The 144,179-nt window shown below is 36.7% G+C and overlaps 1 long non-coding RNA gene across 1 annotated transcript; it reads left to right on the top strand.

Annotated features, from left to right (window-relative positions):
- The first annotated feature begins 26,191 nt into the window (after window positions 1–26,191).
- Window positions 26,192–143,034, top strand: LOC105713933 (uncharacterized). Its single transcript, XR_001106677.2, has 5 exons — window positions 26,192–26,268; window positions 140,431–140,566; window positions 141,410–141,458; window positions 141,609–141,700; window positions 143,018–143,034. It is a non-coding gene; the product is annotated as an uncharacterized LOC105713933 (long non-coding RNA).
- Window positions 143,035–144,179: the final 1,145 nt, after the last annotated feature.

Raw genomic sequence — 144,179 nt, 5'->3', positions numbered from 1 at the left:
CTAAATTAAGGCAGCATTTGATTATAGCTTAGTCTTCAGAATTCTGTCTGGTTTACCTGATTATGGTGATATACTGAAATTCTCAGACTCATTCATTAATTCATTAATTTATCCAGAACATTTATTTAGTGCCTGACACATAGAAAGTGTTCAATAAATGCTCATTACAATGTTTTATTTCTACACACACATCCACACATGCATACTGCTGAAATGGATTCGTCATAGATTAAGAGACTTAAAATTTGCTTTTAGAATATGTGCTGTGTTATTTCATGTTTGTTTCATTCATTTAATAAAGATTTGATGATCTTTCATGAGCCAGGCAGTGTCAGACTCCAGCAATATATCTGTGGAGAAGAGAGGTGGATTCTCAGCCTTCAGGGAGCTTATATTTTTTGTAGAAGAGACAGAAAATAAATGAGTGAACAGGTAAAGAAAACAACTATATATTTTGATAAGTGCCATGAAGGAAAAGCGCCCAGAGAGACTCATCTTAAAAATTAAGTGTGTGCATGCATGCCTGTGTGTGTCTGTGTATGAATGCATGTTTTATTTTCCTTAGTTTTTCTTTTTGAGACAGAGTTTAGCTCTTGTTGCCCAGGTTGGAATGCAATGGAGTGTTGGCTCACCGCATCCTCCGCCTCCAGGGTTGCAGCAATTCTCCTGCCTCAGCCTCCGGAGTAGCTGGGATAACAGGGGTGCACCACCACACCCGGCTAATTTTGTATTTTTAGTAGCGATGGGATTTCTCCATATTGGTAAGGCTGGTCTGGAACTCCCAATCTCAGGTGATCTGCCTGCCTCGGCCTCCCAAGTGAATGCATGTTTTCTATATGTGGCAAAGGAGGGCTGAGGGATGGGTATTTGTATATATGATATTGTAAATTGGGTGGTCAAGGAAGTCCACTCCTAGAGAGAATAATGTGTACCTGAAGAATGAGAAGAAACTAATGATGTAAAAAGTATGGAATGTCATGCCAGAAACAATTGTCAGGATTTAATATGACTATTATGATAATTTAGATTAGAAAGCAACTAAATAACTCATCCACTCCTTCTGAAGCCCCCAAAGCTTAAATTACTTGGCAAAGTTGTACTAGCCAGGACCAGACCCAGACATGGCTGTTACTCCTTAAAGCAGACTAAATTGAATAAGTAGAGCACAAAAGCAGAAAATTATCCTGTGGTGGCTTTAAAGGAATAGAGTTGGAAGCTTAGAAATACAGATCTCTTGCATCTTCACATTTTCTATTTTATCTAAACTCAGCAAAGAGTTTAAAATTGAATACAGGTAAGTTGGATAAAGAAACTATAATTCTGAGTCATTAACATCATATCTGAAAGGAACAACACAGCCAACTCTGGCAGCTCCTGTTTTGCAGATTAGAAATTAACTGTTATGTTGTCAGGATGAAATGGTATGTTTTATTATTGAAAAGGCAGCTCTATTAGCTTCTTTGGGCCACAAGGGCCCATTTATTTAATTACTTCTTCCAGGACACTAAGTGGATCCCTAGTGACCAGGCCAAATTATTGCGACTTCAAAAGTGAGTGATGTATGCAATTTGACTGATAGCAGGTTTCCTTTACTTTTCTTTCATTTATTTATTAATAAATTTTCAAAAACAGAATTGGGAGAATCTAGTTTTTTTTCACCTCTGCTGAAAATGACAGAAGCTGTTTTGATTCACTTTTAATAATGTCATAGATAGAGGGAAAAGTAAGATAATGCCCATATGTAAGAAACACAAGATTTGCTGTAGATTTTTTTTTAGAGCTTAAAACCTAATAAAGATTTTAAATGAGAAGGTTTAAGATTAGAAAAGGAAAAGTATGCTAAAATTATTACTTTTTATAATAAAGCGTGAAGAATAAATGAGTTCTTAAATTTACCATGCAAGAATGTAAATATAAGTATTGTTTGATAAAAATGTTTTTTATTTATTTAATATGTTAACAAAGTTAAGGTAATGTTAAAATCTCAATAGAGTCAATAATAAGAAAGGACAAAATAAAAGTTAAGACATCTCACAATATAAATATAGGTCATGGGTAAATAACAAGGTAGAAAAAATCTATATTTTGACGATATTTAATTGGACTAATCTTTCAAGCCAACTTTGTTTCAGATTCTTTATGGGTGTGGTTGGTATTTAAGTTTACTAACCTACTGTCGAGCAATTCTTACTGAAAGGTTATGAATTTCATCCTTTAATTTTAAATTCTTAATTTAGCATGCTATAAAGCAGTGATAATTCTAAACCTTTAAAATGAGTTTTTGTTGCTACTCACTTTGGTTGCTTGGGATAAAAATATACCATGTTATATAATCTCTTTCTTCAGAGAAATGAAAGCCTTTTCAGATATTATTAATTTTCAGAACTTTCATGTAAGGTAGTTGAAAGAAATTTATCGCTATTCTTATTGAATGAATGAAAACACATATGTACAATCTGAGAACCAATCTTTTCAAAATGAATTCATAAGCCAGTAGGCATAAGGGAATAAGGGAGAACAGAATTTATGTTTTTTAACTTTTAATTTTTGAGACAGGATCTCACTTTGTGGCCCACACTGGAGTGAAGTGAGTTGAGTATAATGGCTATTCACAGGTATGATCATGGTTCACTGTGGCCTCAACCTCATGGGCTCAAGTGATCCTCCTGCCTCTGCCTCCTTAGCAGTTGGGACTACAGGCTCATCTTGCACTTGGCTAGAAATTCCATGTGTTGACTCTTGGGATCTGGTGTTTTGTCTTTGAAACTTTGCCTTGTTGATTTTAGTTATACGGCAAATTGGCATGATTTGTCCTTCACTAAATCATAATACATGATAATTTAGGTAGCCATCTAAATTCTGTTGGATTTTCTTTTTTCTAGCCCTCCTCAATGATGAAAGGAAGGTAATAATAGGCAGTACTGCTTATGATTAAGAGCCCTCGTTTTGGAAACAGGCTCCGGCTGAAAATTTGATTCTGAAACTTAACAGTATGATTTTAGGAAGAATACTTAATCTGCCTAATTTGTAAAAAACAAAGATATGCATTCACATCATATAATATCTCTATCATTGTTTTCCTGTAGATAAAACCAAACATTGACTATAATGTACCTATAGTACAGTACCTAACACATCGAAAACGCCCAGTAAAGATCAGTTTGTATCATACAGAGAAGGTAGAAAATAGTTTCTGTTTTATAGATCATAATATCCTCCAGCAATAGAATTTAAATGTTAAATTATTTAATTAAGTATGTGTTTTACTTTTGGACTTAAAGAAATTTTTCTCTGTTTCTCTTTTTAATTAGAGCAAATCTGGAGGGCTTCATCTGTATGAAAAAAACCTTTGGGCTCCTATTACTATATTCATAGAATCTAAGCTTTGGTATTGAAAAAAGTGTTTTGTTTTTTCATTATCATAACATAATTAATATTTTAACTACTTAGTATTTGTGGAAGTATCCAAATTTATTTTTATTTATTTGTTTGTGATAAAGTCTCACTGTCATCTAGGCTGTAGTACAGTAGCATGAACATGGCTTACTGCAGTCTTAACCTCTTGAGCTCAAGTAATCCTCTGGTTCAGCCTCCTAAGTGGCTGGGACTACAGGTGCAGGCCATTGCTAATTTTTTAATTTTTGTAGAGATGGAGTCTCTCTCTGCTGCCCAGGCTGGTTTCGAACTCCTGAGTTCAAGAGATCCTCCCACCTTGGCCTCCCAAAGAGATGGGATTACAGGCATAAGCCACTGTGCCCAGCCAGTATCCACATTTTAGAATGTTGTATTCTAACTGCTGCTTCATAAGCCTCAACTAAAACATAAAATTATGATTCAAATAAAATGTGTTGCAACTTTGATTCAGTATTTTTAACACTGAAGTCAAACAGAAAGCTCTAGTCTAAGTTACTATAATTGATATGTCATCTTGAATATCCATATTTGAGGAGTTTTTTTGTTTTGTTTTATGTTGCATGCAAAATACAATCTTGTTCCCCAAAAGATACTAATATTCTACTTATAATAATATATTTAACCAAAAAGCAGAACCAATTTACATCTTCCACTATAGATACAAACTCAGTAAATATTTATTGAGTTGATTTAATATCATGCTTTTGTAAATGAATGCTCTTATTTTATGGATACTAGACTATAGTGCCCTGTTCAAATCATTATATGGGTTCCAGCAAGACACTTCACTAGTTTGTTTCTTTAAAAATATATCTTATTTGTCTTGTAAATGATTTAGATTTGATTGGTGGTTGGGTGTGTGGGAGTGTGACTGTCAGGAGGCGACCTCTTTGGGGACATAACATTGAAGCTGAGATCTGAAAATTGAGAAGGAATTAATTAGCCCAAGAAGGAGAAAAAGAGCAATTCAGGCAGAGAGAATAGCATGTGCAATGACTCCCATGCAGGAAAAGCTTGGCACATTCAAGGATATGGATGAAGGCCAGGAGTGTTGGAGTCCTTGACCAGGCTAACTCGTGAACCTGGCTGTTCAATGACAAGCTATTTGCCTGTGCTTTGAAAAGCCACGATTTGGCTTATGTGCAGTTCTGCTTGGCTTCCAAGTATACGACCCTTCCCCTGCCAATTTGCGTAGGCCCTATTTCACAACACTGGACTCAGGAATTTCTGCTCTTAAAAGATTTCTTCTTAGAATCTGACTGGCACATGAGCCACAGCAGAATAACTTTGTCTCCCTAATAAAAACTTCCACCGTTGCTGCATTTTCTATTTAGCAGAGTAAGAATTTGAGGCACAGAATAAAAAATAGCTGAAAGAACTATGAAGAAGTGATTGATCCTGGTCTATGCTTCCTTTCTTTTGCATAGAGAAGGACAAAAATAATTTCTCTTGAGGACAGCAGCTGAGCTTTAAAGGCAAGCGATGTTAAATTCAGTTCTTTGTTGTCTTCTCAAATATTGACAACCAACCAGCCACAGCCTTAAACAGAGGTACAAATGATCTAGGATCTGAGCATATACATGAAATCAAATGCTGAACAGTGGAAGTCACACATGTCCCCAGTGGGAAGTTAGAACTCTATTATAGAACATTCATCTCCTTCACGACAAAGAAATGCAACTCCAAACCAAAACCCAAGGACTTTCTCAGGAGTTAGTAATAGATCATAGGATAAGAATCCCAGAAAAAGCTCAAAGATAATAAAATCAAATCCTCTCATTTTATAGATAGGCAGTACCAAACAGGTTAAATGACTCTACCTATGGATAGAGATTAAATGACTTGCCTAGTGCCACATAGCTAGTCAGAGGTGAGCTGGGCCCAGAACCAAGTGCCCTAACTTCCAATTCAGTGCCTTTCTCATTAAGCCTTACTGGCCCTTAAATAACCACATTTTTATACCAATATTAAAAAGAAAAAAAAAATTATTGAAAACAAAATGATTCATAATACTGTATCTAATCTGGGATATTTTATTTTAAAAAACTGTTCATTTTGAATATCTGAAATGCAATTTATAGCCACAGGTTTCAATTTTTAAATTGTGAAAATACTAGCCACAATGCACTGACCGATATGAGTATTTTCTCATAAAATAGAGACATATATATGTTCTGTGACTGTATCTATTTTTTTCTTACTCTCTTTTGTCCTCTGTCCCCATCCTGTTCATCCTATGTATCTTTCAAGTCATTAATTTCCTCTTTCCTTGTAGAGGGAATCAAATTCTGGCATAGTTTATCCTATGGTGGATCTTAATCTCTTACTCTCAATTCCACCCTCTACTGATATCAGAGACATTATGGACTCTTGAAATAGAACCACACACCTAAAAATTCTACATAGTTTAATTTCAAGAGAATTGGATGGGTAGAAGTGCCTTAGCTTTATGGATCATCGTGAATAAAGACAATGGCCTAATGATATTTTTCATCCAGCTGTCATCTTTAAAATTTAGAAAACAGTCCAGCCATTAGGTAAGTTTATCAAACAAATATAAATTTGAGATGAAGGAAGGAAATTGAAACTGGATATCTTTGGTTTATTTGACAATCCATCTTTAGTCAGATTTATTCATATGGTGTGGCCATTACATGTGCAGTTCAAATGAAGGGAAGGCATCAGTCACTTCCCAATCGAATTTGATAGGAAGATCTACCTGTTTGTCTCCAACTACCTGGAAGATATGTCTTGGGCACAGTAGAACAAACAGTTGAGGGAATTTGCTTCAAAGTTAACTTTGACTTTAAATTTGTTTATTCTGTTGCTTCTGTCCAGGGCTTATTATTTGAAAGAAGTAAAACAAACACACCAGGAAAATGTTCATGAACATAATATTAATTAATATTTTATAATATGGCGTGGCAAATTCAGACTTCAGATAAATGCAAATCTTTACACATCTCAGTGTCTTCAGCATATTTTATGCAAATAGTTGTTAAGAATAAAAATTCTAATTTCAAATGAAGAAAATTCATGACATGCACCTTGGGTTGCGGTTTAATCACTGTATACCCAGGAAGGTATCGACAGTTGTCCCGTGGAAGCTATTAAAGTTGCTGTCCAAGGTTAAATGAAATTGCAGTTTATCAGAGCAGCATTGAGAAAATAAGGGAATCTGTTCATGGCTCTTGATTAATGCCAAGCGTGATCAACACAAGGGGGTTCATTAAGCTATACATCATGTGGGTAATTTAACATGTCATTGTGCCTGCTGTCTGCTTTGACTGTGCACAGCCCAGAGTTTCAAAGTTATATCCCTCATGCCACGAAGTTCTACACAGAAGCATCCCTCTTACTCCTTTTGCTATACATTTTCCATTATGCAGACTTACATTTTTTTAATACACAGGCATTTTATATAAATTATTTAATGTTTGGAGGCAAAAAATGTACCTTGACTGACTTCTCCCCACACTATATAAAATAAAACTGATCAGGAAACTCTCTTTTTAATTATTCTTTTCCCCTGATTTTATATATATATAAAGAATTTCAATATTTTTCCATGTCACATCATATTTTTAAGACATATATACTTAACTCAATTTGTTAATTTTTAATACTTATTAATAGTCTTATTAAAATATAACTTTCACAGTACATCTTTACAAGAAATATTTTCTCATCATTCTCTCTTCAGAGGTTTTCTCATTACTAACTGCTTATGTAGTATCCATTTTTAAAGTTGATAAGGTTTGGGCAAATATTAAGTGCAAAGCTGGGGCCTGAAGTAGATTATTCATAATTTTATCATGTATTGGAATGCCATTTAAAATAATTGTTATGGCAAACATTTCCATGTCATTTGGAAAAATATACCAGACATGATAAATGATGAAATGCTCGGTGTTTCTGCTTCAGAGATTTATTTTTCTATTATCTTTATTTTTCTGGACATAATCCAGCCTTTATCTAAAACATAAGAGCTATGATTTTGACTTCTAGTTTTATTTAATTCTTTTATTAATTTGCTTCACAAAATTAAATTTGCTAATGTTTTTACTATTGAATAAAATTTGACAACTTATTAAGAAAATAAAATATTTCCATGTATGTGACTAAAGAGCTATAATTTATCATTTCATGTTATTTATTTATTTGTTATCTAATACATGGAGTTCAATATAATCATGCTTTATCACTCTCACTTAAAAGTAGGCTCTCCTAGTCACAGAAGATTTATGAGATGCAATGAACTAGAGGCCAAGATCTCAGTCATAAAGTCAGTGGTTGTTGCAAGGGAGGACATGACAAGAAAAATACCATCACATAGCACACAACCTTAAAATAAACATTTTGACTGCAGGAATCTAGTGAGTAGGTTCCATGTTGTGCTTGTTTTAGATTTTTGTGAGTACAGGTGCCAATCAGTAATGTGGACAGAGCTCTAAAACTTCCTTAAATGTTCCAGTATGACAATTATATATTGATGACAATGGCTTGGAATTTATCAGTGTTTAGATTTATACGTCTAATGTTCTATTACCTTCGAAGCATTAAGGATTCTTTTAAAAATGAACTCCCATATGATATTGTAACGTTTTTAAGAACAAGAAAAAACCCAGGGAAATATTTTATAAAATTGAAATATACACATGAAAGAAACGACCATCACTGATGTACAAAATACTGAGCTGTGTTTGTTGGGAGTTATAACCTTGTTGGCATCTACCATTCTTGGGAGGAGATTAGAATGCCATTTAAGAGCTGACGAGACCCAGTGCCAGCTTTTAGGAGCACACCTGAATAATGGAATGCTATTTTAATTTCAGTCTTTTTGTTTTGTGGGTTGTGAATGCACTATCTACAAGACTCTCAAAATAAATTGTTTAATGATTTAAACTGGGTGTTTAAAATGTATTTTAATTAGGTCCAAGATCAAATTAAAATGGGTGTCTAGTGAATAACAAACATTTTCAAAAGTGACACAACACAACGTGTTTTCTTTGCTGGTATGTAAAGTAGGAAGGATGCATTTTACTTGTCAGCTTTCTGTTATAACTCCCAACCATTTATTCTAACTATATGATGGGTCTCCCCTGAAAAATACTGCAAAGTTTATTCACTTAGTCAAGATCCTGTCCTTGAATACTTTTTTAAAAAAAGGTACTATATTGTTTTCTGCCACCATTAATTACTAAGGGTTTATTTACAAGACAATAACTAATTATTCCTCTGGGAAACTCAAGAATCAACATGAATCAAAGCAGGCTTGGTAAGGAACATAGAAGTCTCACATAATTAAGCAGGGCACTGGAGACCAATTGTTTATAGAATGATTTTGCTGCAGCTAATTGACACTAATTATTTAATCTGATTTTCTTCTTCTAGTTATTTTTCTACAGTCACTGTTTTCTGCTAACGATGCACAGGAAACTATGAAGGTGCTCTGTGCTTTCATTCAATGTGGCCAGCCTTTCCTATAGAAAATCAATATTGATATTGATAATTGACATTTTCCAACATGTTGCAGAGTGTTATAGAACACAAACCTCCGAAGACATCAACAAATTATCAATAGTAAAAATACGTATCAGGCAATAACTTGTATCTTAAACCTTTTTTTTTTTTTTGAGAAGGAATCTCTCTGTCACCCAGGCTAGAATGCAGTGGCATGATCTTAGCTCACTGCAACTTTGAACTCCTGGGCAGGCAATCCTTCCATTTCAGGCTCCCAACTAGCTGGGATTACAGGCACAAGCCACCATGCCTGGCAGTAAATTGTATTGACGGTCATCATCTCCAGTTTTTACTCTGAATTAAGTTTAATTCATTTAAAAATGTATATGCAATGAACTCAGAGTTTCCATATTATTTTTTATGCAGGAGATGAAGTAAGAACTGTAGTATGGTTAAAAGGAAAAATGCAAGTTTATGCAGCTGCCTAAGTAAAAAGAAATATTCCAATGAAGCCTATGGTAAAACTTAGGGGAAACAAAATCACATGCAATCATGCTACTCTCCATACAGGATCATGGTGATGGTTAAATGAAAACTTGGGAAATATGCTTGTTAATTAAAAAGCATGCAATATGAATTGTATTTTATGGTACCAAGTGTCTCTGTGGTTTCTGCTTGTGAACTGTTCCCTCTTCTGAATATATCTGTTCAGTGACAACATTCATAGTTGAGATAATTTAAGATGGGTATTAATTTACTGGTGTGTTGTTTTGATTTATTGGCTTTTTATCATATTCAAGCTCTCTATGCAAGATTCAGGCTCTAAGTAAACTTCTAACTAAAACATTAGAAAAATGGAATCTCTGCACCCTTTGTAGTACTGTGAAGAATAGTAGGTTTACCTTTGTGTCCCTGTTATCAACCTCACGCTTTCTGTGAACACACTCCTCTCCTTGGCGATGTCCTAAACTAGTCTATACTGGTAGTCTCTCTTCTAAATTGCTCTCCTCTCACTTTCTTTTCTTTCTCTGCTGTTAAAAGTTATTTTTATAACTTATTCCTCAATCTCTCATTCTCTGTTTTCTGCAGGGACAGATAACTAAGGAGTCAATTGTTTGATTTTTATGTATTCATTTCCCTACATTATTGCCAATTCTAGATTTTATTAGCATTTTGTTCACTGTAGAGTGCCCCAAAGAACTTGATGTAGTGAGATGATTTAGACATGAGAAGAACTATTTCAGAATGTCTTAAGAAATGTGCAAAAGAACTTTGCCAGTCTGTGGAGAAATCTTGGGATAATAAGACCTTTCTAGGTAGATGAATTCAAGTATAAGCTAATAACTTGATTTATTAATTGTAAAGGGCTTTTTAAAAAATAAAACCACAAACCATTATCACATCTAATACAATTTTTAAACTTCTTTATTAATATGATTATCAAATTGTATCAAAAATGTCTTAGAGTTGACTTGTTAGAATCAGCATCCAAATAAGGTTTGTGCATTGTATTTGGTCCATGTGACTCTGATGCCTCTTTTGATATATATCAGCCCCCTCCCTCTTATCATGCTATTTATTTGTTGAAGAAACTATGGGCTATTTCTCCTATACAATTGCCCATGTTTTACATTTGGCTGCTTATAATCTCCTGGCATTTAGGATACTCTCTATTCTCTGTATTTTCTGTAACTTGCCAATGAGATCTAGGCCCTTGATTACTATGGATTTTCATTTTTTGCAAGCATACTTTGTAAGTGTGTGTATTTTCTACTGTATCACAGCAGGAGGCACATAACGTCTGGCTGTCCTGCTTTTAGTGAATGATAAGACTTGTCAGTGAGTTCAATGTCGCTAGTCTGAAACCTCCATTATGAAGTTCCCCGTCAACCTTTTACCTGATGGCTTCAGCTGCCATTGGATAGTTGCAAGATCAATGATTTAATCAGGAATTGTAAAATGGTGATATTCTAATTCAATCACTCCTTCTGAACTTATTAGCTAGATTTCTTCCATAAAGGAGAGCTTTTACTCATCAACTATTTAATTGATCTGAATTAGTTTATTCAGAAAATGTTTAAAATGGTGGATTTTTTGCCTACCAATTTTCAGTGATGAATTTGATGTTCTGATAACTTTTAAAGATAACTCAAATTCTTTTGGTAGCATTTTAGCAGCTTTCAATGCATTGCAGCCATTATTGTTTTTCATACTGACATTGGCCCATTTTCGGCAGGGAGAGTCGCTTCAAGTTGACTGCTATATGTTTTTGACATAACTCTAGTAGACTTTGATAGTATCCTTGCTTCCAGGCACAACAAGATATCATAGGTACATTCCGTGTAATACCAGCCCTGGAATCAGCCCTAGTTCTTTTTTATCAGGAAGTGGTATTTAAAGATAACAATCTGGGCCTTGGGGGTGCTCGTTGCTACTGGTTGTATGTCATCGGTTCTAAATCTCTTTAATTGACAGATATGTTTTTAAGAAGGAGAGAAATAAATTACAAATGTTTATTATTTTCAATCAAAATGTAAAATTGCATTTTTAAACTGATTTTTTTAAAAAATTGTATTTCTTTTCTTATAACAGAAAATTGTTTCCTAATAATATTGACATTATCCATAACCACTTATTTGCTTTATTCTTTTTTCTCTCTCCTTCCATATGTGCATGTATATGTCTGTGTGTATATATATACATACATACATACATATAATACTTCTACTAGCAGCTCTTAGGAGCTCTTAAACCGAATGCAGTTTAATATTTTATTGTGGTTCCTTTTGTCTTTTTGATGTATACTACTACAACTGTATCATCATTTACTTTGTTTTAAAATCATTTGAAATAATTAACATGACTATGTTATCATAATAATGTATAGCTAGATTCATTTGTTTCAGTATGTTTTTAATTTTAAAGGACTCCCTTTTTAAAAAGTTTATTTTAGTCATGTAAAAAATTTACATATTTCCCAAGTCAAAACCATAACAATAATTTAGAGAGCTCTAACTTCTACCTTAGTTCTCTTCTTTACTTTCTATTCTTATGTAGGTAATCATTTTTATTAGTTTCTTGGGTTATCCTTCCACAGTTTGTTTAAGCACAAATACACATACCTATATGTGTGAGCGCGCGCACACACACACACACACACACACACACACGTGCATGAATGTCTTTTTTTCTTCTTACGTAAAGGTAGGCAGTAATACATATACTCTTCTGCCCCTTGTTTTTTTTTTTTTTTTTAGAGATCGGGTTTCACCATGTTGGCCAGGCTGGTCTTGAACTCTTGACCTCGTGATCCACCCATATCGGCCTCCCAAAGTGCTGGGATTACAGGCGTGAGCCACCGTGCCCGGCCCCTTCTGCCCCTTGTTTATTTCACCTAATGATATACCCAGAGGGCTCACTCCACCACAGAGTTTAGAAGCCTTCCTTGTCACTTTTCATAGCCACAAAGCACCTCATGGTATCGGTGGCCACAATAGGTTGCTATGTTTTGTTCTAGTTCTTTGCAATTCCAACATGATCTTTTAAGTTTTGTTCGTTCAGTCTCAGAAGAATCCTACCTACTATTTCCTGTCCAGACTTCCCTCCACCACACACATAAAGCTTCAGCATTTGGCAGTTCTTGGAGTAGGGATTTAACAAATTTTGAGTAAGTAGAATACATGCAGCAGTGAAATTTCCTTCATTTCACTCACAGAGAGTCCCTAAATTAAGACTCACATTTTTTCTTCTTTGAGCAGCCCCTGATTTTTCAGTCTTGATGATCTTACAATAATCATAGCTTTACCTGCTCTTCATCTGGCTTCATTCTGAATCTAGCTTCTCTTTGAGCATCCTCCCCCATCAGGATAACCCATGTGATCCCACCCCGACTCCCCACCTGCCCTACCCCACCAGATGCCTGGATGACAACAGATTTCAAGATACAGAGATACTTCTTTTTTTTTCCCTTTTTTTCTCCCTTAGTAATTTTCATTTATGGTGATATAATTGTTAGAGATATTTCTAATCTGAACTTTCTTTTACTTCTTCAGAGTTGCCTTTTTCAGGAACTCATCCCTTCTCAGTTATAACATGGGACTATCTAAAATACCAAAACAAAACTCTATATTTTGTTGTTTAATTATACTCTATTCTAGAGAAGATTCTAGACACTTAACTGTGACTACATTATAGTTCTTTCGTGGCCAGCCAAAATATTGGAGGAGCGTTTTAAATTATGGGCACACAAACTCATGCATATACAACTGGCAAACCTATCAGAAGCATTTTGATATTGAAACAATTGCTGAAGTACTGTGTGTGTGTCATTACTTAATTTAAAAATTGTATTCAATAGTATAAACAATCACGTGTGACTTCTGAAATTTTATATTCCTTTAGTTTGAGGTATGTAATTCCTAAGGCTAATGAGAAGCTCCTGCAGGCTGTCTTTGCTTTATCATAATTAGTCATCCATTTAAGTTTCGGTATTTGATTTATCTCAGAAAACTAAACCTTAACTCAATTCTTCAATGGAGAATTGTTTCCACTCCCAGTACTTTGGGAGGCTGAGGTGTGTGGATCGCTTGAGGTCAGGAGTTTAAGACCCAGCATGGCCAACATGGCAAAACCCTGTCTCTACTAAAAATACAAAAATTACAAGAATTAAAAATTCCTTATACTGGAATGCTAACATAGCATTTGATCACACAGAAATTGTAAAATTTCTGTAATCCTTCTGTTATCTCACAATTGTAATATTTACCATGTTTAAAGGTATAAATCACTGTTCACATTTTGAAAAATTTTTGCAGACTCTATTCTAAGAAGAGAAATTACTAATCAGCAATTGGCTCAGTGTTTTGCCTGTCACCTTCAGGCTTACAAAGATGGTCAAGTAAATCAGGAAATATAGGAGATACAACTTCTGCTTTAATTTCAATCATGACACATAGGCTGCCTGTCAAGAACAGTTGATGTCAGGCATGGTGGCTTACATCTGTAATCTCAGCACTTTGGGAGGCTGGTACTGGAGGATGACTTAAGGTCAGGAATTCCAGACCAGCTTGGCCAACATGGTGAAACCCATTTCCACTAAAAATACAAAAAATCAGCTGGATGACAACAGATTTGTCATGGTGGTACATACCTGTAATCCCAACTACCAACTACTTGGGAGGCTGAGGCACAAGAATTAATCACTTGAACCTGGGAGGCGGAGGTTGCAGTGAGCCAAGATTGCACCACTGCACTTCAGCCTGGGCAACAGAGCAAGGCTCTGTCTCAAAAGAAAAACAAAAAAGCAGTTGATGTCAGGATGTCAGTTAATAAGAGCATCCCTCAGCATAAGCAGATTTGTGTCTTGGCTGGTCTCAGATGGCTCAGTGTGGAGTAGTGCTAGAACAATGGGTAGAAGACAGAATTCTAGTTCTAGTCTTGGCTTGTTCATAATCTACTTGCATAATCTCAGCAACACTAACATCTCTGCTCCTTGGTTGCCAAGTCTATAAAATGAAGGAAGTGCATTATAATTACTAAGATTCCTTTGTTTTTTGTAAAGACAGAGTTTCGTCATGTCGCCCAGGCTGGTCTCAAACTCCTGGACTCAAGCAATCCACCTGCCTTGGCCTCCCAAAATGCTAGGATTACAGGAATGAGCCAATGTACCCAGCCTAAGATTCCATGTAGTCCCCAAATCCTCTGATTTTGTGTTTAGAAGTTTAAGGTGACACAGGCAGATTCAAAGGCTGTTGCCTTAAGATGTAGCTGATTGGATTCCTGCTGTCAGCATCCCATAAAAGCCATGCTTTATTTGTAAATGAGGTGAGCATAGTTTTACTTGTTCTTAGTTTCAGTCCTAGCTGTTCTAGTTCACACAGCTTATATTGAGGAAGTACCACGCTACCTGGAAGACTTGTCTGGCAGCTGCCTCCCATTCTCTGGCAAGCTCTTTCAGTTCTATATATTGCAGTCTCCGAGAGAAGTTCTAGAGACAATTATCTGGAGGCTTTTGCTCACTAATAACCTAACCCTTCCATCTGCTATACAAGGATATCTGCAAATCATGCAATGTTAGTTCTCCACTAATGCCCACTCATCAACCACTTGTCACCCATCCAATAGACAAAGACAAATCTATATTAAGAAGTTCAAAATGGGCCAGGTGCAGTGGCTCATGCCTGTAATCCCAACACTTTGGGAAGCAGAAGCAGAAGGATTGCTTGAACCCAGGAGTTCAAGACCAGCCTGGGCAACATAGAGAGACCCTGTCTTATAAAAAAAAAAAAAAAAAAATTAGCTATGTGTAGTGGTATGCACTTGTAGTCCCAGCTACTTCGGAGATGGAGGTAGGAGGATTGCTTGAGCCTGGGAGATGGAGGCTGTGGTGAGCCATGATCATACTACTGCACTCCAGCATGGGCAACAGAGGGAGATCCTATCTTGAAAAGAGAAAAAAGAAAAAAGAAAAGTTCAAAATGTCTTTTGGAGCACAAGGTGGAGGAATGTATTATTAATTCTCCATTGATCTTCAGCCTAAGGTAAACATTTACAGAGTGGCAATTGTAGCCAATCTATCATGTGGCTATAACATGGGGGAACTGCCAAAATCTCATGTGACATCTAGAATAGTACTCACAGGGCTACCTGCACTCACTCGCTTACCCTCAAATAGAAAGAGATGGCCACTTACAGAAAGATCTCAGAGAAAAGTTTGTTATATTGCAGTGGTTCTAAAATTTTAGCATGCATCAGAACCAATTGTTAAAACACAGATTGCAAGCTGGATCACTTGAGCCCAGGAGTTCAAGACCAGGCTGGGCAATACGGCAAAACCCCATCTCTACCAAAAAAATATAAAAACTAACAGAACGTGATAGCACATGCTTGTAGTCCTAGCTATGGGGAAGGTGGGGTGCTGAGGCAGGAGGATCGATTGAGCCTGGGAGGCAAAAGTTACAGTGAGCCAAGATTGCACCACTGCACTCTAGTCTGGGCAACAGAGTGAGAACCTCTCTCAACACATACACACACACACACACACACACAGAGAGAGAGAGAGAGAGAGAGAGAGAGAGAGAGATTGCGGAGCCCTATCCCCAGAGTTTTTGTGTCAGTAGATCTAGGTTTGGCCAGAAGAATTTGCATTTCTATCAAGTTCCCAGATGATTCAGGGATGACAATAGATATTCTAGAGATTTACCCAGGGACAGTCAAAGTAGTGAAACCAAGAGTGTGGAAGCTAGAGCATAATAATTGAAGGTAGTCCTCACAGAATTTGGCTGTCAGAGATGAAGTAGCTAAGCCTAATAAGCCACCTGGATAGGAAGCTAAACTGATAACAGCAACAAGCTCTTTACAGAATAACAATCTATAGGTCAGTGGTACATTAAACTAGTCAAATATCAGATCTTATCAACTGACACCTCTCTTAGCTAGTAATGTTATCTCTAGTTTTCTCTTAATATATAAATAATAGTGATAGATTACTAATAGAGTAGAATATTGTTGATTATTGGCTCACAGGAATCATCCTTTTTCATGCATTTTTTCCAGATAAGGGTTTTGTTTTTTTTTTCACATTTAAATGATCTGCATCTTGAAGTATCTGCCATCTATAAAGGGAGTTCAGTATACCACACCACCCAGGATTATGAGTGGGAGGAACTCTATTTCATAGTTACTTTCTCCTGGAGGCACTCCCTCTTGTACAAGTTTCAGCCAGGGAATCAATGCGGAGCAAACCAAGATCAATTGTAATTGATCGTTCAGGTTTTTAAATAATTTGCATTCTTCCCTAATACTTGACAGAATAACCACAGTACTTGAACCATATACCCTGTAATTTTAACTCTAATTCTTAAAGGATTTTACTGTACAGTAACTTTTGCATTTACAAACAGCACAGTGCCTTCATGGTGTCAGAGGAAATGGGGGAGCAGAATAAAGGGGGAAATGTGACAAAAACTTGCTTATATTTGTGTACTTACACACACACACACACACACGAACTCTAGCTGTCATGGTTTTCATTATTAAATGTTGTATAGGGAATAAAATTTTGCAAATATTAAATTGATGCACTTTAATTTCTTCTTAAATCATGTTTGCAGACTTCTACTTCCAACATTATGTCATAAAGCTAGTTGCCCCAAAGCAGGAGAGAGCAGCATTGGGAATGGTCTTTAAAATCAGGTTTGGATGTTAGAGGACACTGGTCATTGCTTTAGCAAATGGTTAGCGAATGTGGCAGATGGCATTGGTTGTCTACCCAACAGTGATTCTCTGCTTCTAAACTTGATAACAGAGTTCAGACTGTGGGGCATTCATTGTGCCTAGCCTTTTGAGTGTCTAAGTAATTCAAATGATTACAAATTTCTTATAGAGACTACAGAAATTAATGGTTCTCCATCTTGATGGTATATTATTGTCAACTGAGGAGCTTAAAAATACTAAAATTAGGGATCTACTTCCATAAATTCTGATTTAAGTTATCTAGAGTGAGACAAGGCACTGATATTTGTAAAAGTTCAATAGTAGCTATGGATGAGAATCATATGGTTTTAATTTTTGAAATCATCACATTTTAAAACAAATTGGTCTATACTCAGTTCTCTCTTCACTGCCTATTATGAGAATATTTAAAGACAAAATAATGGATAATACGGCTATGACACTGGGAAACTGCCAACATCTCATTTAAGACCAAGAGCAGTAATTACACGGCCAGCTACACTGCATGACTGAAACTAAATTTCCTCTGTACCTCTGAGTCATAATCTGAGAAAACATGTGGACTCTCTAAATAATGTCCATTTTTGATCCTGTCATTGGTAAGATATTTTTCATACACACCCATTAAATACTTGCAACATTACAAAAATGTAGAATTAATGTCCATCCCCATTTTACAGATGAGAATATTGAGGCATCACAGGAATATATATAGCTAGTGGAATCAACCCAGATTTCTTCTGTCCAGAGTTCATAATCTTTCCACTCTACTGTTAACTGCTTTTCAAAAGCTGTCTCTTTTCACCCACTTCCCAGTATCAGCTCCCTGCTTATATAGGGCAAAGCCGGAGTTGGAATTTGGCATTTCCGTCTAATGCTTCAGCTCCTAAATTTAAGATTCAATATAGTCATGAGCCGCTTCTATTGGATTACTCTTTGAGACCAAAACTGTGTCTAACAGTCCAAGTCTTCAAGGCCAAATCCTTCAGCTTCCGGGAGCATTCCAGTGCCTCCAATCCTAGAGGAAAGACAGCAATTCCCATGAGCTTCTTGGTGTTCATTTTTAGAAACTGTTTTTCTCTTCTGGAAATATTTGCCATGAATTATCAAAAATTAAATTCCTCAGTACATTGTGTTCTCAGTCACTTTGGGATGTAAATGATCAGGATTGACCATCCACATTCAGCAGTCTCACTGGATAAAAAATCAGATTTCAGTTTAATAAAACATTTCTTGTCATGAATTTTAACTGTTAATGCATCTTGTAAGAGGGACTATGATGTTCGAGAACAAAATTGAGTTTCATGTCTGGGTTTTCTCTTTTGACCTACTAGTGGGCAAAAATGCCCTAGACAATTTGTTATTGTTAGTATTTTGCGTAGCTGTCAACAAAATCTTCTTCACCTATAATCAGTGAATATTTCTTGGGAAAAAAAAATCTCAAGCCAATATTAACTGACTTGATTTATGTTGTTTCTGATATTTCTCTTACTTTACTCATTTTTCAGTTCATTGCATCTAAGCTGTTGAATTCTATTAAGAAGGCCCATTTTCCAAATGACCAAAGCAGTTGTAAAAAATATTACTGTTCACTTTCTGAATAATATAGTACCTCAATTCATGTTCATTTGCACTCGCTGCACATGCTGGGTTTTTTTTTGTTGGGGGGGTGGTAAATATGACAGGGGTATATTGATCTCTTAAGTGCTTAATCAAAGTCTATTAATGCTGGTAGCCATAAACTGCCTATCAGAATGGCATGGCTTGGAAATATTTGCACATATGAATCAAACTTAAATAAAATTATTTATCATAAGGCTACTTTTCTGGACCTACTGGGAGTGCATGCTAGATTTTTTTTGCACGGTGTTATTAACCTACATGTTGGCTTTGTCTAATTCTATATAAAGTATGCTGATTTATTAGAATGCTCACTCTACAGTAAACTGATAATTGGATGCTCTTGAAAGAATGAGTTTCATTGATCTAGTCAATGACCACAGATATTACTGAAGTAAACCTCTTAACAGTGTTGGGGGCGTATTTTGGCCACGATCAATGTTTCTGAATCTTCCTTTGTATTTTTTTGTTTTGTTTTGTTTTATTTGGCACTATCTGCATTGATTTAAGTCTGCAGCAAATTTAATGTGCTAAATTCATCTTGACACAAAGTTTCATTACTTTTCTTGAGATGCGAACTTTTCTTTGTTTATTATAGATTAAAAATCTTCTGTGACAGTCTTTGAAAATAATCTATTTGTACTTATGTCAATATGCATCAGTGGTTGACAATAAGTAAAGTGAAAAATTAAAGAAATTGCCTTAAAATAATTGAATTAAATTTCTTTTCTTTTTTTTTTTTAAAGTCATTGCAAATATCTACCTTGGCGCCGTCTAAAGAAATTCTGAATTTTCTGAGAACAAGAGGCCAAGTCCAATGTGTGGAAGTCTTTTCTGTATGTCTGTGAGTAGAAAGTGATAACTGATATGGCAGGGAATCAGTAATAAGCCTCATCTTGACTCAGTCCCCAAGAACCAACTTTTACCGAGGTGCATGCAGGCAACTTTATATCCTATTTGACAACATTAAACCCAAAAGAAAAAAATCAAACATTGGTTCTAAACTCCATGCAGATTGTTTATCAATCCTGTGACATATACATAATGAAAAGGTATAAAATATACAGGTTAATGACATTTTGTTAGAATTACAAGACGAAGAGGGAAAAAACCCCACAGTATGCATGTGCATGCTCTACTTTCTGGTTAAAGTAGAAGCTACTTGAGAATGTTTGATGTTTTGTCCCCCATTTTCATGTTTATAAAGTTAAAATTTTCTCTATGTATAAAGAAAATAAGGGACACCATGTTTATTTGATTGATTTTCTTTGAAAAAAAAATAGTATAAAAAGCTGTACTTGCACATGGTAAAAAGTTCAAAAGGTAGCAAAGGGATTTGAAGCAAAAAGTAAGTCTCCTCCCTCCTAAAATATTAGGTAATAGGCTACCCAAGATCCTCCCTGAAGACAGCCAGCTACCTGTTTCTTGCACATCCTTCCAGAGACACATGCAACACATTCACAAATATGCGTATGTGTATATGTATTACGCACCTGCATACATACACATCCACAAATGGTAGTGTGTTTCATTGCCTTCCACTTTGATCTTTTTATTTAATAATGCTTTTTGAAGAGTTTCTTTTTGTATCATTGCACACAGAGTTGTTCCATGCTTTCAAAAAACTGCATAATAATCTATTGTATGAACGTAGTATAATCTATTTAACCAGTCCTCCACTGATGAACATTTAGGTCATTTCCAATCCCTTGCTATATTGAATAATGTTTTAATAAATATCATTTTACATAGATTATTTATTACATATGCAAGTATATCTTTAGGATATACACATAAGTGGAATTGTTGAGTTTAAGAATATGTTTAATTAAAATTTTGACAAGCTTTGCCAGTGTGATATTTCGGCATTTAACAATCAGTGTGGCACAGGCTCCAATCAATCAGAATGGATGCTGGCTGTAGACAACTGGTAAAGGCTGCATTCCAGATGAGAACATTGTCAAACTGCCCTTCAAAGATGTAACTGATTGTTCTCCTTTAAATAAGTTATGAGGACAGGTACTATGCTTTTCCATTACTATTCCTATTTATAGAATTAGATTTATAGAATCTCAATGGTTTTAAAATAATCATTATTACCAATAAAATGTTACTTGACACCACTGGTGAATTGAAATCATAAAGGTTCTATATTTAGACTGCATATTAAGTATATTAAATATGTTATGTTATTCATTATAAAGAAGAATTCAATATTGTGTATCAACACTCACATCATATAGACTCCTTGCTGATGTAGCTGAAAAAGTGACCAGAACAGGGGGCTTATCTGCCTCTCTTGTTGGAAGGTAAACTTCATGGCGGCAGAACTTGTTTTGTTTTTTTTCCCCACAATAATATCTTCAACATCAAGAAAAATGTCTGGTGGTAGTAACAAAATATTTCCTTGCTGATTACATATATAACTATTAAACCGAAATATAGAATCTTCCCTACAAGGACAGGGAAAGGTTGTAAATATTCATATAGTAACACTTTTCTTGTTATATCTGTTCTCTGTTTCCTAACATTTGGAGATTGGTCACTTGTTTATATTATTATTATTATTATTATTAGAGATGGAGGTCTTGGTCTGTCACGCAGTTTGGAATGCAGTGGCACAATCACAGCTCACTGCAGCCTCTGTCACCTGGGTTCAAGCAATCCTCCTGCCTCAGCCTCTCAAATAGCTGGGGCTACAAACATGCACCACCATGCCTGGCTAATTTTTAAAGTTTTTCACAGAGATCGAGTCTTACAATATTGCCCAAGCTGGTCTTGAAATTCTGGGCTCAAGAAATTTTCCCACCTTGTTTTCTCAAAGTGTTGGGATTACAGGTGTGAGCCACTGTGTCCAGCCATGGAGACTGATCACTTATTAAAGATGTATCCTGAAGACAAAATTGCTAAAACAGCCGGGCATGATGGCTCATGCCTTTAATCCCAGCACTTTGAGAGGCCGAGGCAGGCAAATCATAAGGTCAGGAGATTGAGACCATCCTAGCTAACACGGTGAAACCCTGTTCTCTACTAAAAGTACAAAAAATTAGCCGGGCGTGGTGGCACGCGCCTGTAGTCCCAGCTACTTGGGAGGCTAAGGCAGGAGAATCTCTTGAACCCGGGAGGCAGAGGTTGCAGTGAGCCAAGATAGCACTACTGCACTCCAGCCTGGGTGACAGAGTGAGACTCCAGCTCAAAAAAAAAAAAAAAATGTTAAAGCCTAGATTTCACCATTAGGTCTTTTAATTCAGCTTCTAGAGGAAGAGTGTCTGTGTTTGAATATTCTTAGACCATGGTTAATGCTGAAATTTGTACATTTTATAATATGGTAATTGTATTTAGCTAGCTGATGTCTTTTGTTTTGGAGGGCTGGGGTGTAGATACTTGTGAATGTAGAATTTAACACCTGAAGTAGTAATTATGTGTACTCTGAAATTACAGGGTAGGAAGTGGAAATTGGAATGGAAAAGGCAGGTTACGGAAAATAATATGCAATATATAGATTTATGTATTAAGTACTTGGGGACACATAGCAAAAAATGCTTGTGATACCTTAAAACAAAGTTACTAACTTTCTTAATTCTCTCCCGCCTCCCTGCCACCTTCAATTCATGAGAAACAATGAGGCGAAGTCATGGAACAAGATGATGATTCCAAAACACCACAATATTAGCACTGAATTAAATGCAGTCTCATGCCTTGAGACTGTCTGGGAAATGCTTGATGCAGGAATATGTTTTTACATGTAATGCAAAGTCTTTGCAACAAACTGCATTATTTGGACTTTTTAAAAAGCTTTTCTCCCATGTAAATATAATTCTATATTATAAACACAGGAACTTGAGATGACTGAAAAAACAACACAAAATTTCAGATAAACAGGATTAGGTAAAGGTAGTAGGTGAGACTATATAGGAACCTTAAAAGAGGATAAATGCTACATAATTTTTGTTTTTCGAGATGGAGTCTTGCTCTATCCCCTAGGCTGGAGTGCAGTGGCGTGATCTTGGCTCACTGCAACCTCTGCCTCCTGGGTTCAAGTGATTCTCCTGCCTCAGCCTCCCCAGTAGTTGGGATTACAGGCACCCACCACCACTCCCTGCTAATTTTTATATTTTTAATAGAGAAGGGTTTTCCCCACGTTGGCCAGACTGGTCTTGAATTCCTGGCCTCAAGTGATCTGCCTGCCTTGGCCTCCCCAAATGCTGGGATTATGAGGCATAAGCCGCCACGCTTGGCCTTGGGTATTACATAATTTTTAGGACAGGCTCTCACTGAAAGCTTCGTAAGGAGTGGGTTTCTTTGGTTCACCGTCATATTCCAGCACCTAGCACCTGGTGCACAGTAGGTACTAAACAATTATTTGTTGAATGAAAAAGAAGAATGGTCTTTGACAGGCTAACACAGGGGAATCTCAGCAAAAGCAACAAGTGGTCAGCATTTGTTAAAATGTGAACTTCATAAAGGAAAGAGATAAAGTGTGAGTTATTAAATAATGCCCGTGATATCCAGCCCATATTCCATTAAGCCCCAGGCTAAGGGGTGAACAGTTAATTTCATAGCTGTACTAAATAGTTATATCGCATATCAGTCAAGGTGATATATGCCTCTAAATCTGTTGGAAAGCACCCAAGGGCAGAGGCCAGAAATCATTATAAGCTTGACTAGGAAAACTACTAATAAAGTGGGTCATGGAACTTTTTTTAATGCCAGGAAAATACTGTAATAATGGGATTGTGTCTTTCCCCGTTTCCTTTGATAATGCTTTTAGTATTAGGATCTATTAAATCAACAGATTTAGGAATATTCTAACAATGAAAGTTTCTGTGTTTTACATTCAGTACTTATTAAAGTGGATACCTGCTGAGTCGTAATATCAGATTAAAATCTCTATGAATCAAAAAGGAGAGAGAGGGGAGTTTATTGGGCTTTGTAAAGATCTTTACATTCAGAAGACTGACAATCACTAAAGTTTTATTTGAGGGTAGTAAATGGGAAGATTTTCTGTGTGAAAATTGAATGTAGATAATAATAATGGAAGAATGTTTAGTAGATAAGGCTTTAGAATTTTAGAGAGGTTTCAGTTATAATATGCAATTAAGCATATTGGAAAAGCTATTGAAAATAAAGCATAGTTCCACATTGTTAAAGAAATGAGGCCTGGAAGCAATATTCACAATTAACATCAGGTGAGTTCATCATTCTCTGATTTACAGTGATTTAGCAATTTGGCATGGCATACATTTTTCAAAATCGAATTGCTAATCTATTTCAGGTCAAAAGGAATTGGAACACTATTAGAACTTCATCTTGGTGTTCTGACCTGAAATGAAAATGCGTGTACCAGTGCTATCAAGTTTACATTACTTCTGGGTACTACATCAAGTTTTTCGGATGGTTTTTCATCATCACAGCAACTTTACCTTGCTGCCTTATCCCTTTTGATTCCTAGAAGAGGTGGAATTCCCTTTGAAGTAAAAGGAAGTTCTGCATGTGGGATAAATGTGGAGTCTGATTGTGGAGGTGGTAGAATAAACAGGGATTGGAATGAATATAGATACTGTTGCAATCCGTTGTGTGTTTCTTTTCTTCTATCCCAAAACTTCCTAGTGAAGTACTTTTCTATAACTCTCCCTGACTCACCTGCAAAGTGATGTGGTAAAACAAATTTTCACCTTTTAATTGAGAAAGATATCAGTTAAAAGATGATTTAGCAATTTCCAAGGAATCTCTGATTTTTCCAGAAAGTGTTGGGGAAAGTACTGAATTCTTCAACGTTTCCCTTGGGACCATGTAATAAACATGCAGCCTTGTTAATTGGTGAACAAAGCTGACTGGCTGGGGTCGTCTTGGAATACTGCATTCAAATATGGCTTAATTCCTGCTGCCCAGCTTAAGGTTACTGGCTTGTGCAATGCTAAATTGTAAAAACTAAAAGTATAAGGACTTAACGATTCATCCCAAAATGCTTCCCTACATATTTTTAATGATATCCATGTATACTTCCTTAATAAGCAAGATAGGCACTCATATAAATTTCTCCTCAGAGCTGCCAGGCAGATGCAACCTGCTTTAAGAAAACTCAGTTTGTGAAAATCCAAATTTAACCTTTTAATTAATATTATTATACTTTCATGTGCAGAGGGTGCAGGTTTGTTACATAGGTATACCTGTGCTATGGTGGTTTGCTGCATCCATCACCCTGTCATCTACATTAGGTATTTCTCCTAATGCTATCCCTCCCCTAGCCCCCCATCTACTGACAGGTCCCAGTGTGTGATGTTTCCTTCCCTGTGTTCATGTGTTCTCATTGTTCAACACCCACTTATGAGTGAGAACATGTGGTGTTTGGTTTTCTGTTCTTGTGTCAGAGAACATGCGGTGTTCGATTTTCTGTTCTTGTGTCATCAGTTTGCTGAGAATGATAGTTTCCAGCTTTATCCATGACCCTGCAAAGGACATGAACTCATCCTTTTTTATGGCTGCATAGTATTCCATGGTGTATATGTGCCACATTTTCTTTATCCAGTCTATCATTGATGGGCATTTGGGTTGGTTCCAAGTCTTTGCTGTTGTGAATAGTGCCGCAATAAACATACATGTGCATGTGTCTTTATAATAGAATGATTTATAATCCTTTGGGTATATACCCAGTAATGGGATTGCTGGATCAAATGGTATTTCTGGTTCTAGATCCTTGAGGAATTGCCACACTGTCTTCCACAATGGTTGAACTAATTTACACTCCCACCAACAGTGTAAAAGTGTTCCTATTTCTCCACATCCTCTCCAGCATCTGTTATCTCCTGAATTTTTAATGATCACCATTCTAACTGGCATGAGATGGTATCTCAATGTGGTTTTCATTTGCATTTCTCTAATGACCAAATCATCAAAAGAATCATGCCCCTGAGAGCCTGTGAGAAACCAAAGGGAAGCTATATCTATTTGCTTAGTTCTGAAGGAGTTTCTATATTTTTTTGTTTTTTTTTTTTAAGACAGGGTTTCACCATGTTGGTCAGGCCGTTCTTGAACTCTTGACCTCAGGTGATTTGCCTGCCTTGGCCTCCAAAGTGCTTGGATTACAGGCGTGAGCCACCATGCCCGGCCTTGAGTTTCTATGTTTTAAATATTTAAGGGTCCTCTGAAGTGGGAGCAGTTTGTTTTAGCTAAGGGCTTTCAGCTACAAACAGATAAGTGAATTTTCTACATAACTACAGAATTTAGCACTTCTTGTAGAGCAGCATTGGTAGTTTTGGGAACATGAGGGTTATGAGAATTTGAGAATGTACTAGAAATAGACTTTCTGGGAAAATATGGGCCAAAAGGGATTCTTCAGCCCTAGATACTATATAGCAACAGACTCGTAGTAGTACTTCTTTGATGAAATGAGACAAGTCTGAAAAGCACTGGAGGCTGAAAAGGTGACTCTCTGTAGGCCATTTTACTTTCCTCTTCACAGGAGTCAGTGAAGCAAGTTCATGAGACTTGGAGGCAAGGACACCAAACCAGGAGTTTTAGCTCCTACCCATGGTACTGGTAAGTGATTAAAGAGCTGCAGCTTCACAAGAGACAGCAAGGGCAAGCCTGGGCCATAAAATTTCACAAGTCTTGAAAGCAGGGAAAAGGCAGATTGCCCTTGCTTTTACTGGAAACAGCAAGATTCAAAGTCAGAAATTCCAAACTGTCAGAGGAAGGAATGGATTATGGTTTTGTGGGGCCTGAAGCTTATACAACTTTCAGAATACAAAATAAGGGATAGTGTAGGGCCCTCTAAGAAGTGTGTGTTACAGAAAGGTGCTGAAGCTTATGATATGATCTGTAATGTATCTTTACCCCTCACTGTGTAAAGCAAAACATACATCACTATTTTTTTCTATTGACACCTTGATATAACATCACTCTTGAGTAGAAGTAATAATAATACTTTATTGATCTCTTACTATGTGCTAAGCTCTATGTTAGAACCTTCTTGCATTAGTTTGCTAGGGCTGTTGTAACTGAATGCCACAAATTGGGTGGCTTAAAAAAAACAAAAATTTATTTTCTCATAGCTCTGGAGGTTTAAAGACCAAAATGAGCACATCAACAGAGCCAAATTCCCTCCAAAACCTCTAGGGGAGGATCTTTCTTTGCCTCGTTCATTTTCTGGTAGCCTCTGGCATTTCTTGGCTTGTGGCCATCATTTTAATCTCTGCCTCCATCTTCACATGATGTCTATCCGTGTGTGTGTCTTCTCTTCTTATAAAGACACCAGTCATTTTGGATTAGGGCCATTCTAATTCAGAATGATCGCATCTTACTTGGTTACATCTGCAAAGATCCTATTTTCCCAAATCAGGTCACATTTACAGGGACTAGGATTTAGCATCTCAACATACATTTTGGGAACAGGGGAACACAATTTAACCTATTGCACTTACAAATGACCCCTTTAATCTTCATACTAATCCTGAGAGGAAGTTACTATTATTACTCTCATTTTACAGTTGAAGAAACCGAGACAGAGAAATGCTGTAACTTGCCTAAGGCCACTGAGCTAGCATTAGTGCTGAGATTCCATAATTCCAACCTAAGCCTGATGCCTCCTGTGCCCACACATTTAATTGTGATAGAAGTGAGTTAATCCATTTCTGTCTGTCTGAAAAAGAGACTGTAATCAGAGCTAGAGTTTTCTTTAATGGGAATCAAGACAAGTGACTTCCTTCACCTATTCTTAATTCTTTGAGATGTTCTTGAATGGCTTTAAGGACATCATTTCTCAAAGCTTGTTTGGCAGTGAGGATATTTAGAGGGACTATTCTAAAGTGTTTGGGGTCATACTCAGGTCATTTTAAGAGTCTTATTAATCCCCTACTTTAAGCTACCAAAATTTTCCTGGTTTACGTTTCTTATATGCAAAGACTTTTTAAGAACTGTGTATAATTGGAATCAGAACAACACAGCTAGAATTTTAAAAAATGCCCAATGGCCATGTGTTGGTACCATGCATTTTGGTAGTAGAGGAGTAATTGCTTTATTTGGTATAGAAATACCTCTCATGATTTACCTATATGATAAAAAACACAGATGGTTTGACGAGTTCAGAATAAAAATGGCTCACAGTCAGAAATTTTTGAGATCTTTGGAGGGTTACACACCTTTATTTGGTGGGCAATAACGGAATTCCTTGCAAGAGAAATGTCAAGTAAATAGTGAAAGGGAGAATTTAGTTCTGGACCATACCACAAGTTACTTAACACTCTCTAGATCTTAGTTTCTTGTTCATAAAATGTAGAAATGGGCAGGGGTGCTTAAGATATTCTTCTTTGTTAAGTTATTACTCTAAAATTTTCACATACAATATTGGGACTTTAAAAAATATTGACTACAATTAGCCATAAAAGCAAATAAAACATTTAGAATAAATACCTGCCATCATTCGATTTTGCTAATTGGTTTTTTGTGATAAAAATTTTTGCTTAATAATATTATATTTGATGTCAATCCACAATGAATAGACATGTCCAGTTTCTATGGCTTTGTTTCCTTTGTCTTCCAAACATATAGTATAAATCAGGGGTCCCCAACACCAGGCACTGGTACTGGTCTGTGGTTAGGAACCGGGCCACACAGCAGGAGATGAGCAGTGGCGAGTTAGCATTACTGCCTGAACTCCACCTCCTGTCAGATCAGCAGTGGCATTAGATTCTCGTAGGAGCACAAACTCGATTGTGAACTGTGCATGTGAGGGATCTAGGTTGCATGCTCCTTTTGAGAATCTAATTAATGCCTGATGACCTGAGATCAGGTCATCCAAAACCATCCCTTCTCCACCCCAATCTGTGGAAAAATTGTCCTTGAAACCAGTCCCTGGTGCCAAAGAGGTTGGGGACCACTGGTATAGATTATCTGTTGAAATATTTCAGATCTAGAAACTCTAATGGAATTGAGGCAGGTTCTCTGATCCACTGGTCCCATCCAGTACCTGGGGTGTGGGCTTTAATCATCACACTATCATGTCCTGCCCTCTGAGGGGGTGCTTGCTGATAGTATTCTGTGTAGTTAATACAGAGCTCAGCAAAATCTCAGAGAAGGGGAGCAAATCCTTTGCTTCACAATGCATGAAGATGTAGGTGGAAAACTGAGAAAGCAGGTTCTCAGCCCGAGTGGTGAGAACTTCTGATGAAGATACTCCCACTGGCAGGCACTGCATGGTACTGAGAGCACTCCCCAGTGCCACCACAGTGACATAACTTAGTTCTGTGTAGACCTCCCAGGTTAGCTCTCCCAGGTAGACCCTCTCAGTAGCTTGTCTCCTCTAATCCTCCAAAATCACACACTACCTTCTACTTCCTCCCCTTATCAGACTGTGGGAGGACAGGGGTTCTGACCTTTTAAAAGCAGATAAAGCAACAAAACAACATCTAAAGCATTCCCAAGGGTCCTTTATGGTACCTATTCTTATATCCCTTGTATCAGTAAATGAACAGATGTAAAACTCAATCTCTTAACCTCTGTAAACTGACATTAATAATTCAACCATTTATTGGCTATTTTTTTTCTGCTGGCCAAGAGGCTGCCCAGGGCCTTAAAAGGCAATGAATTAAAATATAAAAGATATTGTTGCCCATTCATTTAATAAAGTCTATCCATTCATTCATTTTCCCAATCAACAAATATTTATTGAATGACCATTTAATGTGAGTCATAATTCTAAGCCCGGGGTATACAATGCAGAGGAGCAAATCAAAAAGATATATCCCTTGCCTTCAGGGCGCTTACAGTCTCATTTGTTAAAAACAAGTCTAATTTGTCTAATGTGTAATGGAAAGTTAAATTATAATTCATATTTTCCAACATTTATTTTTATTTGCAGTTTTAGTATTCATTAGATTTTAAAAGTATATTATATATTTGCTTATCTATTTCATTTTTAATTTTGTATCTGTGACTTATGGACATTTTTTAGATTATTGGATCCTTGAGAACAGGAAGTTTATTCTATCTTTTGTACAGGTCTTACTACAACAAATGTATTTTAATCAGCACTTGTTAATGATTTTGTCATTTAAATTCACACAATTTTAACCTTGGAAGAGGCTTTAGAGATCATCTAATTTAATCGTCGAGTTATATAAGTGAGACAATGGAGGCTTTAGGGGGAATAAAGATTTTTTTTTAAAAAAAGATACTATAAACACCTATAATTATTAACATTGCTGCCAGGTTCACATAGTTAGTTTGGTCAAAACAGAGTATAATCTACTTCTTCTGAATTATTTAATAAAATATTTCATTCAGTAACTATTGAATAAAATGGTGTAGTTTAAAGAGCTTTGATTTCAGACAAATGTCTTAAATTTAATGTTATTTCCTTCCTGCACAATCTTTGCCAATTTCTTCATTTCTCTGAGTCTTGGTTTTGTTACAGGTGAACTGGGGAAAAAAATAATACATTCCTTTGAGAATTACTATGAGGATTAAATAAGATGAGATATGTAAAATATTTGGCATAAAATAAACTTAAAACCGACAGTCTCTCATCGTGTGGAAGACCTGTTTGCAGCATGGCTGCCAAATATGTATGGAAGTCAGGAAGAGGTGACAGGACCTGAGGTGAACTCAGCATATTCTTCAGCTCTCTTCGGACACAACTGGAAATAGTACTTCCATTTTCAAACTAAGAAGACTCATCTGGTTCTTGCACAATTCACAGGAAAGAGGCAGAGTCTAACCTGATACTACAGGACTTCAAGCAACTAATCTGAACATTAAAAATAAATATTTAACTTTTTGTTGTTGCTGTTCTCCATGAGGGTGAGCTGAGTCCTACTGGTTACAGTATGATTATTCCTTAATCTTGCATCAGTGATTTATTCAAGTACCTTCCATCATATGTGAGAGATCATACTCCTATCCTTCATCTGAGTAAAAAGTAAACGTTAAGAAGCATCACTTAAAATTACGACAGCTAGGTACAGTGGCTCACACCTGTAATCTCAGCACTTTGAGAGGCCGAGGTGGGCGTATCATGAGGTCAGGAGGTCGAGACCAGCCTGACCAACATAGTGAAACCACGTCTCTACTAAAAATACAAAAAATTAGCCAGGCATGGTGGCAGTGCCTGTAGTCCCAGCTACTCTGGAGGCTGAATCAGGAGGATTGCTTGAACCCGGGAGATGGAGGTTGCAGTGAGCTGAGATTGCACCACTGCACTCCCACCTGGGCGACAGAGCAAGACTCCATCTCAAAAACAAAAGAAAAACAAAACAAAAAAATCTATGACAAGATAACATTATCAATTTTTTTTTCACTGAAAGCTGTAATTATATTATACCTTTAATCTCTGTTATTGTTTTCTGTCTTTGAAATAAACAGTATTTGGGGAAGAGAAACAGAAGCCTTTATGTTAACAGCACCTGATTACCTAGGCTATTATTTGGTAGTGGTGTTTTGGCTATGAAGAATAGGAGAGAGAACTAGCTACTTGCTAAATGAAATAATGACTTTTATTTCATTATCTTTTTCTATACTGATCACCTAATCACAACACTGGCTATTTGTGAGAGGGATGATATTATAAAAATATAAACAAAATCATATTTGCCTAAATAGAGTACATTCATGCAATGGAATACAAAATGACCTGAGACCTACCTGTAATGAACTATGTAACAGGTTATTAACTTGCATAAATGTCTAAATTAAAATGTAGAGTAAAAAAATTTAAGTGAGATTATTATTAATATAAAAGTTTAAGTGCTACTATTCCTTAATGAATACACTTTAGGAAAAATTTCTATTTTAAAAACATCGATGGGGAAGATATTTAACTTCATGATAGCAATTCCCACAGGAAATGAAGGAAATTATATTAAAGAGAGGGACAAAGCAGGCTTTAACAGACTTTTTTGCATTAAAAAATGCAATAAAAGTACTTTAACATGCAATTGAAAGTAGAACTTCCTGTGATAATGGAAATATTCTGTCTCTGTGAGGTCTAATCAGGTAGCCACAAATAACTACTGAGCACTTCGAACAAGGCTGGTGTGACTAAGAAACTGAATTTTAAATTTTATTTCACTTTAATTAATTTACATTTTAAATTAATTTAAATTTTAATGTGGCTAGTGGCTACCATATTGGACAGCCCAGCGTTAGACCACAGAGAACATTTTAAATCTCTCATTTGACTTAAGTTTGGGAAGATCCCATCTCATTTTTTTTTCATTATGAATGACTATAAATATTTGAAGAAAATGAAACAATTTCTTGATAACATCCTTTAGTACAGCAAAGGGCAACTGAAAGTTATTGGTATATTGGGGGAGGGTGGAAAAAGAAACCTTCCTGATTGTGTTTACATTTGTGAAGTGGAATGGGTAGAAAGGTCACTATCCAGTTCCATTGGGTGTCTATAGAAAAGAAAGAATCAAAAGCACTTTGAGTACTCATGGGGGGTACTTTGGATTTGGTAACAGATTTGATAACTGAAGACTTAATTTCCCCAGTGACTCAGCTGATACAGGAGGTTTTATCTTTTTCAGAAAATTAAGAGTAAATTGGCTGGCTCAATAGAGTTACTGACTCCAGTTAGATAAGTATTTGCTGTGTTTATTAAGTTGTTTATGTAGTATAATAATACAAGTGATTTAATAAAGATAAGACTTCAGATAAATGTCAACACACTTCCCACTCTGCAGCTGGTCCATTTCAAGCAGTTAAAATAAATTAAAAGATAAAACACCACTCACAAAAAAATTGATCATTGTCCAAGGGAAACATTTAAAATGGAAAGAAATCTTCCATTTTCAGTACACAAAGACATATGCATATATGTAGGAAATGAACCTCTCTGTAATCTAGTAATTCTTTACCTAGAAAGAAAGGCCAGGAGGCTATGTTTGGTAGGTGTTTGCTATAATGAGATACAATTTAAAAGTAATATGGTTTGTAGACAAGTATTAATGACCAGTGTTATTTATAGCACAAATAATTAGATCTTCGAATGAGACAAAATAAATGCTATTAATTTTGTTATTTATCTGTCTTTACATACATCAAGACATAGCTAGTTAAAGCTTACTAAAAGCAGTAAAATGTAGATGCTGTTGCTGAAATTTAAATAACATAAGTGGATCTGAATTTTGCCCAATCTTCTCTGTTTACATTGTTTTGGGAAAAAAAGTTTTGTTTTTACTCGTAGTTTATCTAGAACATAATCTGAAATTTAAAAATATAGTAAAAAGGGTGGTAACAGGGAAAGAAGATATATATTATGGTAGTTAAATCATTGTTTCAGTGGCGTCATCTTCCAGATTAGGGGAGATGAGGTTCTCTTCCTCTGTTCTCTCAAAGCACTCAGGGAAAATTTCTACCATTTCATTATGCCCCTCATACATATTTTTTCCATCTAAGGACCATATCACAGTTGTTGGCATATCGAACTTGCTTAAAACAATATTACAGTTCTGTTCAGTTTAGAAGTGATAGCCCAGAGGGCCCATAGCGAGCTCCTGGTGAATTCGGAGTGACTGCACTCGCCTATAGGACACCAAGGTTGCTTTTATACAATAGGAAATACCGTATTGACACACAAAGCATGATGCTAGTGATTTCAGGGTCTTGATTTGATCAGAAAAACATTATTTACCATACATAGTTCTGGATTAGCCTTCTGTCTTTTTGAAAATTGTATGGAATATTTGTAAGTGTTGTGCAAGCTGTTTTTCAAATGCTTGACACACACTGACATCGGACATTTGCCATTTCAAATGCCTGGGATGAGATGTCGACCTGTTCTATGAACTGAAAAGTTGGCCTTTGTAACCAGGTGTGGTAGACTATTTAATGGCCACAAATTTCTCTAATCCTTATATTCAGGCCCCTGTGCAATATGACTTGGCTCTTCCTTTCATCCAGAAGTGGAGTCTATTTCTTTAGACCTAGATGCTGGGCTAATCATGTGACTTGTTTGACAAAGAGAATGTACTGGAAGTGATGTGTGAATTCCAGAGGCTGGAACTTAACAGAATTTTCAGTTTCTGCCTTTGCATTCCTGAAATGCTATTCTGAGACCTCCATGTGAAGAAACTTGTGCTTACTAGAGGATGAAAAGCCATCAGGTGAACTGAGGATTCCCAGCTGACAGCCAACACCAAGTATCAGACAAGTGAGTGAGGCTCCCTTGGACCTTGCATTCCATCTAATTCTCCAGCCAAGTGCAACCACATGAGTGAGCTCAGGCAAAGCCCAGGAAAGACTTTTTTGTTTTAATCCACGAAATTTTGTAGCAGTTTGTTATGCAACAAAGGGTATCTGAGACACTGAGTGTACAGCTTTTGCTCTGATTCTTAAGTGAGATTTTTGAGATGGCCTATAGAAAAATAATGAAAAAGGATGCATTGTTAATTTCCAGATTCTTCTGGGTTTTGGAAGGATCTTGATTCCCTGATTTTGATAGGGATATGTAACTTAGTAGAGAATGACAGATGTTTTCATTAGTACAGTGTTTAAATGTAAAAGGCAATTACATGATTGATGTTCATGCATTATTACTAACTTGTCCATTCTGTTCATGCAAATGCATTTTGTACAACATATTTTTCATGGTAGAAATTAAAATTATTTTCTTCTGGAGTTTTGAGAATTAAATCAGTTGATGATTGACAAGAACAGTGGTTGAGATTTCCAGAGATTCTATTTACAGGAATGACCCATCCAAATTTAGTACGTGTTGTTCATTGTGTATATTTGTTAACCGTAGGAAAGTATCTATGAAATGCTTGAAATAAATACATACCCACACATACTTATTATTATTTTACTGTGGTTGTTTTGATTGTGGTGGTTGTTTCAGATTGCTCTGGGTCTCTAAGCAAATTTAAAGGTTTTTTTTTTTTAAGTAAAAAAATTTAGAAAAGAAAAAGTTGGAGGAAAGATGAGGAGAAGTAGTAGCAAAAATCACTCAGTGCATCTTGCTATGGGAATGCAAGCTAAAGAAAGGTTAAAAGTTGACTGGTGAACCTTAAGCCGTTTTAAAATATGCTCATATTAATCAATATTTTTTCAAATATCGTATCAGTACAAAATTTCAACATCGAGAGTAAGCATCTTTTCACCAAGTTGTAGGCAACTAAAAATGCTTCTCAATAAGACATTTTCCAATCTCAGCTCAGAGAAATAATAATCTTATAAAAATGTAGTGCTTAGAAAGTTGGAAGAAAGAGCAGAAGATTGCAAAACCAGGCACAAGAAGTCCACCAGCTGTTAGAAAGTTCAAAAAGTCAATAAATGAAGCTAAATACAAGTCTTCTAAAGTCATTTTTCAGGTAAGATAAATAGGGTCTTTTTCACCTTAAATTCTCATTTGACAGTATCCCAGCACATGTCTTGGCTATTAATACACTTGGGTAGCCTCAGGGAGACTTTCAAAAAGTGGTTCTTAAGACACTGATATTCTTGAATACAGACTCATGAGTCATTTAGACATAAGCATTGAATTTAAGAGGTAGTCACTTCCTCACCATTGAGGAGCTGGTAGAAAACACATGATTATTGTATTGAAGATTCAATAAACATTCTTTCATTTTCAAAGTGGATTCTCACAACACTATTCTAAAACCTTTCATGACTGGGTCTTTGGTGAGAAAGGAATAAAACGTCTTAAATTTGTCCCTAGACCCATGGCTCCAACCATCTCTGCATACCCCTCCCCAAATTAAGACAGTGAGGTACAATATGGAGCTGCCACAGATGCTTGTCATGAATTCCTTCTAACAAATAGGAAATAGAGCCTGTTAACTTTGTTTCACATAAAGATTTCTGTGGCATTTGAGCTATCTTAACGGGGATTGCTGCTAGGAGAATTTTAGGATCACTTTTTAAAAGACAGATGTCTGACTTTTCTTGGTTTAGTTACCGAAGGTTAGCTGAGATTGAGGTAGAGAGCTTTCTTTTTTTTTTTTGAGACATAGTCTTGCTTTTGTCCCCCGGGCTGGAGTGCAGTGACACAATCTCGGCTCACTGCACCCTCCACCTCCTGGGTTCAAGCAATTCTCCTGCCTCAGCCTCCTGAGTAGCTAGGAATACAGGCGCCTGCCACCATGCCCAGCTAACTTTTGTATTTCTAGTGGAGATGGGAATTTTGCCATGTTGGCCTGGCTGGTCTCAAACTCTTGACCTCATGATCTGCCTGCCTCGGCCTCCCAAAGTGCTGGGATTACAGGCGTGAGCCACCATGCCTGGCTGAGAGTATATTTTTAAAATATGGAAACCTAATCCTGTGTGTGTGTGTGTGTGTGTGTGTGTGTGTGTGTGTGTGTGTGAATACACAGAGTAAGCTTTAAAGAACTGGCTCCTCCATATTAAACATTAAGTAGTTTGTTAAAGATATGCACTATGTGTCAACTGTATGTAAGGCACATTTATATTATATGTTTTTGTCTTTTACATTAAGTTATTGGATCCTAACAATAATGCCCCTTATTTGGCGATACATATACTTTTTAAATAATAATTAACTATAGAAGTGACTTGGAAACATGGAAATGCTTATATCTCTAACTAGTTCATAGGCAGTTGGTGCTTAGCTTCTTTTGACACAAAAAAAGAAGTTAGTGTACAAATCAATATTTAGTGAATGAGTAAAGAAAATACAATATCCTATTAAAATAGTATGTAATTTCTGCATGTTGCTTATAAATGGTTTTTCATTTATGGCAGTGTAAGTAAGAGGAGAAATGTTTTTAAAAATCTTTTGGAAAAAATAAGAGAAAACGATGTCAGGTCTCTAATATTGCCATTAGGAAAAAAAAACATTTTGGCACAGAACTCTGGCATTTTAATCAGTTTTTTATTTTCTATTGCAATGACTCCTGTTTTGTGTCCATGAGTTTTGTGGTTGCTGGTTGAGTGACTCAAGAAATAGTTTTGTTGTAATATAATAGTTTTATTTAAACTATAATATACAAAATGTGCTAGGCAATGTCCAATGAAATGAAATATACTTTACGGGTGAAAAGACTCATGTAATATCCTAATGTGCCTTAGTCAAATTTATGTCAGCCAATTTATAGGCAGGCACAATATTACCCAATTAGCAACCTTGGCTTTATGAATCAATTGCATTATGTATTTTTAGATTTCAACATCTCTTGTGGTCAATCATCTTTCAACATCGAGTACTCAAATGCAATTTTAAAATGAGGGAGCCGGAATCACTGAATGGCATAGATGCTTGGCCAGTTGTTTTATGATGCTGGTTATCGAGAAAGTTAATTGTTCTCCGTTGATAGCAATCATGTATCTCTAACAATACCGTCATCAAATTAAATGACATGGAAGTTAGCTGGTGTGTTTAAAATATTATTAGGGAATATATATTATCAGCGAATATATATAATACCTATATATAATAAATATGTATTTTATACATTAACTATATAAAAGTAAAATAAAATAAAATTTAATTTTGTATTAATCATCTCATAGTGGGGTTTTCCAAGTATTTATTGTATTTTGTAAAAAAAAAAAAAAAAAAACAGATTTTATTCAATAGAAAGGTGGGGCAGGCCCACATGTCATTCAGTCCAAAACAATTTTGCACATTTCTTTTTTAAAAAATAAACTACTAAGATAAAAGTTAATATAGAAGGAAGATGCAACAAAGACCTCTGTATAGAACAGCTCACTGTCAATTCACTAACAACTATATCATCTAACATCCACTTACTGAATATTCAGTTTATCTGTTGACTAGTTTGTTTAGAACTGAATTCCTTGTTGAATGGCTTTGTGATTGTTTGAGTTCTGTCTCTCCCTCTCTCTCTTACTGGCTCTTTCTCTCACCCTCCCTCTCCCTCTTTATAAATACTTAGAATTAGTGAATAAAACACTTAGTTTGTCTTAGGCAATGCTTCTTAACGTTATGCCCTTTATAATTGATAGAACTGTTTTGTACACTTGTATTTTATTTTTTATCTACATCTATATCTACATATTTATATCTATACAGTACCTATATCTACATAGATATACATATTTATCTATCATGCTTTTCAATATTTTAAGCAGTTTTTAAAATCTAAAGACTCATTCTTTAATGTTTGATTTTAAGGGATTTAAGTTAAAGTGGGCTAAGGAATTGGAGACATTTTCCTTGTAGAGAACTTATAAGAATGCTGGATAGATTTTTAAAATAATAATTTAAATTCATGGCTTGATTCAATGGAAAGTAAGAGAAGTCCTTGGAGGCCAGGAACAAAGAAATTAAAGATGCTAAAAATTAAGCAAGCATTGAAACCAATCTGCCCTGAAACATCAGTTGATCTCTGCAGGCATGGGAGCCAGGACTACACGTGTAGGAAGACAAGAGGTGACATCTGAGGACACAACAGTGAGGGTTTGGTTGGAAACTGGTGAAGGAACACCAAAAGGGTGTCCAGAGAGTGACCTGTAACCGTTTCTCCCAAGGGCAGAATGTAGAGATACTTCCCTGTATTGATCCTGGCCTTAGGTAGAGTTAAAAAGAAAGTCTCTGAGAATTGATTCTTACAAGCCCATCCTCCTGAGGCTTTAGGGCCAGAGTTTACACTACTCTACTATTGTGGGAGGAAAAAGATAAAAATTCAGGCTGACTCGTAGTTGAAAGGGATTCCAGGCTGAGATGGTCCGTTTTTTCTGGAAGAGATAAATACGAATACATTTTGGAGCAACACAATTTAAATCCAGACCATAATATTTCCCATAAAGAAAGTTCCAGGATATATGAGCTCATAATAATCACAAGCATATAACAAAACAAACCACTATGCATGAGAGTCTACATTAAAAAATAAGAAATAGGCTGGGTGCGGTGGCTAATATCTGTAATCCCAGCATTTGGGGAGGCCAGGGCTGGCGGATCACCGGAGATCAGGAGTTCCAGACCAGCCTGGCCAAAATGGTGAAACCCCATCTCTACCGAAAAAAAAAAAAAAAAAAAAAAATTAGCCGGGCCTGGTGATGGGCACCTGTAATCCCAGCTACTCAGGAGGCTGAGGCAGGAGAGTCGCTTGAACCCAGGAGGCAGAGGTTGCAGTGAGCTGAGATTGTACCACAGCACTCTAGCATGGACAACAGAGTGAGACTCCTCAAAAAAAAATTTTTTTAAATAATAATAATAAACAAAAACTACAGAATGAGACCCACAGAGAGTGCAGATTTTGGAAATGGCAGAGACAAATGATTAATACATTTAAAATAATAAAAGAGTCTCAAGGTATGATGAAGAAATAAAAGAAAAATAATCAGACAGTTTTGAAAAAGAACGAAGTAGAATTTCTAAAAATGAAAACTGTAAAAATTGAGACTAGAAAAGAACAGTTTTGTTAAACATAAGATTAGACATTAGACACAGCAGAAGATAAAATTATTGAAATGAAATATCAATCTTAATAAATTACCAAGCATGATGGGCAAATGGAAGGTTAAGAGACATAGAGGAAAGAGTAGAAAGCTTAATATAGATCTAATCAGAGATCTATGAGAGAGGAGAGGAAAATGAAGAATAAACAATGTTCCAAGAGATAATGGCTATGGCAATAAGACATACAAATCTTTAAATTTAGAAAGCCCAAACATATCCCAGAAAGATACATAAAAAGAAATCTAACCCTATTTACTGTAAACTCTAATAAAAGACAAAGATTAATATATCAAAATATATAAAGAACACTCACAAATTAATCACAGAAAAATACAAATTACTTAATGGAAAAGTGGCAAAAGAAATAAGTTTTTTATGGAATATAAACAGGATTAGCTAATAAGCATATAAAAATATACTTAATATCAGAAACCAGGAAAATACAAATAAAAACAACAATGAAGTCATTTAACACTCACCAGACTGGAAACATTCTGAACATTTGTTTGTTTGTTTGTTTGTTTGTTAAGACAGAGTCTTGCTCTGTCACCCAGGCTGGAGTGCAATGCAGCAGTCTGGACTTACTGCAGCCTCTGCCTCCCAGGTTCAAGTGATTCTCCTGCCTCAGCCTCCCAAGTAGCTGGGACTACAGGCACATACCAGCACACCTGGCTAATTTTTGTTTTTTTTTTTAGTAGAGTCAGGGTTTCACCATGTTGGCCAGGCTGGTCTTGAACTCCTGACCTCAAGTGATTTACCCACCTCAGCCTCCCAAAGTGCTGGGATTACATGTGTGAGCCACTGGCTGGCTTTGTTTTTTTTTTTTTTTTTAAGAGACAGGATCTTGCTCTGTCACCCAGGCTGGAGCACAGTGGCATAATCATGCTCACTGCAGCCTCAGCTAATCACTTTTAATTTTTCATAGAAATAGGGTCTCCCAAAGTTGTCCAGGATGACCTCAAGCTCCTGGGATCAAGCGATCCTCCTGTCTTGACCTCCCAAAGTGTTGCGATTACAGGCATGAGCCACTGTGCCTGCCTCCAATTTTTTTTTTTTTTTTTTTTTTTTTGAGATGGAGTCTACTTCTGTTGCCTAGGCTGAAGTGCAGTGGCAGTGCAATCTTGGCTCCCTGCAACCTCTGCCTCCTGGGTTCAAGCAATTCTCTTGTCTCGGCCTCCTGGGTAGCTAGGACTACAGGCGTGCACCACCATGCCTGGCTAGTTTTTTGTATTTTTTTGTAGAGATGGAGTTTCACCATGTTGGCCAGGATAATCTCCATCTCCTGACCTCATGATCCACCCGCCTCTGCCTCCCAAAGTGCTATGAGTATAGGCGTGAGTCACTGTGTCAGGCTCTAAATATTTTTTAATATAAAATGCTGGCAGGTATGTATGTGTCTTAGACTGCTTGGGTTGCTATAACAAAATATCTGTATGGCTGCTGCAAGGCTTAAACAGCAGAATTTTTTTTCTCACAGAAATCCAAGATCAAGGTGCCAGCACAGATGGGCCTCTCTTTCTAGCTTGCAGATGGCCACCTTCTTGCTGTGTCCTCACATGGCTCTCTTCTCATAAGGGCACTAACTCCGCAATGAAGTCCCTATCCTCATAAACTCATTTAAACCTAATTACCCACAAAGACTTCATCTCCAAATACCACGGCATTGGGGGCTAGGGCTTTAACGTTTGAATTTGGGGTGGAATGCACACAATTCAGTCCATAGCATTGTAGTAGTAGGAACTATCATGCAATGCTGGTGGAAGTATAAATTAGTATAATCACTTTGGAAAGCAATTTGGCTCATGTGCTGGTTACTCTCTACTTACACTTAATTTCTACCTTTCAGATGCATTCTCTGCCCTGCTCTTTCCTGCTCTAGGCTCTGGGAGGCTGACGCTGAGGACTGCATCACCTGGACTGCTTTGCTTCTGGTTGGTTGTGGCTAATGGAAAGCAATGGCAGGAGACCAAAGAGCAGAAAAGAGTTTGAAGTATGTTTTCCTTCATCTGACCACGTCTGTCCTTCTTCACCTACTTCTCTTGCTAATGGTCCCTTTCTTCAAAGGTCCAGCTCTCACTGGGTTTCAGCAACAATCTTTCTTTTCTTTGGGATTACCACCACTAGATCTGAATTACCACCTTCAGGCCTAGTGGTGATAATTCCTTCCCATATTTTCCCACTAGGTTTATCAACCTCTCTTGTAGTTTTTTAATCCTGCCTATGCCTCTGTTTCCTACCAAGAACCTGACTGATTGTCCTAGTAATGGTGAGGTATTATTACCCGGCAATTCTACGCCTAGGTATCTACCCTAGAGAAAGTCTTGCAGACGTGTTCAAGAGTCCTACTGAAATATGTCCACGGCAGCATGATCTATGATTGCAAAAAAAGGGAACTACCCAAATGTGCATCCATAATAGGATGGAACAAGTTGTTATCATAAAATAACACAGTAGAACACTGGAAAGTGGTAAAAAAAAAAAAAAAAAAAAAAGGATGAGCCAGTAACAGCTACACAGAGTGACAAAGATATATTTCATAAAATGTCAAGTGAAAAAAAGTATAAGTGAAAGAAAATCATATATAGCATGATTCCAAAACTAAACATTATACTGTTAAGGATTATACACAAAGGTAAGAAGCATGTAAAAAAGAGCAAAGGCAGGATCTAAGTTACCTCTGGTTTGAGAGGAAGAAGGTTGAGATCCAGGACATCACAGAGGTAACTTCAAGCATTCTGGTAATGCTCTGTGTTTGGCTCGTAGTGGAACATGGCTGCTCTATTGTTCTTAACTGAAAAAATATATAATGTATGCTTTTTTTGGTGACTTTTTTTCTCAAAATGTAAATTACGCCAGGCACCATGACTCATGCCTATAATCACAGCACTCTGGGAGGCAGATGCAGGCAGATCACAAGCTCAGGAGTTCAAGACGAGCCTGGCCAATATGGTGAAACTCCGTCTCTGTGAGCAGAGATCACACCACTTCAGTACAGCCTGGAGGACAGAGTGAGCCTCTATCTAAAAAAAAAAGTGTAAATTAAAATTTAGTAGCTGAAGAATACTCAGCTTAAGTAAAATGGTAACGTGGTAGGCTAAATAATGCAAAGATATCCAGGCCCTAATTCTCCAAAACCTGTGATTGTGTTGCCTTATATGACAAAAGGGACTTGACTGATGATATGGTTTGGCTGTGTCCCCACCCAAATCTCATTTTGAATTCCCATGTGTTGTGGGAGGGACCTGGTGGGAGGTAATTGAATCATGCGGGCAAGTTTTTCCCATGTTGTTCTCATGATAGTGAGTAAGTCTCATGAGATCCAATGGTATTTATAAGATCTCATGGTATTATAAGGGGGAGTTTCCCTGCACAAGCTCACTTTTTGCCTGCTGCCATCCATGTAAGATGTGACTACTTGGCTTCTACCATGATCGTCAGGCCTCCCTAGCCATATGGAACTGTAAGCACACTAAACCTCTCCTTCTTCCTAGTTTAGGGTCTGTCTGTATCAGCAGCTTGAAAACAGACTAATACAGCTGATTTTATTAAGTTAAAGATTTTGCAATGGGAAGATTATCCTGGATTATCTGGGTGGGTAATCAAGGGGTCTTTATAAATGGGAGGTGGGGGATTAAAGGCAGAAGGAGATGGGATGGTGGGTGCAGTGGCTGAAGTGCTAAGCGTTGAAGAAGGTAGAAGTGTCCATAAGCCAAGGAATGTAGGCAGCCTTTAGCTGGAAAAGCTAAGGAAACAAATTCTCTTCTGGAACCTCCAGAAAGAATGCAGCACTACTGATACTTTGCGTTTAGCCCTCATTGCAGGTTTCTGACTTCCAGAACTGTAAGATAATACATTTGTATTATTGAAACCACTAAGTGTTTGGAAATTTATTACAGCAGCAAGAGAAAACTAAGACATGGTGGTTTGATGAGTTGGTTTCAGGAAATTTTGTTTTTTAATGGATCTCAGGGAACAGTAAAAAAAAAAAAATGATTGAAAGTGGGGATGTGTCACTAGTCTGAACCATCAGAAAACAGGGAAAGAAATGTGTACTTGGATTGAACATTGAACTCTCTGTTTATAACATTACATTTACAAAGTATAACTGATTCCTCTAACTCATTTGCAGACTAAAATCTATCTTGTGCATTCAGAATACATAGCTTGAATTTTCGGACTATGCCAATGTGACATATGCATTTAGGTTGACAATCCCAGAGTTAGAACCTAGAATTTACTGCCTAATGACAATGTGTGATTTTTTTCTCTGAAAATCAAAATGTACTAAATTGTTGACTAGAACATCAGACTTGGGTCCTTTGGTGCTTAAAAGAGCTTCCCAAAGTAATTGTAGTAAGGGCTAATTGGGAAAGCTAAGCCGACAATTATGGTTTTGTACCTGATTTTTAAAAGTACATGCCTATGAGACAGAATATGACAAAAATACAAAAACGAGTAAAAGGAAAATAGTTGAAAATACAAGGGCTCACAGTTCGGTCTCTGACCCAGGATACTGTCACCAATATTTTTAGTAAGTGTTCCCTTATTTAACCCCTTATGAGTCTTATGTCTTTTTTGTAAAATATAAGACATTGGACAACACTAGGACACCTGTCTGGAAAATTCTATACATTGATGCAGAAACATATGTCACACTATTTTTACCAGCTGCTGCTCAGGAGGAAATCATAATATGTGAGGCTGACTGCTGGCTTCACACATCCTCAATTGAGATTCTCAATGGTGAAGATTGGTGAGTGAAAAGAAATATCTTTCCCAATAAATGTAATTCCATAATTTGATATTGTGAGAAAAATACCATGGAGCCCGATTTGCTCGCAGTATTTTCTAAACATTTATTATTTGTGTAGGTTTTGAAGTGGGAATACTTTATATGAAAATCTGAGTGTTAAGAGAATTGAAGTTATCTCAAGATACAAATAATTTGTACTCTCAAATGTAGGTTATTATAAGCATGAAAAATTTGGTTGAAAATAAAACGTTAATTTTGCTTTTTTTTTTTTTTCTTCTAGAGAGGGGATCTTGCTCTGCTGCCCAGGCTGGAGGGCAGTAGCACAATCCTGGCTCACTGTAGCCTCATGCTCCTTGGCTCAAGCGATACTCCTGTCTCATCCTCCAGAGTAGCTGGGTCTACAGGTGGGCACAACTTGGCTCAGCTAATTTGTTTTTAATTAAAAAAATGTTTTCATGTTGTCTCACTGTGCTGCCCTGGCTAGTCTCAAACTACTGGGGTCAAGTAATCCTCCCAACTCAGTCTTCCAAAGTGCTGGGATGACAAGTATAAGTCACCACACCTGGTTTAAATGCTAATTCTGAAAATCAGTATTTCAAATACCAGAATTCAGATTGTTCAGGTAGAATCTGTTTCTGATTCATTTTTGCATCTTCACAGGGTGTCAAATATACTGTCTGAACCGTCATAAGCATTCAGTACTTGCTGGGTACATGTAGTCACTATGCCCACAGTTACTTGTTTTAATTCTGAGTTCTCTTTAATGCTCAGCAGCAGCGGGCTTATGGGAGTTGCCAGGAAAATAAGAGCAGAAATATAAATGGGAGAAGAACAGGATATTTCTTACTGCTCTACTTCATATGCAACTGTTCTATATCAAGCAACGGATAGGTTAGAAAGGGATTATTACTTAGACCATTGAATGAGTATGTGAGATTACTGCAAGAACAGACCTTATGTGCCAAAATATCAGGCATGTGCTGAAATATTAATGCAGCTAACATTTGAGCTAATTTCTAGCTCATTTTATCTAAGACTAGGCACAATTCTCAAATACCAAAGAACTTGTAATGTGAAGTAGTATATTTTAGCTAAAACCCATTACGATTCTAGCAAGCAGTGATATGCACAATCATTGGTACAATCCTCCATAACTAAGTAACATTCCCTATCAGCTTAAAAGTATGATCCAGGCCATTCCTTGTATTAATATCTTAATATTCACGTGTAAAAGTAAGGCAATTTCAAGAGAGAGAGAAAAATAAAATGGAAGATGAAGGTACTATTATTTTCTTTTTGATATTTAAAAATGTTCTTAAGATGAGAACATGTGGACACGTGGGGGGAAACTACACACACTGGGGCCTGTCAGACGGTAGAGAAGGAGGAGGGAGAGCATCAGGAAGAATAGCTAATGGATGCTGGGCTTATTATCTAGATGCTGAGTTGATCTGTGCAGCCAACCACCATGGCACACATTTATTTACCTATGTAACAAACCTGCACAACCTGCACGGGTACGCCTGAACTTAAAATAAAAGTTGAAGAAAAGAAAAACATAATGAGAGACCACTATACACCTACTAGATTGTCTAAAATAAAGAGTACAATGACAAATGCTAAAATAAATAAGTAAAAAAGTGATCTTATGCGGGACTCCTAAAGAGAAAAGCGGTGGCCACATCATAACAGACCACCTTCTTGCTACCCTATTTAATGTGGTCTTAACATCTATGAAATTACAAAATTGAACCATAAAAAAACTAATTTTCCAGAAAGTTAAGTCAATTTATGAGTATGATTTTCTATTATGCATGAACAAAAATGTGCACGCCACACATTAACATTGATCACACATAATTCCCTTGACCAATGGCAAATTTGCCAGAGGACCTAGAACATAGTTAGATCTTATGCAATTATTGCATGGCTATGTGCCTGGGTCAGGAACAGAAGTGGGGAATTTGGGAATATGTAGGTGTCCACGGAGAGGGGCACGGCCTGCTTTTATATTAGTGATGTGTGTTTGTAGAATATATTCCAACTCTTCCCAGCTTGCCCTGTTCTACTGGACTCCAGCCACTTCATAATAAAGTTTCATTTAACATGCAGATGTGTGAGTCTTGTAGTCTGTGAACAGTTACAATACGGTTGAACAAGACTATAAGGGATCACCTAACCTTAATGTGAATATATTAACTCATAAAGATTAGCATTAAAACATCTCAAATTCAAAAAATTAAGAGACTCTCCAGCAATCTTTTTCTTGGGGCAATACCTACTTAACTTACTCATTGTCCTGTTGTCCAGGTAAGAGTTTCTTTGTGTCTAGCAGCAATTTCTCTATGGTTCATTTTAGAATAATAATTTATTTCCTTATTTGAATGACTATTATCAGGATCCCTGGCCAGAATGATCCTCAAAAACTCCAGACACTTAAAAACAGCCTTGGAGTCCCCCTGGAGCCTCATCTTAAAACTGCTTTACCCCACCTTGCCCGACCCTTTTTTCATCCCTTTAGCTAGTCTGCTCTCTCTTCTTTGAATGCGTTGGATTCTGCAGTTTTTTTAGTGTGCTGTCCAAAACAGGATACTTTCTTCCCTTTGACTAATGGTGAGGAGAGAAGAAGAATTATGTTTCAGCCTTGCCTACTTTACTCCTATTGATTTGTGCTGGTATCATATTGACTTTTATCACAATAGCACTGAATTGCTGATTCATATTTGGCTGGAACCAACCACTAGTTCTCTTTCTATTTTATTTGTTCATACTGTTCCCCATCATGTATTTGTGATGCCTGATAATTCTTTTCAGAGTATATTACTCTGTACTTAACCTTATTAAACATGTTTTAGCTGTTCCTGATAATCAAGCGTTAATGTCTTCTTACAGCAAAATATGGCCATGTTTTATAAAGCACTATTATCTCTTCGATTCTTTAGCATACTGATTTGAACACATAGCTGATTTTGCACAGCTTTTCTCCAAAGCCACGTATTATCTGATTATATGTATAAGTAAACTATCACTATTCATTTCATAGCATGTTATGTACATGTAGAGATTGCATAGTAGATGCTGAATAAATATTTATTGATAGTTAATGACCACAGGCTGTTGTACGAAGAAACCATTCCAAGTTCTTGCAGGAAACACTGATTTTTTTAAAAAGCATGCTTTGGCCTGTCTTTCCTGTTTACATTTAAACAATAAGGATGAAAAACTACAAGCCAGAGGGCTTCTGTTGTTCTCAGTGAATAACCAAGATGGTGCTTTCGTGGCATGCTCACAAGGTTTGTGGAAATTAACTTCACATCAGGAACTCTGTATTGAAATAAAATTGTTTAAGAATAATTCTTCTCTTTGAGAAGGGTGAGGGATTAATCTGCAGAAATGTTCATGCTAGACCTGTGCATGTGTTGAAATTTGTCAGGGAGAAGATAAATGGGCCCTCCTTGAAAAGTAAATCGCACCATGGCTAATCCCTTGGGAAAGCTGGAGAATTGTTATGGTAGCAAAATCAACCTCAAAAAAGGAGGCACCATCGCTGTTTACTTAGAAATGAGAAAGATGGGGAGAAAATATGATGGTAAAAGGAAATGAAGGTGTGCATAATTTTGAAAATATGTTTATTCAAATATATACCCAGGATGTAATTATGACTGCACTGGGATTTTTATTTTGGGGAAATAATTTATGTGCTTTGAAATAAGAGTTCCACTTAGTACCGATAGGAAAAATGTTTAACCATAGTGTGTCTGGGCACTGACCAATCAGAAGAGACATCAAGAGAGGTGCCTGAAGATGCCCCGCCCAGTGCCAGGTGTTAACCCTTTAGTGCTGACACAAAAGAAGCAGTTGAAAGGCTGCTTAAGAAATCAGAGCAGTGCCTATTCCTAACATGTATGGGAGATACTAATATTTTAACAAATAGAGTGTACCATCTAAATATCAGCTCTCATCCTAATATAAAATTATCTAGTAATTTTACCAAAAAAAAAATAATGTAAGTTTATTCAGAGATGATATATACTAAAGGAAAAGTCATAAAATGTCCATGAAATTTTGAATATCTTGAGTGTTGCCAGATTTATCAAAAAAAACAAATAAAACAAAAAAAGCTAAAAAGGTCGAAAAAGAAAAATGCCCAGTTAAATTTGGATATCAGATAAACAATGAATAGCTGTGATTTTTTTAAAGTATAAAGTCCCAATAAATATTTGGGACATATTTATACTAAAATATTATTCATTGTTTATATGATATTCAGATTTAATTGGGAGTTTTGTATTTTATCTGGCAATCCTAAATAGAATACATTTAGCAGGAAATTTACCAATAATTTCCTGAAAGTGTTAAATGAAAGAGAAGAGAAAGAAATGTTCAGGGGGCTGCACACATTGAGATCACCTGAGCACACTTGACAGGAAGCCGCTCTGGAATTCCAATGTTATGGCAAGAAATGCTAACTGCAGAATTATAGAACCCTGGCATAGAAAGGTTGCATATAATGAGATGTTTTTGAAATTATACTAAGAGGATATAAGGTGCCACTGGCATTTAAAAGAGTTGCATTTTCCAACTAGGAAATGCCAATCCAGTAATTATCAAATAGCATCCATCAAGTGCTTGTCTACATGGGCCACTGTGTAAGGTGTTTTACAAAGTGAGAAAAGAGACGTGTCAGATAGCCCTTGTCAGCCTGTAGTCTAGTCATCTGCACTGAAATGGAATCATGAAGAAGATAACAGAAAAAAAATGTTGATTAAAGATCCATAACCTCTTTCATTTACCCTAAATAGAGAAAACTTAGTTTGATTTATAGAATAGGGTTTTGTAAATCATTTTAACATGCAGTTTTATTACATCCAAATGTTGATATGTACAATTATTTAGTAGGCTCAGAAATATATGCCATAGAACAGAATTTCTCAATCCAAGCACTATTGATATGCTTCACTGGATAACTCTCCCTTGTGCAGAAGGCTATCCTGTGTACTGCAGTATCGTAGCAGCATTCCTAGTGTCTTCCTACCTCGTGCCAGTTGCACGCTCTCTGCCAGTCAAACTAATCAAAACTGCCTTTGGACACTGCCAAATGTACCCTGGGGGTGGGGACAAAATCACCCGGGGTTGAGAACTACTTATTTAAGCAACTGCCGGAGAGAGATTCCTGGCAATGTAGGTGTGGGAAAGGTTTCTTTCAGACTCACAAATGTGCCCATGATTCAGCTAGTTTGAAATATCTGCTATGTCCAGAAAGCCTTTAGTCATCACCTGGTCCCATCCCAGAGATTCTGATTTAATTCATCTGGAATAGGGCATGGGCAACTGGACATTTTAAAAGGGTCCAAGTAATTTACTCTATACAGCGGTGGTTCTCAAACCTTAGGAAGCATCAGAATCACCTGGATGGCTTGTAAACACAGACCTCAGGTTCTTAATTCCTGGAGAATTTGCACTTCTCATAAGTGCCCAGCTGCTGCCGATGTTGCTGGTCCTTGGACTACATTTTGAGAACCACTGGTTTAGAGACATACTCCTGACCGTTCTCTGCCCCTTCATTTCCATTTTTCCAAGGAAGGGACACATGGAATTGGTGAGCTATAGACGCATGCCTATATGGTTTCACCCCTGCCAAGCACCCAGTTTTGAATTTTCCCTTCTACAGGCTGAGCACATTCAGCTGTTGTCTGCCATACAAGTAAAGCTGTCTGCCCCTGTGCTGGTACCTGGTAACCGGCCTGGCCAAAATCTAGACTGCAATATAGGAAACCAGTTGTGCTCACACATCTAAGCACTGTTCCTCAGAGATGGATCAGTAATGAAGCTGACAGTTTGATAAGGGACTCTCCATCTGCCAGTCTCCTTTTCTGTCTCTTAATTTGTTCTGACCTTGGATGGGAAATGGGAATAACTGATTGGAGCCCTCTCCCTGCCAATCATATTTTAGTTCAGTGACTTGGGCTTCTGTTTTCTCCAGCATTGGAGAGAAAAGGCAAGGACCAGAGGGCACACATATAACTCTTTCTCTGATGTCTACACATAACTCTTGATAAAACATATAATTGTTGGAAACAAAATAAAAGTGCATAAAATGTAGGGAAGCAAAAATCTTGGGCTTTCATCTTGTGGCACTATAAAGTTTTTAAATGTTTATTAAGATAGAAAATAAAAACAAAGACCTTTAAGAATTTCCTGGAATGATCCACTAGTATTAAGGTTAACTTTTCTTTATCTTACCCTCTGCTGAACCATGTCTGTGAAAGTCACTTTCTTAGTTAAGGCAGCTGGAATTCTGGCTCACACTTGTGTCCATAACTCACTCTCTTGGTACTGTGACTCATATTTTTGTTTCTCCTCTATACTTTGCCTTGTGATATTATAATTCCAATTAATCAGGTTAAAAGTTGGCCTAGAAGAGGGTCATGGGAGCCCACTGGTATTTGTTCATAGAACATTGCAGCAGTCTTTAAGGGAATTGCCTGCTAAAGTGCTATAGATATTAGAACGACACATAAATATTCATATATTCATTGATGATGGATTGCATGAATAGAATAATGGACAAAGGTGGTTAGGAGAGCTAGTCTATTAGAAAAATTTAAAATACAACCCTTCTGTCCTACAAGTAGAACGTGAAAATTGCTGTGCTAAGGGTATTTCTCATTCTCTACCTTGTCATTCCATGCAAATTCTAGAAGGCCCAAGGGGATATCAACTCTTCCTCTCCACAAGGGACACTAATTCAGTTTAAATTCTTTTCCTCCATGAAAGATCCCTTGCCGTGAATCCCAAGGTACAAATAGCAGAGTTTGAAAAATGGTAGAGTATATGCAAAGCTTTCTGTGATTGAATCGTGGCTTCCAGAAAATGAACTCTCTGAGCCGTGATTTCCTGTAGTCTGAATGATGTATACGCTTATTTATAAATACAGAATAATCATGGCCAGTGATAGCAAATTGTCTACTTCTGGATTTTTATTTATATGAGTATTTCCTTCTTTTGCTTATATTTAATCATTCCACTTAAGTCTTTCTAGAAGTTTCCCTAGACTTCCAAATGGCTAAATAAACCTATCTTGGTATCAGAAGGAAACTCAAGGAGTGATTCAGCTCAAATTCTACTTCTAGGCAAGATCCCCCACTTCAATTTTCAACAAAAAATGGTCTGTTCTCCAAGTTCTGCTGGATCCTGTATCCCCTAACAAGCTAACTCTTGTTAGCTGGATGCAGCACTGAATCACCCTTGCTGTCAGGTCTTTCTTCTGGCTATTTGTGGTGTTTCAACTCTTTTCCTCGCCTCATTGTGCTCAACTGCTCGGCTGCTCCCTATACAGATACCTTCCGCATTTTGTGCCTCACTGGCAGAGCCACCTGTTGCTTGTTTCCTGGAATATGTAATCTACCATTTTTCACAGTTGACTGTGTTAGTCTGGGTTCTCTAGAGAAACAGAACCAATAGGACAAACACACACACACACACACACACACACACGAGTTAGAGAGAGAGAGAGAGATTGATTTACTGAAAAGAATTGGCTTGGCTTGGCAGGGCACAGTGACACAGCGCTTTGGGAGGCTGAGCTGGGCAGATCGCTTGAGCTCAGGTGTTTGAGACCAGGCTGGGCAACATAGCAAAACCCCATCTCTACAAAAAATACAAAAATCAGCGGGGCATGATGGAGTGCATGTAGTCTTAACTACTTAGACTACTTAGTCTCAGCTACATAGACTACTTACTCCTCCCATGGGGGGATCACTTGAGCCTGGGAGTTTGAAACCCCACTAAGCCATGATTACGCCACTGCACTGCAGCCTGGGCAGCAGAGTGAGACCCTGTTTCCAAAACCAAACAAACAAAAAAGAATTGGTTTGCATGAGGAGGCTGAGAAGTCCCAAGATTTGCAGTCAGCAAGCTGGAGACCCAGGAGAGCCCATAGTATAATTCCAGTCCAAGACCAAAGGCCTGAGAAGCGGAAGAGACAATGATATAAGTTTCAGTCAAGTCTGAGTCTGAAGGCAGAAGATCAGTGTCCCAGCTGGATGACAGGCAGAGAGAAATAATTCTTTCATACTCAGGCTCTTATTCTATTCAGGTCTCTAACGACTGAATGAGGCCCACTCACATCGGGGAGGGCAATCGGCTTTACTTAGTCTACCAATTCACATGTGAATCGCATCCCAAAACACCTTCACAGACTCACCTAGAAATGTTTCATCAAATATCTGGCATCCCATAGTCTAGTTAAGTTGACACATTAAAATTAACCATCACTATGACACATTTTAATCCTTAAATCAACATGCTCTTCTCTAAACCTTTCTAATATCTCCATGATCCTTGTAAGATGTTGAGACTAACATTGGCCACAGCATGTAAGATAGCTGGGCCTGGCTCAGAAGCAGGGAAGGATTGCTTCCCAGCCTTGAAAAGGCAGCGAGTTCCCTGTTAACACAACTTGCCAGCAGATTGTGATGAAGTTGTGAACATGGAGAGAAAAGCAATCCTTGCTCCTTGTCCCAGCCTACCATAGAAATTGTCCATTAGTCTTCTTTCAAATCTCTGCAAACCTGAGTGTTTCCCTCTAAATCTAGAGGGCCCCAAGAGACCTGTATGTTTCAAAACTGGACTTAGGATTTGATTTGGGTGCTTCTGATGATAACAGCAATGATACCACAGCTACTCTTTATTAAATGCCCACTTAATGCTAGGCATTTTAAGGAACTATCTCAGGGCCTCTGTCATCCTGAATAGTTGATATTTAGTACGCCACTCTCATAGATGAGAAAAGGGACTAAGACAGGTAAGTAACTTCCCTTGGACAAGTGATGGTTCTGGAGTTCACACCCAGTTCACCTTCAGAGTCTGTTCTATTTGTCCTGCTTGCATGGCCCCAGACTTGGCCAAGTAGGGGCAAATTCATTAAGTGGTCTAGCCTTAGCTGGTCCTGTCAAAAGACTCTGGATGACAGGTCATATTAGACTTTGGGAAGGTGCTCCAAACTCCAGTCTAGGATCTTAACGGAAGGTTTGGTTTCCAGGGCTAAGAATGTCAAATTGATCTTGGCATCATCTATGCCATCTGACAAAGTGTCTTACACATAATAGGCAATCAAAAGATATTACTTGATTGGTGGATTGGTTCATTGAGAGGCTGGTACAGGCCTGATATAATGATACTAACTCCTCTGATTCTAAGAATCAGAAACATCTCCTGATGTTTCATCATCTCTGGGAATTTGCATGATATTGAGTATACTTAGATTTTAGTCCTGATACTGCTAACCTTAGGCTAGTTATTTAACTCTCTAAGTCTCGACTCCCTCCATTTTAAAGAAAAGGCTGGAACTGGTTGTGTCTCTTTTACCACGAACATTCTTTTGTTAGATGGCATAGTGCGGCTCTAACAATTGATTTCGAGTTTGTAAGTTGTGACCATGATGAAGACAGAGCCAGCATCTCCAGCCACCCACTCCTGGCAGGAGCTTATGTCATTTTAAAATTGGCTTAAGACAGGCTGGGCACAGTGGCTCACACCTGTAATCCCAGCACTTTGGGAGGCCAAGGCAGGAGGATCACTTGAGTTTAGGAGTTTGAGACCAGCATGGCCAAGATGAGACCCCCCCCCAAAAAAAAAATTAACCAGGCATGGTGGCACATGCCTGTGGTCCCAGCTACTCAGGAGGCTAAGGTGGGAGGATCACTTGAGCTCGGGAGGTTGAGGTTGCAGTAAGCCAAGATTGAGCCACTGCACTCCAGCCTTGGTGACAGAGCCAGACCTGGTCTCGAAAACTATAATAAAGTAAAATAAATAAAATTAGGTTAAGACTGGTCTGGCAGCTGAGGATTTAAAGAGAAAGTCGTTAGGCCTCAGCTGGAGGTAAATGTGACAGCAGATCAATTTAGGCCTGTGCTCCATTGGGCAAATGAGAAGGACATTGTTTCTGCTTTAAATAATCCAGTTGCTATCACCATGGATTCCTGCCTTGGGGATTCCACGAGGCCTCTGTTACCTGTTACGGCAGCTTCTTAAAGAAGGGTCTTGACATAGCTCTGCAAGTCTTATCTGGGTCTGTTTTCACGCAGTAGGCAGCGTGTCCATTGGACGGGAGCACAGGCAAACAGACTTGTGTTTGCCCTCTGCCTCCACTGCTCTCTAGCACTGAGATCCAGTTCTTTATTGGAAGAATGAGTACAATAATAATAATAGTTATTCCACCTAGAGTTATTTTGAGGATAAAATGAGATGATAAATTGTATGTAGATGATAAATCATCTGCTTGGCTTAACAGTAAGCCTATAATAATGGGTGGCTATTATTATTCAGTGCTGTGGGATATCCACGACTGGTGCCTCTACCAGCAACAGAGGTTGCACTGAGGACTCATGACATGGATTCTTCCTTGTCCCTCCAGCCCTTAGTTCATTGACCTGTTTGAAAACTGTTGGTGAATTCATGAAGTGAAAGGCATCCTATGATATTAGAGTTTAGGATCTTAACATTGGAATTATTTTTTTTCCCATTCTCAATGCAGTCAGTAAAGTTTTATAACATACTAGCTTACTAGTATGTTATAACTACTACTACATGCAAACTACTATACTGGGCATGGAGAATCAAAGAGGAAGATACAGACTGCACCATTAAAGAGGTTATGGATTATTTGGTGAGTTAATTATTATTATTATTTTCTGTAATGGAGTCTCTGGAGTGCAGTGGTGCGATCTTGGCTCACTGCAACCTCGGCCTTCTGGGTTCAAGCAATTCTCCTGCCTCAGCCTCCTGAGTAGCTGGGATTACAGGTGCACACCACCACATCTGGCTAATTTTTGTATTTTTAGTAGAGATGGGGTTTCACCACGTTAGTCAGGCTGGTCTCGAACTCCTGACCTCGCAATCCACCTGGCTCAGCCTCCCAAAGTGCTGGGATTACAGGCGTGAGCCACTCTGCCTGACTGTGAGTTACTTCTCAAATTAGCACTTGATTCCAGATGTGGTGGGTTAAATTGTGTCCCTCCCTAAAGAAATGCATTGAGGTCCTAGCCTCAGAATGTGACTTTATATGGAAATAGAATCTTTCCAAATTTAACCATGTTATGACAAAGTTATTAGACTGGGACCTAATCCAACATGAATGGTGTCCTGATTAAAGGGGGGAGATTTGAACAGACACTCACACAGGAAAAAGGCCATATAAAGATGAAGGATTGGAGTGATGCATCTAACAAGCCACAGAAAACCAAAGATTTCTAGCCAACCACCAGGAGCCAAGAAGAGGCAAGAGGCAGGGTTCAAACGGAGAATGGCACCAACACCTTGATTTCAGACTTCCAGTCTCTACAACTGGGAGGCAATAACCTTCTGTTTTTCAGGCCACCCAGTGTGTGGTACTTTGTTATGGCAGTCCTAGGAATTTAATACACTAAGCTAAGGGATAGATATCACTAGTGAAAGGCCAGGCACGGTAGCTCACACCTGTAATGCCAGCACTTTGGGAGGCCCAGGGGGTGGATCACGAGTTCAGGAGTTCAAGACCAGCTTGGCCAAGATGGTGAAACCCAGTCTCTAGTAAAAATTACAAAAAAAATTGCTGGGCACAGTGACAGATGCCTGTAATCCCAGCTACTAGGGAGGCTGAGGCAGGAGAATTGCTTGAACCCAGGAGCTGGAGGTTGCAGTCAGCCAAGATCGCACCACTGCACTCCAGCCTGGGTGACAGAGAAAGACACTGTCTCAAATACATATATATATATATATATATATATATATATATATATATATATGACTAGTGAAAATAAAATTATATGTGTACATTCATTATGATATACACAAAGGGAGAGAGAGAGACACCCATAGTGGGACATTGCTGAGATCTGATAAATGAAGAGAGAAAATAACTTATTCAGTGATGTGACATATAAGCTTGTTCTTCTAGTGGCCTTTGCATTAAACCTAGGATAAATGTTGATTTTTTATTTTCATTTTCACCTCTGTTTTAGGGTTCCCAAAATGCTCTGGCCAAGAATAGTGTAATAACGTGTACAATGAAAACCAGAAGTGACACTTGAGCCACTTAAAAACAATTAAAGCATAAATACATTTTTCTATTGTTTTACATGCATTTGATATTTTCAAGTTATCTGATATTCCCTGTTTAGTAAGCTCTGAAATTGGTCTAAGTTTGGTTGGCATACTTGCATATTTATATTTTCTGGATTTATGTATCGAGTACAAAAGGAGACCCACACGAAATCCCTGGACTCCTGTGCCCAGAGATTAACCTGGAGAGGTCAGGAGCTGTTTTCTCTCCATAGGCTTCAGGGGCCTAACATCTGAGTTTTTAGAGACAGGATAAGTCCATATATTATTTTTAAACAAACTTCTTACAACTCAGAAGCTTTCACATCTTACTTTCTTGGTAAGAGTCAAGTTCATTATCCACCTCCATACAAACACAGCTGACTACACAAACTGATCTAGGACAAAAAGTCAGAAACATGGGGCCATAGAAGTCTGGGCAAATGAGCTTTCTAACAAAAGCTATCCTATTTACAGAAAATCATACAACATGATAAGAGTCTTCTGCCTTTAGAATTAGCTGAGTTTAAAAATTAATTTAACTATGACATGTGACAAGAATTTTATACATCATTGCAAAATTAAAAAGGCACTTTAAAGTGAAAATATTGATTACAGGATCTTTTTGATAACGGACTTTATTTGAAACACATTCTACCATTTTCTCCTGTGTTTTTCTCTGAGTCCACAGAGGAAAGTTACTACACAAATTCAAGTTTTGTTTTTTTTTGACGCTTATGTTATGGTGAAGCTAGATGAATAGAGTTTAAAGTTAAGTATTGCTGGGTATTTTCAGGCCACTTGGCACCTCAAACAGGTAAGCACTTTTTCTCAAAGAGAAGTATGTTGTATTGATCTTGCTTTGGTCCAGCGTTTGACAATTATATGAATTTTAAACATCTCTTTAGAATTCTCAGCTTTTGAGGGCCAATATCTATTCAGGTTTTTATGGCTAATCTCTTAGGACATCTGTCATTCCAAGTATTTCAGCATCCACATTAATACTCATATGTTTCTTTGGTGTGCATTTTTTCATTTGTTTGTTTAAGCTCATTTCTTAGGTCAGTGAGGGTGTGTGTTGTTTCTTTTATATCACAGGGCTTTGTCCACGAGGTAGAGTCAACTCATGTAACTATGGTGGAAATAAAACCTGGAAACTTCATACTGTGGCTCTCTCTGCCGAGGGGGAAGGGTCTTTCCTTTCTTTCTTTGTCTGATACTGATACAAAAATCCTTGATCTTCATCTCATAAATCTATAAAAGGCTTAGTTTCTATTTTACCCTCTCTTCTCTCCTAAGAAATATGTATGTTTTTCACCATTTTTATTTCTTGCCTTATCATACAAGTAGAGAAGTGCTCGACTCTTTGCGAAGTCCCATCCAGCCTGGCATGCTAATAAGATCATTTTACCTTATTAGCAGGTGGGCAAGGAACTAGGAGGGGAGGATAGAAAGGGGAACTAGAAAGAGAAGTTGGATGTGTATTCTGCTCAGTGTTTCGAATGTCCAAATGCTATTTTCCAAGGATATAGACTATGAGACAGACAGAATGGGATCCTAGTCTTGGCCATGCCATTTCCTCACTGGTAACCCTGAGTTAGTTGCTTAATATTTTGGAGCTGTAGCATCCTAATGTGTAAAATGGGAATAATAGAACACCTTGCTTACCTTGTTGGGTGTGCTAATACAAAGACAAGGTAGAATTAATTTTAGGCCAGTAAAGCTATGATGAACCAGGCTTCAAGAAGGTCAACATTTTTTTTTATATAAGTTCATTTCATTCTGCTTTGTTTACTCCTTCAAACTTCTGCCTGAGGTGGGTATCACTCACCCTTCATTGAGGCTTCCTGAACTATGGAAGGGTCTGTTCCTCCCAGGAGAAGAAAGACAGTGCAGGATTAAACAGATGCCTGCTCTAACAGCAGGACATGCTCACCAAGTCTGTACTCGTGAAAGGATTTGGTAGAATATACTGAAACTATTTAAATTAATTGTATTATGAAGTTTTACCAAATTTACAAAATATTTCCTGGCTGGGAGGGGTGGAACCTCTGTAGTTTCCTGAGGAAGTCTATGCTGTGGAGTGTCCTCTGAGGAAAGGGCACATATGCAACAGCTATTAGGTTGAGCCATATGAAATCATATTATTTGCCACTTTCGATTCCTGAAATGACAGTTTTGCATGGCTCACTCTCATACATCTTCTAATGCTAACACAGTCTCCTGTGGGTTACAGAGTCATAGCATGGCCCTGGAGCCTGCAGTCACAATGAGAATAAAATCCTGCTGAAAACTTTAGCTGTTAACAAAAAAAAAATTTTTTTCTCTCTCATTTTGCAAATCAGCCATATGTCTTTCTTTAATTTAAAAACAAAGAACATGAAGTGTAGTTGCCACATGTCTGGCAGAAATCTGTTTATGCCTGGAATCTGTAAATATCAAGATGCCTCTTTACACTGGCAAAAGCTGCAAAAGTAAAATATGTAAACAAAAAAGAACTCCATGGCTAGGTGAGTACGTACTCCAAAGAGTATTAATTTGCATAATAAATAGTTCAATATTCAGGAGATTATAAAATAGCAATTATTGCAGAGTTGCTACATTAAGCCTTCTAATAAATAAAGACATTTAAAATGCCTTTACAAAGAACTTCTCCTAACATCTGTATTTTGAAACAAAATCTTATTTTTTAAAGGTGTTTTAAATACTTTGCACATTTCTTTAGAAGAGAAGCAGAAATATCATAGCCAACAAAAAAAATAGTGGTAAATAGTCTATAGTTGCAAAACAAAAATAAGCCATTAATTTTTTTTTTTAATCAGTTAAAAAATGTTGCTGCAAGGGAGAGTTCCTTTCACCATCTGACAAGTGTATGGGAGACCAGTGGAGAGGTGTGAGATTAGACTGTGTCAGTAGCGGGTTGTACACTCAGGCAGGGATAGACACATAGCTGCATGTGGATAAACCATAGTCTACTTATGTTAATGGGAAAGCAGACTTTCAAAAACACCATCTGTGGCTTTTAAAATAAATCAGGTGTTCAGGTATTGTATATCCAAGTGCCGTTCCTACTTTACTGACATTCTGTAAGCATTTAAAATGGGAAAAGAAATAGAGCTTTTGATGTTAGTGTATTTTTGCAATGCATGTCATAATTTAAATGCTCTTACATGGAACTTCTTGATTTTTCAGTAACGTTGGACTTAGAAATTTATATGTGTATGTTGCATTAACCACTTAACTAAATGTGCATCTACACTATATCGCCTTTAAAAGAAAAATCTTTGTTTCCTGCTGTAACCAGAATGCTGTGATACGAAGAGAAGGTTCTATGTTTATCTGTCTATCTCAGAAAACCTATTAAAAATAAGTCCTTGGAAATGGAATGGTTTTATTTATTAGGCTAGTGGTTTCCCCAACAAAGATGGAAACTGGAAGGATGAGAAACAAGAAGACACAGAAAACCAACATTCATTGAGCACCTTTTGGGCACTGGGAGCTGTGCTGGAAAGTGGGGTATTGGAAGACACAGTGCTGGGATCACAGTACACCAAAAAGTGGTAGAAATCACAATAGCTCCAGAGTTAAAAATTCCCTCCCAGCACTTTGGGAGGCTGAGGCGGGTGGATCATGAGGTCAAGAGGTCGAGACCATCCTGGTCAACATGGTGAAACCCCGTCTCTACTAAAAATACAAAAAATTAGCTGGGCACGGTGGCATGTGCCTGTAATCCCAGCTACTCAGGAGGCTGAGGCAGGAGAATTGCCTGAACCCAGGAGGCGGAGGTTGCGGTGAGCCGAGATCGCGCCATTGCACTCCCAGCCTGGGTAACAGGAGCGAAACTCCGTCTCAAAAAAAAAAAAAAAAAAAAAAAAAATTCCCAGGGTGCCATTCAAAGGGACAATTTATCTGTTGGTGTGTGGAAGAAGCCTGCTCTGATTAAGACTCCATAATTACCAACCCCATCTTATTAGGAGAGACAATTCCAATAAAATTTAACTTTTTATATTTAATAATCTCTAACAATATTTTTGAAGTATTTACATTGTTTTGTTAAACCAAATACTACTAAGACTTTCAATAAAAACTATCCTGAATTCTTGGAGACTCATAATGTCAGGACATTTTTTAAGTCAAAAATTTCGGTGTATATTTTTGTTGTTGGTGGTGTGGTTGTTGTTGCAGAGATGTATGATAACATGGTCAATGAAAGACTTTAAATATTAAACACTTATTACAGTAAGATAAAGTTATATGTGAAAAGAGGAGTGGAAACACTATTTCAACAGGAAGAAAGAATCATGTAAAATGGGCAACTGTTTAAAAGAATTAGCTGAATTTATTTTTCAGTGGATCCATTGGTAGATGTGAAATCACTGTGGCTTTTATGTTCCATTAAATTCATTGAAAAGAGTGATAAAGTTGTATTTTAAAATGTCAATATTACATTCTTTAGAACTATTTTACTTATGATTAATTTAAGATGTCAGCTCGAAATGTATGAGATGGTATCTAGTTTTTCAAATTCATGGTCATTTTTATCCCACCTCCTTTTATGGGTAGCCTCAAAGAAGATGCTTCTTGAAGGCTAAGATTTCAAAGAAGTTTAAACCTCAGTTTATCTTTTTTTGACTATTCAAAAACAAACTTTAATTTTTAGTACATTGCAAGGTAAATAAAGATATACATGATTTCTTCACCCATTTCCACCACTGATTGCTATACTTGTTCTGTATTTGTTTATTGTACTTCAAGTCAAAGATAATGTCTAGCTCTATAATGGCATCTTCCAAGGATTTGATAACGATTTTTGAAAATTAGTCTGAAATATTTATCTGTCTATATCCTGAAAAACCTTAAAAACTTTTTTTTTTCTTATGAAAACTTACCTGCTTGGAAGCTCAGGCTTGTGGTGCGTTGTGTTCTTCTGCCACCATGGATCCTGGCTTCCTCTTGGTGACTGGTTGTCTCTTTTTTTTTTTTTTTTTTTTTTTAACTAGGCTGGGCTTTCCCCCCATTGTCACATGGAAAAAAAATTCAGAGAAGTCACTGCTGTTGTTAGTTTCCTTATCCTTCCAGGTGTCTCATACAGTCTTAGCCACTGTAGATAGAATCATCTTGAAGTGATCATGTTTACTTCACATTACAAGATAACTAACACTTGGCTTTAATGTCCCTTGCAAGTCTTTATATTTATCTTAAAAAAAAAAAAATAGAGACAGGGTCTCACTATGTTGGGCAGGCTGGTCTCAAACTCCTGAGCTCAAGTGATCCTCCTGCCTCAGCTTCCCAAAGGGCTAGGAAAGGCATGCTAGGTCATGCATGAGCCACGACGCTTGACCTCCTCACAAGTCTTGATATTTCCAAATCTTCATGCTATATCCCATTTGCCAACATTTCCCACTTTGTCCCTTAAAATTACTATAATTACAAGATTGATAAAAATTAAATAAAAATGCAAAGCTGTCAACTCCATGAATGTTGTTAGGTCTGCTTTAACCTAGTTAGAATTACAATTCTGCTATATTGCCAAGAGAAGTATAGGATGCCATCACAAAAAAGTCTTTTGAGCTCCTTGAACCATCATCTAATCAAGCATCAGATGCTTATCCTGTGAAATAAACTTCATTAATTATGTTAGTAAGTTTAACACATTTCCTGCCTTGTTTAAAAACTCCTGGGTTATGAATATGAGGGTGACGTGAAAACATAATGCCAAAAAATGTGAAATATGAAGAAGGCAATCAGATATCAAACACAAGTTTTCAATTAGCCCTGCTAATAAGCTATGCTTCCCTTGCTTTTTACCACAAAGTGATGTCTGAGTAGGTGTGGTATAGACGGAAGCAAAAGTAAGAATAGTGGCTGATGTTCCACTGGAATGCACTGGTAGTCTATACTAGATATTAAAATAATGAAATAATTTTGCACCCATTGGTGAACAACCAGTAGCCCAGCACCAAGTGCACTCACCACCACCTCTTTGCCTGAGCAGCCTCAGCTTCTCCCTGAACCCCTAAAACAAGCCTAGATCTGGGAATTAACAAAGCGACCCCAGGCAGGGCTGTAGACCTGATGGATCCTGCTCTAACATCTCAACCAGTGTCTGTTTTGATCTGTCAGTACCTAGACGATCTAGTTGCCCAATATTTTAAATACTATCCCTGGTTAAAAGTATCGTTTTAGACTCTCGGACTTAATTTTTGGTCCTTTGCCTTGTCCTTTCCTTGTAGAACTGTTGGGCCCAATTTTTCACAGTTTGGGAATAGGAATAAACCCAGGGTTGATAGCATCTATTTGATTTATGCACATTTTAGTGCATTTGTTACTTGTTTCTTGGTTCTGTATTTTATGATGGTGGTGTCACTGTTTCCCTACACCATAATTTCCTGGTGCACTTCGCTGCTCCTTCATCACACAAGAAACTGTAAGGGTCAGTGATCTTCGGCGCCACCACTTCCATTTCCTCATTACAAAAATTGACCTTCTTTCTGTTGTTTGAAAGGGCTCAGGCCACTGTCATTCAGATTTCAGGACTGTTGAACAGTAATAACAGTATTGGAGGAACAGGCAACCAGCGCAGCAGCTGGGCATTGTGCTCTTTTCCTGGAATCCATTTTGGATCTCTTAGTGTAGCCAGCAGGCGCTGCTTGCAGCCTTTCCCCAGCGTTATATTTTATAGTAATTCCCTACTTGTCATTAAATCATTTAGATGTATTAAGGCATTGTACTCTACTCTGTGAATATTTGCCAAGGTTCTTGTGCTTTTCAGGCAATTTTGTGTTTGTAACTCACGTCACTCAACTCGGTATGTACAACTAGCATCACAGAAAAATAAACTAGTCAGTAATTCCTGTTAAACTACCCACAGACTTTTCATCTATGAATTTGGTGAATGTGTGTGTGCGTGCGTGTGTGGAAGGACAAGTGTGAAACCAGCTCAAACACGAAAAATAGAAGTACTAGGAAAAATAAAAATCAGACCTCTCATCTTTTCCTAATAGGAAATAGGGTAGTTCCTCTATTTGTTCTTGCATTTCACATTTATGGTAATCCCACCAAGTACTGTACTGTTTTCTGAGTGCCTGGTTGTTCTTTGAAGAAGAATTTTATACATTGAAGTAGGATGTTGGAATACAAAATTATCATTATTAACTTAAAAGTAATAACCTCCATGTGTTAAGCAAAAACTTTTTTTAAATAATTTAATTTAAATTTAAGTTCTGGATACATGTGCAGGACGTGCAGGTTTGTTCCATAGGTAAACGTGTACCATGGTGGTCTGCTGCAACTGTCAACCCATCACCTAGATATTAAGCCCCGTGTGCCTTAGCTATTTATCCTGATGCTCTTTCTCCCCCTGCCCCCCACCACAGGCCACAGTGTGTGTTGTTCTCCCCCTTGCATCCATGTGTTCTTATCGTTCACCTCCCACCTATAAGTGAGAACATGCAGTGTTTAGTTTTCTGTTCCTGTGTTAGTTTGCTGAGGATAATGGTTTCCAGCTCCATCCATGTCTCTGCAAAGGACATGATCTCATTCCTTTTTATGGCTGCATAGTATTCCATGGTGTATATGTACCACATTTTCTTTAGCCTGTCTATCAGTGATGGGCGTTTGGGTTGATTCCATGTCTTTGCTATTGCAAATAGTGCTGCAGTAAACATATGCGTGCATGTATCTTTGTAGTAGAATGATTTATATTCTTTTGGGTATATACCCAATAATGGGATTGTTGGGTAAATGGTACTTCTGGTTCTGGTCTTTGAGGAATCACTGCACTGTTTTCCTCAATGGTTGAACTAATTTACATTCCCACCAAAAGTGTAAAAGTGTCTTTATTTCTTCATAGCCTCACCAGCATCTGCTGTTTCTTGACTTATTAATAATTGCCATTGTGACTGGTATGAGATGGTATCTCATTGTGGTTTGATTTGCATTTCTCTAATGATAAGTGATATTGAGTTTTTTCTCAAGTTTGTTGGCTGCATAAAAGTCTTCTATTGAGAAGTGTCTATTCATGTCTTTTGCCCACTTTTTAACAGGGGAAAGGCTGGACTTTGCATGTCTTTTGCCTCACCTGACTCCCCTTTCTTTCGTCTTTCCCAGGAAATATTTTTCTAGGGTGAAGAGGAATAATAATACTGCCTCTTATGGGTCATACTGATGAATGAAGTGATTTTCATATTTTGTCAATCATTAATCAATGGCACATCATTTGTCAATAGTACAATGACTGTTATACATAACTACCTAGAGTTGAGCCAAACTTAAAGCACCACTGTTCCAAAATAAAAATTTTCCATTAATAGATTCAACTTCCACTGCATCGACTCACTCTCATAGGCCACTTGGAAAATGTCCAGTTGATATCCGGGCAAGTCTCAGCTACTGGTCAAATATGTGATATTGCTTTCTACTCTAAGATTTGAGAGGAGATATATGGGTATCATGTAGTTTTACTGCTGATAAAACTGGATTGGGGAATTTGGCCTGGACTAAGGCAAAATAGGCTTCCTAAAAATACTCTTGTTTCATCACCACCTGAAACAAACTGACCAACAAATCAATAAACAAACAAAAGCACTGGGGAGTGTAGGACTTTGGTGCACAAAATTCAGATGTCCATTTTTTCAGAACAGACTGTCTTTATTTTTACATGCTTCCCTCCTTTTCATCGTATCCTAAAGGAGAGGCTGCTTACTTGACTGGGACAATTAAAAAGAGGCTCAGCTGCATGCGGGTGGTCTACACTCTTTTTGCCTCCTTTATTTAGGGCTTGCCAGCTTGTAGGCTGAACCCATTCTCCTGTCTTTTGCTTGATAAACCTACTGAGGCAGGTGAGTCCAACCCTTGTACTCTAATCTCACTTCAATGCTAACATAGTTAATATTTTTATCCCTGACTATTCTGTCTACCTTCCAAAATACTCACAACTTGAAGAAACCAACAGAGTACTTGGCACTCCCTTCACAAACTCCAGCAGCCTCTAGAATACATCAAGTCTGTGTTCCATTGGATGGAAGAGAAGCCAGAGCTATAAGTATTGGGATCGTTTCACAGAGTTGGCCTCATAGCAGACCATATAACCCAAGACCAGTCAAAACTAACATTTACTCTACACGTTGGTTCTCTCTTGAAAATACTCTCTTTTGATATCCCAGGAGAATTATAGATAAGACCCAGCACCTCAACCTGATGGCTTTCAATCTCCAAAGAAAAACAGATTGATTTTGTTAAGGGCTAAGTTCCAAATGCCTCACAAAATCTGTTTTACCCTATCTTTTACTTCTCTACCCCTTTATCTTTTCTTTCACCATTACTTGCATGTGTATTTTGAGTGTGGTAACCAGATGTAGAAAAAAAAATCTTGGTCTGGAAGCTGTGACAGGTCACAGTGTAAGTACAGCTGGCAGCATGGTGTTCCCAATGCACCACAAAGAACATATGAACTCTTTGTACCTGACACTTTACACAATATGCTCCCTGGCTTTAAGAAAACATTATTTCATGTTCTTACTCTAATCAGTCTTGTCTGCCAGCCTCGAGAACTGAGAGGTTCATTGTTATATGCAGCTGTCATTTGTTCCATCTCCAGGCTCTCTCTGCCTTCAATATCTTTGTGGTATTTAGTGAAAGTAATTTTCAGTTGGAAATCTTCTGCCCTTTCAGTAAGTGCAAGTATAGTACTTCATCAATGGCCAAAGAATTCTGAGCTATCTGGAATGTATCAGGACAGTTGATAAAACCTCACGGAGCAACCTATGATAGTACATCCCATCATAAATTTTTTTAAAAAAGGCAGAAAGGGCCTTTGTCAGTGTTTATCTGAAGCGCTTTTATTCTTTGCCCTTGATTTCCTCTTCAGAAAATTGATGTGCCCTTAAATTGAAGCAAGAGGCTTGACAGGTGATGGTTAGTGTGATAACTGCTCAGATTTCATCAGTCAGTGTTTTTCTGGTGGTGCAATTGTCGGAACTTTCAGCTAGATTACCTGTCATCCACTACATCAGATAAAAAAGGCAGGGTTGAAAGATGCAGTTTTGCCACTGTACCTTATAGGAAACGAAAAGTGCGGGTGTGGTAACAGCAGTGAGGAAGAAGTACAATTAGTTTCTAACCAGGCTATTTCTTCAAGAAAGTTGGTGCCCAAAATTGGCAACCATTGGCCAAAACCATTGCTAAATTTGTATTATTTAATTTATGAGGAAAAAATGAAAATAATAGTCACACCAAGTAGTGCTATGAGCTCCCTTTCTGAATCCATTTTATTTATTCCACATATTGAAATGGTAACAGTTTATTTTTAGATACAAAAAAAAATTGTTCCTATTTTGGATACATCTCAATATGCTGATGTTGAGCCTGTATTTTGATCTGCTATTAAACTGTTTGAAACAATGAAGGGAGGTGTTATTCTACAGAAAGTTTTACAGACAAACTTCTAAGTTAAAAAATTGAAAATAGCACATGCTGGAAGAATTGTGCTATGTAAGAATAATTTTTTAACTTTTTTTTTATTTTAAAGGCAACATAGGGTGATAAATCAGGTAAGAAAAACCATAAGGATAAAAATGTGTTTTTAAAAATTTTGGTTTTGTTCAGTTTTTGTAGAGACAGGTTCTTGCTATGTCGCCCAGGCTAATCTCAAACTCCTTGGCTCAAGTGATCCTATTGCCTTGTCCTTCCAAAATGTTGGGGTTATAAGCATGAGCCACCACACTTGTCCTAAAAACGTGTTTTTATTTGTGAGGTTATACTGCAAGGCCGGTCGCCTCGCCGGGAGCTCAGACACACCCCCACTCCCTCTCTGGGAGCTCAGACACGCCCACCCCCCCTCACACAGCACCTAGCTCTCCCTTAAAGAACCCCACCAAAATGCAAAAGAAGTCTTGTAAATCTACCCAATAGCATTCGAGTCTTAACTACCCAATAGCAGTCAAGTCTTGTAAATCTACCCAATAGCATTCAAATCCTGCCTACCTGCCAATAGCAAGCTTGCCCTGACCATGCCCTGCTCTCCCACAACCAATCAAACGCCTCCACTCCCTATAAAACCCCACATCTGAGAGGAGTCCGTGCGACTTCTCCAGCCCCTTCTGTCGGACCACAGAACCTCACCAGGGAGCTGAATAAATTCACATTGGATCTTCTTGTGCTGGTCTCAGTTTCTTCATTTTAAACTTGACAAGGACCCAAGGACCCTTACACTGTGCACTATTCCCTAAATTTCAGATTTAAAAAAATAATCAAATTTCATTATTTTCAATCTGTCACTTCCTCAGAATAGAGAAAGGTATTTGAATGCAGCTGTCTTATGACAATTGGAAATTGGTTTCCTCTGAAAAGGAAAGAGTACCTTTCTTCTTGATAGGATAGAAAAGAGTTACACACTTTGTTATCACATTAGATAGAGTCCCTTAGAGTTTTTACTAGAAAATACTTATTTTCAAAGTTTTCTACAATTACCCATGATCGTTTATTTTCCAGGATGAATTACAGCATTCAAATCTGGCTGTCAATAAAAGGAACAATTCCTTATTGAGGCAAAATAATGATTTTTCGTAGCACAGTCATATACATGTTTAGATCTTCTCATTTTAATTAAATATACATACTCACCAGGATAAATCTCAACATCAAATGTTTATCACAACCTCCTCTTCAGGTGAGTTCAGTATATCATGGGTCTTTGTTAATTATCAGTCTACTATGAGCAGTTGATGCTCAGTTACTAAGTCATTTCTAAAATTTCCTCCTTTCCTTTGTATTTTTCATTTGGAGATAGTTTACTATACTAGAAAGAAGACTAAACTAAGGAGGCAGCATAAACATAATGGTCAGGGATTTGAGTGTTACTGAGAGAAGAGTCTAAGATGATATGTATCAAATTGGACACATTGTTTACCCCAAGGAGAGTGTTTTGGGAAAGGAGAGAGGCAGATTATTAACTTTTTCGTTACACACTTCTGTACTGTTAAACTTGAATTACTCTTGTAACTAAAAACAATATAATAATAAAACTAGAAAGTTAAAAAATATATATCGTCTTAGAAATTGATATCCTAGGTTTAAATCTTAGCTCCTCTACTCATTCACTGTGCCATTTGCAACTAGTAATTTTTCTTAGAGTCTCAGTTTTCTTATCTGCAAAATGGGCATAATAATAATACCAAGGTTATAAAATTGTTGTAAGGATTAAGTTACATAATCCATGTGAAATACTCTGGACTTAGAAAGTACCCAATAAATACTAGCTTTTTGGAATAAGGAGGCCTGTATATCTGTCACAAACTAGATACAGGATGTAGTTCTTGGGTAAAAAATTTGAACTTTTGTGAGCCGACTTTTTTCTCTTCCAAAAATGGGTCAATTAGAAGTGATGGCATCTGCAGCCCATTCGTATTCTGTATAAAATGTAGTTGGAGAGGTGCATGTGTGTTGATTTCATGGAAAGAGACTTAGGTTGTGATCTTGGTCTATCATGTATCTATTTTTTTACTTAGCCAAGATCCCTACCTCACATTTTCAAAGTGTGAAGCCTCTAACTATTTAAGAAGCCTAAAGTGTACCCTCCATGCTGTGAAATTCTTGCCTGACCTTTCCAGCATATAAGAAAACCTTCCTTCTTCAAATTGAAGCATTTCTAATTATGCCTTTGGCCTTTTGAGGTCAACTGGGTCAACTTGTCATTATAGCTCATACAATTATATTGATGGAGAGTTGACTATATTTTGAGCTAGAGCATTCCATGATCTATTAGCAAAACATATTAGAGATATTTTTCTTACATTGAGCTGAAATTCAGCTTTCTGTAACTTTTACCCACTTGTCCTAGATTGTATAACAGCATTCAAACCTAGCGTCATACAGATTGGTGTCCCGACAGCTGTACAGAACACATTCTTTCTTGCTTCCATGAGATGGCCTGCCAAACATTTCAAATTTGCTTCATGTCCTCTTTATGCTTATTGTTTTCCTGGCTCCAATGAGACTGAAATAAGTAATACGTGGCTTTTCAACATTCCTCCAAAGCTGCAACTGCAGACATTTGGTCTTTCTTCTTCACACACCTTGACATAGTCTTAAACTATATAATCCACAATCACAACTCTGTTCCAGAGAGTCTATGACAAGTGTCAAATATATTGAGACTATTATATCTCACTGCCTGAACACTGTCTAGAAGTATGTATGCTAAGTTTGTTTGATTTTGCTAGCATTCTCTGGATCTCCTAGCATATAAATCTTATATTTAAAAAAGAAGAAAAGAAGATACTTTGGCCTAACTTGGTTTTAGTAAGCCCATTCTTGCTCTTGTTAATCATCATTGTGTGTGTGTGTGTGTGTGTGTGTGTGTGTGTGTGTACAACCATCTCTTTAATGATCCTTTTTAAATATTTCCTTGCTGGAGCATTTGGACATTAATAGGCAAAAAATAAATAAACCTTGACCTAATAGATCATGGACTTAAATGTAAAATGCAAAACAATAAAACTCTTAGGAAAAAAAAAAACATAGGACAAAATATTTGAGACCTAGGTCTAGGCTAAGAGTACTTAGACTTGACCCCAGAAGTGTAGTCCATAAGAGGAAAACATGACAAATTGGATCTTATCAAAATTAAAGACTTTTGCTCTGTGAAAGTCCCTATGAAGAGAATGAAAAGACAAGCCACAGACTGAGAGAAAATATTTGCAAACCACACATTTGTTGTGTCTAAAATATATAAAGAACTCTCGAAACTCAAGAGTAAAAAAGACAAACAGGACAATTAGAAAATGGGCAAAAGACATAAAGTGACATTTCACTGAAGGGGATATACAGATGAAAATTAAGCAAATTGAAAGTTGTCCAAAATATTTAGATATTAAGGAAATGCAAAATAAAACCACAATGAAATGTTCCCATACCACTATGAGAATAGCTAAACTAAAATATAGTGACAACCCCAAAAGCTGGCAAGGATGTGGGGAACCAGATCACTCATACATTGCTAGTCGTAATGTAAAATAATAGTTACTTTAGAAAAAGAGTATGGCAGTTTTATAGAGCAAACCAACCAACCAACCAAACAAACTAAGCAAGTGCTTATCATATGATCTAGCAATTGCACTTTGGTGCATTTATCCTAGAATAAGGAAAACTTATGTTCACATTAAAGCCTATACATGAATATTCATAGCAGTTTTGTTATAGCTAAAATGTAAATGCAACCTAAATAGCCTTCAGTGGATGAATAAACAATATGTGGTATATCCATACCATAAAATACTACTCAGTAATAAAAAGGAATGAACTATTGATACAACTTCCCTTGAAGTGTGATATAGCTATGTCACTGGGTGTGGACCGATGGAATAAAAGCATACATGTTTTTAAAGGTCTTTTGGGCATTCTGCCGACTGGAACATGAATTTGATGGATGGATCACCAGCCAACCCCTTGGATCACATAGTACAGGCCATGTGTAGAGAATGGTGGAACTACAAGTAGGAGAAGCCTGGTACCCTGATGATTGTGGAAATATCATACCAGCCCTGGACTAGTTACCCTTGGATCTCTTTTATTTGAGAGTGAAATAAGCAGTAAGTGAAAATCACCTTTATTTGGGGTTTTCTGTCATATGCAGGTGAATGCAAACCTAGAAAATGTAAGATGCACATCCAAGCAATGGAAGGAAAGGCAATGTGACTGGAGAATAGTGGCAATGAGAGAGAGAGAGAGAGAGAGTTGTTTAGAATGAAGTCAAAGAGATGGCTGAACCAGGGTAGAGAATAGGATTTTATTCAACATGTAAGGAAAATCTGTCTTAGTCTGTTCAGTCTGCTATAACAAAACTCCATAAACTGGGTAGCTTATAAACAACAGAAATTTACTTCTCACAGTTTTGCAGGCTGAGTAGTACAAGATCAAATACTAACGCGTTGAGCAAAAGCTTATGTCTTGGTTCACAGAAGACATCTTCTGGTTGAGCCTTCACCTGGCAGAAGGGGTAAATAAGGTCTTGAGATCTATTTTAAAAGGGCAATAATTCCATTCACTTAACTTCCCAGGAGGCCGAATCTCCTAATACCATCACCTTGGGAGCTAGAATTTTGACATATGAATTTTGTGGAAATACAAACATTCAGACTATAACAAAAGCCACTAGGACATTTTGAGTGGGAGAGTAGTCGGTCTGATTTACATTTTAAGTGGTTGCTTTGTTTGCTCCAGTGTGGCAAGAATGAAGCATGGACCCTAGTTATAAGGCTGTTGAAGTACTCTAGGCAAGATATAGTAAAGTGCATAGAGTTGATAATTTTTTATAGGCAGTGTTGGCAAGACTGCTTCAGGGTTGGATTAGAGTGATACAGAACAAGAAGAACCAAAATAACTCCTGGATTTGGGACTTGGAAAGTGAATGGATAGTGAAGGGCAAAAATTCTGTTTTTTCTGGGTTAAGTTTGAATGAAGTCTTTTGGCCTCCATGTAGAGTTGTCAAGTTGCCAGTCAGATATGTAAGGCTGGACCCCAGGGAGAGGTCAGCCTGAACCTAGAGATTCGGACCCACAGGACATAGCACTGGATGAACCCGCCATGGGACCACATACAAAGAGAAAGAAAAAGGACCCAGAGCACAACCTCGAGGCATACAAGCAAATGGTGAGTCCCTTAGAGGTAGGGGAGTAAGAGGATCAGGGAAGCCTTACCTCAGAAACATCTATGGGAGACAAGAAGAGTGGGTGTGACTGTGTCAGGCAAATGGGGAGGAGGTGTTAATAAAAGTGTTCCAGGCAGAGAGATCAGCAGAGGCGAGAGCTTGAAAGCATTCAAGGAACTCAAAGAAGTTCATCCATATTGAGGAAGGGGTGAGAAGTCTGAGAGTTTTGGTCAGGATGGCAGCTGTTGAAGTCAAAGAAAAAGATGGAGAGATGAGCCAGAGTCAGGTTTTAGAGGGGATAGTAAGGAAGCTGAATGTGATCCTGAGAATAAAGTGGACCTATTAAATGTTTAAGCAATGGTGTGACTTAATCCTAAGAAGCTAAGGTAAAGAACATGGGCTCTGGAGCCAGACTGCATGGGTTAAAATTTGAGATCCATCACTTTCTGGTGGTGGAAACTTGAGAAGTTACAAAGATACTTCGTGCCTTGGTTTCCTTATTTGTGAAACGGAGTAATAACAGGATCTACTTTATAGGATTATTGTGGGTTTAAATGGATGTAAAGTGCTTGGAACAGGCCCAGTGAAGTTATCTACTATTATCAGATTTGAGTAGCTAGAGGGAAGTGAGGCAGCTCTCATATGAAAAATTAAGATCTCAATAAAAGTAAATAAACACATGATCAATTATGAAGATTAGTATTCTTGTGACAACAGTTTGAACCTCCAATTTTTGTTTTCTTCATTATTTAAGAAATGAATATATTAAAAATTATCAATCTAAAGCTAGGATTATTACAAACTTTGCTTTGTAACTCTTTGTTTCGTTTTCTACATAGTTTACAAGACATGCATTTAAAAAATTATTAGTTTGTGTTTTGGGGTACACAATGTATAAAGACATAATTTTATAAGAATAACACAAAGGGATAGTGACAGAGCTGTAAAAAAGCAAAGGCTTTGTATGTAACAGAAGTAAAGCTGTACAAATTCAAATTAGAGTGTTATAACATTAGGATGTTAAATGTAATCCCCATGGCAACCATAAAGAAAAAGTAGTTTATCACATACACAAAGGGAAATGAGAAAAGGAATCTAAATATTTCACTATAAAAAGCCAACAAAACACAAAAGACAGTAATGCAGCAAGTGAGGGACCAAAAAACAAAAGCCATATAGTATATAGAAAACATATCACAAAATGACAGAAGTAAATTCTTCCTTACCACTAATTACTTTAAATGTGGACAGATGAAACTCTCCAATCAAAGGACAAAGATTGGCAGGATGCAAAAATATACAATCTTACTATAAACTCTCTATAAGGGACATAATTTAGGTCCAAAGAAACAAATAATTCAAAGTGAACTTATGGAAAAAGATATTCCATCAAATAATAGACAAAACAGAACGGGGATGGCTATATTAATATAAGACAAAATAAATTTTAAGTCAAAGGTTACAAGAGAAAAAGATTACATATCAATGAGAGGAGATATAGCAAGAAGATATAACAATTATAAACATTTGTGGTCCTAATGACAGACTATCAGAATATATGAAGTCAAAACTAACATAATTGGAGGAAAAAAATGGACAATTGTACAATAATGGTTGGAGACTTCAATACCTCCTTTCAATAATAGATAGAACAACCAGATAAAAGATAAGTAAGAAAATAGAGGGCTTAATGAAATAAACCAACTAGATTTACCAGACACAAACAGAACACTCTCCCCAACAACAACAGCATACACATTTGCCTCAAATGCAATGGGACATTTTTCAGGATAGACCATATGCTATGTAACAAATTAAGTTTTAATGGATTTTTAAAAATAGAAATCATGCAAAATATCTTCTCCACTCACAATGAGATGAAGTTAGAAATCAGTAAGAGAAATAAAACTGAAAGATTCACAAATTTGTGATAATTAAACAACACACTCAAACAACCATTGAGTCAAAGAAGAACTCAGAAGAAAATTAGAAAATACTTAGAGACAAATGAAAATGAAAACATAACATACCAACATTTATGGGACTCAATAAAAGCAATGCTAAGGGAGATATAAGCACTTACATAAAGCACACATACACACACACACACACAAAAGATTTCAAATCAACAACCTAACATTACAACTTAAAGAACTGGAAAAAGAACAACAGACTAAACACAAAGCTAGCAGAAAGCAGGATATAATAAAGATCAGAACAGAAATACATGAAACAGACAATAGAAAAACAATAGAGAAAATTGGTGAAACCAAAAGTTGTTTTTTTTTTAAAATTAACACAATTACAAACCTTTGCTAGATAGACTAAAAAAAGTTAAAAGACACAAGCTATTAAAATCAGAAATGAAAATGGGGACTTTACTATCAATTCTAGAGAAATAAAAAGAATTATAAGAGAGTATTATAAATAATTGCACACCAACAAATTGGATAACCTACATGAAATGATACATTTCTAGAAACACAAAGTTTACCAAGTTCAAATAGGAAGAGAGAGAAAATCTGAATAGACCTATAGCTCATAAGATGATTGAATCCATAATCAAAAATCTCCCTAAAAAGAAAAGCCTTGTACCTGATGGTTTCATGAGGGAATTCTACCAAACATTTAAAGATCTAATACCAATCCTTCACAAACTTTTCCAAAAAAATTGAAGAGAGGACACTTTCTAACTCATCCTATGAGGCCTGCATTACTCTGATACCAAAGGCAGACAAGAACACTGTAAAAAAAAAAGAACTACAGACCAATATCCCTTAGGAATACTGATCTAAAAAGCCCCAACAATATACGGGCAAGCCAAATTTAGCAGCATATTAAAAGAATTATGCACCATGACAAAGTTGAATTTATTCCAGAAATGCAAGGATGGTTCATGAAAACCAAGCAATGTGATATACCACATTGACTAAAGAAACAAAACTTCATGATCTTTTTAATTGATGCAGAAAAAGCATTTGACAAAAATCAACACCCTTTTATGATAAAAAGGCTCAACAAACTAGGAATAGAAATAAACTTCCTCAATATGATAAAATCTATGTATGAACCCACAGCAAACATTATACTCAATAGTGAAAGACTGAAAGCATTTCCTCTAAAATTAGGACCAAGACAATGATGCCCTCATTGATCACTCTATGCAACATAGTGCTGGAAGTTCTAGCCGGAACAATTAGGCAAGAAAAAGAAATAAAAGACATCCAAATTGGAAAGAAAATGCAAATCATAATTGCAATGAGATACCATCTCATACCCATTAAGATGGCTACTAGAAAAAAAAATAGATAATGTGTTGGAAAGGATGTGGAGAAATTGGAATCTGTGTGCATCATGGGTCAGAATGTAAAATGGTACAGCTGTTGTGGAAAATAGGATGGCAATTTTTCAAAAAATTAAAAATAGTATTATCATATGATAAAGCAATTCCATTTATGTGTATATACTCAATAGAACTGAAAGCAATATCTTAAAGATATTTGTGCAGCCAAGTTCATAACAGCATTATTTACCATAGCTAAAACACAGAAGCAACCAAATGTCCATCAAGGAAGAATGAATAAGCAAATTGTGATATATACACATAATGGAATATTATTTAGCCTTAAACAAAAGGAAATTCTGCAATATGCTACAGCATGGATAAACTTTGAGGACATTATGCTAGTGAAATAAGCCAATCACAAAAAGACAAATACTGCATGATTTCACTTATATGAGGTAAGTTCATACTCAGATTCATAGAGACAGAGAGTAGAATGGTGGTTGCCAGGTGTTTGGGGGAGGAAGGAATGGGGAGTTACTATTTAATGGGTACAGAGCTTTAATTTTACAAGAGAAAAACAATTATGGAAATGAATGATGTTGATGGTTGCACAACATTAAAACTGTGTTTAGTATCATTGAACTGGACACTTGAAAATGATTAACTTTGTTAAGTTTTCTGTTACATGAATTTTATCACAATTTTTTAAATGGGGGGAAAAGTGAGGCAGCTGTCACAGTATCAAAATGAGAGAAAATAGTGGTCTAAATGGATATAGGAACAGTAGGTACTAGCAAAAGTGAATGGTTCAGGGTGCAGTGGCTCATGCCTGTAATCCCAACACTTAGGGAGGCAGAGGCAAGAGGATCACTCGAACCCAGGAGTTTAACACCAGCCTGGGCAACCTAGCAAGACCCTGTTTTCAACAAATTGAAAAAAAATTGTTTCCACAGATATTTAGAAAAGCATATTGGTAGCCTTTTGTGACTGGATAAGCATGGACAAGAAAGAGTGAGGGTGACACCCAGATTTATGGCTGGGGCAACTGGCAAGAGTAACATACCAGTTTCTGAGAAAGGAAACTAGAGGAGGAGGTTTAGAGGATAAGTTCAGTTTGGGAGTTGAAGTGCCTTTAAATCATCAGAGTGGAAATATCTGAAGGTAGATATATAGGTCTACCTATATTCAGGAGACAGCTCTGGGGTAGGGTTTTATTTGTGAACCGCTTGGATAGGGACTTCATATTATGGATGGAAACTGAATTCACAGCAGTGGACCAGGCTGTCCAAGAAGAGTGAGAGAAGAAAAGAGAGTCATGGCCCAAACCCATTTGATCTCAGGACAAGTTATTTCACGGTAGATGTTGGTGTGCTAGCAGTTTGCAGAACACAGTGTAAATCTAGTGTTGCTTCTTGCAAGATCAGCTGTACTTGATGGGAAGAACTTAAAATATTTTTGGTTCCATCATTCAACAAGTATTTACTGGGTACCTAATTTGTACCAAGAAACTCTTTCCTTCATAAGTTTACATTCTAGCAGGGATAAACAAAATAATTTGGTATAGTAGACAGTATATTAAAAGGCGAAATGTGACTTGAGGAAAGATAAAGCAAGGAAAGTGGATGAGGGATGCCAGATCAGGGCATAAGGGCAGCCTATAATTTTAAATATGAGCAGGAAGGTGCTCTTTGTAGGTTGAAAGAGTAAGGGAGTCACAGAGCTATTGGCAGAAAAAAAATGTTCTAGGTAGAAGAAACAACAAATGCAAATGTTCTACACAGTAGTGTGTCCAGAGTGTTGGAGGAACAGCCAAGAGGCCAGTGAGGGTGGGAAAAACAATATTTAGGAGGGAGAATAGTAAAAGAGGTCAGAAAAGTGATAAGAAGCCAGTTTATACAGGGCCACACTGACTATTATGAGAATACTTACAGTCTGTAAAAATTGGGTGCCATTGTAAGGCAGAGGATGGTGGAGGGGTGGGGATTAACCAGAGAAGAAACATGATCTGACATCCTTTTTAACAAGACTAATCTAGCTGTATATGTATACTAGAAAGACTAGAAATGAATATAAGAGAAATGGAAATTCTTAAATGCTCTTCGGTTCATAGCACACTGTCCAACAGGTGCCACTTTTATTCTCTACTTACTTATACCCCTATTCACTTTCACATTCCCCTCTTCTTAGTAAGCACCTCTTCTATTATCTGTGAATATTTATATCCTTCCTTCCTTTCCTGTTTTCCTCCCTTACGCCTTCATTCTTTTCTGCCTTCCTTCCACAAGCCTTTATTGTACAACTACTAAGAACCAGCAATTGGTGCTTGGTGTCTGAGCTCCAAAGATAAAACAGTTCCAAAGGAGCCAATAGTTCAGTGGGGTGACAGGCAAATGATAACATTATAATGCACAACGCGCTAAAATAGAAATTCATATAAAGTGCTATGGGAATGTAACAGAAGGAATCTTTAATGGCCTACAAGAATAAACCACTGGTGAGGGTATGCTTCACAGTGGAGATAATGTATTATTACTTTAAAAATTATCTAATGATCTTTCATTATTACATTGTTACATCATTAACTTCACTGGACAGAAGGTGGGGGATGAGAGGGGAGTAAGGGATAAAAACTACATATTGAGTACAATGTACACCACTCGGGTGAAGGGTGCACCAAAATCTCAGGCTTCACCACTATACAATTCATCCATATAACCGAAAATCACATGTACCCCTAAAGCTATTGAAAATAAATAAATAAATAATAAAAATCCCTCCAAAATACTTTACATTGATTTGAGAATAGCTCAATAAAAGTACATACTTTAAGAAAAAAAACCTATTATTTTAAAAAGTAATACATACACATAGTAAAACTTTTGATAACAACACAGCAAAAAGTGTATCTCCTTTCCATTCCAATCTTCCAATTCCTCTTCCCAGAGATAATATTCTCATTACTTTTGTATTTCCATCTACACATAATATCTTCTCCCAAATCTTTAAATTATAAATAGCACATTATTCTGTTCCTCATTTCTTTGGAAGTATTCAAGTTTATGTGGGTCTTAACAGACGAATCAAAATTTGCTAAATAAGACAGGATAGGCTGGGCAAGGAGTGTGTTCAAAGGTGTGGAGGGAACAGGAATGCTCCTATATCTAAGATAGATGGGGTAGTTCAGTGGGGTGGAGCATGGGTGATTAGAGAAAAGGCAGGAAAGTTCTGTCTAGTTACATTCCTGCCTAGTGAATGTATAGACCAATGAAACAGAAAGTCTTCAGACCCACAACATGTAAGAAATTGGTCATTTGCTAAAGGTGAGACCTCAAATTTGTATCAAGGAAAAGATGGATTATTCAATAAGTAATGTTATGGCAATGTTAAGGCTCTCTGAAAGAAAAGTTTAATCTTTTCTCCACATCACACATCAAAAAGTTCAAAGATTTAAAAAATAAAGCCATAAAAATAGACAGTAGAACATGGGAGAATCTCTTTATAACTTTGGAGTAAAAAGGCTTTTTAAATTATGGCTGAAATCCAAAGGTTATAACAGAAAATTAAGGTAAATGTATAGAAAAATAACTTTTAAAACTTCTGAGTTGAAACAAAATCAAAACATAAATCCAGAAAAAAAACAAAAAACTGGGAAAATTATTTCATGTCAACCAAATAGCTAATTGCTCTAATGTGTAAAGATATTCTACAATATAGTTTAAAACTAAAATAGAAAAGAATTTGAATAGAGTTTATAGAAATAAATGGCTCTCAAACATATGAAAAAGTACGTAACCTCACTCAATATACAAGTAAATAAAAACCACATCAAGCTACCATAATTTAAAAGAGTATGTAATCAAAAAACAGAAATTTATTAGCTTTTTGCTTTCAAGATGGTGGGAGGCCAGCTGCTGTGGCTCATGCCTGCAATCCCAGCTTTTTGGGAGGCTGAGGTGGAAGGATCACTTGAGCCCAGGAGTTCAAGTCCAGCCTGGGCAACATGGTGAGACTCATCTCTACCAAAAATAAATAAATAAAGAAATTAGCTAGGCATGGTGGTGCACACCTGTAGTCCCAGCTATTCTGGAGGTTGAGGTGGGAAGATTGCTTCAATCCAGGAGGTGGAGGCTACAGTGAGGTTATGTTCATGCCCCTTCATTCCAGCCTGGGCAACAAAGCTGGACCTTGTTTCAAAAAAAGAAAAAAAAGGAAAGACTGGGAAACAGGTAATTTAATATATTGCCAACAGTAGTATAAATTAATGCATCTATGGAAGAAAGTTTAACATTATCTTCGAAAATGACAAATGCATTTGTTCTTTGACCTAGCAATCCCACTTATGGAGATTTTTCCTACAGATAAACTTGCACACATGTAAAGTCACCTATGTTCAAGGTTATTTTCTGTAGCATTATTTTGTATAGGAAAAGATTGGCATCAACAGAAATGTCCACCAGCGGTGGATTGGTTAAATTAATTATGGTATATCTATGTGATAGAACAACATGTAATAGAATTTTTTAAAATGGAATGACCTCTCCGTGTATCAACATGGCTAAAGTTCTAAGATACATTCAGTGAAAAAAAGCAATGTACTCAACAGTGTGCATAACGCGCTACCTCTTCAAGGGAGAAAATATAAGTGCAGATTCTATCTTGCACAAAGAAACTCCAGATTTATACAAAGAAACTAATAAAAAGTGTACTATGACAGACTGTGGGAATTGACAAATGGGACCAGTACTAGAAGCAAGTGCTCTCACCATACCTGTTTTAATAGTTGATGTTTGAATTAGGAAGATGTATTAACCATCTAAGAATTTTTTAAAAGCATCTGCCTCTATCTTTGCACTACTTCAATGATTAGTCATTTATTAACTGCAAGCAGTGGGGTTTTGCACTTGCGTATTTTTAATTTTGGCTGTGGCTTTTTTCCTAAGATTTGATCCATGAGTAAAGTCACTAAGCAAGCCTTGCCCATAGCATTCACCATGTGTTGAAATACAGGGGAGAATTGACAATCACAGGGGGAATGGTATTTTTGATGTCCTCTCTGCCCTGTGGTCAAAGAGGTAGCCTGATACCTGCTAGGAGTGGAGGGAAAGTCCAGAAAATAGAAATAATTCAGTTCTCATTCAAGGTCAGAATGCATTTGCTTTAAAGATGGAGCTAGGTATTCCTGGAACAAACACAGGGAAATAACATGGGAAGAAGATTAAAACGGAAAAAGAAGTGACCTGAAGGACATGAGACGGGAGAATGAGATGCCAAAATCAGCACCTACATGCAAACGGCCAGGAAGACAGGATCCAGGGTTGTTACAAGGAAACCACTCCACTGAAGGATAATCAGGAAGGGAAGGGAGGAGACTCATTATCTGGGAAATGTGAATAACAAGAGGCTGTTCGATCTGATTTAACTAAGGGTTATGACTAAGAAATATCCCAAAGATCCTAAAGAGTAGAACTTAAACATTAGAGTTGCATGTTGAGATCTCTTTTATAGACAAGGAAGTCAAACCTAAAGCTGTGAAAAGAACAATCTAGGGTCACACAGAAATGTGTCTTAGACTTCTAGCCTAGCATTTTGTTTTGTTTTTTTCTTGCTTATTTTCATGCAGCATCTCTTGTTAATGCTCGACTTGATTTAGTTTCAAGCCTCTCATTTTAACATGAATAATCACTGTTGATTGTTTCCAAAAAACAGGAGAGTGGGAAAGAGAGATAGAGAGAAAAAGATATATAGAGAGATGTTAAACCATAACAACGAAAGTACAATGATAACAGCATCTAGCAGACATACATATGAACGAAACAAGCAAAAAATGTCATTTCTGCTGAAAGAGGGCCCCGCCAAGCTGTTCTGAGCAGTGAAGGTCAAAAGTTCCATGACCACAGCTCTGCATCTCTCTCAACACAGGGCTTTTTGTAAAATGGTGGCAAAGCATTTTTAAAAATCAACCTTTTTGAACATCTATAAACCATAAAAGAAATTTTTCCCTTTAGGGCCTTTAGCCATATTTTACTTTCTTGCAGATATCTCATAAGAAACTCCCCCAGGCGATCCCTCAGTGTGTTATTTTTAAGGCAGAGTTCTTCCCTTAAATTGTTATTTAATGAGTAAATATTCCTATTCTTCACATAAGTTTTTCTTTGTGGTGGGCTAGGAAGTGTTTGAATTTTAATGTAGAAAATTGTTTTCTCAGTATAAAAATATGTTCTTTATTTCAGTTCCTGGATTCACATCACATAAAAGTTCATGTCAAAATATACACAACATTTAAATGTGATGTAGCAATAAAACTGAGTCTCTGTTAACACTGACCAATTCCAAAGAGTTGTAACACAGATCATTCTGCTTATTTTTACCTTAAGTCTCAGGGGGAAAAAAAGCAAAAGATGAGGCTACTCTCTTTAGGAAGAAAGGGAATCCTAATTTGCCATTCAATAAAATATTTAACATTCCATATTTTTTAACTTCCAAATACCTCCAATAGTCAAGGGTACTTTGCAGGTGATAATCAGGCCTTTAAGGCAGAATTACTCCCTTCCTGGCCTGGAAGAAGATGAAGCTCTAAGGTAACATAAAGATTCAAAAGAAAAAACAGAGAACAACTCTCTACCCTTTTGGAAATGTAGACAATCAGGTAAATACATTAGTAACTAAATCTCTAATTTTTTACTCATATTCTGATTTAAAATTTAGTCCTTTCTAAGTTTGTACTGTTTCTCGATTTTGTACTGTTTTGTTTTCACAGGCTTACCAGGAAAATTTGTTCTGATCACTGCATGCTGACCTTCCATAAACCCTATTTCTACAGGAAACTGTAATAAGGGTTGTGGACTTTCACTGTCTCTGATGATATAAAATTACTTTTTTAAAAATTACTAGAAGAAAACATACAACTAAGACCTTCTCTTTGTTGATCTGTTAGGATTCATCTTTTCTGCTTCCCAAGCTTGACGGTAGCTGCCTAGCTCTTTAAATTAAGTGATAAAGTAGATACTGTGTATGAATTGTGTACTTACAGAATCTTAGGAATGTTTTATACTCCCAAGGATTTTATTTTTTTTAATTTAAAACATGAGACAGTCTGTGCCAGGAGCTACTGGGTAAATAGCTCTTTCTGTGTTTGGCCTGTTCCTCTCTGCCCAAGGCATTCCTCCACACCCCTCGCACTTTACATCCTCTCCTTCCTATGGTGTGTGTCTACGACAAGCTTCTGAGAGTCTGGGAATCACAGTTTTACGGGTAGAGCAAGAAGGCCAGGGAAGGAGTAATAAGAAATAGACTAGGATTTTCAAAGATCTACTTGCCAGAGCCAGGTGTGGTGATGTGCGGCTGTTATCCCAGCTACACTGGAGGCCAAAGCCGAAGGTCCCTTTAGCCCAGAAATTTGAGGCAGCAGTGCACTGTGATCATGCCTGTGGATAGCCACTGCACTCCAGCTTGGGCAACATAACAAGACCCCCATCTCTTAAAAAAGATCTATTTGCTAGCATGCCATTAATTCTGCAAGATTTATAATAATAGCTACCATTTATTATGTGCCTACTATAAGCCAAGCATTCACAGGACATCTAATCCTCAGAATAACCCTGTAAAGCTGGTACTCCTTTTCCATTTTACACATGTGGGAAATGAGGTGGATAGAGCCTAGGAAAACTCTCCAAACAAAAACAAACAAGCCAAAAACAAGCTAGCTGGAATCAGAGTTAGGATTTGAGCCTGTGTTTTCCAGAGTCCAAACTCCTGCTCTTTCTGCTGTTAGCTCACTCAAGATCTAAAGCCTAACTAAGGCTTCTTGGATTCTAAAGGGATTCTTATGGTCCTGTGGTTCTATTTCAGGTTAACATGGAAATCTCTTCCTTGAGTGCTTCAAAAAAAAAGGTTAAATTTTATTAGATACACTTTAGTGCTGAATATGCTTTATCTTATTCCATTAAAATAATTAATATTAGGAACAGGAGGTTGAATAGAAACCAGAGTATTCCATCGGTATATCATACTTCTCAATAATTATGTATAAATGAAAGTTCACTCTTCCATTCATTATCACTCATCCGCCTACCTATCCATCCATCTATGTGTTTATCCATGTATCCATCTATCCGTCCATCCATCCATCTATCCATTTAACAAATTGAGAATTGCTATAGGCCAGTTGCTCTTCTAAGTCCATAGAAATAGAGGTAAAAAGTCAGAGCTCTCTTTTGCTCTCAAAGATTATATTCTAGATCAGTACTTTTTAACAGAACTTTCTGTGAGATAAAAAATATTTTATATCTGTGCTATTGAGAAAAACTGAGGAATGGAATTTGCAATTATATTTAATTTTAATTTTAATTAATTTAAACTTAAGTCACAACATGTCATTACTGCACTGGACATCACAGATCTATAAGGTTTAAGGAGGTGAGAAGACAGAAAAATAAATAAATTAAATTTTTAGTTTAAATTTTATGGACATATAATATTTTACATATTTATGGAGTACATGTGAGGATTTTCTTCATGCGTAGACTGTGTAATGAGCAACTCAGGGTATTTGGAGTATCTATTGCCTCAAGTATCTATCATTTCTATGTACTGATAACATTTTAAGTCCTCTCTTCTAGTTTGAAATATACAATACATCGTTGTTAATTATGGCAACTCTAGTCTTCTATGGAACATTAGAACTTATTTTTCTCTAACTGTAAGTTTGTACCCATTCACCAACGTCTCTTTATTTCACCTACCCACCCTCAACCCTTCCCAGCCTCTGGTATCTATTATTCTATTCTCTACCTACATGAAATCCAATTTTTTTTTAGCTCCTGCACATGAGTGGGAACATGCAGTTTTTGTCTTTCTGTCCCTGGCTTGTTTCACTTCACATGTTGATCCCCAGTTCCATCCATGTTGCAGCAAATGATATGATTTCATTACTTTTTATGGCTGAATAGCATTCCATTGTGTACATATGCCACAGTTTCTTTATTCGTTTGTCCATTGATAGGAACTTAGGTTGATTCCATTTCTTGGCTATTACAAACACTGTCACAATAAACATGTGAGTGCAATTTTCCCTTTGATATATTAATTCATTTTCCTTTGGATAGATACCCAAGAGTGGGATTGCTGGATAGTATGGTAGTTCTACTTTTAGTTTTTTGAGAAATCTCCATACTGTTTTCTATAGTAATTGTACTAATTTACATTCCTATAAATAGTGTATAAGAGTTCTCTTTACTTTGCATCCTTGCTAGCATCTGTTATTTCTTGTCTTTTTGGTAACAGCCATTCTAACTCAAGTAAGATGATATGTTATTGTGGCTTTGATTTGCATTTCCCTGGTAATTAGTGATACCAAGTGTATTTTCATATACCTGTTGGCCATTCATATATCTTCTTTTGAGAATTGTCCATTCATGTCCTTTGCCACCTTTTTAATGGGATTATTTCTTTCTTTATGTTGAGTTGTTTGAATTCCTTGCATTTTCTGTATATCAGTCTGTTGTTGGATAAAGAATTTCCAAATATTTTCTCCCACACCCACTACCTGACATCAGAATACATTACAAAGCTATAGTAACCAAAACAACATGGTATTGGTATAAAAAATATACACATAGACCAATGCAACAGAATAGAAAGCCCAGAAATAAATTTACCTATCTACAGCTAACTGATTTTCAACAAAGGTGCCAAGAACATACAATGGGGAAAGGACACAATAAGAGGTGCTGGGAAAATTGGATATCTATATGCAAAAGAATGAAACTAGACCCTCATATCTCACTATATACCAAAATCGATTCAAGATGAAAAGACTTAAATATTAGACCCAAAACTAACTTTTTAATTTTAATGACTGCTATGGAGAAAATTAACAGAGTGATATGATGGGGATTGGGGAAGGAGCAATATAAATTAATGTTGCCAGAGACATTTTCTCTGCATAAGTTCCATTTAAGCTGACTCTTGGGTGCAAATAAGGAGTAAGACATGCCAAGAGCAAAGGAAAAACATTCTAGGCCTAGAGGAGTATGTCAAAAGGCCTAAGGAGAGAAAGACTTTGGTGTATTCACATTTCAGTTTGGTTAGATTGCAGTAAGCAGGGAAATAATGGGCATACAATACTGTTGGAAAGTACGAGAGGCAGTAAATGTGGAGTTGTTTAGGTTGTAGTACAGGGTATGGATTTAATTCTAATAGAAATCTCAATCTATAGATAACCTTTTAAGAATTGCATTGTCCTACAGAAATACTGGTATCCAAAGTTGAATTAGTTAATGATGCAGTGGGTGATAACCTGGAGCTTTAATCTTTTTAAAAGCTTTATCTACAATTTAGTTTGGAACATGCCCTGTATTACAGAACTACTGGTGGTTTTGAAATTGTCTTAAAGATTCAAAGATAAAGATATGTATTTTATTTCCTTTTTTTTTTGGAGTCTCACTCTGTTGCCAGGCTGGAGTACAGTGGTGCAGTCTCGGCTCACTGCAACCTCCACCTCCCAGTTTCAAGCAATTCCCCTGCCTCAGCCACCCGAGTAGCTGGGATTACAGGCGCATGCCACCACACCCAGCTAATTTTTGTATTTTTTAGTAGAGACGGGGTTTCACTGTGTTGGTCAGCCTGGTCTTGAACACCTGACCTCGTTATCCACCTGCCTCGGTCTCCCAAACTGCTGGGATTACAGACGTAAGCCATCGCGCCCTGCCAAAGATATGTATTTTCAAGATATTGGCATTGAAGATGGCAAACAACCCACTGTCATAGAATATCCAAAGAGAGAGTGATAGAATCAAGGCATTTCATTTTAAATCTTATGTGAAAATAATTTTTCATATCTCCCAGGACTGATTTGCTTTGGAATACAGATGGGAAAACTCTTTTCTAGATGTTTGTCTTCCTCTGAAAATATGACTCTTTATACAATTGGTCTACAGACAGTTTTTAGTGGAAAAGTCATGACATCAGGATGCTCTTGAGTCATAGCAGAGAGTCCTAGACTTCTTTATTAATTCTGAAAATGGTGTTTTAATTGAGACTGGATTTGAAATATATTACTGTCTTTGAATTTACCAGAAGATCTGAGCTACTGATGCAAATCAATTCAACATAGTCTCACTCAGGGGTCATAAATCACTTGGGCCAGCTCATTGAAAAGGAGGGTCATGGTAACCTCATCTCCAGAGAAACTACATTACCTACCATTGCTCTTACCAAAAAAAAAAAAAAAAAAAAAAAAAAGGCGTAATTTATACTTTTAATATTATTGGTTGAAAAATAATGCAAAGAAATTATGTAGAATAAAATGGTGGGAAAAAATTGATAGTTAACAGAATAAGCAAATTGCTAAATTATGTGGACAATCTAGATTACTAAAGCCCTACAACCTGTCTTTATTGTAGAATTTGAAGTCATCACCTTATGATATTGAACATCTACTTCAAACACAGAGTTTTAGAACTTACAAATTTCTATTTTTAAATTATGAAAACTTTTCAATATTCATAGGGTAGTAATTATTGTTTTGTGCTACTATTTCAAAAATACAAGCAACAAAAATGCAAGATTAAACTGTCAAAAAATACTTAAAGTTTCAAGTTTGTATTTAGCAAAAGTCTTTCTTATAATAGAGGGTCAGTTTGTACACAAAGTTCAAGGGAAAACGAAAAGAAACAGAAAGAGAGAAAGGCAGAGAGAGAGATCCTTTTCATCCTTACCAAATTAGCTTGCGTTTATAAAGATGTCAAACCTTCATTTTATCCAATAAAGCATTTTTGGTGTGGTAATGATGTTTCCCTGGTGAATCTGAATAAAACTAAAATGATTTTTAAAACACAGTTTTGTAAACGAATGTGGAACTATGATTGTTTTAAACCTTTAAACCAAAAGCAAGGCATGTTTTTGTCTTAAATTCAGAATAAATTGAAAGCATATATTGATGTTCTTTGTTTCAAATACATTTTGGAACCCAGCAGACCACATTCAACCTAGTTAAATTATCTGAATGGATTTGGGGAAAAAAAGAAAGGGGCCTGTTCATTTTAATATACCTTCAGAAATATTTTACTTCTTGATGATGACAGCAGCTCTTGCTGACAACTATTAATACATTATAAACACCCCATCAGAGTTATATAAAAACATGTCAGTTTTAAAGAGAACATCTTTGACAGCAAATTTTCTGATTGTGAAACAGCTGTGCCTTCAGTACAATGCATTAAGTAGTTTATTCCTTTTAGATAGTTAAATTGTGCATGAAATGTTGCTGGCGCAAGGGCTCCAAATCTGGCCTGATTAGCGAACATCTGTTACATTGGAAAAATTCATGTCTACCCTAATTAGCTGTCAGGCTGATGTACATCAGGCCTGATGGTGAGGGATCCTATGCTGTTTAAGTCAAACAGGTTCCTCTCCTCTCCTGTCACCTGCCCTTTCAAATCTCTTCCTTTCATGGGTTGCTGTAATTAGAGATGGTGGGACACACAATGGAGCAGGCTACGGTCAGTTATAGTCCCATCTGTGCAATATTTTTATTCCCACCAAACTTGGGAGCCAATATATGAAGTAGTTCAACAGCAGCAAGGCTGTTAGACCTGTTAGGTCTGTGACATTTGTTAATCTTGGTTCAAGATCTTTCTCTGAAAGAGTCTTAGGATCCTGGAGTCACCGTCTTGTGGTGACTGAAGGGTAATTTATAGCTTCTGAGGAATTGATCTTTGTTTCATTTGTTTTAAATAGGGATAGCTCTCAGCTGATTTTGAAATGTCGCAGTGTGCTGTAGAATGACATGTTACTGTATGATCAGGTAATCAAAAGAGCAAAGAACAGCTAGAAAAAGAAACTCAGTATTCTGCAATGTCCAGACAACTGGCTATAGACAGCTACAGGAGGCAATTAAAACCAAAAGATCTGATTTTATCAGTGTACACAAGATTTTCCAATGTAAATAAAAATTTTCACTGACCTGTGGATGGGTACATTCATAACTTCCTGTTTGAACTGTTTACCTTTTTAGAAAACTGGAATGTGAAGTTTGAAGTGTTCTTGAGCTGGTAAAATCTTCATTTGTTCAGTAACAGCCTTTTATGAAAGAGCTAGAGGGCCTGGGGCCAAATTCAGACTCAACCTGAAAGATTAAGAATATATAAGATTACAACATTAGGTTTTATTAGAGTGTGATTTGACCAAGGAAGAATGAAAAATCAGCCTTTTTCTGACTTTGTATAATCCTTTCAAGATAATTCAAGTACAGGATTATTATTCCCAAGCATACATGAGGTATAATTACAATGTACGCTAAAATCTGGTAATTGAGGACATGCTTTACGAAATGCTTGATGCATGAAGTTATAAACAGGGAAATTCATTTACCCAGAGCATTCAGGATTTTTAGGTGAACTCAAGCAGGATCGAGTTTAGAATTCTGAATGCTCTTGTTACAGCAACCCAACCAAACTGGACTTGAGCTTTCTAACCTAAGTGAGGTTCTTTCCTTCTTCCTTCTGTTTCTTCCTTCTTATGCTTTTCCTTTCACTTCAAAGTACTTTCTCTATCTATCCAAAACTTACCTAATAAAACATTTACGTGTGACCTCAAACATCAAATATTCCATACCACTATCAACTTGGTTTAAAGGAAAGGGCAAAGTTTATCAAAACCATTACGTTCTGTACTATGGTTTCACATGCATTATCTACCTCTTCTACTAACCATGGTGTTTTTTTAATTTCTTTTTTGGTTCTTGCCTTTTCTAAACTTTTATTTAAATATTTATTTACTATTGGGTACCCCTTATCTTTTATACTAGACTATAAGCTCTTTGAGAGACAATGAATATATATATATATATATATATATATATATATATATATATATATATATACAATTAGTCCATAATAGGGACTCAATAAATGTTTGTTGAGTAAATACAATTTGACTCAGATCAGAACTATGCAAACATAGTGACAAGCCTTTAGGGGAATGGGGAATGTGACCATTTTGACTAAACTCTAGTGAATAATTGCAGGGCCCCATGGCCATCTCCAGCTCCCTGGAGACAGCCACCACAGGCTAGCTGGGGGCCACTAGATGCTGGTTTAGAGATATAAGATATCTTCTAGGTATAAGATGCTCATAGGAATGTTCACCAGCATTCCACTAAAGAATGACCTAACTTCTCTCCACAGAGCCAAAAGCATTCCTAAAGCATTTGGAACTGTCTGATTTCCCCAGATGAATGATCCCTGAGGGACACCATGGATCCTGCTGGTCTAGGACTGGCTCCAGCTTTTTCTGGATCTGCATTTGCTGTGCAACCCTGCTTGGTGGCTGAGAAATGCTCTGGAGCTGTCTAGGCTGTGAGTCTGACTTCCTCCCCACTCCCCTGTCTGCTTTCCTACAACATTCTTTATGGTCTTCCACACTGATTTCTAGGTTTATCAAGAACGAAGAATATAGAAAAGTCTTCATTCTTAATTTTCTACTTAATTTTGTGGATGTTACAGAAACAAAACAATTTACATTTTTTAAACACGTGCAAAACCTTCAAATTTTGTTCATTCTAGCTTGAAAACTACTTTGTAATCATTGACCAAGAGAAAACGAATTGGAATGTAATTTCATCCTTACTTGAAAAATACCTTTTGAGGGATTTTTTTTCTTTTTGGTGATAATATTAAAAGTTTCTTAAATTTTATGGCACATTTTCAAATGTTTTAATAAAGATTCCCTCATTTGAATATAACAGCTATTTTTCATTTTTATCCATAGAAAACAACACAAACACAACTCTTGGATGCTTACCAGGTTAGATTTTCTGATTATCATCATCATCATTCACAATAAAAACAACTACAGTCATAATAACCAATGATTTTTATTTAAACATCTACTATATGCCACTTCTAATGCAGTATTTTTACCACTCACAAACATTTCTGCAAGATTTTATTATCTCCATTTTACAGATGACAAAATTTGGACTCAGATTACATGATTTGCCTATGGCTACACAGCTAATAAATATCAGAGCCAAAATTCAACCCATATATTTTTTACCCCAAAGTGGTTGCACAACTGCCATTCATGAAATTTTTTTTTATATTTTAAGTGTTTAAGATATTTTAATAAATATTTTATTTCATTGTCTTCTTAAAATACTTTAAGGACTAAAAATCTTTTATTTGGTTAAATGGCATTGCTCCCCAAAGAGTATTATGATTTTTATGCATTTTGCTTGCTTGATGGTAGCAAATGTAATTGAGTAGTTTTACAAGAATTTACATCATCTTTTACTCATGTTATTATATTTGATGGGGCAAGTCTAATTAATGTAAATATGTAGTTCAACCTAAACTAGTAAAGACTCTGAAACCTCCTCTTTGGGAAACTTTATTTTTAAAATCCAAGTCTCTGAGATGTGGATTCCATTAAATTTTAATTTCTCTATGAGGAATTAGGACTGCAGTAGTGATTCTGAAATACTTATGATGATTCTGACACTATATGCTTTATGGTTAATAGAGTTGCTGTGTGTGATTTTGACTAACTTAATAGATACATTTGAAAGGCTTTTTCTGCAGTTAGTAAAGAGTGATACAACAAAAATATTTACTATGCACTATGCCAGCAACTAAATTAACCAGTAATAATTGTTTTCGGTGGTACCAATCAAAGGCTGAGAAAAAAAAATCCCACGGGTCATTATATTTATCAAAATTAACTATGGTTTCTGCCCATCCTCATGTGTACCACTCCTTTAAACGTCCTAAGTCACACACACAAAGACATACACTTACACACACTCATACACACATGGGGGTGTGGGGACCTAATTCTTCTCAATGTTTGTTTCTCTGGAAGCGATCTTGCAAACTTTTCAGTGTTTTGTACTGGTGAGATAGCAAATCTCTTATTGCTATTCCTAGCCTATAATTTATTCTCAAGACCACTGATGCTATCCTTCCATGGAATCATCCCTGTCATGTTATGGATGGCAACAGAAGGTCACTCCCTTCTTGTAGCAACTTGTTCTCAGAGTCTGTCAGAGGACAGTTACAAAATGCATGCATTTCTTCAAAAAACGGTTGCACACAGGCCACTTAAAACCAGGGAGAGAATTATCCCATCCTTCTGTAAGCTTCACATTATAGAAAATGTAAACCCTTCTAAAAGGGCCATGTTGCTCCCACAGAGGCTAACCTGTCTACTTTCAGCCAAGTAATGGACTTGTTCCTGAAGAGCCAACATGGCCAACATTGGACCACAGCCCACTGGACAATGCCCTCATTGTTTAGGGATAACCCTCATTGAGTAATTTAGATGACACTCCCTGAGACGTATTCAGTAGGGAACTGCTTGCTGATGTTCCTTAAGATGGTCATGAGAAGAGGCAGCTGATAAAACTCTTCCTTCCCTGGAGTTGATACTGTTGTTTGGTACAGAGTAGCAATGAGTAAAGTATGTGAGCGAAGTACCTCTTAACAGAATGAAGCACCATGTAAGCAACGACTTGAGAGGGCATCTCAGTAAGAATCCTAGAGTCACGCGTCACCACAGTACAGTAGGTCCCATTGTCATGGACAAATATGAATGCTACGCATCAACTCTGAATTCCCTTTTAAGAAATTATTATCTGTAGACCTGGAAGGAGTCAAAGATGAGCCCTGTGCTACAGTAAAAGCTGTTACGAAATGGAGTTGCTATTGTCACAATAGGCCTTTTCACTAAAAAAATATTTATAATAAAACTGATTACTGTATCTCCCATACGTACATGCCTGATGCTCCTTCTTTGCTGGTGTGGAAATCATGGTGTTTGAACTCAAGCAAGACAAGGACGTTCACGAGGATAAATATCCAACCTTGTTCTTAAGTCAAAAGGATGTCAATTCACTCAAAACAGGAAGACCAGCCCTCATAGACACAGTACTAAAATAACTCTCTCAGTCAGCCAATATAGAGATGAAAATTAAACTTAGTTTTTCTGACACTCTATTCTTGTTCTCTCACCACAAGATCCTCCCAGTTGACTGAGAAATCATTAGGTTTACACTATAAGCCAATAGTCCTCAAGGCCTGACAAATTTATAGCTTCTTCAAACATGGGAACCAAAGCAGAAGTTATCAATTATTTTCAGGGTGTCTAACTTTTAGCTGGTAATACATTGATATAGACATGTGATGGCATCTGTAATTCCAACCAGTCCTCAGGAGAATATCCACAGATGCCTTTTCGGAGCCCTCTCTAAGATAATAAAATAGACTCTGGTCAGACACACTGTACCTCACACTGTATAACAGCTTTCGACATAAATCTGGAGCATGATTTACATTTGAAATCACCCAATCAATATTTGAGGAGGGATTTTTTTTTATCAACTTGGCCCTGATTCTCTGAAATATAAAGTTATTTTCTAAATGTCAAGACCCACTACATCCACACTGGCATGAAATGGCTTTGTCGAAAAAGTTGAAAAAAATTAAACGTAAATTTTGTGTTGACATAATCCAGGTTAAGTCTAAAAAAGAAAAATACTTACTTTTGTAAAATGAGAGGCTATTTTATCACTCAGAGAATGTCACATCAATTGTAAAGCCATCAGCCCCAAGGTTTGGTGGTGATTGCTTCATATTTACTGTTAGTCCAGCAACAGGGATGGTACTTTTACAGTCTTTGGACAGACTAGTGAGTGTGACATTTAAAGTGTTGATTTTTGCAGCACTTATGTTAATTGTTGTAATTTTCCTGATGAACCACCATTCTGGTTTCCTGATGCAGCCAAGATAGTTTTACATTTTCTATGCAGGGCCTCTTTGCCATTTGGTCTGTGTAGTGTCAGCTTCGAGTGCTACTGAAAGCAGACAAAATTGCAAGCAAATTGCATCAGATTGCCAACATTGTGAAAAGGTAAATTGCTTGCAAATCTATTTAAACCACTGCCCTATTTTCATCAGCTTCAGTACTTGGTATTCATGATTGCTTAATTGGCGACCTTTCCTATTGTGTAGTGCTTTATGGTGTAATGGAAAGCGATCTTTACCAAACCAATTACCCTTTTTTTCTCAGCACTACATTATTGCTGTGATTGCAACTGCCAGTCCTTTGTAAATGAACTTTCTGATTTCAATGATGTTTTTAAAATGTAAGATAGAAAAAAGTGGCATTCATATTGTGCGATGTTCTATTTTGAAGCCTCTTTGTAGTCACCATTGTCTGGGAAAATGGACTGAAGGGTTACACAGTACCTACAAATATCCATGTAACTATTATTAATATTATTATAATGTCCTTCTTTGTACTGCAGCTCAATTAGGAAAGGATAGGAGAAATATTTTGTCACCCTGTCAAGTGCACAGGAAGTGCATTTGAGGCTTCTTTTTTGACACATACATTATCTCTAGTAATAAGATTCGTTTTAAGGAGTGGTGATGAAGATACAAAATCAATTTAAATAAAATTCACATTGCTAGTTTTATGGTCACTCAACATTTAAAGGGAGCTTTAAATGACTCAAATATTCAGACTTGGAATAAAAGCTTAATTTTAAAGGAGATAGTTGTGAGCACACCAAGAAATAGTGAATTTTTAAGATCTTAGGTTCTGAATATAGATGCTAAAACACAGCGAAACATGACTGTTCTATAGTTCAAAGCTAAAAATGTGTATATACAGATATGTAGCCTGAATTGGAACAGAACTAAGACAGCTTTTAAAAAAATTCTCTTAATAAGATTCTATAAAATCAGCATCCACATGAATTCTTATAAAAATGGGGCATAGAACTCCACTGAATCCTGTTTATGTATTTTTGTGTGATTTAGAAAATTATATCATTACTCATAAGTGTATGTACAGAAAGGGAGCGACAAGTAATTTAGTCATTCTCTAATACTGTAAGTGGAAATGGATGCATCTTTCTACCCCCTACAGTTAGAAACTCTATTGTATGTGGGATATTTTGCAAAGATTTTTTTTTACTCTCTTTTCTCATTTAATTAGGAAAAAAATGGAGTTCAGAAAAGGCTTGCCAATGATGATCAGGTGATTGTTGATTTTAGTACCTTTGATGTAATGTAATGATTTATTTATAGCACAGCAAGTTATTTTTGAAAGCAAAGAAATGTGTTTATTATCTGCTGCTTAAGAAAGTGTTCATAACAACCAATTTCACTGTGATATTGAGGTCTAATACGGTTACTACTTTGTATCGGCAACATATTTTTTTTGGAACAATTAGACACATAATTCAATTTTCTAACTTTAAATGTAGTCATGTATTTACAGGTGGGAGGATAATGTTTGTTCGTGTATTGGTTAATACATGGGATTTTAAAAGCAAGTGTCCTGTTAATTTGGGGCAGAACCCACAAAAGCTCTCACCTTGTGAAGGGACTTTATATTAAATAATTTTTGTGGAAGGACTTTTTAGACAATTTTACTTTTCTTAGGGAGTGGAGGGCAGGGGAGATTTATAATGGGAGAAAACTCATGGGTTAGTAGGAACTGCAGTTATTACTGTCAGCGTTACTGACAGAGGTTGGTCGTGAACTCTCACTCTCATCATTCATCTTTTCATCTTTCTAGATCAGTACTGAGCCCTGTGATGGTGAAACAGATAATAACTACAGAACACATAGTCAGAGCTTACAACGTGCCAGGCACTATGTTAAGCCCTTTAACTACTGTGTCTTATTTTAAATTCTCACAACATTCCTATTAGGACAATACTATTACTCCCATTTTATAGATGAGGCAACTGAGGCTGAGGAGGTTTTGAGGCTGACATAGGGCCATGCAGCTAATATGAAACTGTGATATGACCCTGGGCAGCCAGGATCTAGAGCCCTGTGTTCTGCCACCTAAGGAGCTGTGTTTCCCAGTTCCAAATTTCTCATTATTAGGCAAGAAAGAAAGCTGGTTGGCCAACAAACACATAGAATCTAAATATCTGATTTTCAAGACTATTTAAAGTAGTTATTAACGAAATAGAGGAAGTGTGGCTAGGAGTCATTTGATCTTTTATTCTTTTCATCTCTGTAGATTTGGTATAGCTTTGGCATTCATATTCATGTTTTATATGCAAAACTCTTAGAAACTCAGATGTTCAAATAAGCTTCTGCACGCACAAGGATGAATTCCTATATATGCCAACTATCACAAGGAGTCCTGTATTTATTCCTTCTCTTTCTCCTTCCTTTAGGAAGAGAAATTCTTGAATGCTGTGTGCATGGCAAATATCCAGTCCATCTTATCACCTCTGTTAAATAACATACTTTGTTATTGGAGTTTATTGATGATTGGAACCATTTCATTTTAGTTCAAAGCTCTTTCAAAGTAATGGCAATAAGCATAGTTGACAGATTTCTTCCTATGAAAGTGGTAAAGAGGGTGGGGGCTGGAATGAAAGTGAGAGAATAGGGGGTTTGTTCCATTTCAAGGGATCTACAAGTAAATTACAGTATGAACGAAATATTTTTTGAGATTGCACATGAGGCATTTGTTGCACTGATTTAAGTGAAAGCCATGGTGTTTTAACATGGTATCCCAATGTCCTTACTGCCATGAGCATACTCTTTAATGTTTTCAATGGTAGTTAACTCCATGCTCTTATTTCAGCAGGTCATACATCAGGTTCAATAACCAAAATGTCAGGAAAACTTAGAAAAAAGCAAGCAGCTGGGGAGCCCCTTTTATTCCCCTTTACTCAGACTCATATACCAATTTCTGGATTTACCCCAAAGATTAATCCAGGAGTGGTGGATGGTAAGAAGGAATTCTAGCAAAAGGATCACTTATATAAAAATTTGTTACATAATTTATGGCCATGTGCTGTGGCTCATGCCTGTATCCCCAGCACTTTGGGAAGCCAAGGTGGGAGGACTGCTTGAGCCCAGGAGTTCGAGACCAGCTTGGGCAACATGGTGAAACCCCATCTCTACAAAAAATTAAAATATTAGTCAGTCATGGTGGTGTGTACCTGTAGTCCTAGCTACTCCAGAGGCTGAGGTGAGAGAATTACCTAAGCCTGGGGAGGTCAAGGCTGCAGTGAGCTGTGATCATGCCACTGCACTCCAGGCTAAGCAACAGAGTAAGACCCTGTCTAAAGAAAAAAAAAAATCATCACATTTTTATTTAGCAAACTCCCTGCACAAATTTAATATACTGTTTCATTTATGAACAAAAAAAGGGTTCTTTCTCTCAAATAATGTTCTCTTCATAATCAGCAGCATTCATTCACCCCAAAGAGAAGCAACTTAAGGAACAACAAACAAGATTGGCCATACAGGTACTTACTGACCCCTCAAGGATATTAAACTATTTAAGAATTTTTATTATGAGCCAATGCACTTTCACCATTGATAGTAATGACGGATGCTTACAAAGCAGAAATTCTCTAAGCTTTCTTGGCCTTAATTCCTTCTCTACATGAAAGTAAATTGTGAAACCCCTCCTCATACACAAAAACAGCTAATCTCTTATTTCCAATTTATGAATTTCCTTTTACTGTGGTATACCCTCAGAAAGATCATAAAATTTAAGAGCAAATGGAAGTGGTATGCTACAGAGGAGGCTTAAAATTTGTGGAATGGGACTTAAAATTCTGAGATAAAGAGTTAGTTCATTAGCTCTGTGTATTTCAGGGAGACTGCACTTGATATACTAGGAATAATAATAAACAACATCTAACATGTGTTTAGGGTTTACTATGAGCCAGGCACTAGAGCAACTCTGAGATAGATACTATTAACACTTCTGTTTAATAAATGAGGAATATGAGATTTTGAGATTAAGCAAAATTTTCAAGATCAGAGAGTTTGTAAGTGGCAGATCTGAGATTCTGATTCAGATAGTCTGGAAGTCAATACTCACTTCCAATTTAAGAAGAAAGAAGAGGAGAAGGAGGAAGAGAAATGAAAGGAAACAAAGAAGAAAGAAAGGGAGGGAGAGAGGAAAGGGCAAGATAAAAGAGAGAAGGCTTTTCAGAAATTAAGAAAGCCAACGAGGAGCTGTATTATCTTATCATTAAGAAGCTCCCAAATCCCTAAACATGCCCAACAGAATTTAGAATTCTGCCTAGGTTTCTAGGTATTCACTTCTTATTGTACATATCTGGCCTGGGAATTAGTATCATTTCTGTCTACAAATTTTTTCAGTTGGTTTTTCATAGCCAATGCAGAATTGCATTAATCTCATATTGGTAGCAAGCATTATGGTCCATTATATAATAGCGTAGGAGATGGTATCACAATGCAGGCAAACTTCCACCTTCATGATGCCAACAAGAGGCTATTGATGGAGAGCCCTACACAGAAACACCTTCTTTCTCCCTCTCAAGGTGAAATTTTCAAGGGCTCATCTTAGGTTAGCTGAATGGCAGACAAAGAAATGGTAAGACTGAGAAGAGAGAACAGTTTTCAAATCCAGAGAGATGACTCTGGCTATGGTCTCAATGTGTCTCCCCAAAATTCATATGTTGAAGCTTAATGGCCAGTGTGATAGTACCAAGAAGTGGTACCTTTAAGAGGTGATTAAGTCTCTGCCCTCATGAGCTGGATTGGTGACCTTATAAAAGGGCTGAAGGGAACTACCTTCCTCCATGCGAGAACATAGCATTTGTCACCTCCTGAGGACACAGCAACAAGGCACCATCTTAGAAGCACAGAGATTGGTCCTTGCCAGACGTTGAATCTGCCAGTTCCTTGGTCTTAGGCCTCCCCAGCCTTCAGAACCATGAGGAAATTTCTATTCTATGTAAGTTACCCAGTCTCAGGTATGTTGTTACACAGCAGCACAAACAAAGAGCCCAAGACAAATATAACCCACTACTTCTGCCTAGACCAGCCTGAGTGACCTGGTACCCATTCTATTTGGTGTGCTACTATGTAAAAGGGAGAGAAATTTCTGAGATCCCCACTACTCAGGTTTAGCTATTTGGGAAGGCATTCCTAAAATGGATAATTACTTTTCTTACTCCCAGGAAATGAATGATATCTTTTTAGCAAGGGGAACCTTCATTCCTGGAGGCCCAGGTGAAGCGATCCATTCAGTTATTTGCCCAGCACTTTCTGTATGTCAAAACACTGTGGCAACACAGAACTAGCGGTCCCAGCTTCTCCCAGCGAGCCTCACAGTATGATGGTACAAATCGGCATTAGCCATAAGAGAGACTTATTTTAGAATACAGTGCCAGTTAGAAGAAGAAATTTTCTTTTAATTAAGTAAGTCAATTTAAGAATAATTAACCTTTAAGTGGCAATGTGGAAAGAAAGAAAAAAAATTGCAGATCCAAGAATACAGTTTTACATTAGATGGAGATTTGCTTAACATAAAATAGTCCATTTAAGAAATGTGCCAATATATCTATGGCATTACATTTCATGTGCTGATATTTATTTCTACTTATTATTGTAATAGATATCAGGGAGATTTCTTAACAATGATGTATTTTAAAGAATAGAGTTAAGTTTTCATTGGTCCCTAAACTGCATTTAGGCATTCAGTGAATATTTAATCTAAAATTTTAACTGGCCTCTGTTTTAAAGTATTTACAGTTTTAGATTGTTTTTGTTTTTGTTTTCAAAAGGATTGAGACTTTCTGACTTATGATGCCCTTCTAAGATAAAGAACTGAATGGTTTCATTATTTTAGAATGAAACAATCTTAGTATATTTAAATGTGAGTTAGACTTCCACAGCAGTCTTTCTAAGTAATATCATATGTAGTCTTCATGAAGTATTGGGTTTTTGAATGCTTATTGAAAAATTTTTAAAAATATCTATTTTAGGAATATCTTACCAACTTAAATGGCATTTTAATGAACAACTGACTATTGGAACAAAGCATTTCTGTAATGAACCCAGTAGCCAGGAGTAATGAACCCTGCTGTCTCTGGAACCCTGAGCACCACATAACTCATGGGTCTGGCTACCATGAGATTGAGCATGAAATTTCACATCAAAGACCTCCATGCTTGAGGAGCAGAGATGCATGGGGGTGGTATGACCAGGGTGAAAGAGCATGCACAAAGCAGGCTGAGTTCTTCCCAGTGTGTTGGGAGACCAGATGGAGTTTCTGCAGGGGAGGAACCTTTGAGTCACTGCTCACTCTGGAAATAACAAGCTCCTGTAGTCAGAGCTGCAATAATAGAGGAGTGATCACTGAAACACCAACTGCAAAAGACCCAGAGTACCTTGTAGTGGTAGGCCTGTACCCTGAGGCTGGGCCAGATTCATGGGCATGAAATCCATACTGTTGCACAGAGTCCTTTGTTTAAAGGGATTCTGTGCTTGGTTTAATCTTCTACAGTCAATGTTCTGCAATTCTTAATAAATCTTGAAGAAGAGGTCCCTCATTTTCATTATGTAACTGGTCCTAACAAGAGATTTATTTTTAATTATGGCCATTTAATTCTAAGAAAGTCGCTGACAACACCCAGGATGCAGAAAGGTCTGGAAATTGTCACGGTGGAGACTCTTGAGGGAATGAAGAATAGTTAATAGACAAAAATATAACTTGCAATAAACAGATAATGCTTTATGGCTATCTTGATCTGTAAAACCAGAAAGTATTATCCAGAGAAGAAAGGAGAGTTCTCTGGCTCTGTTATTAGAGTCTTCAACTTGTAATAATGGCAAAGGATTCCTACACATCAATGGTATTTAATCATGACCCATGCAAAGAAATAAATTTTCTGCATGACCATGTATACACAAATATACACAAACATATGTATTTAGACATATATGTATATGTGTGTGTATATATGTGTACACTCACATCATTTCATGAACGTACCCTTACCATATGGTATGCATTCTGAGGCTTTCTGTTTTCTCTTTTATCAAAAAAAAAGTGTGTGTGGTGGTGGTGGTAGTATGTGTATGCTATTTTCCCAAAACTCTGTTATGTATTATGGGATTGCATTAGACAACCCAACTTTTTTTAGCTCTGTGATTACAATTTTCAAGGGCTAAAAATTGAAAGTTATGCCACAGGTGGCTTGAGAATGTGCCTGAGCAGTTGAATTGGGGGTTGGGGGAGGATTCCTATACTCTGCTCATCAGCCTCCACTTCTGCAGAGCTGTGGGCCTCCAGTGGACAGACTTTGAAAGTGATTCAACTCAGTAACTGAATCTTAAACTTTGATCCATGGACTACCAGTGAGCAATGAGAATTAGGAATGAAACCGAAGAGTTTATGTCTTTCTTAAATTTTGCTCACATTTATCCTCATGGAATGAATTCCACGAGGAGAGGGGCTATGTCTGTTCAATTCCCTGCTTTCTCTATTGTGTGCACAGTACGTAGCACACAAGAGGTGCTCAGGAAATATTGAGTGAATGAATGAATTACTTTTTAAGATATGTCAAAGTAAAATGTGAGGTAAGTGGGGAGAGATTTATACAAATTCTTAAATCATTAACAGGTATGGATTTTAAGATTCATCCCTCACCAAGTTGATAGTAGTACCACATATATTTATAGTAAAATTAGACATTGTCCTCTATATTTTATAGATAAGAATACCAAGGCCCTGTGAAATTTAATGTTTTCTTGAAGTTACCTCACAATTTATAGGCAGGAATTTTGTTTCAAAGCTATTGAGGATCTGACTTGCTTATTGGTAAATTCTAGACGGAAGCTCCATGAGGACATCCCAATGTTCAATGAATGAATGGAGTGCATCTTAGTGAATGACTTTGTCGAGCCCTTTAAAACATTGGTATTTTGTGGAGTGGTGTAACAGTGAAAAAGAAACTTACTTGCCTCTATGGGTTTACCAATTTCATTCCTGAATATGACAGCCTCACTGTTAGTAGCAATTTGTTTCATAATATTGTGGTGTGATTGAAAGCTATTAGGAAAGAAAGAAACAGGCCATATGATTTTTTTTCCCTTAATGGAATTACTACTCAGAAAAAATGGTACTTTGGGTTGGGCAAGTCCTTATCATACAAAGTGAGCTCTTCAAAATGTTATGTCCCATTTGTATCACTAACTGTATTTTTAAGATGACAAGAGATGAATTAAATATATAGCTTATGGTTACACAGGATACTCATCTTCATGCACAACTTCAGCATTAATGCAACCTTTAAAATGTAACCTTTAAAAAGTGTGGTAGTTATCAGCAGCATGACCCATATCAAAATGGAACTGCCTGTCAAGCCTTGCTCATTTGATGCATGAAAGTTCTGTATTTTCCCTCATAGGCACACGTTACAGTATCTTTATGTTAGCCCACACAGCATGCCAATGTGGAATTTCCATAATTGTAAATTCTGCACCGAGGGTATAACCACTAGCAGCTATCTATTTAGGTGGCTCGGAACACCCAGATGTTTGGAAATAGTTGCTCCCTTAAAATGAAATCGAACATCCTTGCAACTAGTATGCACATTTTTAAACTAAGTTTGAGCATGTGTATTCTTCTAATATGATTTAGGATTGTTGAAAACATACCCAGAACCTACTTAAATTTTTCAGGTATAGTTTAGTTTACTTGACTTAATGCACATGCTGTACAAAAGCTAGTTAACTTCTTTTGAAATGCCAAGCAATATTTTGTATCATAAACCCCAAAATAAAAATTGATTCAGGGCATTGAAAACACATCAGAATAGCAAAATACTCTCGGCAAGGTGGGTAAGAGGAAAAGCGGTTTTGCACTACTGGATAAAGTCACTTAACTACATGAAATCGCCAATTCTCAGCCATTTTGGCCTACAAAAATGGTAATTTTGTAGAGCTCAATCTTTATTTTTAGGCACCTGTTGCTCATTCTGCCATTATGAGCTCCTAAGAAAGTCAGCCCCTCCCTGAGTAGAAAGAAAGCAGGAGTCAAAAAAATTCCCAGTGGTTTTCACTTTGCCTTCATAGGAAGGCAAAATACTTCAATAGATACTTAGTAGGCCAGTTTCAGTCCTCTAGTTTTTTGAAAAAGGTGGAGAGAGTCCCCTGAAAAAAATTACCAACAATTTATTTCACCAAATATTTTTACTTTCTAGAAAAGTACCCTAAAATAATAAAGATCATATCCAAAATGTATCTATGAAAATGTTAGTAGATTATAATACTAAATATTTAAATGTAATATAAAAACTAATCATAGAAGCTTGGTTAAATAAAGCATAGCCCCTTCATTAAAAAAAATAGGGAAAGTATTTATCAAATAAGAAAGGTGCTCATCAAAGAATATTTATTTTAAAAAAGGATGCAAAACAGCTTCATATTATTGTATCATAAACAATAAGTACAGATATATGCAAACATATAAACAAATAAGAAAGGTGTTCATGAAAGAGTATTTTTAAAAAGAATGTAAAATAGCTTCACATTATTGTATCATAAAAAATAAGGATAGATATAAGCAAACATAGATACATTTAAGGTATATAAACAGAATTTGTAAGAAGACCTGAACTGTATTTACTGTTGTCAGTGATTATTTCTGAGTGTGAGCTTAAGATTATGAATGCCTTTGGGTTTTCATTTTCTTTATCTGTACTTTCTACAATAAATATGTATTATTTGTGAGATAAGAAAAAAGAATAAAATAAAATATTACCAAGAATATTTAGTTAGACAGAGTTTATCAGCCCACTCATCGTTTTTTTAAAGATCTGACTCCTAAATTAAGATGATTTCTGATTATTTGCATCATGATGCATGATTAGCACAGACAAAATCCTGTGGAACATTATTCATATGGGATATCAATAATTCCTCTTGAAGTTCCAAGAGAATCTGAATCAGCAAGAGAACAAAGGCAAGGGGTGCAGAGAGATGGTAAGTGAACCTCTGGGAAGGGACTTAAAGCAAATTAATGAATTGAACTAATTTTCTATATACCCTGTGCCTCTTCAAGTCACCCATTTGGGTTGTTTACCTTATACCAGTGAGCAGCAATTAGGCTGCTAAAGAAGGCAAACAAACTTGATTAGTAAACAGGAAACATCTTACATGAGAGGAAATTAAGTGGAGTTGGTTATTTGAACTTAATTTAGGAAATACTTCAGAGGAAATTTTTTTTTCCTATCTCTCCTCACAGAGAGAATGCTTTAAATGGCCAAGGGCAGAGTAAAATATTAGAGCTTCATTCTGAAGAAATGATACATGTATATAGATCAAATTGATAAAATAACGATTTCATAGGACAAATGGACATGATACGACAAACGAATGGAAATGGATTTTATGGGAAAGGTAGTGAACATATGGAAATATCTCTTAGGATGAAAATGAAAATAGGCTACAATAAAATTACCTATCATATGTAGTGCAGTGGCTGACACAAATTGAGAACACATGTAGTTTTCAATATATATTTGTGGATTAGAATTTTTAAAGAATGAATGAATAAAAATAACTTCATCTCATCACCTTAGACCGTGGACCAGATTTCTGCAATTTATACACAGTAGCACTAAGTTAAATTAAACTAGATGTGGTTACATGCTGCAGAGCAAAACCATTAAATTCTGTGATTGGGGAGCCAGTTATATTCACCGTGATATGCCAATTTAGCTCTTCAATAGGTCTTTCTTCTATGGAGCTTTACATATTTAATTCAGAAGTTTAAAAATGAAACTTATGTATACACCATAGCATACATAAATATATATACAGTAAAAGTAAAAAGTCATAAAGTCACAGTAAAGGAGAAACTGTGAAGCATTATTCCAGAATATTAACCACAAATATGTAGTTTTCTTTAATATAACATAAATTGGTTCTAAAAAAGAAAACACAGCATAATATTTTTCATGAAGGTACATTGAAAAAAAAAAAAGAAAGAGTAACTCCTTACAATTTGGCGGGGCAAGTAAAAACACCTATGTATTCCTTTTACAAAAGTGAAAAGTTCAGAGGTAAAAAGAAGTATCTTATTTTATTTTATTTTATTACCTATATATGCACAGATTTTCCAGTATCACTATTTAATGATAAGTATACAATTTGTTTGGCATCTACACAACCTAAAGCATTATTGAGGTGGCAATGTCATCTGCAAAAATCAATCCTCATGTATTAAAGGAAACTGAAGCAAGTCCAGCGATTAACATGCCTGAGAGTTACATCATAACAAAAGTATTGGTTGCCTAGCCATCACTTTGGAATGATTATATAAAATGCCAATGTTCAATTATTTGAAATTGAGCACGCAAAATAGAGACTGATTCTCCTGGCCTCACCAATCTAAAGGTAATAGATACCCATATTGTTGTTCCATCCATTTTATGACCATTAGTTTTTTTCCAAATGATGGTAGATATTGAAATATTAAGTGACATGCTTGACATATGCCCAAGTGTATTATTGGCAAATGTGCTCATAAAAAAAGAAAAATAGCTAAGAATTTATAATATAATTAATTGCTGTTTTATAACTCAGATGCATTCATTCAATAAATGTTTACTGAATTAATGCCATGTGCCAGGCACTGTAGTAAGTGCTAGATAATTATTACAGTACCCCACTTTTATCCACAGTTTTGCTTTCCACAGTTTCAGTTACCTATGGTACACTGCAAGATATTTTGAGAGAGAAAGAGACCACATTCACATAACTTTTATTACAGTATGTTGTTATAATTGTTCTATTTTAAATTGTTGTTAATCTCTTTCTGTGCCTAACTTAAACTTTATCGAATGTATGTACCTATAGGAAAAAAATAGTATACATGGGGTTCAGTACTATCTGAGGTTTCAGGTGTCTCTTAAACCAAACTTCAAAATATGAAATTTACTAGTTCACCTGGTTTTCAAAATAAGAATCAATTTGGAAAGCAAGTCTCTTGATTTTAACTTAATTTTCCTCAAAAGTGTCAAGTGGCTGACATCGGCTTATAGACCACTATTATTGTATGATACTTAGTAAGATGTATGTAATAGAATTTGATATCCTCAAATTATCTTAGTTATTGCCTGGAAACTAAGTTCAAGTTCACTCACATTCAGGTAGAATAGTTTGTAATATTCTAGGGAACAAGAGAAATAAATAACTCTGCAAAGGTGTACCTATGCAACAATCTTGCATGTTCTTCACATGTACCCCAAAATCTAAAATGCAATTTAAAAAAAGTGAATTTCTCTTCCAGGCTTTGCTTTCTGGGATGCTTGCTGCCACTAGGTGACTTCTATTGCCTCCTTTTTTTTTTTTTTAATCTGGAGAAGGGAGTAGGGGCAGGAATAGGTAACATAATAAAAGTCTACGTGCAGTGTGGGAAACACAGCCCTTAACCTGGGGTGTGAGAGTGGACACTAGCAAAGTCTGACACATCTTTCAGAACTCTCTGTAAAATAACAGAGCTGGCTCAGTCAGAATCTAAATCCAGAAAAGGAAAAGATAAAAACTTAAAAGGACACGGAGACCATAGCCTCACTTTTTCACACTAATGTGTTTAGGGTTTCTCCTGCATGTTCCTTGACACCTGTAAAGAAGTCAAAGTTCGGTGATCAAACATCACATTCATGTTATTTTCTTTCTTGCTTTTCAGAAGCAACCCATGTTGGCTCTGTTTGTCTTTGTCTTGTCTTCTAGAATATTTCCGGTCTGGAGAGTTTTTGCTCCTGTGAGGCAATATGCCAGCTGGTTTTTCCCTGACTTGGAGACAGGGGAAGGCACACAACTGTCTTGTACTCATCTTGGAGGTTTCTTGTCATTCTATTTATTTTCTTTGGGTCTCAGCTTGACATGACTCAGCAAACTTGCTTTTTACATCCAGGATATTTTGTTACACCTTCATTGCATATTAAAATGGATCCAAATCAATATGTAGAGCAATATATAGATCAATATATTTACATCTACCTGGAAGGACACCAGCTAAGTATCAGAATTTCCATCTTAAGAAAGAAAATTATTAGGAGCCATCTGAGAGACCTTCCTGCAATCACTGATCAACACATTTGATCATATTATAATATTTACATCTAGATAATTTTTTCATTGTGCTAGTTTTGAAATCCTTCAAATTTGACACAAGAGATCTGGCAAATTGGACACTATTTTAAACACATAATTTGTAAACTAATTAATTCTTACAAGTCTAAAGAGTAGGTGCTGTTATTATCACCATTTTACATCGGACAACACCTTTACACAGCAAAGCTAAGTAACTTGTCCAAAGTCAAACCACTGCTATGAGAAAGAACTAAGAATTGAATGGAATCATCATGGCTCCACAGAGTGAATACTCAATAACTTCATTCACTCTTTGAAAAATCAAGCGTCTGTTATTTTTATCTAGAACAAGCACAACAAAATTATTGTAGAGAAAAAAATGGATAGTTACAAAAATTTTGAGCAAAAGTAGTCAATCTGTTCAGATAGAACAAAAACATCTGGGGAACATATAAATATAGCAAACCTGCCGGAAGATGATGGCATGATAATTCTTGCCTGGGCTAGCACAGCCATGTACTCACTGCCTCTCTGCACCCAGTTGCTTAATGACCCCATCTAGCATCCACAGTTTCACCAGAGTTAGCATGCCAGAAACCATCATACTAAGCTCCTGCTAAGCAGGCACATGTGGGCAGGTGCACGCGCGCGCGCGCGCGCACACACACACACACACACACACACACACACACAGGCTCCCTACTGCTTATGTCCTGTGAGACATATGGGTTGACCTTGGCCCCAAGTCTAGCTGCTCCTCTACCATCTGTTTTTTCACTGGTCTCACCAATTGCTTAGCATCTCAGGACTTTGGTAGGTGCTCTCACACCTCCACACCTTTCTTTGCTCATTGTCTTCCCACTGACAAGAATGCATTTCCTCCCCACTCTGCCCAGGGCCCCTAAGAAAATTTCTGATCATCCTTCAAGGTCTAAGTCAGGGGTGTTCTAAGTCAGGGGTATCCAATATTTTGGCTTCCCCCTTTTTTTTTTAATCTTCTTTGGAAGAAGAAAAATTGTCTTGAGCCACACATAAAATACACTAATACTAAAGATAGCTGACAACCTAAAAAGAAAAAAAAAAATTCCCAAAAAGGTTACAGATTTGTTTTGGTCCATGTTCAAAGCTGCCCTGGGCTGCTTGCAAGTCTGTGGGCTGTGGCTTGGACAAGCTTGGTCTATGTAAAATGTTATGTTCTCTTTGGTACTTTTCTTGAAAAACCTCCTTTATCTCCATGGTAGTTTTGATCCCTCTCAATTATGTTTCCACAGTGTTACACACTTCATTGAAACATTTATCCCAATGTATTAAGGTAATTCTTGACATGTCTCTTTCTCCTATGAGATGCAGACCTAACTGCTTCGTCTCTGTATCGCTGGGTCTATCAGAGCCTGGCATAGAGGAGTGTTTCAGTAAATAGTTTTAAATTACATTTGCTGTTATTCCATATGATTTTATGGATATTTATTATCTCCTGGCAAAATAAAGCATCAGGATCCATGTGTGAGTGTTTCATGGGGGAAGAAAAAAGCCTCTTTTAAATATCTTGATTCTTAATGCAATTGTATTTTCTTTTACAAGAAGTTAGAGAAGGTCTTTGTCACCTACCTTCTTAACAACATGAATACTTCTAAAATAGATGTGTTTAGTGGGTACATTTTTTTAATAAACAAAATAACTTTGGAAATCAAATTCTAGGAATTGTGACTTTCTCCCCTATATGAGAGAATAACTATATTGTTCTCCACAGACTCCTTTAAGTTAGTTTTAAAGGATTTGTAATATGGTCAAATGAGTGGATCAGTGATTCCACAGAGATCTCCCAACTGCTCCAAATCACTTTCTTTATTAAGATGGTATCTGATACCTAGTTAGGTTTACTTCCTTCCAGGTAGCCATATAGAGCAAAATTACCATACTACATGCCATTGGTCAACTAAGAGTAAGGAAAATGTACCCCTAGACCTGTTTCATTATTTTTATCCAGTACCTGCATCTGCTAGAGGTTTAGACATCAAGCACCGTGGATAGAAGCGGGTCTTTTATCCACGGCTGAGGCAGTGGTGGGAAGGGGGGGCACTTTCCTTGTATCTGAGCTGTTGGCAGATTCAGCCCCATTCTAGCGGGATCCACACACAAAATACATTTCCCCAAGCAACTGTTTTCACGTTTTTCCTCTGTCCCCTTTCAGCAAATGGCATACAAAATAATCCTCTCCACTGGCATACAGTTAGCCAGAGCCTCTTGAGGGCTTGGAAGGGGAAGTTCCATAGACTTTCTCTCCAATGTGTCAAGTCAGGGCACACGCAGCCCCAGTTACAAGATAAATGGTGGTGTGGGAACAAGTCAGCTGAGCCAACAACTGCCCGAGCGCCACAGTCAGTGTCTTTTCTGTAATTATTGCATTTAATACAGCTAGTTACTTGCACAAAAGAGCTTCCGGATACAGCAATTTCCACTGGGGGCTGTTTAGGAATGTACAGGCCCATCATTTAGTCCTGATATTGTTGGGTTGTCAGAATTGATCATAGCTCTTGACGGAACACCTCTAGCTTTTTTTTTTATGGAGTGCCTCAGAGTGACATTTCACATTGTTTAAGTAGGAGTGATCTGTTAGTTTATATTTTATCTAAAACTGCAGATCAGATGACCTCCCTCGGGGTCTAAATACATGAATCCTTTTCGCATGTTATAATTAATAGTGGAGCCAGGAGAGAAATTCATAACAAGAGGCCGAAGAAACTGGGCAGAGCAACTTGTCAAAAAGAAGGAAATTCCACTACAGATTAGCTTATTTTTAAGCATGTCAAGCTCTACATACAAACATGATCTATTGCTTCCTTGTAATGTCTGTTTGGGCCCACATGCTCCGGGCAGTGTCAGAGACTGCTGTAAATTTTGTCTGAGTCAGGGCAATTCTGATTGATCTCTGAGTGTAAAATCGATAAGAAGACACTGTCATTTTCTTAAAGGATGAGCTAGAAAAGGAAAATAAATTAAGACTCCACTGAATGTCTATCTCCAGTGCTCATTAATTCAGTGTGGTCTGTACTTTGTTAATGTTATGGCCACAGCTTTAATCTTCCAGGTGCTCTTCCTGTGGCTCCTTGCCAGGAGCCCTTTCTTAGGTTATGTATATTTCATCTGAAAGTGGGCAGAGGGATAAAAGGACTCCCTTAGCTCCTGATTAATCCATTTTATTATTTTAGAGAAATACATCACCATGGATACTGATTAACTTCAAAATGGACAAAGTCATCCTCTCTCTTTTTTGCTCTCTCTGTCTCCTTCTCTCCACTGCTCCCCCTTCTTCATTAGGTGATGTATTCATTTGTCTTGAATAGCTTGAACAACTAATAATTCCAAGCATTTTGCCTTATATAATAAACTCTATGAAGATTAATTCTCTCAGTCTTTTTCCCCACTCCTGCCCCTCTCTTTTCTACACCCCCTACCCCATCCCTCTCCTTTTTCTATAGGAGATATCCTCATTTGTCTAGAATAGTTTGGGCAAATAATAACTACCACACATTTTGCCTTATGCCATACACCCCATGAAGGTTAACTTCTCTGTCACTCTCCCTTTGCAGCTCCCTTACCTCTCTTCCCTCCTTCCCCTTGTTCCCTTTCTTCTCTGTCCAGTTTCCATTTCCCTCTCCATCATCTCCCTCTATCCTTCTGTTTCTCATCTAAGACTTTTTTTGCCAGACATTTACAGAGTTGTAGTTGTAGATTTCATCAGCTTTAAAACTTCTTATACATCAAGAGTTTTCCCAGAACGCTTCCATTTTGCAGTTATATGTTGTGTTTTCCCCTATAGGCTCCCAAGCATGTTCTCCAGTTTCTGATTTTGCATTTTGCTCCTCAGGAGAAGACAAGGAAGGTGGAATGTTCTCTACCTTATTTGTATTCTGCGTTAAATATCAACATTATAACAATCTATGTTTCTGTCTGCTGCAGAAACTAAGCGTCTAGTTTCGTCTGAAACTCTGTCTGGCTTCTGTGAGTGGAGGTGGGGAATCAAGTGTTCTTTAGATATTGCTCATTTCAGACACATTCTAAACATATTGTTCAAGAGTCATTGCTCCAATAATTGATCATGGAAATCCATCAATAGAAGGCTGGTTCCAGAAGCTTTTCGTTTGCAAAAACTTAACATAGATGATGCAAAATTTTGTTGTTTTTCAGAAATGCAGACTCCAAAAAGAAGGGAGAGACGGCTAAAAAAATCTGGATCTATGTGCTTCAAAGGCATTAAATTCATATTCATGAAGGGTGTTTGCTTTCTTTAACAAAGCCTAGCACATGCCAATTAATTATTTCTCAGGGAAAGGTCACTTAAGGGACTAAGTCTGTATCTCCATCTTCCCAACTGAGCATACTAAATGAATAGATTTGCAAATTCAATCTAGAAGTGACATACATTTGGCCTTGAAATTATTCGTCGTATTCATCTTCTTTAGAACATTAGTCTTTACTTGTTATGGAGATCACGAAATAATGAAATAACATTTTGGAATTTATAAATAATATGCAATTATTTCAGGGTTAAATTTGAGAGGAAAATGTGTACTAAGGTATTATAATTACTATTTATCCCCCCATTGCCACCATCGATATGGTGCCACCATAAAATTCTTTACTAAGGAGACTGCTCTCAGAGAGCTGATAGGCATCAACTGAAAGTGATCATTTGGATTTTCTTTTTAATTTTTGTTTCTTAGACCTGAAAATGTAAGATATTTTCTCGAAGATTGTTTGTGAAGTTGGACCCAAATAAGAAGTTTGATGAGACAATTAAATGGTTGTTTTGTATCCATGTAGAAGTCCAGAATTTGCTGAGGGGCACCCTCACGCAGGTATTCATTCATTATGCCTACTGTGGGCCTGGCACTCTGCCTTATGTGCTAGAAAACAAAGGGAATGAATGGGAAACGCTTCTAGCCTATTTCTTCACCTATACATTAGAAATGGCACCTACTTCACAGGGTGACTATGAGGACTACATGAAAAAAAGTATATAAAACAACTAACATTTAGTAGGGTTTTATTTTTATTTTATTTTTATTTTTATTTTTATTTTTTTTGAGACGGAGTTTAGCTCTTGTTACCCAGGCTGGAGTGCAATGGCACGATCTCGGCTCACCGCAACCTCCGCCTCCTGGGTTCAGGCAATTCTCCTGCCTCAGCCTCCTGAGTAGCTGGGATTACAGGCACGCGCCATCTTGCCCAGCTAATTTTTTGTATTAGTAGAGACAAAGTTTCACCATGTTGACCAGGATGGTCTCGATCTCTTGACCTCGTGATCCACCCGCCTCGGCCTCCCAAAGTGCTGGGATTACAGGCTTGAGCCACCGCGCCCGGCCCTAGTAGGGTTTTAAAAGCAATAGTTTCTCTTTCCTTCATTTATTGGCTGGGTGGCCTTAGGCAAATCATTTACTGAAGAACTTCAGTTTTTTCATCTGTAAAACTGAGATAATTTTTACCATTCGGAATGGTTGTGAAGATGAGTAATAATGTATTTTTGTGACAGGTTAAATGCATCATTTAATCCACTTAAATAATATCATTTATTATTCTTTTTTTTTTTTTGGAGACTGGGTCTCACTCTGTCGCCCGTCCAGGCTAGAATGCACTAGCACAATCTCAGCTCACTTCAACCTCTGCCTCCTGGGTTCAAGCAGTTCTCCTGCGTTAGCATCCCAAGTAGCTGGAACTATAGGTGTGAGCCACCACCATGCCTGGCTGATTTTTTTAAAGATGGGGTTTTACCATGTTGGCCAGGCTGGTCTTGAACTCCTAACCTCAAGTGATCTGCTTGGATTGCAGTGCTGGGATTACAGGCATGAGCCAGCTTTATTATTCCTATTTTTTATTGGGTCCAAAGGGTTTATAGAACATCCAGGTGGAGATTTATGTTAGGGTGTTGAAAATACAAAATTGGTAACTCACAAATTTTAGAATTTTAAATACATATAACAAATATTTGGAATACATTATATTCACAAGCAATTATGAGTAGAAATGAGATAAATTTAGAAATGGCTAAGATATCTCTTGCAATGCTATTGTCATGTAATTACTGATATTTCTGCATTCACAGCTTATGTATTAGCTGAACTTTCATGATTGATTAAGGCTTTGGTAGAAAGTAGGCCCTTTGGAATTTTGGCATAGGCATTGTGGAAGAAAGTTACTTACAATGTAAATGGTAGCCAATGTAAATGGTAGCCAATGTAAATGGTGTGTCTTTCATATCACAGTCATCAGAGACTTCCTTTTGGCCAGAAAACTCAAAGAAACGAGGAGTGTGGAAGGTCTATTAGTTTAAACACAGTACTTGAGCTACACTAAATTTTCTTGATGCCACTGACAGACTTAGGAAAGGATTATTTTTCTCAGTATGTGTCTAAAATTTAAATACATATTTACTTTGACTCAGCAATAATTATTTTAGAAATTTAGCCAGAGAAGAAAATTCTACAAGTGTACATAGATGTACAAACAGCGTTATTCACTGCAGTCTTGCTTAAGAAAAAAAATCTGCTTTTCCATAAGTGATTAAAAATAAGTTATAATCTGTAAATGCAATTGCATCTTATGCATATGTTTAAAATGTTAATCTTGCTTTATAATTCTTGATATCCAGGACATATTATTGAGATCATATTGAAGAATGACCACTAAAATGTAAACAACAGTTATCTCCTGTGGATGGAATTTCCATTGATAACCTCTGTGATACTCTGCATTGTTTGAATTTTCACAATGATTATGCTTACTTTTTATAATCAGAAAAAAATTGATTATTTTTGAAAAAGAAGTACCTCTATATGTGTTGGTTGGGTGTTTTGTTGTTTTGTTTTTGTTTTTTGTTTTTGTTTTCAAGACGGAGTTTGTTGCCCAGGCTGCAGTGCAATGGTGTGATCTCAGGTCACTGCAACCTGTGCCTCCCAGGTTCAAGCCATTCTCCTGCCTCAGACTCCTGAGTAGCTGGGATTACAGGCACTCACCTCCACACCCAGCTAATTTTTGCATTTTTAGTAGAGATGGGGTTTCTCCCTGTTCGTCAGGCGGCTCTCGAACTCTCGACCTCAGATGATTTGCCCACCTCAGCCTCCCAAAGTGCTGAGCGCTGGGTGGTTTTAATCTAAGTCAATGAAAATGTGAAATGATTTTTCTTTGGGATTCTGGGATACATCTCCTAATTGCCTTTTCAGGTTCTAGCCCAGCAAGTTACCTTATTTTCTCTCTATCTTTTAGCTAACCCAACATTTTCCATTGACAGACAAATCTGAGAAATGTAAGCTTTCTTCAACTCCTTTGCCTCCTGACCTGGAGATTTCATTTCATGCTCATGCTATTAATTACATGGGCTTAGCATGATTATTTGTCAGCCAGGCTTGAATTGTCACTTTGATTGACCCTACCTGGGACCTGATCAAGAAAGGGTGAAGAGAGGGAATTCACACATTTTTAGTGAAATAAGAGAATCATACATTTGTAGGTGTGGAGCTTACTCAGTTGCTCACATGAGGATCCTATTCTGCCTTAGTCAGCCCAGGCTGCCTTAACAATATACTGTAGACTGAGTGGTTTACCCAACAGGAATTTATTTCTCATGTTTCTGCAGACTGAAAGTCTAAGACCGAAGTGCCAGCAGAGCCAATGTCTGCTGAGGCATCTCCCCCTGGGTTGCAGGTGGTTGCAAACTCACTATGTCTTCATACAAGCTTTGTTTCTAGGGTATGGGTAGAGAGAGGAAAAAAAAAAGTAAGCAGGCTCTCAGGTGTCTCTTATTATAAGGGCACTAATCCCATCATGAGGGTTCTACCCTCAATAACTCATTTAAACCTAATTACCTCCCAGAGGCCCCATCTTTAATTACCATCACATTGTGTGTTTGGACTTCAACATATGAATTTGGTGTGTGTGTGTTGGGGGTGGGGCACAATTCAATCCATAGCAGCTTGTCAAATCTGAAAAAGTAAGACTGAGCCTGGCAGACTGTCAGAGGACCTGCAGGCTTTGAGGAACACTCAAAATGATTGTTTTTTGTGAACTCCAGAGGGCCATAGGGAGACTGTATGTGGAAATACAGTCCATTCATGTTATTCATGATAATTACATTCTATAAAGTCACTACAAACACTGAATTAGCAAATACTGAACCATTGTTCCTAGGAGAAATATTGCATTAAGTTCCTTTGAGTCTCTGGCCACTGTATTTTTATCAACGTGTCAATATATAACCTTGTTTTATGTGTGTTTCTGTTTACAGGCACCATATTTAATGTATAGTATGTTAATTAACATTGAACGACAGCCAATAGCACTATAACTCATGCCTGGATGAACTGTATGTAACACACCTGTTTTCTCTGTAAAGGCCCATCACAGCTTTCTTGAGCTTAGAACAGTAGAAATCACTTCACCACTACACTCGAGGGGTCATTTTAAACAATGAAATCACTAACAAAGATGCAAAAAATGTGGTGTAACTTTTGTAATCAGAACTTGTTCATCTTTTTCAAGATTTGTTCTCAAGAATCATTAATTTAGAAAAACTAAATGACTTGTCCTGGGTTCATGTTCTCCAGGCCATGGCTATATTCCTCAGCCATTAAAGGGAGAAGCAGATCCCATTTGGGCAATGAACTTAAGTGCCTTGACACTTCTTGTTTGTAGCTTCATTAAACATTGCAGCAGCAGTCCCTAGGGGAACATTGTTTTTTTTCTCTTTGGACCGAATAACGTGTAAAATTCTGCCACAGAGAACCATGCAGTGAGTCTAAATACTCATATTTTGAAAGTTAATTTTTGCATTCACCAAATTCCTTATCATTTTTAAATTTTTTATAGCATTATTATCTTCCCATATTTGTCTTCTATCTTTTTTTTTTTTTTGAGATGGAGTCTTGCTCTGTCACCCAGGCTGGAGTGCCATGGTTCAATCTTGGCTCACTGCAACCTCCACCTCCTGGGTTGAAGCGATTATCCTGCCTCAGACTCCCGAGTAGCTGGGATTACAGGCACCTGCCACCACGCCCAGTTCATTTTTATATTTTTAGTAGAGACGGGGTTTTACCATCTTGTCCAGGCTGGTCTCAAACTCCTGACCTCATGATCTACCCACCCTCAACCTTCCAAAGGTCTGGAATTACAGGCATGAGCCACTGCTCCGGCTTATCTTTTATCTTCTAGGCTACTATTTATAATCTACCCCAACCCTGGATTTTAGAAAATAAACATTTGAGGCATGTGCTGAAAGTACATTTTACCAGACAGACAAGGAGAAGAGTTTTTGTTTTTAATTGGCTTTTGATGTTTGTTTTGTGCTGAATCAAAGAAGCAAGAAAGAGCTTGGTGTGTTCAGGGATCATAAATGGTTTGAAGTGCAAGTACCTTTCTTCATAGCACCCCAGAACTGTGGGTGGTACTCTTTAAGGGATAAAAATATATCAGGTGACATTAAATAATCATAACCCAACTGGTACTCCTGTATAAAATATTTCCCAGCATATATAAAAGTACCCAGAGTTATCTCATCACACAAGAGGTTCCTCTTCAGCAATGTGGTTGTACTGGAGTAGCATAGTTCACTCCCCTGATCAGGTGTACTCACGAGGCTTGTAAATCTCACTTTAAAATACACTTGCTTCAGCCTCTTACTGGACACCTCATGTCCTCTCAGCTGAACATTCCATATGATAGGCCATGGCAAAATACAGTGCACATTCTATTGTAAAAAAATTAAGTTTGCACATTTGTCAAAACGGGTTGGCATACCTTTCAGATGCTTGGCAGGATGCCTGTGGGGAATCACTAGGCTTGAGGAGAGGGATTGTATGGGGGAATAGAGTAGATGTGGGGGAAAAGGCAACAGCAGCAATAAAGATGACATCCAGGATGTATTGAGAGACGAATACTAATAAATCTTTATTTACAGTGTTTCTTATCCTCACAACTACATGCAAACTTGTTATTAGTTTCATTTTCAGAGGAAGAAAACAAGGCTACAAAAGTTAAAAGTAACTTGTATGCAGCTATCCAACAGAACAGGAATCAAACTCAAATTTGTCTAATTCCAGAATGGGTTTTCCCTGTAATGTCTCTAAAATTAGGTCCTACCAGATGCTATCACGCTGGGATGTTTAAATACTATGATCAAAATTTCATGAAGTGCATCCTGTGGGATAGTAATTCTTCAGGATGGGAAATGTTGTTACTGTAAACTAAGGGCTCTGGATTCTAGGTGGCTTATAAAATGCTGGATTTTACTAGTCATGCACATGCTCAGGACACCCATCTCTTGAGCAACAGTTGGCATTTATGAAACCACTGTTTGCTGTTGGGGTGTATTCTGGTGCCATGAAATAGAGCTTCTGTAAGTGTGATGGCTAAACTCACCCATTCAGAGACTGAACTCCTGACCTTAATCTCATTAGCAACAGCATCCTAGACCCATGTTATAGCTTCTTAACCAATCACAGTGATATAGCTATACTTCGAGAATACATAGCAAATTTCTTTGGGAAGCATGTTTTATTCTGCTTTGCTTTTTAAAAAATCTCTTTTTAAGCCAAATTATTCTAGAGTGTTTAAAATTGCTTAAAGAATTTTACCTATGTATTTGAATAGGTATGCATATAATTAAATATATGTGTATGTGTACATGTATATATATAGAATAAGCTCCCAATTTTATTTTTAAACATGTGCATTTATATATGTATATAATCATGTAGAAAAAAAAGGTTGGAAGAAATATAACAAAAGACAAGCATTGATTTTATTTCTGGTGGCAAGATTACTGGTGATTTAAATTTTCTTATTTATACTTCTCTACATTTTCTAAATTTTCAGTAAGACTGTATGTTATTTTTATAAGGAGAAAAAGATGTGTATTTCCAATATGTGTTTCCATTACCTGATTTTAAAATTTGTTATATCATTTTTTTGTGTTTCAATTTATCTGGCATATGTCCTTTTCACATATTTTATTCATGGACTAAAATCCTTGTCTGACTTTCACAACTAAATCAGCTTCTTAATGCTGAGAAGAAAACTTAAATTTGCATTGAGACTGAATGAGTAATCTTCATTATGAGTAAGAACTCTTTGGGTTGTATTTGTTTGTGTGTCTGGTGTGTGCGTGTGCATGTGTGTGTGTGTGTGTGTGTGTGTGTTGACTACATCATGGGGTTTGAATGAGCAGAAATACAAAACAGAAGTTAGCTCAAGCAAGAGATGGAAAGGAAAACATAGAAAGAAGAGGGTGGGGAATGAAGCCAAAAATGGGTAAAACAGACAAAAGCTAGGGAAGAGGTGGAAAGTAACAGTCAATAAGTGTAAGTGTTACACATTTCAGAGCACGCTATACAAAGCTCAAATTACTGGAGGCTAACTGCAGCATATGTCTAATAAAAATCGAGACTCTCCTTTCTCTTCCATGTTATTTATATTTTTCTTGGTTGTTAGTCTCCATGATCCTTTTAACATAAAGTTTCAGTTTCTGTGGCTGTTAATATGAACAGCAGGCTACTGCTTTAGACAACTATAGTCCTGTAATATAAGTAAGTAAGTTTGAATCATGTTATTTTCAAAGAATTATATTTTCAGGATACATTGGTGATATTATCCATATGATTCTCAGAAATATTAAAAGGAAACAAGATAAAGTCATCATTTTTCTAGAAGTGTAGAAATTCATTCATTTTTGTGCAGATTTGTGTAACCTACATTTTTTTTGGTGGTGGTGGTCTTTTTCTCCTTTTGGGGAAACTTGTACATCTAGGGTCTTGAGTTCATGTGAACCTGAAACTTGGCTCAAAACCCCTAAAATTACCTAGGCTTTCATGGCTTTCACTCAAAATTATAAAGTTGCTTTCCTTCTCATCAACCTGCTCGTAATGTGCAGAATTATTTCCCATTATTTTGTTTACATGCATAAGTGCTTCCCCAATTTTTATGTATGAAAAGATAAATTCTTTAAACTGAGAAACGGTGATTTCTGTTTTTGTTAGTTATTAAATAAAGGAAAAGTTAAATAGTCATAGTTGCAGCATATATTCCTCTGGGAATTTTGAAAAACAACAACAAAAAGTACCTCTATCTTTTGAGAAACAAATTACTCTTTGTCCTGACCAAGAGACAAGTCTTTTAAACAAAGGGGAAAAACAGCTATAGTGTTTAATGTTGTTTGGATGCTACATGCAACGGCAGAAGTATGATCACCCAGAATTATTTCATGACAAAATGTAGTTCAACAAACATACACTGATAATTCGGTAATGTGTATGTCACTGTGACAGTGCTAGAAATTCAAAAATAAACTTATGACCAAGTCCTTCAGGAGCCTCATATTGTGGAGAAAACAGATGCAGAGATGTGTAAGTTTAAAAAACTAAGTTATCTGAGCTGATTTGTGAAAGAGCAACCAAGTCTTCCATTAGGGGCTTCTCCAGTTATTACCAACCAACCAGACATGTAAAACTGCATGACTTAATTTTCTTCCATCTCTCTGAACTTTTTGTGATATGTTTATTCTAAAACTTCACATGAATTAAGAATAATTTTAAGTGTCTTTGAGGGTTAATTTTTGAAGTATATTCTCCACACTGGAGACACCCTAGAACATCTGTTTTCAAACTTTTTAAACTGAATCTCTTTTCAAAAAAAAAATTTTACATGAAAAGTCAAAATACAAAATACAAAACACATAAAGGCAGGGCTAATCCAGCTTGCACCTCCCTCCTTTCCCCGTGCTTCCATGGCATAGCTCTAGAAGCAGGTTCAGCAGGAGGCATTTTGAATCCCATTGCCCTAGAAATCACAAAATATTTCATTTCTGTCTTTCATTTTTCTATTGAATACCAATTTCATAACAATTCTAATTTTTAACATTTTATATTTCGTATATGTGTTTCTACAGTTATATGCATATTTGCTACTTTATATTTATTTTAGATTAGAGTACAACATCTTGATCACAGATTTGGGCTGGGCACAGTGGCTCCCACCTGTAATCCCAGAACTTTGGGAGGCCAAGGCAGGGAGATCACCTGAGGTAAGGAGTTTGAGACCAGCCTGACCAACATGGAGAAACCCCATCTCTACTAAAAATACAAAATTAGCCGGATGTGTTGGCACATGCCTGTAATCCCACCTACTTGGGAAGCTAAGGCAGGAGAATTGCTTGAACCCAGGAGGTGGAGGTTGTGGTGAGCCGAGATTTCGCTACTGCACTCCAGCCTGGGCAACAAGAGCGAAATTCCATCTCAAAAAAAAAAAAGAGTCCCGAGGTTCAGCATCACTTGTTTTGAACAACAGACCACTCACCATAACTAAAAGAACCACTGAATGCTTTGATTTGGATAGATATCATAAAAAGTAAATTGCATTCCCTAATTATATATTTTAAAGAATTTATGAGAAAAATTACATAGTTGCTATCTTCATCAGAATGGTGATATTACTATTATTAAGAAATCAGATATTCTGAAGCTGTTTATAGTTTGCAGATGACTGTGGTCTTTAATAGGTGCCCCTTTCATTGGTTGCTATTTGGAAATATCATACCCAATATGACCTTTAAAGTTAGCTAGGGATAACTTCATACTTCATTGGAGAAAAGGGTCACTCATAGAGCAAGGCACCAGCTCTACCCACTCTAAGCTATCCCCTCAAACCCAGTCCTTCCACACTGAGTCTGCTCAGACTTAGATTCCATAATTAGAGTTTCATTCTCTGTGACTCTCAATGTTTTATCCCCTATGAAAATATATGGACATCTAGGAGAGAATGCTCATGAGATGATAATCCACTTTTTATTGGGACTGATGTTGTTTTAGAAACATTCATAAGATTTTGACCCAATGGTGAATAGAGACATCACAAAAAACACTATACCTACTAAGTAGATTTAATATATCAGAGAAGAGGAAAACAGCAGACACAATACATGGCCCAGGGTCTACTTATACTCTGTAAGGTGTGTTCACGTGAAGCTCTTTGTTTGAACTGCATCATTGACATATCAGCCAGATGGCTTCAGAATGTTCTTCTCTAGATTGGAATTTCTCAATTTGGGCACTATTACTGGACTTTGGGATGAATAATTGTGAGGTTATCCTGTGAATTGCAGGATGTTTATCAGCATTTCTGGTCTTTACCCACTAGATGCCAGTAGCATATGCCTCACGCTCCCAGTTGTGACAACCAAAAATATCTCCAGATTTTGCCAAATGTCTCCTGGGGGGCACTATCACCCCTGATTGAGAAGCACTGGTCTAAGTTAATTTGTTTTTCTCTTTCTCCCTAGGGGTTGAGGTCTCATCAACATTTCTTCAAGATCATATTGAGCAGCTGCATATTTACTTTAAACCATTGTCTCCTCATCTCTAGCCTACTCCTCAGTTCTAAGTATGATGACTCTTTTAGTCCCAAAATTGTATAGCTATCCATCACACCTAACCATTGTTACTAAGCATTATACGGAGATAATCTTTGTAACATAGATGAAGGCAAGAAGAGAGGATTTCTCAGTCAGGTAGGAAATTGAGCACAGACACTATGCTCAGTCTTTTGAACATAGTAATTCATTAGTTTTCAAATTGTCTCCCAGATGATATAATGGCCATCGAAATTCATTTTTTCATTTCATCTGACAACTCATAAATTTGTGTTTGTGTGTATTTGTTAACAAAATAACCTAATATGGTATAAATAATTAGTTCTTTTTTGAAGACCAAGAGTTAGTATCTGATTTTAAATAAGTTGTTAGTTTATGGTGTTGAGTTTAGGATAACGATGGTATAATGATATCACACCAATTATATTTAGCACCTCTAGATTCTGCTCTGAGGACAGCACAAACCCACAGGTAGCACTATGCTGATAAAAGTACCAAATCAGAGTGTTCCAGGGACTAAACAGGGCCAAGCAGGATCTTAATGCAGAGACTCAGTCTTGACTTTGCAGGGGAAACCCTAAACTATGGTAGAGAAAGCAGCAGAAGATTGAAGCAGAAGCAGTGTTGTAGAGAAAGCATGAGAGCCAAAGTGAGGGCACAAGCTGAGCTGGGTCATGAAGTCAGTGCCAGGAAGAATAGAAAGAGGCAAAGGATTATAACAAAAATAGTTTAAGGCAAATAATTCTGCCTTCATATAGAGAACAATGCAAGAATCATACAATCTCTTTTCTATGTATGCTAGATACACAGTGTACAGCAAAACCTGAAGGCTTGTCAGTACACAGTAGCACAAGATTATACTTTAAAACTGGACCATTAACTCATATCCTCTAGATAAAATCCCAGGCTATCCACAAGATTATGATTGTACGCTAATATTTGTTTCTAGGCCCCTTATTATATACTAAATCATGGCTCTACAAAAAGCACAAGATGAACTTAAAGTAGACTTAATCATATATTTTTGCTACATTTTTGACCCTTTAAGAATAGACTTGATAGGAGTTCTTCAGCTCTAATTCACCTGGTCATATGAATGTTAGAAAATTTTGAGAATATTCTACTTTTGAAAAGATATACAAATAACTTGCAAATTACACATCCAAAAAAGGTCTAATATCTAGAATCTATAAGGAACTTAAACAATTAAACTAGCAGAAAAACAAATAATCTATTAAAAAATGGGCAAAATACATGAACAGAGAAGTACTTCCCAAAAGAAGACATACAAGCAGCCAGCAAACGTAGAAAAATGCTCAATATCACTAATCATCAGAGAAATGCAAATCAAAACCACAATTAGATACCATTGAACACCAATCAGAATAGCTATTATTAAAAAGTCCAAGAACAACAGATGTTGGCAAAGCTGTGGATATGCACCAACAGTGCATAAGTATTCTGATGCACAAACAGAAACAAATGTGAATGAGGGATCGTTGGTATCCCAAACCTCAGCACCACACAATAAATCTGTTTAACAAACCTGCACAAGTACCCCCTGAATCTGAAATAAAAGTTGAAAAAAAAAGATATACAAACATTAATCAAAGTTACTGGCAAATACAGTATGAGATAAAGTGAGTCTCATTATCTATTGCTTAATAATTTAAAAATAATTTGCCAGTTTTTCTGGCTAGCCATATGCAGAAAGCAGAAACTGGACCCCTTCCTGACACCTTACACTAAAATTAACTCCAGATAGATTAAAGACTTAAACATAAGACGTAACACCATAAAAACACTAGAAGAAAACCTAGGCAAAACCATTCAGGACATAGGCGTAGGCAAGGACTTCATGACCAAAACACCAAAAGCATTGGCAACAAAAGCCAAAATACATAAATGGGACCTAATCAAACTCTACAGCTTCTGCACAGCAAAAGAAACAGTCATTAGAGTGAATCGGCCACCAACAGAATGGGAAAAAATTTTTGCAGCTTACCCATCTGACAAAGGGCTTATATCCAGAATTTACAACAAACTAAAACAGATTTACAAGAAAAAAACAAACAAGCCCATTCAAAAGTGGGCAAAGGATATGAACAGATACTTTACAAAAGAAGACATACATGAGACCAACAAACATATGAAAAAATGCTCATCATCACTGGTCATTAGAGAAATGCAAATCAAAACCACATTGAGATACCATCTAACGCCAGTTAGAACGGTGATCATTAAAAAATCTGGAGACAACAGATGCTGGAGAGGATGTGGAGAAATAGGAACACTTTTACACTGTTGGTGGGAGTGTAAATTAGTTCAACCATTGTGGAAGACAGTGTGGCGATTCCTCAAGGACCTAGAAATAGAAATTCCATTTGACCCAGCAATCCCATTACTGGGTATATATCCAAAGGATTATAAATCGTTCTACTATAAGGACACATGCACACGAATGTTCAATGCAGCACAGTTTACAACAGCAAAGACCTGGAACCAACCCAAATGCCCATCGATGATAGACTGGACAGGGAAAATGTGGCATATATACACCATGGACTATTATGCAGCCATCAAAAACAATGAGTTCACGTCCTTTGTAGGGACATGGATTAACCTGGAAACCATCATTCTCAGCAAACTGACACAAGAACACAAAATCAAACACCGCATGTTCTCACTCATAGACGGGTGTTGAACAATGGGAACACATGGACACAGTGGGGGAGCACTATACACTGGGGTCTGTTGGGGGGGAGTGGGGGGGACAGCAGTGGGTGGGGAGTTGGGGAGAGATAGCATGGGGAGAAATGCCACATTTAGGTGAAGGGGAGGAAGGCAGCAAATCACACTGCCATGTGTGCACCTATGCAACAATCTTGCATGTTTTTCACATGTACCCCAAAACCTAAAATGCAATAAAAAAAATAATAATAATTTGCCAGTTTTTAAATAATAAGTTTACACTTTTTAAAGATTGGTGATTACATTTAATATTTTAAAAATTCAAGGAATATTATTGGTTAATTATATATCATCATGGTTGTAATGTTATCAGTCAACACTGGTATATCATCATTCACACAGGCTAGTATTACACTTTTCATGTCTGCTAACAATGCACAAGAAAAACAAAAATTGGTTGAACAATTAGAAGAGATAACTCATATAAAAATGGTTAGTACAGCACTTGTAATAAGCAGGAACTCAATAGTAATTTTGGGTGGAAAACTGAGGCAAGGAAGTTGTCTCAAGGTATCCAGTATAATTGAGCCAGGGAAAGATTACAGTATTCCTGTCTTTTGCTTGATATGTTGGACCTAGGAAAGGAGGTTTTACCTGACACAATTTTTCTCTTTGTAGTATTTATCAACATGATGATTATCTATTAGATGATATTAGTTATGGCTTAATCATAGTGAAGCCTTAACTACTATGAGCTCTAATCAATTTACTTCATATATCTGAGTTTTCTCATCAGTGTAGTAGATTTACTACCACTTGCCTCTTAAGACTGTTCTTGGTGTTAAAGGAAAGAATGTATGTACAATGTTTAAGTATTTTACATTAAGAGAATCTAAGCATTTTGAGCAATATTTCAACCCATTCTTAAGGAAGTTTCTTTCAGAAAGGTGTCTCTATGATATGTTCTAACTTGAGAATTTGGTTCATATATTTAGCTTTTTCCGATTAGACATTTTTAATGGCTACATCCTTAAAACTCTATAAAAAGGATTTTTACTCTATTTTCTACAAGCTTTCTTGTTGTTTGGCAGAGAGCATTATTTTACACAATCTTTTAAAGGATCCAAATGAGAATAGATATGGCTTCTGAAAGTCTTGGGTATTTTTAATCTTCTAAGTCTTCAACCAATTGTCATTTCATTAAGGTGCCCTACCGAGATGTTCTTTCACATACCATCATTAAGATGAATTGTAGCTCCGCTCTATAATACACGTATTACAAGCTCAGTTCACATGTGCTGAAATTATAATCACAGGCAAGGTTCCATTTCCCGGAGAAGAGTGCAGCATCACAGCTGCTGTTTCAGGCAGCTTCACTGTCAGTTTCAAGTTAGAAAACCACTTTCTTAGTGATAAGAATACAGCCCAAAATATGAATTAAAAAATCATCTCTTTGACAGAAGATAAGTGCTAAAGTGAGTATCAAAGATTACTTTATAATTTATTTAATGTGTCAAAATATAAATAAGATAAATATCTAGCATTTTAACCATTTGTAACCATGTGTACAACTCAGTGGCATCAAATACATTCACCATGTTATGTAACCATCACCACTACTTTTACTCAAAACTTTTTCATCATTTCCAACATAAACTCTGTCCCTATTAACTGGTAACTTCCCATTTTCACTTACCTCCAGTCCCTGGTAATCTATTTTACTTTCTGTCTCAATGAATTTGCCTAATCTAGATATGCCATATAAGTGGAATCATTCAATATTTGTTCTTCTACATCTGGCTTATTTCCTTAAGCCTATTATCTTCAAGGTCCATCCATGCTGTAGCATGTATCAAAATGTCATTACTATTTAAACTTAACCTAGTATATTAGTCTGTTTTCATACTGCTAATAAAGACATACTGGGTAATTTATAAAGGAAAAAGGTTTAACGGACTTACAGTTCTGCATGGCAGTAGAGGCCTCAAAATCATGCCAGAAAGCAAAGGAGAAGCAAAGGCACGTCGTACATAGCAGCAGGCAAGAGAGCTTGTGCAGGTGAACTCCTGTTTACAAACCATCAGATGTCTTGAGACTTACTATCACAAGAACAGCACGGGAAAGACCCACCCCTATGATTCAATTACCTACACTGGGTCTCTCCCACAACACATGGAGATTATCCCAATTCAAGGCAAGATTTAGCTGGGGGCACAAAGCCAAACCATATCATCTAGTGAATATATATCCCACATTTTGCTTATTCATTCATCTGTTGATGAATACCTGGGTTGTTGCTACCTTCTGGATATTGTAAATAATGCTACTACAAGCATTGGTATACAGATATATGTTGGTGTCCCTTCTTTCAACTCTTTTGCATATATGCCTAGGAGTGGAATTGCTGAGTCATATAGTAGTTCTCTATATCTGATGTCTAGAGAAACCATCTAATTGTTCATCACAGTAGCTGCGCCATTTTACATTCTCACCAGCAATGCATGAAGGTTCCAATTTCTGCACATTCTCACCGGTACTTGTTATTTTCTGTTGTTTTTTTTTCTAAAATTATTATTATAATCATCACAGTAGACATGGGGTGGTATTTCATCATGATATTGATTTACATTTTTCTAGTGACTAATGATATTGAATATATTTTCATGTGCCTATTAGCCATTTGTATACATTCTTTGGAAAATTTCTATTGAAGTTATTCGCTCACTTTTGAATTGGTTTGCTATTTTTGTTGCTGTTGACTTATAGAAGTTCTTTATACATCAGATATTAATCCCAATAAGTGATTTACAAATACATTCTCCCATTCTTTAGGTGGTCTTTTTGCTGATAGTGTCCTTTGATATTCAAAAGTTCTTAATCTTAAGTCCAATATATCCATTTTTTTCATTTATTTCCTATGCTTTTGGTGTCATATTAAAGCTTACTATTTAAAATTTCAAATATAACTTTATCACTTATTTCCAGTAATTATTTTTACAACTTGCCTGTCTTCTGTTATCTGTTGCCATCAAATATGTTATCTGAGTTTACAGGGTGACAAAACTGGAGCTTTATCCCTTTTAACAACCAACATGATTCTCAAAGTCACATAAAATTGGTTCAGTCTGTTGACTACTCCTTTAGCAGCTGCATATTACCGCATCCTTTCTACTCTATAACACAAGAGGGGACAAAACAAGGTATTCCGTGTATTCACTATCCAGGCTCGTAAGTAAGACTGACTTTGTTGTTGTACCAACCTTAGAGGTACATGGGGACCTAAGAGACCAGAAAAGTCAGTGCCAGGCTAAGAAAGAAAAAATGGCCCAGTAGTCCTTTTGACCATGAAAGACCAGGTCCATCAACCAGCTGGTCCTCTTTTTGGGGATCCTTATCAACCTCTGTCTCTAAGCAGCTTCTGAATAGTAAATGCTTTGGAGTTTAGGCAATGGCTTAATCCAAAACAGAGAGTATAAAAAGCAAAGCACCATGTGAACATTAGTAAGTGAACACTTCCACACCCATTGCTTATTTACCAATGGTAAAGACTAGTAAACCTCTTCAGGATGCATAATGGCTATGCTTTTAATCCTTTTTTCTAGCAAAAGCAGCCCAGACACAAGCAATATGTACAGTTAAAAATACACTAAGTGTGACTATCTCAGCAATTGTGTGGCAGTAAAGTGGTTTAAAGACCTCTTAAGACCTTCAAATAGAAACAAAGAAATATCACTCAGCACAGCCATATTAGAGATATGCAGAATAAGCTTTCTGGAAAAAAGTGTAATTAAGACCCAGGAAAAAATTTTCACTGAAATTAAATGGACATATAGAGCATAAGCAAATCATGTCCATAATGTACCCTTTTCTGCCAGATTAACAACTGCTTTATAAATCAGCTTCATGGTCTTTCTCAACTGCCTCTGGGATCCCTCATGAATGACCCATTTGCTCACCTCCAACAGTACAGGCTTCTGTATCTCAGTCCTATCCTCTAGAGTAGAAGTTAGCAAACTTTTAAAGTCAATCATTACATGGTAAACACTATAGACTTTGAGTACCAAGAGGCAAAATCTAGAATATCATGTAGTGACATAAAACCCCTTTATGTGTAACTATTTAAAATCATAAAATCCATTCTTAGTCAGATTTGGTCTGTGAGTCACATTTTGCTCACCCCAGGAGGGTGATCAATATATTAGGCTCCATATGTGAAATAGTAGCAATAGCAAGTGATTAGCAATTAGGATGAACTTTTCCACTTGAGGGTTCTCTATTGACATAGAATGCAAACCACTGGGTTGGGTGTGGTCGCTCACGCCTGTGATCCCAGCACTTTGGGAGGCCGAGGCGGGTTAATCAAGAGGACAGGAGATCGAGACTATCCTGGCTAACGTGGCGAAACCTTGTCTCCACTAAAAATACAAAAACTTAGCCAGGCATGGTAGTGCACACCTGTAGCCCCAGCTACTCAGGAGGCTGAGGCAGGAGAATCGCTTGAACCCAGGAGACGGAAGTTGCAGTGAGCCGAGATGGCACCACTGCACTCCAGCCAGGGCAACAGAGAGAGACAGTCTCAAAAAAATAAAACTAAAAAAAAAAAAAAGGCAGAACATGGCCTTCTTGTTACTGTGATGTTGCTAGTGACCAACAAGCAGCCCAGACAGGCTATGAGAATGAATGAGATAATGTCTGTGAAGTGCTTTGAGCTTTTGAGAAAAAATTTTCTTTTTAATTAGAAAGTAATGCTGTATTATTACAGTTATTATGATTATCACTATTATTAAAAGTAGATCCAGGAGACACAGCCTCTACAGTAAGAAAATTTGTGAAGAAAGCCAAGTAACTCATAAAAGAAGTGGCTCATGCACAAATTATGAGCTTCCATTTTGTAATTACAGTGTACTGGGTGGTTTTGCAGGTACTAGTTCATTATTCATCCAGAAGAATTATTCTTTGCATGTGTAACAGTTCCCAAAAGATGCCCAATATATGTCAAACACAAAAGGAACAGAAGAAAGCTCTGTGTGATCGCTGACTTGTAAACTTGAAATTTAATTGGTTATTAAGAATTGCCTTTCAATTTGCACAAAACATAGTAAAATTTTGTCAATGAAGAACTTTTGTTAAGAAAAGAAAAAAATGCAAATGTAAGTCTTACATGTATGAACAAAGGAATAACCAAATAAACCATATATTCATTTACTCTCCCATTATATTAAACATAGATAATGCTTTTACCTAAGTACTGTTCATGTCAAAATGTAAAAGTTCCTTATTATCCACTTTGGTTCCCAAATGCTCATTTTATTTTGTCACATCTCTGGTCCCATAGAGGCTACAATGCTAAGGAATGAAACTGAAGGATAAGAAGAATCAAAAAGCCAAGAGAAGGGTTTAAGGAGTTGTTCCTTGGCCCAAGTGGCCAATGTGACCCTAGGAGGGAATGTCTAGCAGCCAGTCTCTTCCTTTCACCAATGAACTCTTCATACTCTGCTATTATTACTTTCTGAATACAGAATTTACACTGTGGCTTAATCCAGAGAAGCTGGAAGAGAAAACGCATCACTGAGAACATCAGAATCTGTTGTCTGCCTGCTCCCTGGTCCACATAGTATGTCTCCAGACCTTCTTTGTGTGGGAAAGGTTGGTTATTTGCCACTTTCATACTCTGGACAGCGAGTCCTAATTTCAGTAACTTGCCCTCTAACCCACCCCAACATACAGCCTTTCAAATTCCCTTTTTAAGCTGTTCATTTTGAATCTGCAATTGGGTAACCATGTTCACTTGTACAGAGTCACTAACAGAGGAATAGACATTTTTTAAGCCTGTGGTTGGCAAACATTTTTATAAAGCCTAATTCAGAGAATAAAAATAAATGAATCCCATTTTCCCATCCAAAATAAACACAGACTTATTAAGTCCTAGAAGAAAAAAAGTTTATATATGTTCTACAAATTATATTGCTGACCTTACCAAATAAATGAAAGTCAATGAGAAAATTGGCAGAGCCTTTTAGACAATAAAATCTTAAAAAGCCAAGCATGTTTGAAGAGAAATCAGAAATGACATTTTAATCTTTCAGCCCTTATATTTGTCAAGTGCCTTAGAGTTCAAAAATGCTGTTCACATGTCCCCTTTCATTTGATATTTGCAACACATCATGTGCATATTATTATCCTTTCTATTTTCCAGCTAAAGCAACTAAGGTTCAGAGAGGCAAACTGATCTTTGTAAGATCATATAGCCAATTTGTGGCAAAGCTTTGGATAAAATTTGTTTGTTCCATTATAAACTTCATACATAGAGTACTATTTTAGGATAAGAGTTTCATTGCTATAGCAAAGGCCCAAACAAGAGAAACGTTTATTGCTCTCTAATTCAATTGTCTGTAAATCGTCTGAGCATAAATAGTCCAAGGCTGTTCCACTACATGGAGGACACAGGTTCTGTCTACCTATTTGATTTGCAGCTCATGGCTTCCATCTCATGGGCTAACCCAATGGCCAGAGTTTCCATTTTCACACTTTAATTCCAGCTAGTGGGAAGGGGAGGAGAAAGGAAAGAAGGGCTCATGTGGCCTAGAAATCACAACTTCCTCTCAAACTTGGTTTAAGCCTTCTGTGGATGTTCCTCTTTGTGCATTTCAATTGCTTCATACTAAAAAGGGAAACATTCATTATAAGACTGCACTTTCTAGGTACACCTTGATTTCAGAGGTGAGTAGCCCTGTGATATATTTTTTTGGAAAGGTATAAATCAAATAATTTTTAAAAAAAGAAAAAAGAAACCTTAGAGGAAGATAGTAAATCAGAAAAGTATCACCCACTTTTACTATTTATCAGTGAGTAGATCTGAATTGCTGTGGTCCTTGGCCACTGTCACAAGGAACATTCCACTGTAGTTCTCCTCTCTCTCGCTTGAAGACAGTGAAGGATGAGTCAAGAATGGCCACGGGCTCTGTCGGAAGCTAAGGTGAGTGAACAGAGGCGTGGCTCAAATATTTCTAATGTAAATTGCTTTAGGCTGAATGGATTCATGCCCTGAACTTGCTCGTGATGCACTGGATAAACACAGGAAGAAACTGAGAGTTCATTTGTCCTTTTGGAGAGAGGCTAGAGTCAGGTGCTTCATCTGAAAATACCAGTCAGCTCTTCTTAGTTGGCAATTCCTCAGGAAAGAGAGAGAAAAAGGATATATCTGTTGTGTAGCAGATATTTAAGAAGATAGTCAATTCATCTTGCAGTTGGATTTGGTTCAGGATGAACACATTCTGATGGCAAATATAGGCATTATGTTTTGCAATGAACAACAATTTTTATAGATATTGATCTCATGTCATCACTGAAATAACTCCATGATGTTAGTATCATCATTTTGATTTACAGATGAAGTACCTGAGACCAGAAAGATTATGTAACTTGTCTAAGCTTACTAAATTTTGTCAGATAGAACCCAGACCTGAACTCAGATCTTCAAACTTCAGAATTTCAAGTCTTTTCACTAAAACATGAAGCCTCTGTAGTAACATTCAATGTGAGGACATATTGGAAGTATATTAATGGCATATTAATATATGTAAAGGCATATTAATATACTGTTGGAGCTGCAGAGATTCAGTGATTAATTTAGCTCTGCATGTGTCTGTAGAAGTAAGGCTTGGAAGACCTGTGGAGGTCTTTGGATAGGCTGTCTTCAAATTTGCCATCCGTGCAAGAGCAATGCTGACTCTGCATAATTTCACTAACTGTGTTTCTCCTGCCATTCCAGTGTATCCATTGGCATACATCAGTGACTACAGGACTTCCCCAAGAACCTTTGTGACAGTTGTCTGTAAACTCAAGGAGTCAAGTAAATTCTCCCAAGAAAATGCTACTATAACCAACACGTCCGAGGCTTCTTGAAGCTGTGTTGTTCTTTCTTCCCTAATCTTCATACTGCTGTCTGCTTCTCTGTCTGCTTCTCACAATTTAGATCCACAGAGTGGCCAGGCCAGCAACCCTGACTAAAGAACTCACCTTAACCCATGGCACTCCTCATGTCATTACCATTTAATTTTTCTTCAGAAGTATTAATATTTTCTGTAACTTTTGCATTTGTTTATATAGTCTCTCTCTCTTCACTAAAATATAATCTCTCTGAAAATAGGCTCCTTATCTATATTATTACCACTGTTATATCCCCAGAGATTAGAATCTTGCCAGGTATGGGAACAGATTCTCAATAAATTATCTGTTGAGTGAATGTATGAAGTGACACTTACATGAATGCTTCCAATTTTGATGCTCCAAGCACTGCACTGAAAGGGAACCCAGATGTTTCTCATGGTGAATTATCCCAAATATTTGTGGAACCCTCCAGCAGCCCTTACAAATGCTTGTGAATCCATCCTCATAATCTTTGCTACCTGCCAAAGGAATAAAAACCCAGGTGTCCATCTCAAAGCTGGACTTCACCTCTGATCATTGCTGTGTTGGTTTTGAGCTGAAAATTCAATACTTCTGGTACCATCTTAATTTTCATGGCTTGTGCTAGCTCAGTAATCCCTTTAAAAGTGAGAGAGTGGATGCAACTTCTTTCTGTGTTATAATCAGTGAAAGATTCCCCATAGCAAAGTTGCCGGGAATTGTAGTAGTGACCCTGCATTTCATATAAAAGCTACCAGAGTGACTGGGTCAAGATAGATTCCAAAATCTAGAATCATCCACAGGCTTTCTTGCTCAAGGTCATCAAGCTGGTATCCCACTTAGGTATGTTAGAAAACAATGATTAGTCTCACACCTATGTAAAACCTTACATTTAATACCACAAGTGGTCTAAATATTACTGTAGCATAAAGATGTATGCAGTTCCAGTGATGTTGTCACAAAATTATCACAGATGTTCCCGGTGCAGCACCTCATGGTCTCTTATCTCAGCTGAGATCCTCTGCTGGATGCTTGAGTGTTAGCCCTTAATGCAAGGTAGACACTGAAATGTCATTTTTACACCAACTCACTGGTTTTATATGTGGCAACTTTATCTCTTGTTGCATGTTTTTAGCTCTTTTGAATAAAGGAACCAAATCTTAAGTTTTATTCTGTATTTCTAGTGCCTGCATATATAGCAGTTGGATCATTAAATATTGAATGGCATTTGATGATTCATTCATTTGCATATTATGGTTAAGAAACTCTAGCTAGACAAATCTGCAGTTGTATAACCTGCTTCAGTTATATTCATACCCATCATTGAAGGACATTACATCCATGAAATGTTTAGAAGATGTATTAAGCTAATCAGTTTAATCATGGGCCAGATTAGAAGACACTAGAATGTAGCTGAAGATTTATTGCTCATCAGCACTTGGCAAGGCTAAAACCATGTCTGGACATGCTGATTTTCCTTTGATTTCTTCTCTCTACAAGCTTAAGTCTCTTTTTATTCTTATTAAAATTTAATTCTCTTTCTGCCAACCATTTCACACCACTACTAACCCTCACACCCAGCCTTTCACATCATCCCTGACCGAAGTCTTTCTGGATTTTTACAGTCACTAAGGATTCTAAGGAACTTGTTCAGAAATAAACTTTTTCTTTCACATACATGGCTTCTGTTCTCCACACAAGCAGTACTGACACACCCTCGGTCAACCATACGTTTGCTGAGCTGTTGTTCACAATAACGTGTCATGCTCATTCTTATGATGGATACTATTTCATTGAACAATAAACTACAATTAATTTATTTAGTCTAGTCTATTCATTCTATACTACATGCATTTATTCATGGTTTGCTGTGAACAGTCTTATACATGTCTGTTAAACTTACGCATGTAATGTGTTGGGTGTAGAATTAGGAGCTAATTACTGTGTTTTAAGATTGTCAAAAGAAGACCTACAGACTTGAAGAATAAAAGCTTATTGCAAAGTGGTGCAAAGGACTCAGATTTCAGAAGACTCAAAAACAAACAAACAAACAAAAAAATTTTTAAATCAGCAAGCTATTTGAAAAAATCAGCACAATTTCCAAGTTTACATTAGTTGATTCATCAATTCATGATGGGAAAAGAGCAACATTTTTATATGATTATTATATCTGCAAAGATCATGGTCTAGCTTCAGATATCAGAATCACAAAATCAGTAATAAAGATACTTTTACAGGGCAGGTAAAGCTTCTAGGAAATGTTCAAGATTTTATTTATTTAGATGCCCAGAACTACAAGATGTGCCTATCATTCTTGCTCTATCTCTGAGTGGAGAATATTTTGTTTTCTCTGAGTCATGTGATACATATGCTTATTCATTACATTAGCAAGACAAAATATTAGTTATGCTTTTATAGGAATATACAGGCATACCTTGGAGATACTGAGGGTTTGGTTCCAGACCACCACAATAAAGCGAGGTCATAATAAAGAGAGTCACACAAATTTTTTGGTTTCTCAGTACATGTTGTTTACACTATACTGTTGTCTATTAAGTATGTCATAGCATTCTGTCTAAAAAAACAACATACATACCTTAATTTAAAAATACTTTATTATTAAAAAATGTTAATGATCATCTGAGCCTTCAGCAAGTCATAAGCTTTTCACTGATGAAGGGTCTCGCCTAAATGTGATGGCTGCTGACAGATCAAGTGGTAGTTGCTGAAGGTTGTGGTGGCTGGGGCAATTTCTTAAAATAAGACAACAGTAAAGTTTTCCACATCGATGGACTCTTCCTTTTCATGAATTATTTATCTGTAGCATGTAATGGTGTTTAACAGCATTTGACTTACAGTAGGACTTCTTTCAAAATTGGAGTCAATCCTCTCCAAGCCTGCCAATACTTAATCAACCAAGTTTGTCTAAATACTTTGTTGTCATTTCAACAACATTCACAGCATCTTACAGGAGTAGATTCCAACTCAAGAAACCTCTTTCTTTGCTCATTTATAAGAAGCAACTCCTCATTCTTTCAATTTTTATCATGAAATTGAAGCAATTCAGTCACATCTTCAGGCTCTAGTTTTCATTCTAGTTCTCTTACTATTTCCAACACATCTGCAGGGACTTCCTCCACCGAAGTCTTAAAACCCTTAAATTCATCCATGATGGAATCAACTTCTTCCAAACTCCTGTGAATGTTTATACTCACCTCCTTCCATGACTCATAATGAATGTTCTTAATGGCATCTAGAATTGAAACTCCTTTTCAGGTTTTCAATTTACTTTCCCCAGATCCATCAATGGAATCACTATCTTATGGCAGCTTACAAAATGGATTTTTTACATAATAAGCCAAAATTATGCTCTTTGGCTCATGAGTTGCAGAACATATGCTGTATTCATAGGCATGAAAGCAATATGAATCTCCTTGTACATCTTCATCAGAGCCCTTGGGTGAGAAGGAGCATTGTTGATAAGCAGTAATATTTTGAAAGGAATCTTTTCTGAGCAGTAGGTCTAAACAGTGGGCTTAAAATATTATGAAAACCATGCTACAAACGTGCTGTCATCCAGGCTTTGTTGTTCCATTTATAGAGTACAGACAGAGTAGATTTAGCATAATTCTTAAGGGCCCCAGGAGTTTCAGAATGGTAAATTAGCATTGGCTTCAATTTAAAGTCTTCAGCCACATTAGCCCCTAGAGTCAGCCTGTCCTTTGAAGCTTTAAAACCACACACTGACTTTTCCCCAGCTGTGAAATTCCAGATGGCATCTTATTCCAAGAGGGCTGTTTCATATACGTTAAAAATCTGTTATTTAGTCCACCTTATTCAAATATCTTAGCTTTATCTTCTGGATAACTTGCTGCAGCTTCCACATCAGCTATTGCTGCTTCACCTTGCACTTTTTTTGTTATGGAGATGGCTTCTTTCCTTAAACCTCATGAACCAACCCATGCTAGTTTCAAACTTATTTTCTGCAACTTTCTCACCTCTCTGAGCCTTCACAGAATTGAAGAGAGTTAGAATATTGCTCTGGGTTAGCCTTTAGCTTAAAAGATGCTGTGGCTGGTTTGGTCTTTTATCCAAATCACGCAAACTTTCCGCATATCAAAATAAGGCTATTTTGCTTTCTATCATTTGTGTTTTCACAGGAGTGGCACTTTTAATTTCCTTCAAGAACTTTTTTTTTTTTTTTTTTAAAGACAGGGTTTCACCCTGTTGGTCAGGGTGGTCTTGAACTTCCGACCTCAGGTGGTCCACCCGCCTTGGCCTCCAAAGTGCTTGGATTACAGGCGTGAGCCACCGTGCCCGGCCCTTCTTCAAGAACTTTTTACACATTACACGCGTGTATCAAAATATCACACATGCTATAAAAATATGTACAACTATGATATATCAATTTTTAGAACAAATTTTTAAAGAAAGAAAAAAATAACCTTTCCTTTGCATTCACAATTTGGCTAATTGGCACAAGAGGCCTAGCATTCAGTTTATTTTGACTTTAGATATGCCTTCCTCACTAACCTTAATAATTTCTAGCTTTTGATTTAAAGTGAGAGACATACAACTCTTTCTTTCACTTGGACACTTAGAGGCCATTGCAGGATTATTAACTGGCTTAATTTTATTATTGTTGTGTCTCAGGAAATAGGGAGGCCTAAGGAGAGGGAGAAAGATGGAGGAATGACTGATCAGTGAGGCAGTCAGAACACACAAAATATTTATCAGTTAAGTTCACATGCCCATAAGAGAATGTAAACTAATATCTGGTACCCCAAAATTATTACAATACCAACATCAAAGATCACTGATCACAGATCACCATAACAAACATAACAATAATGAAAAGCTTTGAAATGTTGTGAGAATTACCAAGATGTGACCCACAGACACGAAGTGAGCACGTTGTTGAAAAAAATGGCACCATGTATTTACTCAATACAGGATTGCCACCAGCTTTCAAATTGTAAAAAATGCAATAACTGGGCTGGGCGCAGTGGCTCACGCCTGTAATCCTAGCACTTTGGGAGGCTGAGGTGGGTGGATCATCTGAGGTCAGGAGTTCAAGACCAGCCTGGCCATCATGGTGAAACCCCATCTTAAAAAAAAAAAAAGAAAGAAAATGCAATAACTGAGAACTGTAATAAAACAAAGCACAATAAAATCAGATATGCCTGTATATCTTCAGCTTAGTTGATACTGCCAGATAGTCGATGAGCATGGTTGTATCGATTTACAGTGCCATCGGTGTAAGTTATTTTCAGTTGTCCTGCATCTGTACTACACTTTTTGTTGCTTGTATTTCAAATATACCCATTCTAGTAAACATGTAGAGATTTCTTCTTGAAGTTTATATTTGCATTTCTCTGTTTTTCTGTGGGTACTTGGTTATCTTTTGTTTCATACCATTCAATTTTATCCATTTTCATGTTGGCTTATTTGCTTTTGATTGTCATTTCACAGCAGTACTTTATATTCTGGATAAAAATCCTTTGTCAGATATAAGTGGTGCAAATACTTTCTCCCACTCAGTGGGTTGCTTTTTTTCCTCCGATAATGGTATCTTTAGATGAACAGAAGTTTTTAATTTTAATGTAATCCAACTTACTCTTTTTTCTTTTGTGGCTGGTGTTTATGAAATCTTTGCCTATTCTAAGGTCATGACATATGCTCCTAAGTTTTCTCCTAAAAGCTTTATTTTTTACCTTTCACATTTAGATCTACAATCCAGCTAGAATTGAATTTTGTGCGTGTGAGATAAAAAGTTCAACACTTATTTGTTTTCAAATGGATATCCAATTGACCTAGAGCCATTTATTGAAAAAAATAATTGTTATCCTTTCTCCAATGCATCTCAGTGTCAGCTTTGTCAAACATCAGGTGTCATGATGTGTTTGGTCTGTTTCTGAATTCTAATTTTTTCTCCATTGGTTTATTGTCTATCCTTGCACTCATACTGATCTGTTAGTCATTATTAAATATGGTAGTTCAGGTTCTAAACTGATGTTCTTCTTCAAAATCGCATGGGCTATTCTTAACCCTTTATATGTTGCATATATTTTAGAATGAGTGTTTTCAAATTACAAACAACACACACACACACACACACATACTGCTGGGATGGTGATTAGGACTACATGAAACTATGGATCCATCAGTGGAGAATTGACATCTTCATACTATTCAGGCTTTCAATTCATCAACATGGCATATGCCTCCATTTATGTAGGTATTCTTTAATTTACTACAGTAATATTTTACAGTAGTTAGTGTGGAATATCCTTAGTATGTTTTGCTACCAAGTACTTGATATATTTTATATTTTATTATTTGTAGATGGTATTTCTAGTATTTTATCTTTTATATATATTGGTTGATTTATAGGCGTACAATTGATTTTCGTATAATGCCCTTCTACTAGTGACCTTGCCAAATTTCTTGTCAACCAATAGGTTGTATGTAGTTCCTTTGGACTTTATACAAATGACAATGTCAAATCAGTTAATAGCAGATTTATTTCTTCCTTTCTGTGGACAGGACAATTAAAGATAACCACCAATTAAAAATTAAATATTGGCCAGGTGCAATGGCTCACTCCTGTAATCCCAGCACTTCGTGAGGCCGAGGTGGGTGGATCACAAGGTCAGGAGTTCAAGACCAGCCTGGCCAAAATGGTGAAACTTGTCTCTACTAAAAATACAAAAAATTAGCCAGGTGTGGTGGCAGGTGCCTGTAATCCCAGCTACTGGGGAGGCCGAAGCAAAGAATTGCTCGAACCTGAGAGGCAGAGGTTGCAGTGAGCCAAATCGTACCACTGCATTCCAGCCTGGAAGACAGAAAGAGACTCCATCTCAAAAAAAAAAAAAAAGGAACCTATTTATCTTCTTTCTGCCTTTCTTCCCTTGATCTTAGTGGCCTTTATCACTTGACTGGCCAATAATTCATGGCAAAGGAAAAGTCGGGCCAGTTTTGGGGATAGGTATTACTAGAACTGGAAGCTTTTACTTGCCCTCTTGAGTCCCTGAACTATCACATAAAAAATAAAGTATTCATATCCTTTTTCTTACTAATTACACCTTTGTATGACTCAAACATAAAAAGATAAAAATAGAAAATGCAGACAAAACATTATGCACAAAATTGTTATCGACTATGGTGCAAAATGATAGTAACCTAATTGACTAATGATAAACAGTTACATAATTTAAAATAAAATAAAATGAAATGAAACTACTCTGAGACTTTCATCCTGTAAGGAATCCCAAACCACGGTGAAGTCAGCTTAAGACATGCTGGTCAACAGGCCCAGCTGAGCCCAACATTTCAGCCACCCTTGCCAGGGTACTAGGCATGTGAGTGAGGCCATCCTGGATCCTCTAAATCTGCCTATCTTCTACCTGAATACTATTGAGTGGCTTTGGTTGATGCCATGTGGAATAGAATAATAACCCAGCCAAGGCCTGTCTAAATTTCTGACCCACAAAAATTGTGATATATAATAAAAATGCTATTAAGTCATTAGGTTTGGGCATAATATAAAGCAATAGATTTCGTTTCATGAAATGTTGACCAGAAGGTGACAGTAGCATGACATATTTTTCCTGAACTCAGGAGGAAAGACTTCAATGTTTTCTCATTAATCATGATGTTACTATTGGGTTTTTCTTCTTTTTTGTAGATAGTTATGAATTCCAGGTCAAGAGGTTTTTCTTATATTCTCAGATATTGCTAAGAGTTTTCATCATGAATAGGTTTTTAATTTTTTTCAATAAGAAACTAATGATTTTCTTCATTTATTATTTTAATATGATGAATTACATTGATCTTTGAATGTTATATCAACCTTGCATTCCTGAAATAAACCCAATTTGTTGTTTTGTTTTTACTTTTTTTTTTTTTTTTTGAGACAGAGTCTCACTCTGTCGCCAGACTGGAGTGCAGTGATGCAATCTTGGCTCACTGCAATCTCTGCTTCCCAGGTTCAAGCGATTCTCCTGCCTCAGCCTCCTGAGTAGCTGGGACTATAGATGTGCACCACCAAGCCCAGCTAATTTTTTTGTATTTTTATTAGAGATCAGATTTCATCATGTTGGCCAGGATGGTCTTGATCTCTTGACCTTATGATCTGCCTGCCTTGGCCTCCCGAAGTGCTGGGACTACAGGCGTGAGCCATGGTGACTGGCCTTTTTGTTCTTTTATAATACTGCAAGATTCCTTTTGATCATATTAGTTTAGAATTTTTGTATATATATTTATTAGTGAGGTTGGCCTTTAATTTTTATTTTCCAAAATGCCTTTAGGGATTTGCTATACAACTAATTTCAGCCTTATAGAATTCTGAAGTATTATTATATTTTTAATATTTAGAAAATTTTGTGTAATAATTTTTATTATTGAGTACTGCTTGTTTAAAAAATTTACTGCAAAAACCACCTAGATCTCAGCTTACTTTTGTCTAGTATTTTTATATCTTTTTCTACCTTTTTACTTCCAATTTTTCTGTGTCCTTATATTTAAACTGAGTCTCTTGTACAAAAATATACTGTTAGATTATGTTTTTTTAAAAAATCCAGTCTAACAATCTTGACATATATATATATATATATATATATATATATATATATATATATATATATATATAATTTGGAATATAAATGATATATATATAATTTGGAATATAAATGATATATATATTATTTGGAATTTTTGTGCATGTGTGCAAGTGTATGTGTGTGTAATAGAATTTTGAATCTTGTTTATTTCTTCTTGACCAGCATTTTAGGATAGTACATATAAATATACATAATTCTTTGTTATGACTATGATTAAGTAGGGATGATAATAAAGCTCCATGGAGGTTTTGTGAAAAATAAATTATTACTTAATTTTTTCGACTTACAACAATACTTTGAAATATAGTTAATACTCAGTAATTATTTTTGTTACTGAATTTTATCCAAGCATTTGCTGCTTCAAATAATCAGCCATAAATATCACTGTACTATAGTTTTACTTGTTCATGCTGCTGTTTCTGCAATATTCCACAGTTCTGTGGTTGAATGTGCATTTTATAATTTGTATAAATAATGACAAATTTACATTTTTCTCCTCTAAAACTCTAAAACTGACCTCTTTCAGGAGTCATTCATAGCAAACATTTATTTAACTCTTATTACAGTAATAACCTCACAAATTTATTGGGACTTATATGCAACTCTCTGATTAATTTATGTTTAATAAAACTGATTTGTCATTCTTATTAATAATAGCCATTATGGAGGACTTGTATATGCCAGGCATCAAAAAAAGGTTAAATCATTTTCCCAATATTATATAATACATAAATGTTGACCAAGAATCAAATGTGGTTTGATTTGAATCCAAAGCCTGTGCTCTTGATCATGATGCTATAGCTATTCTCAGAGCAAATCTGCCTCCTTGTTTAATTCTTGCAAGAAGCAAAAACTAAAGAGTTACCTAATCTGCCCAAAGACACACAAAAGATGGCCACTTAATTTATAATCTAAAATTTAATTGTAAACTTCTTGTCAGACTTTCTTTCTACTTCCCAAGCCACAGACATGGGAAAAACTCAATTAATGCTGACTCCCTAACCACAGATTAATATATCTGACCACACTGGCTCTGTAAGGCTGTGGCTGAAGACTGCTTAAATGTTGTCTTTGAGTGAATATCTTAACATTTATTGCATCTTTTATTTTCTTAACAAAAATGAAGGAGTTTGTGAATGTGTTGGTAAGTTATTTAGAGTGAAAATATATAAGACTATAAATAAATCTGCTTATTAAATAGAAACACATGTCACATAACGCCACTGATAGCTGCTGTTTCCTTGCATAAGTGAGGGTATGCCTTCCTCTAATCATGACCAAGACTTCCTTGATAGTCCTTCACATTCACCTTGGCTGATAGGTTGAAATAAAGCTGGGACCCTTGCATTGAGGATCTGATCACAGATTTGCTTTATGGGTTTCTTCATTTTTATGTCCAGGTTATCATCTCCCGTTGGATGTACTGGTCTTCAATAACCTGCTTAATCAGAAGTCTGAAGTAACTTAATTTATAACAACAACAAAAATCTTCCACTCTCTTTCTGCCTGACTCAACAGGATCTTCCCGTTCTTAGGACATAAACCTACCTACCCTCACCAAACACTATGTAACATTTTGAGCTATAGCATTTGCCTCTAAATAGTCTTTTTAAAATCAGATCAAAAGGCATTATGCATCTCACATGGAGCTGAAAAATAACATTCCCTGACTTTACATAGTATTGGCTATTGCATTATAAATTCTCACAATATAGGAGGACGGTGACAGAAGTATCAAGTCCCACCCATTTTTTTACTATCTAGAGAATACTTTATGTTTCTTGTTTATTTATAATGGAATTTTAAATTATTGTATCACTCAAATGTGGCAAGTATTGATTTGGTATCTAAAATACTTCATTATTCTGGAATGCTTTTTCTGCTTCAAGAGAATCCACAAAGTTGCTACATTTTCTCTTAAGAAAGAATGGAATAGAAATTTAATGGAAGTGTTGATTGACAGAGATGTGTTTCTTTTCCTTTATAGTTTTCCATCAAAAATTGGGAATCATGCCCTTTCATCCAACACAGTTTTGGTAAGCAGAAGTAAAAGAGTTTGCTCATCATTAAGAATGGATCCATAACTTTTTAAGAGAAAATGAGTGGTTACATTTACATTAAAGAGCCAAACTTTTTTATTTTGGAATAATGACTCAATTCAAACTCCTTTGATTTGGGTATTGAAGACGCAATCTGATGAAGTGAAAAAACACTGGAACAGAAGCAAAAATACCTAAGATGGAGTCACCTCTTACCATCAACCTAGTGTTGACTTTTGGTAAGCTATTTTATCTCTTCAGCATCTGCGTCCTCACTTGTGAAATGAGAGGTTTTAATTACAGTTTCCTTCCCTCTGTAAGAGTCCATATCATTATTTATTATACAGAAGTAATTTTCATTAAAAATCTTTGAATTTAGATTTTTATCTTTTAAACATTTTATTTTGTAACACCAGAAATTAACAAAATGTTATGCCTGATATCCCACTAACAGTGTCCTTTGTGGGATTAGCAAGTACAACATGACTATATGTTGTACTAAATATGCTATTGCTATTGCTAAAACTATAGTAATTCTACTATGGTGCCTTTTAAAATTCTGCCTTAGACTAACATGTTACATTTTTCAATTAAACCTTAACAATGAGCATACAATCAAGAATCATTAAAAATTTACTCAACTGAGGCCGGGCGCGGTGGCTCACGCCTGTAATCCCAGCACTTTGGGAGGCCGAGGCGGGTGGATCACAAGGTCAAGAGATCGAGACCATCCTGGTCAACATGGTGAAACCCCGTCTCTACTAATACAAAAAATTAGCTGGGCACGGTGGCGCGTGCCTGTAATCCCAGCTACTCAGGAGGCTGAGGCAGGAGAATTGCCTGAACCCAGGAGGCGGAGATTGCGGTGAGCCGAGATCGCGCCATTGCGCTCCAGCCTGGGTATCAAGAGCGAAACTCCGTCTCAAAAAAAAAAAAAAAAAAAAAAAAAAAAAAAAAAAAAAAAATTTACTCAACAAATACAAGTTTAGCTGTTTATTAAATAAAGTATACCTGTGAAGTCAATTTGACCAAGATATTAGTGAAGTATGAATCTGCACATCTATCATCTCTCTCTGTCTCTCTTTCTGTATCTATCATGTCTGGGTGCATATTTATTCAAGTTATTTTTAAATTTTATTTTTAATTATTATGGGTACATAATAGTTGTACATATTTATGGGGTATGTGTGATATTTTGATACAGGCATACAAAGTGTAATGATCAAATCAGGGTGATTGTGGTATTCATCTCAAACATCTATCATTTATTTGTGTTAGGAGAATTCCAATTCCACTATTTCATTTCTCTAAGATGTATGATAAATTACTGTTAGCTATAGTCACCCTATTGTGCTATCAAAGACTAGATTTTATTCATTCTATCTAACTATTTTTGTAGTTATTAACCATCTCCACCCTGTGCCCCATATTTTTATATTCATTAACTGTTCAAGCTTTGTTGTACGGTTTTTCAGTGAAAATTATAGAGGATATTGCCATTTGATTTACCTACAACATGGGACAAAACTGACCCCACTGTTTTTTTTTCTTTCTAGGTCCATCTTTTCTCCTGGAGTAGGAGAAAGATCAGGATCATCAGAGAACTTAGGGTGTAATATCACCTCTCCAGTACCAAACACAGTTCATTAACCTCTCGGAACCTCAGGTATCTTGGGGCATAGTTCATGTCTCCTGGCCCATCTCACAGGATTATCAGGAGGATGAATGAGATAACTGAGTGCATTTTGTAAATTGTGAAGTGCTAAATAAATGCAAGGTAATACAATACTAATCGTGAAGTCTTCACTCAAGCTATTAATTCATTAACATACACTCAGCAAATGGTTTGAGTAAGTGGTATGTGGCAGGCACTGTTCTAAGCACTGGGAATCAGCAGTCCAAAAGGCAGATGATACTGTCTTGGGGCAATGGGAAAAAGACATTAAAAAGGTAAATAAGGCCGGGAGCGGTGGCTCACGCCTGTAATTCCAGCACTTTGGGAGGACGAGGCAGGTGGATCACGAGGTCAAGAGATCGAGACCATCCTGGTCAACATGGTGAAACCCCGTCTCTACTAAAAATACAAAAAATTAGCTGGGCATGGTGGCGCCTGCCGGTAATCCCAGCTACTCAGGAGGCTGAGGCAGGAGAATTGCCTGAACCCAGGAGGCGGAGGTTGCGGTGAGCCGAGATCGCGCCATTGCACTCCAGCCTGGGTAACAAGAGCGAAACTCCGTCTCAAAAAAAATAAAATAAAATAAAATAAAAAGGTAAATAAAAGATTTCAAATAATCATTATTGTTACCAAAATTGAAATAAGACGCTTTGATAATTGAGGGACAACTATAAATGATCCTCTCTGTGAGGAGTGACTTTTAAGCTAAGACCTGGATGAAGAGATGGTGTGAGTCAAATTACCCAGAAACGGGCATTCCCTTCAAAGGGAAAAATAAGTACAAGGACCCTAAGCCAGGAACCAGTTTCATATTTGAAGAACACAAATAATCTGTGTGGCTGATGTACTGAGTGAGGGTAAAGGTAAAATGAAATAAGTTAAATGAAGTAGAATTTGCATTCACCAGAAAACGAAAGAATGTTCTGGAATTTTGGTGTAGTGTAGATAAAAGATGTTTTTCACATGAAATGGTGCAGCTGCTCCGTCTCAAAAAGATTCAGAGTAAATCCTGAGGGCCAACTGCTCTATACAGGTTAATAAAA

This window comes from Aotus nancymaae, unplaced genomic scaffold, assembly GCF_030222135.1.
Source record: "Aotus nancymaae isolate 86718 unplaced genomic scaffold, 86718_ANA_hifiasm-v0.15.2.pri h1tg000025l, whole genome shotgun sequence".
Lineage (NCBI taxonomy): Eukaryota > Metazoa > Chordata > Mammalia > Primates > Aotidae > Aotus > Aotus nancymaae.
This window is presented reverse-complemented; position numbering and strand designations above follow the sequence as displayed.